We start from the raw sequence: 113,367 nt of genomic DNA, 5'->3' as shown, positions 1-113,367 counted from the left end.
CTGCCTGACCTGAGTGTTTCAAGCTGCCTGACCTGAGTGTTTCAAGCTGCCTGACCTGATTGTTTCAAGCTGCTCTCCTCTGGCTAGTGTCCTCGTAGCTTTCCAACCAATATTTCTGCAGTGTGAAAGATGCTAAGGGGCTGTTGGTCCTTCACCTGCATCTGAAACTACTTTATGCAAAGTGGAACGATGTACCACCTGTATTGTCTTTGCTGTTTGGCTTTGCTCAATGAGTTGAATTGCTTTCATGAACCCTGTGTTTGAATGCCAACTAAATAACTGAGGGCGTAGACACAAGGAACTGCGTGCACTGTTTTAAAAAAAAAAAAAAAAAAAGAGACAGTGCTGGAGTAAGTCAGCAGGTCAGGCAGCATCTATGGAGAACGTGGCTGGGTGGCGTTCTGGGTCAAGATCCTTCAGACTCCACTTAGAAATCTCGGGCTGCTTCTGCAAACCTCCATCACTTGAAGATGTCCATTCCTGTTTTACAGTGGTGGATTTTTAAGTATCAGTGGAACCACAATCTTTGTTCATAAGACACAGGAGCAGAATTAGGCCATTCAGCCCATCAGGTCGGCTCCACCATTCGATCATGGCTTTCTCTCTCACCCCTATTCTTCTGCCTTCTTCCAGTAACTTTGATGCCCTTGCTAATTGAGAATCTTTGCACAGATGAGTTGGTGTTTGCTTGCTTGCTGCCTCCACATGAGTGCAACCTGCAGGATGTCAATGTTATGCTTTCACCACTTGTTGGGATATGTGGTGACTGTGAGAACGATATCCGTTTGGAATTGACACTGGTTTGAACTATTGGTCATCCATCTAGGAAACAAGATGAAAGTCTGGTGTACATTTAAAATGGTTAATGGATGACTCCCTAAATGTTTAAAGTCATGACGCTGGCTGTTTATGACTTTGGAAGAACAAAGTCGTGAAAATGGGCAATATTAGTAAGTTTAATGGGCTAATCTGAAACTTTATCTCCTGATGTCCCCAATTCATTGCTAAGGTTACTTTAAATGTAGTTAGTTAGTTTGACTGTAGAGGAGGGACACGAGCATTAGATGTGTATGGTTTATATTTTATAATGGAAACGTTGCATGGCCATTGTGGTTAAATGCCCAGTGATCCAGTAGCGTGTGCTAGATCTACAGTGTATGAGCTAGCAATCCAGGGAGCTGTTCAAATCTCACTGCGGACCTGTGGATCTTAAGGAAATTAAATCTCTGAAAATAGCCTCAAACATTGATGCAAGGAAGCCCATCCTTACCTGACTGGTTCTCAATTGCCCTGGAAATTGCTTAACAAGACATAGTTATCACATGCAGAAAAATCATTAATATTAACAAAATGTTTAAGATCAGTCTTCAATCCAAAACAAAATCCCCAAATACTGTTTTCTGGAGGTTGCCTGCTGAGCTGTTTACATTTTAATGCACTTTACACTTTGATGCACACTCCTGTCAATGGGATTATGAACAGAGAGATAACATTCACAGAGCACTGAGCTCCAACTACACACACGTGCTCCAGCCTTTGCTTCGGAGTTACTCCAGCACTGTGGATTCTGAAAGGTCCCAACCTGAAACATCACCCATCCATGTTCTCCAGAGATGCTGCCTGATCTGCTGAGTTACTCTAGCACTTTGACTTTTTTTCCACACAACTGCTACCAGGAGTGGGATTGAACAACGTGCTGTGCTGGGGGAAAATCCTGTAGTGGTGTTGGTTACCACGGCATCCCTTCACATGAGTGCTGGCTCATGGAATTGTGCACTCATCTGGTTTGTTCTCAAATGATCTCTGCTCCGGCATTGTAGGAGTGTACAATAATGAACCTACTTCAACTGATACCATCTCGGTAACATTAGAAATGATTAAAAGTGAAGTACTATTAACCAAATTGATGGGTAATATTGACATGTTTATCATGATTTACACAACAGCTCATTTTATGGGTTTAAAGTGTGTATCATTTTCCAGTAGTAATGACCCAGTTTTCCATAGTCTTATGTGCGTGATCAAAACAAAGGCTTTTGTATTCTGTTTACAAAGTCCTAAGGCAGAGAGAAGGCAGGTACAGGATACTGAGTTGGATGATCAGCCATGATCATATTGAATGGCGGTGCAGGCTCGAAGGGCCGAATGGCCTACTCCTGCACCTATTTTCTATGTTTCTAAGTTTGACAAATTACCCATTGATATCTTTATCTTTATTTCGAACGATTAAACAAAAAGAAAAGGAAAGATGAAAATGAATAAATAAAAGGAAAATTATATATATACATACATACATACATAAATACGTACACACATATATACATGTACATATATACATACACACACATATACACACATACACATGTACATACATAAATTAAAAAATCAAAAGCCAATTTCAACATAATACACATTAGACTCGTTTGAAAAGGGATAGGAAGAAGCCTATGCTTGTCAAGTCCTACCCCCAAAGGTGATTGGGTTTCCATTGAAACCCAATCACCTGTCTTTCCCATGAAGGTTTACCACAACACAAATCAAATTTATATTTCGTTTTTTTCTTGTATTCTGTCCATAACATCATATGAAAATACAAAGATAGTTCAAACTGAGCTCCCCAGGATGTAGAATCAGACTTTAAGAAGTCAAGTCTCTTGAAATGACAAGTTGAAGATTCCTTTTGGGAATGCTCTTTTGCTATCTTTCCAATTTATTCCCCATCATTGTTTGTCAACGCTCTGTCAACCTACGACGTCTTGCCAGAGTTGAGTGAACCTGAGAAGGAATGGTTCAATGATAATTTATTATCAAGTGCAGTGAAAGGTACATACTATCCTATATCCTATCTATGCAGAGCTGCAACTCTGCACCAAATTTTCCATACTGGCAGAATAGCTACAGTACCTGATGATCAGACCTGCAGGGGCCTCGGGTTATACAGGGGTGAGATAGTCACCACCTTAAACTCCACCACTGCTGTTCCACACCTTTCCCATCAACGAGTCAAGGTTGAATTAATTAGCTTGTGACTAGCATCCTAGAGCTGGTTTTCTGTTTCCAATCAGTCATAGTCATACAACACAGAAACTGACTCTTCCGCCCATACCGACCAACATGTCCCATCTATGGTACACAAAAATGCTGGAGAAACTCAGCGGGTGCAGCAGCGTCTATGGAGCGAAGGAAATAGGTAACGTTTCGGGCCGAAACCCTTCTTCAGACTGATAGGGGGTGGCGGGGAGAAGGAAGGAAAAAGGAGGAGGAGGAGCCCGAGGGCTGGGGGATGGGAGGAGACAGCTCGAGGGCTAAGGAAGGGGAGGAGACAGCAAGGGCTAACAAAATTGGGAGAATTCAACATTCATGCCATCCGGATGCAGGCTCCCCAAGCGGAATATGAGGTGCTGTTCCTCCAATTTCCGGTGTTGCTCACTCTGGCAATGGAGGAGACCCAGGACAGAGAGGTCGGATTGGGAATAGGAGGGGGAGTTGAAGTGCTGAGCCACCGGGAGGTCAGGTAGGTTCTTGCGGACCGAGCGGAGGTGTTCGGCGAAACGATCGCCCAACCTCCGCTTAGTCTCACCGATGTAAATCAGCTAACATCTAGAGCAGCGGATGCAGTAGATGAGGTTGGAGGAGATACAGGTGAACTTCTGTCGCACCTGGAACGACTCATACCACATGTCCCATCTATGCCCAGTCCCATTTACCTGTGCCTCTCCCATCTCCTAAACCTTTTCTATTCATGTACCTGTCCAAATGTCTTTTCCATTTTATTTTCAGCTACTTCCTCTGGTTGCTAGTTCCATATACCCATCACCCTCTGTGTGAAAATCTTTCCCCTCACCTTAAACCTATGTCCTTGTCATTCCCCAACCCAGGCAAAAGGGCTCTGTGCCTTACACATTCCCTATCTATTCCCCTCTTATACACCTCTATAAGACCACTCCTCAGCCTCCTGCGCTCCAAGGAATAAGGTCCTAGCTTGCCCAACCTCTCCCTATGGTTCAGGCCCTCACATCCTCACAAATTGTCACTGCGCTCTCTCCAGTTTAATGACATCTATCCTGCAGCAGGGTAACCAAACTGAACCCAACACCCAATGCCGTAAACAAGAAGTGTTGGGCTTCACTTCTGTAATATTATCTCTGCTTCACCCACTGCTGCCGACACTCTCACCCACAACTCATTCCAGATCAGGTCGGTCCGCACTCTGTGGACAGGCCACAGTCTCGTAGCTCTGCAATCCAGCTCCTCACCAACCCTGCGGCACATATCCCTTCCTCAAGCTTTGGAGTGGAAGTCAAAGATTGTTGAACTTCGGCAGGTCCAGGGGAAGTTTGGTGAAGGAGCAAGTAGCGTTGGAGGTCAGATTCAACAGTGGTGTTGAAGTGTTTGGATGGGCACATAGATACATTGGGATAGGAGGGATATGGATCATGTGCAGGCAGAGGGCATTAGTTTATAGGCATCATATTTGTGGGCCGAATGGCCTGTTCCTGTGCTGTACTGTTCTATGTTCTATGTAACCAGGAGAGGATCAAGAGTTGAGTATGGAGGGGCCAACCATTCCAGAGGGGACGAGGAGTGACTGATTTGATTTGATTTAATTTATTGTCATTGTCTTCAATTAAGAGACAACAAAATTCTTTTTCCCTTACAGTCATACAAAAAATAAAATAAAAAAAACACAGAACACAGTAGTCCACGACACAAACATCCCCACAGCGGCACCAAAGTCCCCCACTGTGATGGAAGGAACCAAAGTCCAGTCAACTTCCTCGCCGATGTTCCCCAATGTTCACCCGTGGTCGGGGCCTCCCGAGCCCCCCGTAGTCGCCGCTGCGGGCGGCCCGATGTTCAGGCCCTCTCGCCGGGAATGATGGAACCCCGACGTCGAACGGGAGAACATCCTCAGTGGCCTGGAACTCTGAATCGGCCACCTTCCACCTTCTACTGGAGTCCGCGGCACCCAATGTCCACGAGCTGCGCTGGGCGGAGATTCGCGCTGGCGACCCCCGGCAAAGGGTCCCAGGACTCCGCGATGTTAAAGTCAGCGCCGCCCACATTGGGAGCTCCGCACCCACAGCTCCGTGATGTTGGAGCAGCGGCCCAACACTCCGGAGCTCAAAGCGGCGATCCCAGGAAGGCCTCGCCCGCTCCGCGATGTTTCCAGCGCCTCGCCGCCGCTGCTGAAGCTCTGGTCCGGTCCCGGCAGGAAAGGCCGCGCCAATCTAGTTGGTAGGCCGCGGGGGGGGGGGGGGGGCGAGTACGCGACTCGGATAATAGCCGCATCCTCGCCAGGAAGCGACTGAAGGACGGTTTCCCCCTTACCCTACCCACTTCCTCCCACATAAAATACTGAAAGAATCTAAAAATAAAACTCTAAACATAACAAATAAAAAAAAGACAGCAGACCGTGGGCCGAGGCAGCTAGTAACAGCGCCCCCAGACTGAGTACCTCTGCAACGTGACAGGAGCTTTAACGTGGAGCCAGAGAAATATTCTTTAAAAAACCCTTTTTGGTCGCAGCTTGCAGCACACCTGTTAAGAATTCTGTATGTCAGACGAGTTGTCCTGAATAATTGTTTTTTAGAATGAACCTATGTAGAGATGATGGCACCAATGGGCAACTGTGAACTTGCTTGCAAATAATCATGGTCTGATACCCAGTTACGGGTCAAGTCGTGGACACGCCTGTGTTATATGTGCTTTACCGTGTGATATGTGTGCGTGCTCTCTGTGCTACACATGTTGGGTAGTGATACACTGCTGTGCTACATCCTCAGCACCATCACATTACTGACTGAATAAAGATGCTGGAATAAATCAGCGAGTCAGGCAGCATCTCTGGAGAACATGGACACGTGACCATGGTCAACGGTTTACAGTCAGGAGCCTTCTTTTTAGTTTAGTTCAGTTTAGAGATACAGCACAGAAACAGGCCCTTGGGCCCACTGAGTCTGCACCGACCAGCGATCTCCACACATTAACACTATCCTCCACACACTTGGGACAATTAACACATACACCAAGCCAATCAACCTACATACCTGGACGTTTTTGGAGTGTGAGATGAAACCGAAGATCTCGGAGGAAACCCACGCAATCACGGGGAGAACGTACAAACTCCGTACCGACAGCAGCCTTGGTCGGGATCAAACCTGGGTCTCTGGCACTGCAAGAGCTGTAAGGCAACAACCCTAACCCTCTGCCACCGTGGCCACCCCTTGTGACTCTCAAAACGCTAATCTTCAACAATTACTGATCGAGAGTTCTCAGATAAGCTGTTGCATTCTGCTGTCATTTTATTGTCCCACCCTTGGCCTGATATGACTGATGGGGAGGATTTACGAGGATGTTATCAGGACTAGAGGGTCTGAGCTATAGGGTAAGGTTGAGCAGGCTGGGAATCTATTCCCTGGAGTGCAGGAGGATGAGGGATGATCTTATAGAGGTGTATATGATCATAAGAAAAATAGATTGGGTAGATGCACATCGTCTCTTGCCCAGAGTAGGTGAATCGAAGACCAGAGGACATAGGTTTAAGGTGAAGGGGAAAAGATTTAATAGGAATCTGAGGGGTAACTTTTTCACACAAAGGGTGGTGGGTGTATGGAACAAGCTGCCAGAGGAGGTAGTTGAGGCTGGGACTATCCCAACACTTAAGAAGCAGTTAGACAGGTACACGGATAGGGCAGGTTTGGAGGGACATGGACCAAATGCTGGCAGATGGGACTAGTGTAGCTGGGGCATGTTGGCCGGTGTGGGCAAGTTGGGCCGAAGGACCTACACTCTATGACTCTATGTTTAGTTTATTGTCACGTGTACCGAGGTACAGTGAAAAGTTTCTGCTGTGTGCTAACCAGTCAGCAGAAAGACAATGCATGATTACAATCTAGCTATTTACAGCGTACAGATATATGATAATGAAATAAACTTTAGTGCAAGATAAAGCCAGCAAAGTCTGATCGAGGATAGTCTGAGGGTCACCAATGAAGTAGATGGCAGTTCAGCACTGCTCACTGGTTGTGGTAGGATGATTCAGTTGCCTGTTGCCAGCAGGGAATAACCTTGTCCCTGAAACTGCAGATATGTGTTTTCAAGTTCCTGTACCTCTTGTTACGGTATAAAATCGACAATTTTCTGTAATCAAGCTCCCAGCTAAAACAGTGCAGCATCTGCCTACATTGCTCTGTCTCTCCTCTGCATTTATATGCCTTTCCATGCATCAGTCATGATAAGAGTTTTATTTTTCAATAGGTTTTCTAACGTTCATTTGTGCCCAGCTACACTCACGCGACGGGAGAGAGCATTCAGTGCACTCCCACTGATCTAAGGTGACCTTGCTTTCTATTGTCTACGGACAACCCCATTAATCAGTCATTAACAACTTGCAGCCATACAACAAAAGGCTCTGAATTTGCTAAAATAGTCTATTCATATAAGATGAGAATACACTGATGTGCCTACAGCACATACACATATAACAAGGAACCATTGTGGACAAAACGCACTGGCCCGTCACAGAAAATGTTCACCGATTTCTAAGTTCCACATTTATTTCTTTTAGATTGTTTATGTTGATTGGTTATTTAAATTTATTGAAATTCCAAAAATATATCAGGAAGGTAACCTGGTGGAGAGCAGGTTAACAGCTGATCTGAACCAAACTCTTTTAATCATTTCTAATGTTACTAAAGGGCCTATCCCACTTGGGCGTCATTTACACGTCATGATGCATGACGCGCGCATCGTGACGTGCATGTGATGAGCGTATGGTGCGCATTACGAGCGCATGGTGCGTGGTGACGTAGGCAGTGTCGCGCGGCCGCCCCAGCATTTTGGGATGTACAAAATCTTCGCACGCCATCTGCGTGACGCGCAAATGACACCCAAGTGGAACAGGCCCTTATGATGGTATCAGTTGAAGTGGGTTAATTATTGTACCCTAAACATCACTGTGGCAAATACTATTTACTTAAAACTGAATTCACTTACACGTTACCAACCAAAATGAAAACCAAAGCCTCCAATTACAACGGTACTTACATGTCCAGTCATTCTTAAATCCCATTTGTTCATTATTTATGGTTCCAGAAAATGTCAACTTTGCAAAAGTTCACATGTAGACTTTGTTGCCTAATTGGTTTAAGAAACCAGGACAAGAAGAAGGGTCTGAACAAGGGTCTCGACACGAAACGTCACCCATTCCTTTTCTCCAGAGATACTGCCTGACCGGCTGAGTAACCCCAGACGAGACGTATGCGGATTGTATAGAGCAAAGGTTCGCTGCACGTTGGGCGTGTCTCAGGAAAGGGCACCAGGGCAGAGCTCAGTCTTCCACTGCCGGCCTCGGTGAATCTGGGATTTGGGGAGGGGTGGGGGGTGGTGATATGTGGAGTGGTCATTCCAAACGTAAACACACACTTGTTTCTCTCTCCACAGATGCTCCCTGGCCTGAATATTTCCAGCACTAGCAAATTACATGTCTCAATGTCCCCCTGCAATTCCCCTTATTCACTGTTCTCTTATTCTGTCTCCTTAAAACAGGATGATCACTCTCTCTCTCAGGCACCACTGGGGTCATTTTTCTCTCTCTGTCTCCATTCCAACCACAACCATTCCTCTTGCAAATTCCACCTTCTTTTTCGTTGCAATGAATGTTTTATCTTGAAGATTTCTCACATTAAAGGATAGAGAAACTAATACATTATAGGGTAGACAGTCAGAACCTCTTTCCCCAGGATGGAAATGTCAAGGACTAGAGAGCAGATTTTTAAGATGAGAGGGCCAAAGTTTAAAAGGGATGAGCAGGGCAGGTTTTTTACACAGAGGGTGGTGGGTGCCTGGAAAGCATTGCCAGGAGTGTTAGTGGAGGCAGATACAATAGTAGCATTTAGAAGGCTTTTAGATGAGCACATGGATATGGAAAAAAATAGAGGGATATGGATTATGTGCAGGCAGCAGCACAGACATTGGTGGCCAAAGGGCCTGCTCCTGTACTGTAATGTTCTATGCTCTATTATCAGTTTAAATAGACCAGTTATTGTCTTGACTGGAGATTTTATCCAGCATTTTAATTTTCTACTTTGAATCGTACAATAGGCAAATGTTCCCTGCGTACTGGATGTGGCATAACCCATGCCTCCGTATACAAGTCATTAATGCAGATGTTATTTAGTTTAGTTTGGTTTAGTTTAGAGATACAGCATGGGAACAGGTCCTTCGGCCCACTGAAGCCGCGCCGCCCAGCAACCCCCACCCACCTACACTATCCATCACACACTAGGGACAATTTACAATTATGCCAAGCCAATTAACCCACAAAGATGTACTTCTTTGGAATGCCTCAACTCTGGGTCTCGTTATAAACAGTGCTGTTCATGATTGGAGCAACTTTGAGTGGACATTTCAATGACATGCACAGGCAGGAGTTTGGAAGATTTTTTCTTGAGAAAATCAATAGATCACTCTCATACTAAACAGTATTTTGCTCTGTTCTAAAAGGCTTTCACATGGAAAGGCGTCCTGCTGATCTAACAGATTGTAACAAGTGGCGACTGATCTTTAATTCCTGTTCCACTAAAATCAAGCAATCCTTCAGGCAATACTGGTGAAATTACAAATGCCCCCTGCTAGAATTGTCTTGCTTGTTACATCTGTAATAAAGGGGAATAGTGCAAATCAATAATAACATCACATTATTGACATTTTTGTCTCACTGTTGCCATAGTTGGAAATTGCTGAAATTTGAACTTGACTCTGTTTCTATTGATTTGCCCCTGCACAAAATGTCATCTGTTTAGGCTGAATTTATTGTGGCTGTTTTCAGTTTCAATTACACACATTTTCATAGACAAATGGACAGTGGTTTGAGCATGGAAGTATTCTCAGGTCAGACTGAAATCTCAATGACTATAGGCAGGCCAAGGCTTCTGTGTGTTTCAATGACTACAATATTGACCATGGAACAGATATTGACCATGTAGCTCATATGATAATGTTACAGATATTGATAATGTAAGAGATATTGGTGCGATAACAAATTGATAATGTAACAGATATTGATACGGTAACAGAGATTGATAATGTAACCCACCCTGCTTGCTGTGACACCGGGTGGATTAAGTTTATGGTTAGAGTCAAGTGAACACACACCTACTCAAATGCCATTTGACCACTAGCCAGAGCTGCCTTTCCCAGAGTTACGCTGTTTATATTACAGTTATTGTCAGAGATTGGCATGGATTGCTACAATAGTTCCTAGTCCCTGGTCATAGAGTCATAGAGTCATAGCATAGAGTGATACAGCACGGAAATAGGCCCTTCGGCCCAACTTGCCCACACTGGTAAACATGTTCCAGCTACACTGGTACCACCTGCCCGCGTTTGGCCCATATCCCTCCAAACCTGTCCTATCCATTTACCTATCTAACGGTGCCTTAAATGTTGGGATTGTCCCTGCCTCAACTACCTCCACTGGCAGCACCCATGTGAAAATGTTACCCTTCAGATTCCTATTAATTTTTTTCCCCATCACCTTAAACCTGTCCTCTGGACCTCGATTCACCTACTCTGAGCAAGAGACTCTGTACATCTGCGTGTGGTCTTCATAGTCTATTACAGAAATAATCCTCAGCAGCGATTTCAATTGGCTGAAATAGGAATGTACAGGGTACCTACCCTACTCTGGGATTCCCATCCAATGCACCAGCACATCATACAAAATACATTTGCAAATTGGTCCCCTACATGCAACGATTCCAAGGAATACACGGAGTAAAAAATGAATTTCCGATGTGAATTAAGTAGAGAGTAGAGCCCATTAAACTGTGGGCTCTGGGTGGTTCTGGAGGGGGGGGGGGGGGGGGGGCAGATATAGATGAGAAGACTGAAGACTGAAGAACTGCTCTGACAGTTTCATCATGCTCAGCTCTCTATTTAAAGCAATCAGAATAAATGGCATTGTGACAGCAAGAACAATGAACAACTTTCCAAAACGCAGGCTTCCCACATTGTAATGCATATAAATGTGTGATGTATTTCATGCATAGTATAGAGAAATGAAGGCATGTGTTCTAAAACTTCCCTGTGTAACTGCATGATTCTCAATATAGAGTCATACAGCCCAGAAACAGGCCCTTCGGCCCAATTCATCCAAAGCGGCCAAGATGCCCCATCGAAGCTAGTCCCATTTGCTCATGTTTGGCCCATATACCCCAGAACCTTTCATAGCCACGTGCCTGTCCAAATGACTTTTAAATGCTGTTATAGTACCTAGTTCAACCACCTCCACTGGCAGCTCATTACATATACCCACCACCCTCTGCGCAAATAAAAAGAATGATAAAAATGTAGGTTGTAAATAGAAATAAATAATGTAAGATGAAAGCAATGATACTTGATTAATTTAAAAAAGACACAAATGCTGGAGTAATTCAGTGGTTCAAGCATGCAGCTTGGTATCATGTTGGGCATGGACAATATGTTCCTGTACTGCGTTGTTCTATTTTCTAGTTATGGTGAGGTTACTGAGTGAACAGGAAAACATAGAAACATAGAAAATAGGTGCAGGAGGAGGCCCTTCGAGCCAGCATCGTCATTTATTGTGATCATGGCTGATTGCCCCCTATCAATATCCCGTGCCTGCCTTCTCCCCATATCCCTTGACTCCACTAGCCCCTAGAGCTCTATCTAACTCTCTCTTAAATCCATCCAGTGACTTGGCCTCCACTACCCTCTGTGGCAGGGAATTCCATAAATTCACAACTCTCTGGGTGAAAAAAAAAATTTCACCTCAGTCTTAAATGACCTCCCCTATATTCTAACAGTATTTAACACTCCCACCTTTGGGCTGCAATTCTCCAAAATGTAGCAGGATGATGTTCTAATGAGCCTTGCTGTGCGGCACAGTGGCACAACGGTAGAGTTGCTGCCTTACAGCACTTGTAGCAGCGGAGACCCGGGTTCGATCCCGACTACGGGTGTTGGCTGTACGGAGTTTGTACGTTCTCCCTGTGAGTTTCCCCTGAGTCCCTCAGTTTCCTCCCACACTCCAAAGACGTTCCAAAGACGTACAGGTTTGTAGTTAATTGGCTTTGTATATGTGTAAATTGTCCCTAGTGTGTGTAGGATAGTATTCATGTGCAGGGATTGCTGGTCGGTGTGGACTAGGCGGGCCGAAGGGCCTGTTTACATCCTTTATCTCTAAACTAAACTAAACTTATCTGAATGCATGCATGATTTGTGAGGACCAGCATGGTCCTCCGTGATGGACAGTTCATTGAGACTGTCGGCTGCTCCCAAACATGGCCACAATCATCTGCATCTGTGAGGTGAACGAGGGCACAAAATAAGATGGACCTCTCCTGAATGGAATCATTTGCAGATTTGAAGGTGCAGCTTTTAACATGTATGTGGAAGCATTTATGATAGGACTCCAAAATGGTGGTAAATGTGCAAATTTTAAAAAATGCCAAAAGATGGAGTGGTAAATTCTGGAACTCCCTTTGAAAGAGATAAAAGTTATGCCAAAGCAAGAACAACTTGACAAGTCTGAAAAAAGATGGCATGCAGACATAGATCAGATGCAAAGTTTGTGGAAATTCATGACGAGATGGATATAACCATATAACCATATATAACCATATAACAATTACAGCACGGAAACAGGCCATCTCGACCCTTCTAGTCCGTGCCGAACACATAATCTCCCCTAGTCCCATATACCTGCGCTCAGACCATAACCCTCCATTCCTTTCCCATCCATATAACTATCCAATTTATTTTTAAATGATAAAAACGAACCTGCCTCCACCACCTTCACTGGAAGCTCATTCCACACAGCTACCACTCTCTGAGTAAAGAAGTTCTCCCTCATGTTACCCCTAAACTTCAGTCCCTTAATTCTCAAGTCATGTCCCCTTGTTTGAATCTTCCCTACTCTCAGTGGGAAAAGCTGAGAGTAGGGAAGCACCTAGATTAATGGTTTAATTGCTGTTATAGTACCTGCCTCAACTACCTCCTCATTCCATATACCCATCATCCGCTATGCAAATAAAAACAATGATAAGGAAAATTTTCCAATGTTCTATAGACTCAGGATCAGTTCCTGTGGATTGGAGGGTAGCTAATGTTATCCCACTTTTTAAGAAAGGCGGGAGAGAGAAAACAGGGAATTATAGACCAGTTAGCCTGACATCGGTGGTGGGGAAGCTGCTGGAGTCAATTATAAAAGATGAAATAGCCGCACATTTGGATAGCAGTAACAGGATCGGTCCGAGTCAGCATAGATTTACGAAGGGGAAATCGTGCTTGACAAATCTTCTGGAATTTTTTGAGGATGTAACTAGGAAAACGGACAAGGGAGAGTCAGTCGATGTAGTGTACCTGGACTTTCAGAAAGCATTTGATAAGGTCTCACATAGGAGATTAGTGGGCAAAGGTAGGGCATATGGTATTGGGGGTAGAGTGCTGACATGGATAGAAAATTGGTTGGCAGACAGGAAACAAAGAGAAGGGATTAACGGGTCCCTTTCAGAACGGCAGGCAGTGACTAGTGGGGAACCACAAGGCTCGGTGCTGGGACTGCAGTTATTTACAATATACATCAATGATTTGGATGAAGGGATTCAAAGTAACATTAGCAAATTTGCAGATGACACAAAGCTGGGTGGCAGTGTGAACTGTGAGGAGGATGCTATGAGCATGCACGGTGACTTGGACAGGTTGGGGGAGTGGGCAGACGCATGGCAGATGAAGTTTAATGTGGATAAATGTGAGGTTATCCACTTTGGTATCAAAAACAGGAAGGCAGGTTACTATCTAAATGGCATCAAGTTGGGAAAAGGGGAAGTACAACAGGATCTGGGGGTCCTTGTACATCAGTCTATGAAAGTAAGCATGCAGGTACAGCAGGCAGTGAAGAAAGTGAATGGCATGTTGGCCTTTATAACAAGAGGGGTCGAGTATAGGAGCAAAGAGGCCCTTCTGCAGTTGTATAGAGCCCTAGTGAGACCACACCTGGAGTATTGTGTGCAATTTTGGTCCCCTAATTTGAGGAAGGACATCTTTGCTATTGAGGGTGTGCAGCGTAGGTTTTCAAGGTTAATTCGCAGGATGGTGGGACTGTCATATGCTGAGAGAATGGAGCGGCTGGGCTTGTACACTCTGGAGTTTAGAAGGATGAGAGGGAATCTTATTGAAACATATAAGATTGTTAAGGATTTGGACACGCTAGAGGCAGGAAACATGTTCCCGATGTTGGGAGAGCCCAGAACCAGTAATCTATTTAGAACGGAGACGAGGAAACACATTTTCTCACAGAGAGTTGTGAGTCTGTGGAATTCTCTGCCTCAGAGGGCGGTGGAGGCCGGTTCTCTGGATACTTTCAACAGAGAGCTAGATAGGGCTCTTAAAGGTAGCGGAGTCAGGGGATATGGGGAGAAGGCAGGAACGGGGTATTGATTGGGGATGATCAGCCATGATCACATTGAATGGCGGTGCTGGCTCGAAGGGCCGAATGGCCTACTCCTGCACCTATTGTCTATTGTCTATTGTCTATAATAATATAAGTTGTAAATAAAAATAAATAATGTTACATGAGGTGTTTGGAAGGTCAGTCCTGCTGCTATCATCTCTATCTCCTCTGTCAGCAGCTATATTGGGAGCACCAATGTGACCCCAAGTAATAGTTTATCAAGTCATCTTCTCTCTGGAACCAGCACAGTCAGAACTCAACCTCCGGAGAACAGTTGACACAAGCCGTGGCTCACGGCTAATTCCTCAACCCACTCGAGTTCAAGGCACAAAAGAAATGAACATCAAAACTCCTGAAAGAGAATATTAAAATGCTTTGAAATTTATTTTGTAATTACCTATCAAAAAAGTTACAGACGCAAAACTAAGAAATATTTTATTTGTCTTCTCCCGTTCTTCTTTATTACAGTCAGCATGCAGTTTTATAAAGTATTATTACAAATTTGGGGGGATAACACATCCCCCTGTGCTGGAAGCTATGGATGGGAATCAGTTTATTGAAATTGTGGAGATGATAATGCAGCTTTAGTGCTTTGCTAAAACATGCAATAAATCTGAAAGTTTTGTGCATTATTGCTTCATTGTTGTATCTTAATATAATATTGAGATTGTGATAAAACTCAATGTATGGTAATAACACAGCTCTGTGTATATGGCATAGATTACATTAACATCAAGTCCCCCAGGATACAAACAGATTGGTGTGCCATCAGCAATAGAATGATTAGATTCACAATCAAAGCCAACCCTTCTTATTGTCTTTGGTTGAATGTGGAAGGTCCAGGTGCAAGTCTGTTGATTCCATGCACACTGTTGATTCCTATGTGGAATGTACACTCCTACAGCCCCATAAAAGCATTGTAAAGAAGTATGGATAAGTTATTTAGCCTCGTCCTTCCAGGACCCGCATTGTGAAAATGTTGAACACACAACATGGAAGCTGTCTGCACACACATGTTGTCATGGATCTGAGGACAATGCAATTGCCAACTCCATATTTGTCAGATTCACCACCATTTTTTCTGTAAAGTTTCTTGTAAATCATGTTGTCCAATCCAAATCTGCTTGAAGTTGCAACTTCACCTGTTTGTGGGTTGTTTGTTTGGCTGTCGTAGCATTGTGCCAATGATCCTTGACTGTTATTCTGTTGAAACCTATTCTCACATGCTAGTACCATTACTCTGTGCCACAAATGATAATGTCCAAGCTTCTGTTTTCTTCCCTCGTTGCTACTGTTTCAATGATCCAGTCTTCAGCATTGCCATATCTCCTGACACCTTTTTTGTTTAGTTTACTGTAGAGATACGGCCCACCTAGTCCACGCGCCAACCACTATCCCCGCACACTAATACCATCCTACACACACTCACTGACATCACATGTGTAAATGTTTAAGAAAGAACTGCAGGTGCTGGAAAAATCAAAAGTAGACAAAAAAGCTGGAGAAACTCAGCGGGTGAGGCAGCATCTAAGGAGCGAAGGAATATGCGGCATTTCGGGTCGAGATCTTTCTTCAGATGTGTAAATTCTCACAGATGTCACACATGTGAATCTTCACAGACTTCACATGTGTAAATCCTTACGGATGTCACACGTGTGAATCCTCAGACTTCACATGTGTAAATCCTCACGGATGTCACACGTGTGAATCCTCTGGGCATCAGCATCTCACTCTCACTGGCTAGTGCCTCAAAAGAATGTTGAATTTCAAACTATCTCTGAAGAGATTCTGTAAGTTTAATATTCTAAGAACACCTTAGAATTGTGCATTAAATTAAGTTTTATTACTGTGAACTAAATAGATCTCGGTGCAAATACTTGTTTTAGTGCTTTTCTTTCCAATGTGCAACCTGTTTTGTAATGAAAGAGTTTTGATTGTCTACAGATGTCCTTTGTGTTCTCGATGGAATGACATTGTATTATTTGCAGCTTACATTGATATACTTTCTCTCTGTATGTTTGACAATACTTTTTGATTCAATTTCACAGTTGCAGTCTTTGCCCCAGGCAGGAAACCAACACGGTTACTTCCCACCAGGTTGTACAATTAGCTCTTGTATTTATTTGCACCAATGTCGGAACAGTTTTAAATCTTTTCATTGTCAGTTGAGTGAGGTTTTTGGATTGTTCTTTACTGGAGCTTCTGTATGTCTCAGACATTGTGGGCCAAAGGGCCTGTTCTATGTGTCTCTGAATGGCCCAGTTTTCATTTAGTGGCCCCCTCTATTGTCCAGTGCAGTGTTGAGAATCATAGAATCACACGGCATGGAAAGAGGTCCTTTGGCCCAACTTGCCTATGCCGACCAATCTTCTCTTGATATGCAGGATGTGGCATTTGGGCAAGGCAATGGAGAACTGAATCATATCTGCAACTAGAAAGGATCCACAGAAACTGCTTGGCCATTGCTTCTGCCACACCCTATAATATGCAGTGTTTATAGACATTCAATAATCATCCCGATGTAGAACAAGAAAGGATCATCAGACAATAGGAAATGTTCATAAGTGATAGGAGCAGAATTAAGCCATATGGCCCACCAAGTCTACTCTGCCATTCAATCCTGGCTAATATATCTTCTTCCCCTCTTAACCCCATTCTCCTGCCTTCTCCCTGTTACCCGGACACCTGTACTAATCAAACATCTATCTATCTCTGTCTTAAAAAATATCCATTGACTTCGTCTGCACAGCGTTCTGTGGCGATGAATTCCACAGATTCACCACCCTCTGACTAAAGAAATGCCTCCTCATCTCCTTCCTAAAGGAACATCCTATTATTCTGAGGCTATGACCTCTGGTCCTAGACTCCCCCACTAGTGGAAACATCTTCTCCGCATCCACTCTATCCAGGCCATTCACTATTCGGGACTTTCAATGAGGTCCTCCCTCATCCTTCTAAACTCCAGTAAGTACAGGCCTAGTGCCGTCAAACGCTCATCATACCATTCCTGGAATCATTCTCGTAAACCTCCTCTGGACCCTCTCCTGGACCAGCACATCCTATCTCAGAAATGGGGCCCAAAATTGCTCACAGTACTCCCAATGCGGTCTGACCAGCCCCTTATAAAGCCTCAGCATTACATCCCTGTTTTTGTATTCTAGTCCTCTCAAAGTAAATGCTCAAAATAAATAACCTGTTGTTTCCCAGTGTGGAGGGAAATGCAGAGTGGTGTTCCAATGGGCTGCCTCTCTACTGATTTTCTTGAGCTGTATCTTGATGACCTGGGGGTACAAAACATAATTTCCAGATTTACAGGCAACACAAAACTTGGAGGTTCAGTGAACTGTGAGAAGGATAGGAAAAATATTGAAGAGCATGTGTATAGATTGGTGAAATGATCAGATGCATGGCAAATGAGAGATGATGCAAAAAAATGAACAGTGTCGAGTTGTTGAGAAGAGCAAGGAGACGCTATATAAATCACGGCATAAATCTGAGAGGAATATCGAGCACAGATCTAGAGACATATGTGTCCAAGTCATTGAAAGTGGCAGGGCAGAGTGAGAAAACACTTTAAAAGCAAACAGCTTCTGGTCTTTATAAAACGGAGGCAGAGACTGTTCGAATAAAGAAGTCATGATGAATGTTTACAGAACAATAGCTGAACAATTGCACTTTCGGAAAGATGTGAAAGAAAGATACCAAATTCTGGAGTAACTCAGCGGGTCAGGCAGCATCTCTGGAGAACATGGATAGATGATGTTTTGGGTCGTGACCCTTCTTCGGACCAAAACGTTACTATCCATGTTCTCCAGAGATGTTGCCTGACCCGTTGAGTTACTCCAGTCCTTTGTGTCTTTTTTTTATAAACGCGCGGCTGCAGTTCCTTGAATCTGCAGAAAGGATGTGAACGTCTTTCAAAGTTTGCAGAAAGTATATATTTGCGTGATGCTGCCAGGAAAGAGAATCTTTAGCTCTGAGAACAAACAAAGAAGCAAGAGGCTTTCTCAGAACATAGAACTTGGAGGTGAAGGATAGGAAAAGAACAGGCTCTCCGGCCGGCGTACTACATCTGTGCTGAACATGATGCCAAGACCCATTTATCTGCCTGCAAATAATCCATATGCTTCCATTCCCTGCATATCCGTGTGCCTATCCAAAAGCCTCTTAAATGCCACTAACTTATCTGCCTCCACCACCTCCCCTGGCAGTGTGTTCCAGGCACCCACCACCCTCTGTGTAAAAGATTTGCCCTTTAAACTTTGCTCCTCTCACCTTAAACCTGTGTCCCCTGGTATTTGATATTTCCATCTAGAGAAAAAGGCTCTGTCTACCCTATCTAAGCGTCTCATAATTTTATATACACATATGAAAGCTCAGAGGCAATCAAAGTTTACAAATAATGAAGGGTTTAGACAGCAAGAGAGAGAGAGACACTGTCCCGTTCTTGGAAACACAGGATATGCAGTGAAAGAGATTGGTCAAAGAAACAGCAGTAAGATCGTAACTATCCAGCAATAATCAATAGTCAATAATGCTTTTTATTGTCACATATGTTAATTGTTAACGCAGTGAAACTCTTTTCCTTACAAACAGTCCAATAGAGTATCACCTCAGAAGAAGGGTCTCGACCCGAAACATCACCCATTCATTCTCTCCAGAGATGCTGCCTGTCCCGCTGAGTTACTCCAGCTTTTTGAGTCTATCTGATCCTCGATTAGCAAGTGTACAGGAAAAGTCTGCTGAGCCGCATGCAGGAGGCACCATGTTTTGCAGCTTCCACCTTCCAGGCCTGTGGTCTGCTGGCTCCTACAAACAGGGAGCCATCTCGGTGACTTCCTCCTGCAGGCTGCCACCTGTCGGCTCTTCCATTCGGCCACAAGGGACCAGTTTCCCTGAAGCCACGATCTGCTGGGCCTTCAGTGCGATCGTGGGGCCCAGCTCGTTGAGATCACCCTCAAGCCACGGACCTTGAGTTCGGCCACGGGACCAGCTCGTCGGGCTCCCCCCAAGTGGTTGTGGTCTGGTCTGAACTGCTGGGTGGTTTCATGGTGGCACACTCAATTGTGGCATTCAAAAGGGAACTGAAAGGGAAACAAATTGCAGGAGTGTGGGGTGGGGTAAAGAGACTAGCTGGGTTGTTCTTGCATTGAATTCTGACAGGATCAATGAGCCAAGTAGCCTCATTACATGCTTCCAAAGCTCTACGATTCTATTCCCATGTAATGACTTGGCTGAAAACTAAGCAGAGCCACATTATGTAAGTGAGGTGAGGTGGCAGCACCTCATAGTATGGAAGAATTGGGCCGAAGGGCCTGTTTCTGTGCTCTATACGTAACTCTATGGCAACAATAAAACTGTGAAAGTAAGTCCAGCAACAATCAATTAATCTAAAAAAGACACAGAGTGCTGGTGTAACTCAACTGGTCAGGCAGGACCATGGGTAGATGGCGTTTCGGGTCAGGAACCTTCTTCAGATGGTTAGTCTCACCTGATATCAAGTAGGCTGGTCTCAAATTAGCCTGTGTTAATCAGCAAGGTATTTTACAATGTTACACCCAACTTATACCAATAGTATATTCATAAATGTGGCTGTGTAACAAAAGTGCGGAATAAGATTGAGGAGCGGTAGATTGACCAATTATCCTTTTCTTAATACATGGATGCAGACACCTCCAGATGGCACATATAATTCAAAGGACACTTATCACCACTGTTCATGAACACACTGTTCTGAGCCATGATAGTCCTGTAATACAAACACATCCTGCTTTCATGACCAGAAAATTAATTACTATTTCATGCAACTAAATTGCTCATGAAACTCTTCATCTGGGTGAAAGTTTCTAAATTACATTCCAAGAAATATATGCCATGGCTTAAATATTGATGAAAAATGTGCCTTTTTATAAAAGAAGCACAAAATGCTGGAGTAACTCAGTGGGACAGGCAGCATCACTGGAGAGAAGGAATTGGTGACGTTTCGGGCCGAGACCCTTCTTCAGACTCAACCAGAAACGTCACCCATTCCTTTTCTCCAGAGATGCTGCCTGTCCCGCTGAGTTACTCCAGCTTTTATGTCTATCTTCAGTTTAAACCAGCATCTGCAGTTCCTTCCTACACAATATTATTAGGAAGGTTCCATTGTAAAGTCATTAAGATGAATAGTTAACTATTTCTTGCTCTACAGATGCTGCCTGACGGTGAGTATGTCTAGCATTTTGTTGCCCATTTTTCACATTTGCAGTGTTTTATTTCTCTGCTCCGAATTAGTTCCGTCAATACTCCCCTCTGCTCTGTAGGAAGGAACTGCAGATGCTGGTTTACACCAAAGATAGACTCAAAATGCTGGAATAACTCAGTGGGACAGGCAGCATCTCTGGATTGAAGGAATGGGTGACATTTCAGGTCAAGATCCTTCTTCAGACAGTCTTGACCCGAAATGTCACCCATTCCTTCTCTACAGAGATGCTGCCTGTTCCGCTGAGTTACACCAGCATTTTGTGTCTGACTCCTCTCAACTGTCCAGCGCGCCTTCTCTATCTTTGAATTATTTCCTTTAATTAAACAAACATTTCCAGCAATCCTTCCTCTTCTCATTTATAGTGTTCTTAATGTAGAACATAGAACCGTGCAGCACAGGTACGGGTCATCAGCCCACAATGTTAGCGCCGAACATGATACCAAGTTAAACTGATCTCATCTGCCTGTCCGTCATCCATATCTCTCTATTGCATTTCCATGTACCTATCCAAAAGCTTCCTAAACGCCACTATTGTATCTGCCTGAACAACCCCTGGCAGGGCGTTCCAGCACCCACCACTGTGTAAAATATAATAATAATAATAATAATGGATGGGATTTATATAGCGCCTTTCTAGAATACTCAAGGTGCTTTACATCGCATTATTCACACACTCCTCAGTCACACTCGGTGGTGGTAAGCTACTTCTGTAGCCACAGCTGCCCTGGGGCAGACTGACGGAAGAGTGGCTGCTAATCTGCGCCTACGGCCCCTCCGACCACCACCAATCACACACTCACTGCTCCACTTACACCTCCCACCTTATAGCTATGTCCTCTAGTGTTGGACATTTCCACCCTGGGTAAAAGGGTTCTGACTGTCTACTCTATCTATGCCTCTCATAATTTTACATACTTCTACATAAGATACTTCTGGACATCCGGTGGCGGAGTTTCTGGACATCCGGTGGCGCTGTTGCTAGCTGCCTCCGCCCACGGTCTGGCTGCCTTTTTGTATTTTGTTATGTTTAGAGTGTGTTTTTTTAGTTTTTTAGTTTTTTTCAGTATTTTATGTGGGGGGGAAGTGGGTAGGGTAAGGGGGAAACCGTCCTTCAGTCGCTTCCAGGCGAGGATGCGGCTATCATCCGAGTCGCGTCCTCGCCCCCCCCCCCCCCTCCATCCTCACGGCCTACCAGCTGGATTGCCGGGACCGGACCAGAGCTTCAGCAGCGGCGGCGAGGTGCTGGAAACATCGCGGAGCGGGCGAGGCCTTCCTGGGATCCCCGCTTGGAGCTCCGGAGTGTTGGGCCGCTGCTCCAACATCGCGGAGCTGTGGGTGCGGACCTCCCAACGCGGGCGGCGCTGACTTTAACATCGCGGAGTCCTGGGATCCTTTGCCGGGGGTCGCCAGCGCGAATCTCCACCCAGTGCGGCCTGTGGACATCGGGAGCCGCAGACTCCGGTGGAAGGTGGCCGACGAGAGGTTCCCGGCGAGAGGGCCTGAACATCGGGCCGCCTGTAGCGGCGACTACGGGGGGCTCGGGAGCCCCTGAACATTGGGTGAACATTGGGGAACATCGGCGAGGAGGTTGACTGGACTTTGGTTCCTTCCCTCACAGTGGGGAACTTTGGTGCTGCTGTGGGGATGTTTGTGTTGAGGACTACTGTGTTCTGTGTTCTGTGTTCTGTGTTTTTTTTTTGTTTTAATTTTTATATTACTGTAAGGGAAAAATAATTTTGTTGTCTCTTTATTGAAGACAATGACAATAAATTAAATCAAATCAAATAAAAATTAAATCAGGTCTCCACTCCACCTCCGATGTTCCAGCGAAAGCTCTTGAATCTAGAGTTGCCAAGAAACCTCTCCAGCCCTGTGCCCCTTTGTGTAAGTGCTGCACCCCACCTTATCATTCCTTTTGCAGCCCACTGACTTACGTCCCAGTTTAGAGATACAGCACGGAAACTGGCTCTTCGGCCCACCGAGTCTGCACCGACCAGCAATCCCCGAACATTAACACCACCCTACACACACAAGGGACAATTTATACCAAGCCAATTAACCTACAAACCTGTACATCTTGTGGGAGGAAACCGAATGTCTCGGAGAAAACCCACGCAGGATACGAGGAGAAGATACTACAGACAAGCACCCACAGTCAGGTTTGAACCCGGGTCTCGCCGCACGTAGCTGGCCTGGAATGATTTTACCCGGGGTACAATCACAAACAGGTAGCAGCTGTGTGACCTTTGACAACTTCGCTTCTTCTACAGTACATGACTGATCAATCCTTCATTTCATGGAGCCAGAAACTGAATGCTGACATTATCAACAGACTTTGGTTAAAACACATCAAATCAATCATTGAAATGTGATCTGCAAGCTACACAAGACGTGCTGAATTACCATAATCTAATTGTTAAAATGGTACCTATTTCCTCCAGGTGCCATTACGTATGCCGATATATTTCATGCATTATGTTGACATGTACTGAATTAAGAAATGGCGTTTCAATTCACGCTGTGCAGAGGTGCTATTGACTTACAATGGTAAGTCAATATCGGTAGTAATCGGTAGTAAAGAAAGCAAAGTCAATGCTAGCATTTATTTCAAGAGGGCTTGTATACAAAAACAGGAATGTAATGCTGAGGCTGTTTAGGGCGCTGGTGAGGCCGCATTTGGAATATTGTGAGCAATTTTGGGCACCTTATCTGAGGAAGGATGTGCTGGCTCTGGAGAGGGTCCAGAAGAGGTTTACAAGAACAATCCCAGGAATGAGTAGGTTAACCTTTGATGAGCATTTGTCAGCACTGGGCTTGTACTCGCTGGACTTCAAGAAGAATGAGGGGGGGACCTCATTGAAACCTACGGAACAGTGAAAGGCTTTGATAGAGTGGATGTGGCGAGGATGTTTCCACTAGTGGGAGAGTGTAGGACTAGAGGTCATAGCCTCAGAATTAAAGGACGTTCTTTTAGGAAGGAGATGAGAAAACATTTATTTAGTCAGAGGGTGGTGAATCTGTGGAATTATTTGCCACAGAAGGCCGCCTCCTCCAAGTCAGTGGATATTTTTAAGTTAGAGATAGATAGATTTTTGATTAGTACAGGTGTCAGGGGATATGGGGAGAAGGCAGGAGAATGGGGTTAGGAGGGAGAGATAGATCACCCATGATTGAATGGCGGAGTAGATTTGATGGGCAGAATGGCCTAATTCTACACCTATCTCCTGACCTTATGACAATGCTTTGCAAAGCCCCAATGTTTTCCTACTTACTGAACTTAAAACTGAGTCTCATAATTCTGCATTAAAACTCCAAGAGCCACTTTCCCAATGAGGTGGCCACGCTCTGACACCCTCTGAGGAAACGAATGGTGGTGTAAGTGGCACACCCATTTTTAACAACTTTGAACTTGAAGAATGCAAGATGGCGGCGGTAGTGCCATGTTGTGGCTCCTGTGTACTGCCTCAGTGTGATCTACTATTCTGGCACTCTTTGTGCTTGAGTATGTTTGTCCTTGGGTATAGTAGATGTTTACTGAACTTTCTGCAAAGAAGGAATTTCACTGCACATAGGTACATGTGACAATAAAGTCCAATCAAACTTTATTGTTCGATGAGTCTGAGGAAAGGTCTCAACCAGAAACGTCACCTATCCATATTCTCCAGAGATGCTGCTTTATCCACTGAGTTACTCCTGCACCTTGTGTCCTTTTAAGTATCATCAAATCATTGAACACTCCGTGACTGCAGGTGATTCAAGCCCTACTTCAAAACCCCACAATAAACTCCTTCACCAAAAGTCAATATTTTAACTTTAACCAAACGAATCAGGATAAAATCCCGCAGAACATTCCCTTGGGATCATCCCCCTGTGGAGGGCATTATTGTGGTGTATTCCCTATTCCATTCCAACATCAGCAACCATCTCAGCCAAGCTTCCACTGATAATCTGTCAGGAGCCAAACAAAGCAGAAGGGTTCCCCTCCTCCAACATAGATGAGGCTCGCACCAGGGTCTCTTCCACACCCCGCAACACTGCTCTCTCTCCCCATCCCCGCACTCGCAACAAGGGCAGAGTCCCCCTAGTCCTCACCTTTCACCCCACCAGCCGTCACATACAACAAGTAATCCTCCGTCAGTTTCGCCACCTCCAACGTGACCCCACCACTCGCCACATCTTCCCATCTCCCCCCATGTCTGCCTTCCGCAAAGACCGCTCCCTCCACAACTCCCTCGTCAATTCTTCCCTTCCCTCCCGTACCACCCCCTCCCCGGGCACTTTCTGTTGCAATCGCAAGAAATGCAACACCTGTCCCTTCACCTCCTCCCTCGACTCCATTCAAGGACCCAAGCAGTCGTTCCAGGTGCGACAGAGGTTCACCTGTATCTCCTCCAACCTCATCTACTGCATCCGCTACTCTAGATGTCAGCTGATCTACATCGGTGAGACTAAGCGGAGGTTGGGCGATCGTTTCGCCGAACACCTCCGCTCGGTCTGCAAGAACCTACCTGACCTCCCGGTGGCTCAGCACTTCAACTCCCGCTCCCATTCCCCGTCCGACCTCTCTGTCCTGGGTCTCCTCCATGGCCAGAGTGAGCAACACTGGAAATTGGAGGAACAGCACCTCATATTCTGCTTGGGGAGCCTGCATTCTGTGGGCATGAACATTGAATTCTCCCACTTTTGTTAGCCCTTGCTGTCTTCTCCCCTTCCTCAGCCTTCGGGCTCCTCCTCCTCCTTCTCCTTTTTCCTTCCTTCTCCCCGCCACCCCTTATCAGTCTGAAGAAGGGTTTCGGCCCGAAACGTTGCCTATTTCCTTCGCTCCATAGATGCTGCTGCACCCGCTGAGTTTCTCCAGCATTGTTGTGTACCTGGCATTTTCAGAAGGTTGTGGGAGGGGGTAAACAGTAAAGGATAAATTCAGAATATTCCTCATTCAAACATATTATGGGAATAACGTGCAGCCCATTTCATCTCCACATGAAAAGGAATGAGTGGGTTAGCATATGCGAGCGTTTGACAGCACTGGGCCTCTACTCGCTGGAGTTTAGAAGGTTGAGGGGGGACCTCATTGAAACTTACTGAATAATGAAAGGCATAGATAGAGTGGATGTGGAAAGGATGTTTCCACTGGTGGGAGAGTCTTGGACCAGAGGTCATAGCCTCAGGATTAAAAGGCGCTCTTTTAGAAAGGAGGTAAGGAGGAACTTCTTTACTCAGAGGATAGTTAATCTGTGGAACTCATTGCCACAGAGGGCTGTGAAGAACAAGTCAGGGGATATTTTTAAGGCAGAGACAGACAAATTCTTGATTAGAACACGTGTCAAGGGTTATGGGGAGAAGGCAGGAAAATGGGATTAGGTGGTGGAGATCAGCCATGATTAAATGGCAGAGTAGCAGGGCTCTCGCTTAATTTTCTTTCCCTGTTGCCAGCCAGGCAACCTTGGCAGCTTTTTAGGTTGCCAAATGACAGTTTAGGTGGTCATTTAAGATGGCTTGCATGACGATTGCGATAATGTGCTCGGACGAAATGCGTAGTTACCAGTCGGAATTATACTCAATGAAGCATTCACATATTATTTCTGCTTCAAATAAAGTCACAAACTAAACATATTCACCAATCAAATGTTTTCTGTGAAGGTCTGAAAATTACCATAACATGGCCATAGCATGGGTCGTAATTGCTATTGGTACAGAAACACTCTCGCTTCCCACATAATTTATCCACAACAAAATATACAGGTTGCAAGGAAATTTCGATAGGCATTTTATGATAATAGCTGTTAAAACCGACTATGCCCATCTGACTGTTAAATATTACACTAACTAACAAGAGATGGCCAAAGGACATAACTGCAGCAAATGTTCTTTTGGTAATATATTTAAAGGTGTCAAAATGCCACATTACCAGACATTCAGATTAGATGTACGTGTTGTGAACAGCAATGAAGATACCCAGTTTTTAAGCACCAGATTTAAAAAAAATTATTGATAAACGCTGTTTCCATCATTCCCACTTCAGAATTAACGTTAAAATTTCAACTGAAATATCTCCTGACCAAATTTGTGATGTATATGACTGATTGTAGAAGTAAAACCTGGATAAATCCAACGTGTAGTTGTGAATGTTGCTCATTAAATAACTACAGTACTGATACTCCTTATTAAGAGCATTGATTTGCCGTTAAAATGAATTCTGTAATAACGTGTTAACGGCAGCAGTTACAATCGAACACTGCGGTTTTAATGTTTCACGTGTTCACAATATAATTAATCCATCTTTATGGACTAAAACAAATAATAACATTGGGAATTAAAACACATTTGATTGCAATCCGTTATCAAACATAGTCAATGTTCGCTCTGAAGACATTTCCAGCACAGTAGGGTCAGGGAGGGGTGTGTGTGTGATTGAGTGCGGGGTGGATAGATGGCGGGGGTGGGGGGGTTAGAAGGCAGTCGGTGCAGAATGGATGGATTGAGGCAGGTGAATTAGTACGGTTTGGTTGGAGTAGGTAAAATTGTGAGGGGAGAGCACGGGGGATGTCAGTGGTGTTCAATACGGGATGGATGGGGGTAGACAAAAGTGCTGGAGAAACTCAGCGGGTGAGGCAGCATCTATGGAGCGAAGGAAATAGGCAACGTTACGGGTCGAGACCCTTCCTCAGACTGTTCCCCCCATTCTTCTTGAATGGGAGGATCAGTACAGGATGGATGGGGGGGGGGGGGAGATCAGCGCAGGATGAATGGTGGGAGGTGGGTCAGTACAGTGTGGATCGGAGGGTCTGTGCAGGATGAATGGGGGATCATTACAGGATGAATGAGGGGAAGGTGCAGGTTAAATGAAGGATGGGTCAGTACGGGATGAATGCGTGGATTAGTACAGGATGGATGGGGGATCAGTACAGGATGGATGGAGGAGAAGTGCAGGATGGATGGGAAGGGGGGTAAGTACAGGGTGAATTGGGGAACCAGTGTAGGATGGATGGGGGAGGTGGCAGGAGAATCAATGCGAGGTGGATAGGGTGATCAGCGCAGGATGAATAGATGGGGGGGGGGGGGGGTAGATGGGGAGGGGAGCACAGGAGATGTCAGTGAGGACTGAATAGAATGGGGATCAGTGCAGGATGGAGAGGAGGGGTCCCAGGATAAGGGGGGAGGGGTGAGGGGGCATACAAGAGAGAGAGAGAGAGAGAGAGGGGGGGGGGGCGAGGTGGGGAGGAAGGAAGGTCAGCGCTCCTCGGACAACATCACTCGCTGCCTTGGCCGTTGGGATTTCCTCGCCTCCGCCTCCTCCGCTAGCCAACAGCAAGGTGCGGGGCCGAGCGGTGCAGCTCAAAGATCCTATAGCTATAGGATCTATAGTGCAGCTGCTTCAGAAGGGTTGGAGCGAAAGATGGGCCCCGCACAGCGACAGCGGCTCCATCTCCTTATCCTCCCTGATAGCGGTCGCTGCTTGAAAATACGGCCTTGGCGTGCGGGAGGGTTTGTTTTGAAAGCGCCGTTAGCTTATCAGGGCGGACGGAGTGCGAGTGGAGGAGGAGATGGAGCCACTGTCGCGGCTGCTGCTGCCGCTGTTCGGGGCCCGTCATTCGATCCGACCCTTCGTCACCCCGCACTGGTATCTTTGCCCCGCACGACAGACGTCGCCGACACGAAACGTTGCGTTCCTTTTCTCCAGAGATGCTGCCTGACCCGCGGAGTTACTCCAGTTTTTTGTGTCTATCTTCGGTATAAACCAAGTTGCCAAGCCGGGCAAAATGACTCGCCGTTTAGGTTGCCCGGCGGCACTTTGGGTGGTCAGTGGCACCCGGGCAACCGCTAATTTCGAGCCCTGACAGTAGACTCGATGGGCCGAATGGGCCTAATTCTACTCCTATAACTTGTGAACTGTAGCCTATGGAACACAGACTGGCTTAATATCCCCATTCTGGCTTTGTGGGGTTTATGGTGGTAGTATCAACTGGTGTCTGAGGCAAGATCGCTTCAATCAGGGGCTGGGAAAACCCAGGGGGGCCAGAGGGGACGTCCCCCCCCATGTTTTGAGAGGTGGGGACATCCCCCCCAAGTTTTTGTCATCCGGATTTTAAAACCCGGTGAAATCTCCGCTTTCCGCGAGACAGTGGGGGTGGGACTGCTGATCGAGGGCGCTGATTGGACGAGAGAGACGTCGGTCAGCAGGCAATGGGGGTGGGACATGATGATTCAGCGCGATGATTGGAGGAGGGAGGAGTGTGGGGGGGGGGTGGGACTGAGGATAGAGTGCGGTGATTGGAGGAGGGAGACGTGGCACAGACCTGCGCCTCATCCTCATCTGGCCGTCTCTCCGGCGATGTCCCGTCCGCACCCGAGTGCCCCTCCCCCCCACAGGTGGCCAGAGAGGTCGGCAGTCAGACGGGAGTGGTGCCCCCAGGCCCACAGCCAGCGCAGAGAAGCAGCGCTAAACCCAGCTCAACTCTGCCTGTCCCGCCAGGTGAACCTGCCTGGGCTTGCGGGAAATATGGCCAGCGCGGAGAAGCAGCGCTAGTGTCCCGTCAGTCCAGACAGGGCTGTAGTTAACCCGGTGAGACAGGCAGAGTTGAGCTGCATTTAGTGCTGGATTGAGCCTCCGAAGCCTCGCGCGCGCACGTGTGTGTGTGTGCTCATGCGCGCGTGGCCACCAAAACATTGTGCCCCTCGGTCCCCTCCATGTTTTGATAGCAAGTTCCGCTCTTGGCTTCAACACATGCTTACACGTTTACATTAATTCACAGTTAAAACTCAAAGCAGCAGGACACATGCAACTTGTGAATCTCATAAAGAATCCAGAATTCCATTTGCAATTTGAGGCCTTTAATCCAACTCAGATTGGCAGATATGATAGGTACTAAAATAGGCTGACAACTAATCAGCCCTTTTCAAGGAGAATAATTTGGAAACTTTAGGGTATATTTGTAGCGGAGAGATATGTCAGACATCAAAATGATCTACAGTTTAGGCGTACAGGAATCAAGAACAGTACAGTAGCTTTAAAGTGAGAAGAGAAAGGTTTAATAAGAACCTGAAGGGCAACTTTTTCCACACAGGTGGGTATATGGAAATGAGCTGCCAGAGGAGGTAGTTGAGGCAGGTAGAAAAACAACATTTAAAAGACATTTGGATATGAACATGGATAGGAAAGGGTTAGACATGCTGTGGCGCTGTTGCTAGCTGTCTCCACCCACGGTCTGGCTGTCTTTTTTTATTTTGTTATGTTTAGAGTGTTTTTTTTGTTTTTTTCCCGATATTTTGTGGAGGGAAGCGGGTAGGGTAAGTCAGTCGCTTCCTGACGAGGATGCGGCTATTATCCGAGTCGCGTCCTCGGCCCCCCCTTTCGCGGCCTACCAGCTGGATTGGAGTGGCCTTTCCTGCCGGGACTGGACCAGAGCTTCAGGAGCCGCGGCGAGGCGCTGGAAACATCGCGGAGCGGGCGAGGACTTCCTGGGATCGCCGCTTGGAGCTCCGGAGTGCTGGGCCGCTGCTCCAACATCGCGGAGCTGTGGGTGTGGACCCTTTGCCGGGGGTCGCCAGCGGGAATCTCCGCCCAGCGCGGCCTGTGGACATCGGGAGCCGCGGACTCCGGTGGAAGGTGGCTGACGCGAGGTTCCCGGCGAGAGGGCCTGAACATCGGGCCGCCCGTAGCGGCGACTACGGGGGGCTCGGGAGACCCCGACCACGGGTGAACATTGGGGAACATCAGCGAGGAGGTTGACTGGACTTTGGTTCCTTCCCTCACAGTGGGGAACTTTGGTGCCGCTGTGGGGATGTTTGTGTTGTGGACTACTGTGTTCTGTGTTCTGTGTTTTTTTTATTTTATTTTTTTTGTATGACTATAAAGGAAAAATAATGTTGTTGACTCTTCATTGAAGACAATGACAATAAATTAAATCAAATCACATCAAATAGAGGGATATGGATCAAACGTGGGCAGGTGGGATTATCTTAGATGGGGCATCTTTGTCATCGTGGATGAGTGGGCATGAAGGGTCAGTTTCTGTGCTGTATGACTCTATGTTCAGTGTTTGGATTTATCTATCTTCCAGAACCAATGACATTAATACATTCTTTGGCTACATACGTGAGGTTACTCATGGTCACAAACATGTGTCCTATGGGTGAAGAGGGCCGAGAGGTGGCATTTCCCCTTATTACCATCATACCTTTGTCCACCGTATAATATTTTCTTGTCTTCACTCGGTTGTTCTTTGGCTGATACTCTGGGAACTGAGGAGGGTGCTGTGAGTAATACTGCTGCTCCGATGTGTGGGAGATTCTCCAGCTACACAATGGGAGTTCAGAATCACACTGCATCTCTTGAGGAGGAAGTTCTGAAGTCAGGGGGTGTGAATCTGTGAAATTAATTGCCACAGATGGCAGTGGAGGCCAAGTCATTTGGTATTTTTGAAGTGGAGATTGACAGATTCTCGATTAGTAAGGGTGTCAAAAGTTACGTGGGGAAGGCAGGAGAATGGGGTTGAGAGAGAAAAATAGATCAGGCATACGTCTGAACAAGGATCTCGACCCAAAACGTCACCCATTCCTTCTCTCCAGAGATGCTGCCTGTCCCGCTGAGTTACTCCAGCTTTTTGTGTCTATCTTCAGTCATACGTTCATGTCATCAGGGTAGAATCAGCCCATTCAGCCCATCGAGTCTACTCCGCCATTGAAAGATGGCTGATCTATCTTTCCTTCTCAACCCCATTATCCTGTCTTCTCCATAACTTTTAACACCCTTACTAAACAAGAATCTGTCATTCTCCACTTTAAAAAAAATCCAATGCAATGGCCTCCACAGCCGTCTGTGGCAATGGAGTTCATAGGTACATTACCATTTGACTAAAGAAATTTATCCTCCTTTCTAAAGGTACTTCCTTTTGATGGTGGAGTAGGGTCGATGGGCCGAATGGACTAATTCTGCTCCAATGTCTTATGATCTTGTCAAATACAGAGAATTTGGTAACCTTATTCATTACGTTTTTATCAGGATAATATTGAAAAACACTTTCCCCCATCAAACACACATCAAGGCCACACAATGTATTCACTGGGTGTGGGGCTGACTTGACCTGACAAAATTAAATTATTATGATATGATGAATAAACACCACTTTGGGGGAAATTTGAGAATAGTGAATGGGAAAAAACTGCCTCTCGATTTCACGAAGAAATGTACAAAACCCCCAACAATTCTGCTGCAGAGATGCGGATCACACTCACAGCACATTTGAAACATTTCTGGGGTTATGAGAAACTCATAAAGGTGTATCTGACAACTCCTGGCAACCACAAAGATTCAATTAAACGCTGTGCAAACATGAATGAAAAAGGGCAATTTTTTAAAAGTCACCTTTTCAGGATTCGCAAAGAACAATATTTCTGTAATTAGTTCATTAATATTCAATTAAGGTCAGTGGGCTAAATAAAACCTTTTCAGAAACTTGCAGAGACGGTGAAACACGCAGTAATGCAGATTTGCCATTCATTATCATCTGTATACAGACATTGCTTATCTCCTGCCCAGATGTCTGAGAACAATGTTCTCCAATTATCACCCTGGCACAGTCTGCATCTCTGAGGCGTGCGTTGCTGTGACTGTGCAGAGTAGATACCAGATCATTTCATGCCACTGATACGTGGCTCATGTTTGATTTTAAAGAGTGTGTTTTTTCCATCCTCTTCGGTAAGTGAAGGTATTTAAGATGGCGGAATGAGGTTGTGATTGATTCTGTGCTCGGTCTTTCTTTCCGAGTTGGCGAGTCACTCTCCAGGCATGCTGTCACACATCGAGGTGAGTGCTAGGACTTTCTCGACATCACAGTACATTGTATTACCCGTTACCAAGGAGAGATGCTGAACAGTGTTGATTCCTAAGATGAGGTGTGGCTCATCAGAAAGCAGTATGCTCATGTATGTCTAAGATGATCCTGACAGACAAGATTTGCCCTCTGAAATCGGATGTATCATCAGAAACATGCGAGGAAGTTTCTATTCATTGCCCGTTCCTTTTGCTGAACAGAATGCCTTTATAAACAGAATAAATATTATTGCATAATCCATTTGGTATTAAATGAAACAAATGAAATTGAGAATGTGATGAAGTGATGAATGTGAATTGAGGGAGTTAGATGTGGCCCTTGTGGCTAAAGGGATCAGGGGGTATGGAGAGAAGGATACTGAGTTGGATGATCAGCCATGATCATATTGAATGGCGGTGCAGGCTCGAAGGGCCGAATGGCCTACTCCTGCACCTACTTTCTATGTTTCTATGAAGGAAAATGTCAAGCTATGTGATTTTTGTCCATTGTGGACCATTAAGCATTAATATATTTCTCTCTGATGATCAATGACTAATTGAACTTTCTGGTCATCCATGAAGATGTACAGAAAAGCTTGACCTCTTTATCATCTCCTACCTTCACTTGCGTTCACATTTTCCTTCTCCTATGTGTAAAAACTCTCTCTTCTCATACTTCAGCTGTAACCTTGCACCATGCTTTTCTGCAAGCCTGCAGTCGTTTACAGTGTTTAGCAATGAGTACTAGAGAAATATTGATTCTGGGACATCACCGTCCAAGAAGCATAACATCTGCACCAAAACACTAGTGGTACTAGTTTAGAACCGTTCTGTATCATTTCTCCATGTGGGGATCAGTGTAGAAACAAGGAACTGCAGGCGCTGGTTTACACAAAAGGACACAAAGTGCTGGAGTAATTCAACGAGTCAAGCAACGTCACTGGAGGATCCCGGTCTGAAGCAGGATCCCGATAGGAAATGTCACCATGTTCTCCAGAGATGCTGTCTGATCCGTTGAGTTACTCCAGCACATTGTATCCTTTTGTGAAACACTGTCAGGGTGATTTGTACATACATGACACCACATGATCACAAGCAGACAAGTTGCTTTTCATTAAGAGATCAATGTTGATTAGGTTACTCGGCCATGTCATAGAAAACTCCTGTGATCTTCATCAAAAAAACAGTCAACATCGTATTGTTCAGCAGCAGTGTAACTATTTTATATCCAACGGTGCCACCTGGGCAGTCCCCTTGTCCCTGGACGATGTTCAGGCAGCTGGTGTCTAGGTGACATCTCTACGCCGGAGGACCACTGTGTACTGTCCAAGACCCTCCAGCAGGAATTTGGAGTTTAGACAATCAGGCTTCCCACTAGAATGCTTAACCTTTGAGTTCCAACCATGACAATCAAACTGCAGCTCACGTTACACTATTGCATCTGCAATCAGCACAGTTGCTTTACCACCGGCTTATCACATAAACATTTTCCTGCACAGGTTTAGCCAACACACCACCTGAATTGATAAAGGTGAAGAATAGACATTGACATTGACATTTCCTTGACCACAAGGTCAACAATTTAACCATGAAACAAATATTCTTCAATTGCACTACGATGTACTGAGTACTTTGCACTGAGTGCGGTATATCCACAAGGCCACACAGTTGGACATCACTTGATCCTTATTGTATCATGCCTTCATGTTATTCAGACTATCGCACGTGGAGACTGGTCCTGGCGAATATGAATGGGATTGAAGAGTAAAAATTCACCATTCTACTCTTGTTTTGGGATGGCATTCATTGATAAGCTAGTTAGAGCTGGTTGGATATTAGGACACTGCCCCAAATAGGTCAAATGCTGCTTTGACCACCTCACCTGTATTTAGCTTTTTTCTCCATTGGATTGGGAGACTGTTAAAGTTGCCTTTAACACGGGCAGTGTGAATATATTGCCGTAAGCTTATGACTTGGTCTTTCAACCCTCAAGTGCTTGTTGACTTCATCCAATGAATGAATGTGAGGAGAAAACAAGACTGACAGAAGATTTCAGGAGCAAGTGTATTTCCACAAGAGTGTTGCCCTTTGAAGAGGCTTGTGTTATTATGTGCTGCATTACCCTGAATAGTTCAATTAAAACAGCATTCTCCTAAGGGTAGGACAGAGCCACTTTCTATCTCATTTCCCAATGTAGCATATGCTCCTGACATTTCAAAAAATACCTTTTTGGTCCAAGATGTTTATATCCCAGCGGATATCCTTGTGATATTTCTTTTCTGACACATTGTTTGAGATGAAGTGAAGGCATCTCCAAATACGATGCAGTTTGCCGTTCCACAGCCTGTTGTTTTGTTATGCATGGTCAGAATTTAACGAGCAGACTAAAAGAGCCCACTCCCTGCGTGGATGTGATAAGCCCTAAATACAGCTCTCTCATTGATTGCTGGAATGAAGCATTTTGTATGCAAATGAAGTATGGATTGGCAGACCTAAAGCTACCAGGATGGAAAATAACAAACATTTACGCCTTTGAATACATTGCTTGCATAAGCTTCAAATAACTTTGAGTTGGCAAGTGCTGCAGCTAATTAAAATTTACAAATTAAGGCTGCTATTTGTAAATGTTACAATATAGATGAAATAAAATGTATTATTACCACTGGTTTTATTCTAATATAAGTAACAATAATAATTTGAACAAGCATTGAGTACCAAAGGTAAATGGGATAAAATGGATACATCAATACAGAAATTTAGGTTAAGGAATGAGCAGTTGTGTACAGTATATGTGTTGTGTTAATGGACCTCCAGTTCTATTTGCTGGTCACTTAATTGGCAATTTTTTGCTCCTTCTACGACCAATATCATTCTGGGTTGCAATATCATTCACAGTCTGAACCAAAACGTCACCTATCAATGTTCTCCAGAAATGCTGCCTAACCCGCTGAGTTACTCCAGCACTCTGTCTCTTTTTGTAAACCAGCATTTACAGTTCCTTGTGTTTCCAATATCATTGCTCCAACGCAGTGATATGAATATTGATTTCTCTAACTTGCATTCCCTCTCTCTCCATCCTTCCTCCACCCAAGTCGTACCAGCTTCAAAGTCGTCTTGTTGAGCCTCTTTGTCTGTACGACTCCTTCTCACCTAGCCCGCAGCAAACAATGGCCTGTTTCCTTTATCATTGTTACTCTTCTGCATATCTTTCATTCATTTGTTCAGTATCTCTCAGCATCACCGTCTATATCTCTGGTTTCCCTTTCCCCTGACTGTCAGACTGAAGAAGGGTCTCAACCAAAGATCCTATAACAAGCCAGATAGATCACTCGATGAAAAAGACGTAGTATGGTCATGGGCAGATTCATGGGTAATTTGCGGCACCATTTCCGTAACCGGCTTCCGTCTCCGCACCAAAGATCCCATAGCGGAGCAAAGATAACTAGCGCGGAGACGGAAGCCGGTTACGGAAACATCCTCGTAAAAATAAAAGTTATTTGGTAAAAATCTTCTCCTCATTTTCAGAATTATAATTTATTAACACAAACTGGTCCCCCACAACGTTGATTACACTGCGAGTCGGGTCGGGTCGGGTTACTGAAATGGATGCAAAAAAGGCCCACGTTCCGCACCGTTGCGTACTACACGTCAGCCCATTGCATTTAGAAGGAGTGGTCCATCCTGCTCCGCTATAGGACCTTTGGTCTCAACCAGAAACGTCACCTGTTCCTTTTTCCAGAGATGCTGTCTGACCCGCTGAGTTACTCCAGTTTTTTATGTCTATCTTCTGTTTAAAGCAGCATCTGAAGTTCCTTCCTACTCATTGTTGCAATAGTGCTCAGCTTACATAAACACTGGTATAAAGTTAAAAAGGACACAAAGGAACCCAGCTGGTCAGGCAGCATCTCTGGAGAACATGGATAGGTGATGTTTCAGGTTGGGCCCTTCTTAAACTGATTATATGGGGAGGGAGGGGGATGTTGGAAGAGAGGAGGGGCAGGACAAATAAGTAATAGGTGAAGTTTTGGTGAACTAATAGGCTTTTTGGTAGCCAGTTGGTTGGATTGAAGAGTTGCGAATTGTGAAGCCAGAGGAAGGAATGTAGGTGGAAAATCGGTGCAAGTGGGGGACAGGGGAGGGAGAGGAGGGGGTTTAGTTACCTAATATTGGAGAAGTCATGTTCATACTGTTAGGTTGCAGGGTAGCCAAGTGGAAAATGCGAGGAATACGAATGTGGCTTCATGGTGAAGTATTTGCAATGTCATCCACGAGAATGATGGTGCAAGTTTGTGCAGGTGAACCTAATCAATGAATGTGATCCAATGATGTCCTGTCTTCCAGATCAGCTCTGAAACTTGCTGCCCCTTTCAGCCAATCAGTTTCAACTGCAGTTTGCTGACAATGTGAAGCCTTGTGATGTACGTCTGTCCTTGGAACATCCCATCCAGCCCTTGTGTCCAGCACTCTACACAGTATCAGTATTTTGCTGGAAGGTTAGTGAACTTCATAAAATGATACTTAAGTTCTGACAGGACAGTATGACAAAATGGACAATCTGCACAGTGCACAAATGAAGCTCCCGACCTGGCACTTTCTATCATTGAGCTATTCTGTATTTGTATAGTTCACTATCCAGTATACACACCAGGTTTCAATAGGTCAAGCCACCACTATTGTCTAAGGAATGGTCCCAACAGATGCGCAATAGAAAGCATTAGTTGCATCGCAGTTTGGTTTGGGAACTAGCTTCCCAAGACCACAAGAAATTGCAGTGAATTGTGGATGTTGTTGACCATCAAACAGAACAGACTCCCCACCATGGACTCCATCTACACTTTACATTGCCTCAGATAAGAACAGTGGCACAGTGTAGTTGCTGCCTTACAGCGCCAGGTACCTAGGTTCAATGAACCAGGTAACTAGGTTCAATGTACGGAGTTTGCACATTCTCCCTGTGACCGTGTGGGTTTTCTGTTTTCCTCCCACATGCAGATTTGGATGTTAATTGGGTTATGTAAATGATCCTGGTGTCAAGGATAGAATGCGTATGGGTGATTGTTAGTTAGCGTAAACATAGAAACATAGAAAATAGGTGCAGGAGTAGGCCATTCGGCCCTTCGAGCCTGCACCGCCATTCGATATGATCATGGCTGATCATCCAACTCAGTATCCCATCCCTGCTTCTCTCCATACCCCCTGATCCCTTTAGCCACAAGGGCCACATCCAACTCCCTCTTAAATATAGCCAATGAACTGACCTCAACTACCTTCTGTGGCAGAGAATTCCAAACTTGGTGGGCTGACGGGTCTGTTTCCACGCTGTATCTCTAAACTAAACTAAGTAACCAATATGATCATCTAGGTTATAAAGTAGTTTTAAATTGGTAATATTAAAAGTTATTTTTGGCTGAAGAAGGTTTCCGACTCTAAACATCATCTTTCCATATTCTCCAGAGACTGCCTGAGTTATTCCAAAGATAGACACAAAAAGCAGGAGTATCTCAGCGGGACAGGCAGCATCTCAGGAGAAGGAATGGGCGACGGTTCAGCAGATAGGGTGGATGGTGAGGACTAGGGGGAGGGGGAGCAAGGGCAGAGCTGCGGGGTACCGAGGAAACACGAGTGAGGGCCTCATCTGTGATGAGAGAGGGGAACCTCTGTTCCCTAAAGAATGAGGACATCTCGGATGTTATAGTATGGAACACCTCATCTTGGGCGCAGATGAGGAGTAGACGGAGGAATTAGAAGTAGAGGATAGTCTTTGCAGGAAGCAGGGTGGGAAGAAGTGTAGTCGAGATAGTTGTGAGAGTCAGTGGGTTTGTAATAGATGTCAGTCAATAATCTATTTCTATGATGGGAGAGGGGGACCATCTGTTCATTGATGACTGCATCGGTGCTACCTACTGCCCCCATGCAGAACTCATGGACTTCATTAACTTCACCTCAAATTGGCCACAATCACCAACGCTGGACACTTTAATTCTCCATTCCTACACAGACCTTTCTGTCCATGGTCTCCTCCATTATCAGAGTGAGGCTAAACGAAAATTGGAGGAACAATATCTCATATTTCGCCTGGGCAGCTTACAGCCCAATGTTATGAATATTGATTTCTCTCACTTCAGGTAGCCCCGGCATTCCTTCTCTCGATATACCTCCCCCACCTAATTCGCACTAGCTTCTCGTTTTCACCCAACCAACAGCATTTATCATCGTCACTTTTTTGCATTTCTTTCATTCATTGTTCTTTATCCCTCCACAGGGGTCACGTCGCGGCCCTGTTTCCACCAATCTTTCCACCACTACGCACAAGAAGCCATTGTATGCAGATGCCAAGAAGTGTGTTCAGCTCTGGCTGAACAATTTCTAATCTTGTGGTGTGCTTGATAAGATCTCTCCACATCACTGTCTATATCTCTCGTTTCCCTTATCCTTAACAATTTGAAGGGCCGCGAGCCAAAACGTCACCCATTCCTTCTCTCCAGATGCTGCCTGTCCCAATGTTACTCCAGTTTGTTGTGCCTATCTTCAGTTTTAACCAGCATCTGCAGTTCCTTCTTATTCATTTCTGTGGGACAGGAGCCGGCAGAAACAATGGGTCTGCCAGGGCAGATGTGTTTGTAGATTTTGGGGAGAAGGTAAAATTGGACTGTGCAGGGGTGGGATACAATAAAGTTGGAGGCAGTGGAAGACAGACAGCCAGAAGTGATGAAATCAGAAATGGTGTGTGAGATTAAGGCCTGGTGCTCGTCTGTGGGATCATGGTCCAAGGATAAGTAGATTTCTGAGTTGTTGCCTGGCCTCAGACCAGCCCAGTAGAGGTCAGCGCGCCAGACTACCACGGCACCTCCCTTATGGGTGGGTTTGATTATAATGTCGGGGTTGCTGCAGGGTGAGCGGAGGGCTGTACATTCAGAGGGGGTGAGGTTAGAGAAGGTAAGGAGAGTGGAAAAGATGAGATGGTGATGTCACACCGGCAGTCCAGAGGGTAGAAGGCCGTTCTGGGGAGTCCAAAAGGAGGGGGATCAGTGGAGATGGGAGAAGGGGTCATCACTGGGTGGTGAGGACTCCTTCCCATTAGAAAAGACACGGAAACGACAGAAAAAAAGCTGGGGTGCAGCGCCAGAGACCAGATTTCAATCCTACGGATGCTGTCTGTATGGAGTTTATATTCTCTGTGTGTGGCTGATCATTGGTGGGCAGATTCACTGAGCCATTTCCATGCTGTAACTGTAACCTAACCTTATATACCCGTTTTTATTAATGTAATCAATGACTTGTCCGACTGCCTGTCTGGCAGATGGCACAAAAGCTTCAAAGCATGCACCACCACAATGGGAAGAAAAGCTTCTTCCCATTATCAGGCTCATGAACTGTCCTTTGCTAAGCTAGGATACTGTCCAATTCACCTCTATTCCCACTACAATGCTGAGAATTATATCATCCCCTTTATATATTGTAATTATAACAATTATATTTATGTATCGTATGTGATGTGCTTGGATAGCATACAACATGATAATAAATCTAAACTCCTATGCTGCCTGACCCATCAAGTTCCTCCAGCATTTTGTGCTTTACTCAAAATTCCAGCACCTGTAGGTAGGTGTGTGTCTGCGTGAAGCCTTCACTATTAATAAAGCTGATCAAATTTTAAATATTATTAAGGGAACGAACCTAGTCTGATGTGCCAACCAGATGTTTTATGAAGACATTCATCCAATTGATTTGAGAATTAAGGGACAGAAGTTTAGGGGTAACATGAGGGGGAACTTCTTTACTCAAGAGTGGTAGCTGTGTGAAATGAGCTTCCAGTGGAGGAGGCGGAGGCAGATTCGATTTTATCATTTAAAAATAAATTGGATAGGTACATGGACGGGAAAGGAATGGAGGGTTATGGTCTGAGTGCAAGTAGATGGGACTAGAAGGCCTGTTTCCATGCTGTAATTGGTATATGGTTAATTCTGAGAATATACCTCAGAATCAGAGTACCAATCATGGTCTTCAATCTGCCATGTTATTACAAACCACCCTATTGTGCTTTGAAATATTTCTGCAACAGTGGCAAATGTACAAGATCTGGATTTAGATTTGTAACCTGTACAACACTTGGAGCCAGTGGTACCCTTCTTCAAGGGCACAGCTGGCACTTTGGAACCATTCCAACAACCCCTCATTCCTTTAACAGCCAAGAACTATCAATTGGCATGAAGAAGTCAAATGTTCACGACTCTCTGAATGTACATAGCTTATGTACATTCCAATAACTCATTTTTCTAAAGGTAGGAAATAAAATTGAACTGACCAGTGCAAGGTGATGTGCTCTGGGCAGTAAAATGGAGATATAATATGTACAGGAAATAGCAGGGCACAAAGGAGTGTGGATGAGGGAACTTGGGGTTCAAGTTCATAAGTAACAGCAGCACAGATAGACAGTGAATGGGGCACTTAGCATGCTTCCCTTCACAGGTTAAGTGTAAAAGTTGGGATGTTACGTTGCAACTTCACAAAGCACTAGATTACTTTGTGGATCTGCTTACGGCACCATACGATATGGCGCATGGCAGATTCACCAGGCATTTGCCTGGATTGAAGAACTTTTAATTAAGGGGAGAAATTGCAGCAAGGGAGGACTATAGGCAAGCGTATAAAATTATGAGATTGATAGAATAGATAGCCAGAAACTTTCCCCTGGTTAAGAGAATTAAAAAAAAAAAACAGGACAACAGATATAAGATGAGAGGGATGAGTTTTAAAAGGATGCAAGGGTTGATATCTGGAACATGCTGCCAGAGATGAGAGCCAGGTATAATAACCAAGGAGACATGGGGAGGATATAGAGCTAGTCAGAAAAATGGGATTAGTGTAGCTAGGCAATAAGGTTAGCATGGATATGTTAAGCCAACAGCATCAGCTGCACTGCAATCATTTGTCAAGGTGTCCTCACAATAGCCACCATACCAGAAACATAACGCCACTGCAAGAGAGGCATGTATTTGGGCTGCTGCCACTAGCAAGTCCCTGTGCACACTCCACATAGATCAGACAATAGATTCTGGCTGGCCCTGCCGTTTGAAGATTTTATTGGCAGTCATTCTGACTCAATCATGAAGGAGATTGCAATACAGGCAAATAACCCCATGCAAGGTGCACATGTGGCCACTATGAATGTACCCTGTGTGTCTGAATCGTACATTCAGCAACTGCCCTGATGCCGAGATGGCTCTACAAATGATCAACGGATGAACTCGACACAAGGAACGGTAAAGCAAAACATCTATTACAGCAATATGCAAACCCCCCAACACGGAGACTCAGGAATACATTCAGCAGGATTTCTCACTGCTTTATAATTTAAAACACACAACTAAAGACAAAGTATAATTGAATTATAATTTACCAGCTCAAACCTCAATCACCCAAAATATACATTTGCAGCAAACACAGTAACCAGTACATAATTTCCATACATTCCATATTACAGTGAACAAAGGGATGCAAACGCCACAAATACATCCAACATTTGTAGATGCGACAGTCACAACTGTCCAGCAGTTCCAGCTTGGGGCCTTCAGTGATTCCTCTGCCAACATTAAACATTCCTCAGTGACGATTCATTCAACAGGCCAGCTCTGGAAAGATTAAAATGACGAGGAAGTTCATTAATTTTCATTAGACTTTGGCGCAAAAAATGTTATAAACACTCTCCATAAGATGAATACATTTATTTTTGTGTTCACACAATTGTAGTGTATTTGTCACTTGCATGGACTATATGAGCCTTGGGCAGTATTGTTTCCACTGTATGTTACTAAGTAGGCAGCACAGCTGCTGGAAGAATTGTACTGCAGTTACTACAAACGACTAGCATGAATAAATGTATTTTACTAGTTCATGGTAGGACATGGGGCTAATGTTACTCAATGCATACAAAGGACCCAAGCAGTTATCCAGAGTAATCAGCCATTGCTATTAAGCAGTTTCATCAAGGATGTTATGAAGACCATCGTGAGAATAAACATCATTTTAACTCTGGACAAAAGCACAAAATATTAAAGATCCCACTGGGTAATGATAACGCGCACATAAATGTCATGGTGTCAGCACCTACCCATGAAATAATTCCTTATATCTTCCGTGTTGAAAATACTTGCAGTGCAGTCCATCCACTAACAGGGCTCCAGCTGAAGCAAACATGGAGAACATTTAAACACAATCCAACAATGAAGTCTATTTCTCAATGTTCCCACCACCACCCAGATAAGCAGTTAATTGGAGGCAAATTAAACCAGCAATCAACAGCCTCAGAAAATTCTAGACAGCACTAAACCATGAGCAGTATTCCAAAACCACGATTTTCACCCTAACATTAGTAACTCCAGAATAGCAGTGCAAGATTTGACTGAACACATCCAACTGAAATGAAGACAAATATCTAAAACCACAACTCTGCACAATACAATGAAGGCCACACAAATCTTTCACCCCACCCCCCTCCAAATTACAACATCTTTCTACAGTAACTGATGCTTCAGTTGTAGCTTCCACTGAATCATATGCTACTATTTCTAAACAAATAGAAATGTTTTAGAGAAACAGAATGTAATACAGTACTAAATTAACAGCCTCCGAGAGCCAGGTGCACGATCACTACATTTCATTCAAGAATAGCCCTCGTGACTGATGCTATTAAATGGAAATACTCATATCCCTCGCCGAAGTTATTCTGGTTATTTCAGTAATTGCACATCAGCTGATAAATATAATGATAGTTAAACCTATTCAGCCCTAGAACTTGTTTCAATAGTTATTTACAGCTGGTGTGGATTGTAGTAACATACAGTGATACTGCAACACCGAAAGGAGAGGACAAATGCCAACACCAAGGCCAGGTTACTCATCATCGTGGTAAAATGATAATCCATTTAAGCTGCGCCTTGAGATCCCAGGAAGTTGCCGTCAGGCCATCAAACTCACTCTATAAATATCAGGAATCAGGCGAACATTGGATCAAGGGAACAGGGTGCAGCCTGTCATTGGTCCGCCAGATCCAGGCTCCAGAAATAGTTGCACCTTCAGCCAATATACCTCACAATTTATTAAACAGGCATCTTCCCAGCAACGTGGAACACTGCTAATAAGAAGCAAGACAAATCCAATACAGCCAATTACCATTGAATCTATAACCAACAGCAGTAAAACTAGGCACTGCCAATATGATGTCCTGCCTGGTTTCACACAGCTACCTACTGCATACTAACCAGCAGATCCAACCTAAATCAACCCTGGTCCAAATACAAACCAAAGACCTAAGTGACTACCCTTAAAGGTGGCATTTGATGAGTAAGACATCAGTGCAAAGAACAGTGAAAAAATATTGGATACCTCAATCACGTTGGAGGCATCTCTGCAGCAGTTCCTCATGCGAGTTCTTTCAGCTGGAGCAACACCAGCCGACCTTCCTTCCATCGCAAAGGTCAGAAGGGAGTCAGTGTGCAGTCACCTGCAAACAATGACCAATTCCAAGATGAGATGAGTTTATTGTCATAAGTGTAAGTACAGTGAGGTGCAGGTACAATGCAGAAGTCAGTGGCACAGTCAACAAATTTCACAATACCATTTACAGGGCTCGAAATTAGTGGTTGCCCGGGTGCCAATGACCACCCAAAGTGCCACCGGGCAAGCTAAATGCCGAGTCATTTTGCCCGGCTTGGCACTGCAGATACTGGTTTATACCGAAAATAGACACAAAAAACTGGAGTAACTCCGCAGGTCAGGCAGCATCTCTAAAGAAAAGGAACGTGATGTTTCGTGTCAGCGACGGCTGTATTGCGGGGCAAAGGTACTAGGTGCAGGGTGACGAAGGGTCTGAGTGAATGATGGGCCCCGCACAGCGGCCCCATATCCTCCTCCTCCCGCACCCCACCCGCCCTGATAGCGGCCGCTGCTTGCAGATCTTTGAGCCGCACCGCTCGGCCCCACACCTTGCTGTTGGCTGGCAGAGGGGAGGCGGTGGCGAGAAATTCCCAACCGGCTCCCCCTTATCCCTAGTCTCCTTCTCTCCATCCCGCACTGATCCCCATTCCCGCCTCTATTCAGTGCTCACTGACATCCCCTGTGCTCCCCTCCCCATCTATTCATCATGCGCTGATCACCCAATCCACCTAGCATTGATTCTCCAGCCATCCCACATCCATCCTACACTGGTCCCCCTATTCATCCTGTACCGACCCCCTTCCCATCCATCCTGCACTACCCCCCCTCCATTCATCCTGTACTGACTGACCCTCCATTTACCCTGCACTGATCCCCCCCGTCCATCCTGTAGTGATCTTCCCATTCATCCTGTACTGATCCTCCCCATTCATCCTGTAGTGATTCTCCATTCATCCTGTAGTGATTCTCCATTCATCCTGTAGTGATCTCCCATTCATCCTGCACAGACCCTCCGATCCACACTGTACTGAGCCCCCTATTGATCCTGTACTCTTCCTTGAACAGTCTGAAGGGTCTCGACCCGAAACGTTCCCCATTTCCTTCGCTGCATAGATGCTGCCTCACCCGCTGAGTTTCTCCAGCATTTTTGTCTACCCCCATTCACCATTTAAATAATCGTAAGCTTGCATCTGAGTAAAATTGATTTCCAAACGCATTGATAGTTTACGATTATTTAAATGGTAAATGGAGCTTCAGAAGCGTTTTCATTTTGCATGTTAAAACCCACCCGAGAACCATGGGCGATTTTGCAATTTTACTGACGGTTTCTAACTTTTAATACTTTTCATCTAACAAATGAATAAAGATAACAAAGTCAATAATGCCACTTTTGATGAAATGCAGCGAGCAAACACGATAATTCCCGATATTTTGGATCTTTAAATCTCCACAAAAAATGGCCGCAATCAACTTCCGCCTTTTTGGCCCCTTCAGCTCCCTCTTGTATTTACCTTAGTTTCTATCTTTTTTTTGGACTGTAAATTTAGGTAGCTGTTCCTCACGGTCACTCCGACTGGCTCACTTAATTGCAGCTCAAAGCCTGGCCGTTTTCGATGTTTTTAACGGGAGTGAAAGTGCGTGTTTTCCCATCCACTAACATGTACCGGAAGTGACGCTTGACCCCCAGTTAAAATTTTCGGTCACGTGAGTGGGGATTTACGCTCCAGTTACCTTTCGTGAAATCACCCTATACTGAAATCCTCTTATGAAGGCCAACATTCCATTAGCTTTCTTCACTGTACCTGCACGCCAACTTTCAGTGACTAATGTACAAGGACACCCAGGTCTCACTGCACCTTCTCCTTACATAACCTAAAACCCATTGTGATAATAATCTGCCCCCTTGTTTTTGCCGCCAAAGTGGATAACCTCACATTTATCTATATTATACAGCATCTACCCACTCACTCAACCTGTCCAGGTCACCCTGCAACCTCCTCTTCACAGTTCACACTGCCACCCAGCTTTGTGACATCAGCAAACTTGCTAGTGTTGCTCCTAATTCCCTCTTCCAAATCATTAATATGTATGATTTACAGTTGCGGCCCCAACACCGAGCCTTGCGGCACTCCACTCGCCACTGCCTGCCATTCTGAAAAGGACCCGTTCACTCCTACTCTTTGCTTCCTGTCTGCCAACCAATTTTCTATCCATGTCAACACCCTACCCCCAATACCATGTGCTCTAATTTTAGTCACCAGTCTCCCGCGCGGGACCTTATCAACGGCTTTCTGAAAGTCTAGATACACTACATCCTTGTCACATCCTCATTATTCCAGAAAATTAGTCAAGCATGATTTCCCTTTCATAAATCCATGCTGACTTGGAATAATCCTTTTACTAGCATCACCTTTTAAAACTCTGCCTTGATGTCCACAATGGCTAGAATGCTATCCAAATTCCCCATTATTTCCTCTTTAATAATTGACTCCAGCGCCTTTCCCACCACCGAAGTCAGGCTAACTGGTCTGTAATTCCCCGTTATCTTTCTCGCTCCTTTCTTGAAAAGTGGGATAACATTAGCTATCCTCCAATCCACAGGAACTGATCCTGAATCTATTGAACATTGGAAAACGATCACCAATGCGTCCACTATTTCTAGAGCCACCTCCCCGAGGACCCTGGGATGCAGACCATCCGGCCCAGGGGATTTATCATCCTTCAGTCCCATTAGCCCACCCAATACTATTTCTCGCTTAATTTTCTTTCAGTTCCTCTACCCCCTTAGATCCTCTGTCCTCCAGTACATCTGGGAGATTGTTTGTGTCTTCCTTAGTGAAGACAGATCCAAAGTATGTAAAAGAGGCTGCATTTTTGGACTAAAAGACATGAACATATTCCTCATTCCATTTACAAAAAGTTTGTTTTATTAGATATATACCACACACTATTCTTATGTTTAAAAAAATAAATTAGCCCATTTAAATTACTCAAAAAACACTAATGTGTAAAATTAACAAGGCTGGGATACACTTGTAATGTGGCATTCTAGTCATTGTGGACATCAAGGCAGTTTTAGAAGGTGACGCTAGTTGACCAAGCTTTACAAAGGTTCCAATCCTCCATCTAAGCCACCAATGTGTTCCATGATATGTTCTACCTCAGGTAGAAATATTCCCTCATTTCCAGCACTGTGCAAAATACTTCAATTTCTTCCAAGAGACTTTCAGCAACTCTGTAACCCCTCAGGCCATGCACCCTACCATAAGTGGAAGCGTCACTACCTCTACTCTTCCACCACTTTGGATTCTGATCCAAGGGCTTCCAATGTTTTTCTGGCAAGAATATCCCTGCCCTAGGTAATCTTTGCTGATGAATCTCAACTTCCCAGTTACTGCAGCAAATCTGAAAGAGACACAACATACCTGACTAGTTTCCATGATGCACCGAGGCTTGACAGAGGAATTGGCAAACTGGGAAACAATTAAAATAGGTCATTAGACAGCATATTCAGTTTTAAAAAATATAATAGCTTCCAATATCCTTTTAGAAATCAAGTAGAAATTATGACAAAAATGCAGCCGACACTATATTCCAAGAGAAACCCATAGAAACACTCGAGCAATTTTCTGCATATAAAGTAACAGCATGTAAGATTAAATTAAACACTGAGCAGCTGTCAGCAACGCCTTAAGGCAATCTCATCACAAAAGTTATGAAGACCATCGTGAGAAAAAACATCATCACTGCTCAGCAATTATAAACTTTATAACCTCCTTTGTCTGGCTTCGACAAAGAAACCTTTTGAGAAAGAAAAGGTGGATATTCAGATTTTGCATTTAAACTGTACATCTGAACAAGTTTAGTAATTATCAAACATCACAGAGACGGAGGCAGACTGGACTTTCGAACTCGGCTGTGGGATGAACGAGTAACTATTACGGCAGACAAAGGCCGTTCGGTCCACTTGCCTATGCTGACCAGAGTTAAGCAGTCAACGCACACTCCGTTTGTTCCTGACCGCATTGGTTTCCCCCCCACGCCATTTTGTGTCTATCTTCGGTTTTGTGGGTCAATTGACCCTAGAGTGTAGGGAGTGAATGAGAAAGTGGGATTACATCGCAGTGTGTACGGGGTGACCCATGGCCAGCACGGACTCAATGGGCCGAAGGACCTGTTTGCATGATATATCTCTGCACAGCCGGACCATGTGCGACCCCGCGGGTCGGCCGCAGTGAGGGGCCGGGCGCCTCTACAGTCACCATGGACGCCACCCCCCCGACGTGTACTTATACCGGCCCCGGCAAACACCCCACCCGCCAGCAAAACAGCCGGGGTGTCCGCAGAGCTTCCCCTGGGTATCAGCGCGAAAGCGGCGACCAACCTCCAGCGGCTGGAGTCCGGTGGCGGGGCCGTGGGTCGGCAGCAGCCCCGGGCCGTGTGGGCGGGCGGGCGGACGGACACCATGATGCCGCAGATGCCGCAGCTACAGCAGCTACAGCAGCTTCACCAGCTCCTCCGGCGGCTCCCGGGAGAAAGGCCGGCTTATGCTTCCGGTTCAGTATTTATAGGCGGCGCCGCCGGAAGTGGCCGCGGGTCACGTGGCGGCGGAAGCAAAACCCCGCCCCCTGGTCGGTGGGACGCGCACGCGCACGCATCCGGCGCGCTCCCGGGAGGCTGGCGAGCGAGCGCGCGCCCGCAGGGTAAGGACCGGCTCCGGGGCCGGGGGGTGGGTGTGGGATAAACCCTTCATCACCCATCCCCGACCCCCATCACACTGTCCCACCGACCGCTCCCCGCCATCACCCCCGGATCCCGCTCATCCCCCCCCCCCTCAGGTGAACCCCTCATCCCCTCCCCACCCCACCATCCCCCTCAGCTCTGTGAGTCCCCCCGCACTACCATCTCCACCCCTCCCCTATCATCCTCCCTCTCCACACCAACCCCACCCAACCATCCTCTCACAATAGAGTCAATAGGTGCAGGAATAGGCCATTCGGCCCTTCGAGCCAGCACTGCCATTCATGTGATCATGGCTGATCATCCCCTCACCCTCACCTATCCCCTCCCTCAGGACCACACCACCCCTCCTCTTTCCACTGCCCCTCATCCCCATGCTCTCACCCGACAACCCCTCACCATCCACTCCCCTCATCATCCTACCATTCCTCCTCCGCCTCTCACCCTTCCAGTCCCTCTGATCACCATCACTCCCAGCCGCACACTCCCTCACTTCACCGCTCCCGTCCCCCATCACCCGACCCCTTCCCTCCACATCAACCCCCTCAACACTCTCCTTCATCACTTCATCTCACCCCCTCCACACCAGCCCCACTGCCCTCAACTCCCTGCTTCATCACTCCCACCATCCCCAATCCCCCTTCACCCCAGATCACCTCCTTCATGCCCTGACTTCCTCATCCCCTCTTCACCCCCAGTTACCCCTCTCACCGCTCCCCTCCATCCCTTCATCACATGGAGACATAGAAAATAGGTGCAGGAGTAGGCCACGTGGCCCTTAGAGCCAACACCGCCATTCAATATGATCATGGCTGATCATCCACAACAGTACCTTGTTCCTGCTTTCTCCCCATATCCCTAGATTCCGTTAGCCTTAAGAATAAGGGGTAAGCCATTTAGAACGGAGATGAGGAAACACTTGTTCACACAGAGAGTTGTGAGTGTGGAATTCTCTGCCTCAGAGGATAGTGAAGGCCAGTTCTCTGGATATTTTCAAGAGAGAGCTAGATAGGGCTCTTAAAGATAGCGGAGTCAGGGGATATGGGAAGAAGGCAGGAACGGGGTACTGATTGAATGGCGGTGCTGGCTCGAAGGGCCGAATGGCCTACTCCTGCACCTATTGTCTATTGTCTATTCTCACGAATACATCACATCCCTAACCCCCCCCCCCCCCCCCCCCCCCCCACCCTTCATCCCCCCCTTCCGCTCCTGACCCCTCCTTCCCCTGGTCACCCCCCATCACCCTGCCTGATACACACCCTCCCATCCATCCCCTCCCTTTGTTCTGCCCAGTCTCCGCCCTCCCTCCCACTCCCACCACACAGTGCTCCTGCCTTGCCCTGATCTCACCTCGACTCTGCACCTTCAATAAAAGTTTATTTTTACCATCTTCATGTTTTGCTTAGTTTTCAATGGTTTTTCTCTACCTCTAGAGCCTGCAAACTGCCCTTCACTCAAATGTAGACCTGTGTTTGGCATTTGATCTAACAGCTTGTAAGTTAATCTATGGACATAGGGGTCTTCCACGAGTTAATATAATGTTGAGCCTTGTAGGAAATTTGCAAGGTAAACTATTAAAACTGTCGTCAAATGATGTTGACATTATTTGACATTTATTAAACTAAATGGACAGCTATTTTCAAATATGCCTAATGCTAAACCTTAAATTTTAAGAGAAGCCATTTTATAAATTAGAATGATGTGTACAAATCGAAAACTTCCATGGATCTCTTTATACTGTTAATGTTGGCCACTGTGTTTGGGAAAATGACCAAGTATCTATTTCTGAATTCTAAACTCATTAAGTGAGGATCACAATGGAAACAATGGCAGTAAGACTTTCGAGCCTGCCCTGCCCTTTAATGTGATCATGGTCATACTTCTCCCTGGGGCAGAGAATCCAACCTCTAATGGAGAGGTTTCCATTAATTGCCCCTTGAGGGATTGGGTGGCAGGGTGGCACAGCGGTAGAGCTGCTGCCTTACAGTGGAAGAGACCCGGGTTCCATCCTGACTACAGGTGCTGTCTGTACGGAGTTTGTACGTTCTCCCTGTGACCTGCGTGGATTTTCTTCGAGATCCCCAGTTTCCACACTCCAAAGACGTACAAGTTTGTAGGTTAATTGGCTTGGTATAATTGTAAATTGTTCCTAATGTGTGCAGGATAGCATTAGTGTGCGAGGATCGCTGGTCGGTGTGGACTCGGTGGGCCGGCGGGTCTGTTTCCATGCTATATCTCTGAACTAAACTAAACTAATGAGGTGCTCCTGATTGACACGCCCCTGCTCTTTCAATGGTGTGGTTGTAATAGCCCAATCTAGGCTGCAGTAAGCATTCATCATCTCCCCATGTCTCACCCTATCGGAATGCAGAGGCCCAATCTCACTGATATGAAACGTTCAGCAGGCAGACTGGACGAGGTATACGTTTTGCCTCAAATGCCTTAGATGGGTTTGAATACCAGGAGACTAGCAGTCCCCCTTTTTCAACCGCTGATACCCCAGAGCTTCTAAGAATACAAACAGATCTTAAGTAGCTTTTAAATATCACTAAACATTTTAAAATGTTCCTTCATGTTAACCACAAAGGAATTAAGATAAATTCTTAAAAAATACAAAATCAACTTTAACACATCTACAAGCACACACTAATTAAAATACAAAAGAAATAATTTAAAATGATAATTTGCCTTCCCTTTTGCTGAAGCCCAGTAAATATTGTTAAATCAGGGTTGTCTTGGATCGTGTGACAGATATTGTCCAGTGTTGGACACAAAGAGATTTTTCTTCAATGCGAGGTGCAGGGAACTATGTGGAAGTTCAACCTGTGAAGTCCAGGGCCTAATATCCCACAAATGGCCAAATGCTAGCAGTTATGTTCAAATTTGTTACTACTCATAGAGAAAAAGGACACAAAGTGCTGCAGTAATTCAGCAGGCCAGACAGCATCTCTAAAGAACATGGATTGGTGACATTTCGGGTCGGGATCCATCTTCAGATTGATTGTGGTTGGGGCTGGGAAGGGGGAAGTTGGAAGAGAGGAAGGGTGGGACATGGTCTGGCAAGTGATAGGTGGATACAGGTGAGGGTTTTTTTTGATAGCTGGATGGTTGGACAAAGGCCAGAGATGAAAAGATAAAAGGAGCGAGATAAGGTTGGAAGAGGTGCAAATTATGAAGCCAGAGGAAGGAATAGAAGAAGCGGAGGGGACAAACGGGTGTATCCAGGTTAGTTAATTGGAGAATTCAAGAATGTTGGGTTATAAATTACCCAAACAGAATATCACAAGGCTGTTCCTCCAGTTTGCATCTGGCTTTCATGAAATAACAGACAGGTTCAAGTTGTAAGTTCTTGAAAACATTGATATTCACAGTATTGTGAAATAGGTAACATTATTGTACAATTGCATAGTGCCCATTCTGCTGCTGTTAAGGTGATCTTGAACAAAACACAATGCTGGAGCAACTCTGTTGAGCCAAAACCAAAAAGGCCTAAGGCAGGCAACGCCATTGTAGTGGGAGACTCCATTGTGAGAGGTACGGACAGGGTTTTCTGCGGCAACAGACGGGATGTGAGGATGGTGTGCTGCCTTCCTGGTGCCAGGATCCAGGATGTCACGGACAGAGTGCAGAAAATCCTCAAGGGCGAAGGTGAACATCCGGAAGAGGTAGTGCATGTCGGCACAAACGATGTCGGAAAGAAGGGGATGAATATTCTGCAGCATGACTTTAGAGAGCTCGGAAAAATGCTGAAAAGCAGGACCTCCAGGGTTGTTATCTCCGGTTTGCTTCCAGTTCCTCGTGCTGGCGAGAGCAGGAACAGGGAGATACGGGACCTGAACGTGTGGCTGAGGAACTGGTGCACGGGGCAGGGATTTAGATTCTTAGATCACTGGGATCTGTTTTGGGGTAAAGGGGAACTGTACAAAAGGGACGGATTGCATCTTAACAGGTGTGGGACCAGCATTCTGGCAGGCAGGTTTGCCACTGCTACACGGGTGGTTTTAAACTGAATAAGGGGGGTGGGGTGTCGAATGGGATAGTGGAGGATGGAGTTAAAGGGAAAGGGTTTCTTAAATGTGTGAGTGTAGAGACAGAGGGGTGTAAAATGAGGGTAGAAGCAATAGGTAGCAAGGTGAAAGGTAAAAGTGGCAGGCAGACAAAACCAGGGCAAAAATCAAAAAGGGCCACTTTTTAACATAATTGTATAAGGGGTAAGAGTGTTGTAAAAACAAGCCTGAAGGCTTTGTGTCAATGCAAGGAGCATTCGTAATAAGGTGGATGAGTTGAATGTGCAGATAGCTATTAATGACTATGATATAGTTGGGATCACGGAGACATGGCTCCAGGGTGACCAAGGCTGGGAGCTGAACATCCAGGGATATTCAACATTCAGGAGGGATAGAGAGAAAGGAAAAGGAGGTGGGGTAGCGTTGCTGATTAGAGAGGAGATTAACGCAATGGAAAGGAAGGACATTAGTTTGGAGGATGTGGAATCGGTATGGGTCGAGCTGCGAAACACTAAGGGGCAGAAAACGCTGGTGGGTGTTGTGTACAGGCCACCTAACAGTAGTAGTGGAGTTGGAGATGGTATCAAACAGGAAATTAGAAATGCGTGCGACAAAGGCAAAACCGTTATAATGGGTGACTTCAATCTACATATAGATTGGGTGAATCAAATTGGCAGGGGTGCTGAGGAAGAGGATTTCTTGGAATGCATGCGGGATAGTTATCTAAATCAACATGTAGAGGAACCAACGAGAGAGCAGGCTATTTTAGACTGGGTATTGAGTAATGAGGAAGGGTTAGTTAGCAGTCTTGTTGTACGTGCCCCCTTGGGCAAGAGTGACCATAATATGGTTGAGTTCTTCATTAGGATGGAGAGTGACATTGTTAATTCAGAAACAATGGTTCCGAACTTAAAGAAAGGTAACTTTGAGGGTATGAGACGTGAATTGGCCAAGATTGACTGGCAATTAATTCTAAAAGGGTTGACGGTGGATATGCAATGGAAGACATTTAAAGACTGCATGGATGAACTACAAAAATTGTTCATCCCAGTTTGGCAAAAGAATAAATCAGGGAAGGTAGTACATCCGTGGATAACAAGGGAAATCAGGGATAGTATCAAAGCAAAGGATGATGCGTACAAATTAGCCAGAAAAACAGCATACCGGAGGACTGGGAGAAATTCAGAGACCAGCAGAGGAGGACAAAGGGCTTAATTAGGAAAGGAAAAATAGATTATGAAAGAAAACTGGCAGGGAACATAAAAACTGACTGCAAAAGTTTTTATAGATATGTGAAAAGAAAGAGATTAGTTAAAACAAATGTAGGTCCCTTGCAGTCAGAAACAGGTGAGTTGATCATGGGGAACAAGGATATGGCGGACCAATTGAATAACTACTTTGGTTCCGTCTTCACTAAGGAAGACATAAATAATCTGCCGGAAATAGCAGGGGACTGCGGGTCAAAGGAGTTGGAGGAATTGAGTGAAATCCAGGTTAGCCGGGGTGTTGGGTAAATTGAATGGATTAAAGGCCGATAAATCCCCAGGGCCGGATAGGCTGCATCCCAGAGTACTTAAGGAAGTAGCTCCAGAAATAGTGGATGCATTAGTAATAATCTTTCAAAACTCTTTAGATTCTGGAGTAGTTCCTGAGGATTGGCGGGTAGCAAACGTAACCCCACTTTTTAAGAAGGGAGGGAGAGAGAAAACGGGGAATTACAGACCAGTTAGTCTAACATCGGTAGTGGGGAAACTGCTAGAGTCAGTTATTAAAGATGGGATAGCAGCACATTTGGAAAGTGGTGAAATCATTGGACAAAGTCAGCATGGATTTACAAAAGGTAAATCATGTCTGACGAATCTTATAGAATTTTTCGAGGATGTAACTAGTAGCGTGGATAGGGGAGAACCAGTGGATGTGGTGTATCTGGACTTCCAGAAGGCTTTCGACAAGGTCCCACATAAGAGATTAGTATACAAACTTAAAGCACCCGGCATTGGGGGTTCAGTATTGATGTGGATAGAGAACTGGCTGGCAAACAGGAAGCAAAGAGTAGGAGTAAACGGGTCCTTTTCACAATGGCAGGCTGTGACTAGTGGGGTACCGCAAGGCTCACTGCTGGGACCCCAGCTATTTACAATATATATTAATTATCTGGATGAGGGAATTGAAGGCAATATCTCCACGTTTGCGGATGACACTAAGCTGGGGGGCAGTGTTAGCTGTGAGGAGGATGCTAGGAGACTGCAAGGTGACTTGGATAGGCTGGGTGAGTGGGCAAATGTTTGGCAGATGCAGTATAATGTGGATAAATGTGAGGTTATCTATTTTGGTGGCAAAAACAGGAAAGCAGACTATTATCTAAATGGTGGCCGACTAGGAAAAGGGGAGATGCAGCGAGACCTGGGTGTCATGGTACACCAGTCATTGAAAGTAGGCATGCAGGTGCAGCAGGCAGTGAAGAAAGCGAATGGTATGTTAGCTTTCATAGCAAAAGGATTTGAGTATAGGAGCAGGGAGGTTCTACTGCAGTTGTACAGGGTCTTGGTGAGACCACACCTGGAGTATTGCGTACAGTTTTGGTCTCCAAATCTGAGGAAGGACATTATTGCCATAGAGGGAGTGCAGAGAAGGCTCACCAGACTGATTCCTGGGATGTCAGGCATGTCTTATGAAGAAAGACTGGATAGACTTGGTTTATACTCTCTAGAATTTAGGAGATTGAGAGGGGATCTTATAGAAACTTATAAAATTCTTAAGGGTTTGCAGGCTAGATGCAGGAAGATTGCTCCCGATGTTGGGGAAGTCCAGGACAAGGGGTCACAGCTTAAGGATAAGGGGGAAATCCTTTAAAACCGAGATGAGAAGAACTTTTTTCACACAGAGAGTGGTGAATCTCTGTAACTCTCTGCCACAGAGGGTAGTCGAGGCCAGTTCATTGGCTATATTTAAGAGGGAGTTAGATGTGGCCCTTGTGGCTAAGGGGATCAGAGGGTATGGAGAGAAGGCAGGTACGGGATACTGAGTTGGATGATCAGCCATGATCATATTGAATGGCGGTGCAGGCTCGAAGGGCCGAATGGCCTACTCCTGCACCTAATTTCTATGTTTCGATGTAACTCAGCGAGTCAAGAGACATTGGTGAAGGGAATGGTCATCTGATGTTTCAGGCTGGGACCCTCCTTTATATTCAGCAATAAAAACAAAGTGCTAGAGGAACAGTTTATTTGGCTCCTTTTAAATGTGATCTTGTTAGTTTGCACATCTAAAATGACCACTTTGCTTAGAAGTGGCAGAGAAAGTGATACGTAACAGAAAGCACCCAAGCAGGAGTGAAGAAGGAACAAAAATAGTATCTTGTGCATGAAAAGTTGCATCGAGGCAATGGAGCAAAATGAATCAAAGCATTTCATAGCCGACACCTTAGGCTGACACAGTAAAGCTCCTTTCTCCATCCATTATTCAAGTGCAACCTCGGGGTGTTTCTTGGGGCTTGTACTGAGACAGGGCAGGATCGGGGAAGGAAATGGGATAAGGGGGAAACAGGTGCATAGGGGTGGCACTTGGAGGTCAGTGCCTCCATTTATGGTCTTGAGAGAGATAACAGGTTCGACAACCCAGTGTAGATCAATGGTATATGGGGTGGAGTGCTCAAGTGGTCACAGTAGTCTAAGACACCCACTGTGCTCCAAGTGCACACAGATTCATGGATATCAACGTCTAACCGTGAGTGGAGATTGAGGCAGGGCTACTACAGGTTACTTCTCAAACTGTCTGGTCCCATTTCTGGTGCAAAGTGAAATTGTTGTTCTCAGATATCAATCTGGGGAAAAACATCAATTTCAATTGGAAAGAAGCAATTGAATTTCTAAGCTTCTGTCTTTTTTTTAAAGTCACAAATTTATTTTACCAAAACCATGCTCAGTATCATCTTGCTCTTGTTAAATATACAAGGTATCTAAATTAAATCACAGTGATGATCTGCTTGCAGTCCGGTTTTGATAAATGGGTAATATCTCCAGTGGAGAATTTCATTTGCTGGCCTGAATAAAGTAATTTAGAAACCATCAAAAATGTCAGATGTCTTCTGATTGCAGCTTACTCTCCCTTTAACCTCTGTAGTCTGCTGCAGCAATTGCAAAGCACAAACAGAAAATGCCATAATTTCAATTTCTCAGATTATTCAGAATCTCCTGCACCAGAGAGTGGTGCGGTGGTTATACACATCTTCCGTAGTTTGATGTGAACTTTACATTGTAATAAGTAGCAGAGTTCCTCAGAGTGCCAAGTGAAAGGAAAGTCTACATACTGAAATTTATTCCAATAGATATCAATAAAACCCATTATTTGAAAATGAATCACAATTTAAGATAGTACAAAATGCTTACTTGGTTTAACAAAATCTCAAAATAAATTGTCTGTATAATGCATCGATTGAAACATTATGCTTCAGATGGAAGTAGAACTTTACAATGAAGGAGTCAGTAATAGAAGGTCTTCTAAATAATCCATAAGTAATCCGTATTCATAAGGCCGGCAGTGGTAGAGTTGCTGCCTTATAGCATCAGCAGGCCCGTACGAAGCTTTCCAAAAAGGGGGGTGGCATGACAGGATTACAGAAAATTTAATGTGAAATAGTGTGCATCACGAGCGCGAAGCGTGAAGTCCCTCGATACCGGGGTCCAAGGCCCTTAAGCGGGCCCTGGAAGCTCAGGGGTTTTAGATGCTCTCTGATGCATTCTGAGCCTTATTTTGGAGCATTTTTGCACCAAATTTATGACCAATATTTCAGAAATTAACAGGAATCTGAGAGGTAGCTTTTTCACACAAAGGGTGCTGGGTGTATGGAACGAGCTGCCAGAGGAAGCAGTTAAGGCTGGGACTATCCTAATGTTTAAGAGACATTTGGACACGTACATGGATAGGACAGATTTAGATGGATATGGGCCAAACACATGTGAGTGGGACTAGTTTAGATGGGACATGTCGGTCGGCGTGGGCAAGTTGGGCTGAAGGGCCTGTTTCCACACTGCATCATTCTATGACTAAAAAGTTAAGAAGAAAAATGAATGTAGATACGTAGAGCAGATTTGAAAGAGGAGTGAAATGTAAAGGCAGAGAGAGGTTTATGGGTGGAAAGGAACATAGTAAAGGAGGGGGGAGAGTGGGCTTGGACAGATGGGTGAAGGGAAAATAGACACAAGTGTTGGAGTAACTCAGTGGGTCAGGCAGCATCTGCGGAGAATATGAATAGGCGACGTTTCATAGAGTGCTTGAGTAACTCAGGGTTCAGGCAGCATCTCTGGAGAACATGGATAGATGACATGTCACAGAGTACTGGAGTAACTCAGTGAGTCAGGCAGCATCTCTGGAGATTATATTTCGTGTCAAGACCTTTCTTCAGTAATATTCATGATGTGGCATGCATAGACATTCCTGAATGGTACATAAACCAACGTGAGCTACTTTGTTACGGTGCTTGCCCTCTCCTATAATGTCTCTGCTGCCTGATGCAGGACAGGACACAAACTTTGGGACATGGTGTGAAGCTGTTGCAGTCTGTCCCAGCATGGTAAAAACCTGGATGGAGTGGATGTGGAGAGGATGTTTCCACTAGTGGGGGAGTCTAGGACCAGTGGCCACAGCCTCGGAATTAAAAGACATTCCTTTAGGAAGGAGATTAGCAGGAATTTCTTAAGTCAGAGGGTGGTGAACTGTGGAATTCATTGCCACAGACAGCTGTGGAGGTCAAGTCAATGGACATTTTTCAGGAGGAGATTGATAGATTCTTGATTGATACGGGTGTCAGAGGTAATGGGGAGAAGGCAGGCGAATGAGAGGGAAAGATAGATAGAGTCATAGAGTGATACAGTGTGGAAACAGGCCCTTCGGCCCTGCATGTCCCATCTGCACTCATCCCACCTGCCCACGTTTGATCCATATCCCTCCGAACCTGTCCTATCCATGTACCTGTCTAACTGTTTTTAAATGTTGCGATAGTCCCTGCCACAACTACCTCCTCTGGCAGCTTGTTCCATACACCTACCACCCTTTGTGTGAAAAACATACCCCACAGATTCCTATTAAATCTTTTGCCCTTCACCTTAAACTTATGTCCTCTGCTCCTCGATTCACTTACTCTGGGCAAAAGACTCAACCATATCTATTCAAATCATGATGTTATACACCTCTATTAGATCATCCCTCATCATCCTGTGCTCCATGAAATAGAGTCCCAGCCTACTCAACCTCTCCCTATAGCTCTGGCCCTCTAGTGCTGGCAACATCCTCGTAAATCTTCACTGTACCCTTTCCAGTTTGATGACATCTTTCCTATAACATGGTGCCCAGAACTGAATACAATAATAATAATAATAATAATAAATTTTATTTATGGGCGCCTTTCAAGAGTCTCAAGGACACCTTACAAAAATTGAGCATGTAGAGGAAAAACATGTAAGGGGAATGAAATAAATAGTAGAGACATGACTAGTACACAAAGTAAAGACAGAATTCAATACAAAACACAGTATGAGGCAATTAATGCACAGATGAAAAGGGACGGGGACGTGGGGCTAAGGATAGGCAGAGGTGAAGAGATGGGTCTTGAGGCGGGACTGGAAGATGGTGAGGGACACGGAATTGCGGATCAGTTGGGGGAGGGAGTTCCAGAGCCTGGGAGCTGCCCTGGAGAAGGCTCTGTCCCCAAAACTGCGGAGGTTGGACTTGTGGATGGAGAGGAGACCGGCTGATGTGGATCTGAGGGACCGTGAGGGTTGGTAGGGGGAGAGGAGGTCAGTGAGATATGGGGGGCCCAGATGGTGGAGGGCTTTGTAGGTGAGGACCAGGATTTTGTAGGTGATCCGGTGGGAGATGGGAAGCCAGTGAAGTTTTTTGAGGACTGGAGTGATGTGATGCCAGGATTTGGTGTGGGTGATGAGTCGGGCGGCTGCGTTCTGGACCAGTTGGAGTCGGTTGATGTAGGTGGAGCTGATGCCAAGGAGAAGTGAGTTGCAATAGTCCAGTCGGGAGGAGATGAAGGCATGGATGAGTCTTTCAGCAGCAGGCGGTGTGAGAGAGGGTCTGAGTTTGGCGATGTTGCGGAGATGAAAGAAGGAGGTTTTAATGACATGGCGGATGTGAGGCTCAAGCGAGAGGGTGGAATCAAAGATCACGCCAAGGTTGCGGGCCTGGGGAGATGGGGAGACAGTGGTGCCGTCGATGGTGAGAGTGGGGTTATTGATTTTGCTGAGTGTGGCTTTGGAGCCTATGAGGAGGAATTCTGTCTTATCGCTGTTGAGTTTGAGGAAATTATGTTGCATCCAGGTTTTTATAGCTGACAAACAGGAGTTGATATGGGAGAGGGGGGGGTTGTGGGGGGATTTGGTGCCAAGGTAAACCTTCTTATGCAACTGCAACATGACCTCCCAACCTCCATACTCAGCCTGACCCGCTGAGTTACTCCAGCACTCTGTGAAACGTCACAGAACAAGGCAAGATTAGCAAGTTTACTGATGATACAAATGTGAGTGGTTTTGCATATAGTGAAGATGGTTGTGAAAGATTGCAGCAGGATCGGGATCAATTAGCCAGGTGGGCAGAGGAATGGTTGATGGTTGCATGGTTCCTTGAAGGTCGTGTCGCAGGTATATCAGGTGGTCAAAACTTATTTTGGCACTTTGGCCTTCATCAGTCAGAGTATTGAGTATAGAAGTTGTGAGGTCATGTTGCAGTTGTATAAGACGTTGGTGAGACGGCATTTAGAATATTGTGTTCAGTTCTGGGCACCATGTTATAGGAAAGATGTCAAACTGAAAAGAGTACAGAGATCCCCATCCTGGATCAGTCCAATCAGGGTTGTGTCGTCCGCAAACTTGAAAAGCTTGACAGAGGTGGCTGTGGAGGTGCAGTCATTGGTGTGGCGAGAGTAGAGGAGAGGGGAGAGTACGCATCTTGCGGTGCTCCTATGCTGAGCGTTTGCGGGTCCGAGATATGCTTTCCCGTCTCACATGCTGCTTCCTGTCTGTCAGGAAGCTGGTGATCCACCGACAGGGGTTCAGGCACAGTCAACTCAGAAAGTTTGGAGCGTAGTAGCTCTGGCACAATGGTGTTGAATGCAGAGCTAAAATCAACAAACAAAATCCTCGCATAGGTCCCCTGACGGTCTAGGTGCTGGAGGATGAAGTGTAGGCCCAGATTGACTGCATCATCCACAGATCTATTGGCCCAATATGCAAAATGCAGAGGGTCCAGCAGAGGGATTGTGATATTTTTCAGCTTGGCCAGCACAAGCCTTTCAACGGTCTCCATGACTACAGAGGTCAGTGCGACAAGCCTGTAGTCATTAAGACCAGTAATCCTTTTTGGTTACAGGGACAATAGTGGAGACTTTGAAGCAGGCAGGGACAGTGCATCTTTGCAGGGACTGGTTAAAAATGAGTAATTGGGTGTGAAGTGTTGGTGGGGGTGGGAAAGAGTCCACTCTTCATTACTGGAGTCTTGCCTTAAGTAGGTGTGAAGTGGTGAATGGGAAGGAGAGGGTGCAGGGTCCATTCTTTGCAGACTGGGGTCCGGCTGTGTTTGTTGGGGAGGGGGTACCAGGGTTACGTTTTTGATTTTCAAACCTGCAGTAAAACTCATTCAGGTAGTTCGTCAGCTGACGATTGTCCAAAGAGCGGGGGGCTTTCCTCTTATAGCTGGTGATTTCTTGCATGCCCTTCCAAACTGAAGAAGAGTCACTAGCTGAGAACTTGCTCCTCAACTTCTCAGAGTAGCTCCAATTCCTCTTCTCAGCTCTTTATCGATTAGGCTATCTTTTAACTCTTTAACGATTAGGCTATCGGCTTGACGCATATTTGGGTTTGATCCTGACCTTGGAAGCTGTTAGTACAGAGTTTGTATGTTCTCCCCCCCTGTGACATTGTGGGTTTTCTCTTGGTGCTTCGGTTTCATCCCAAACTCCAAAGACATACAGGTTTGTAGGTTAATTAACTTCTGTAAATAGTCCCTACAGTGCAGGATAGTGCTAGTGTATGGAGTGAACATTGGTCGGCACAGACTCGGTGGGCCGAAGAGCCTGATTCCACACTGTATCTAAAATCTAAAGTAAAGTGTAAATAAATGATGCAGTGTTTAATGTAAAAAAAACAGAGTGCTGGAGTAACTCAGCGGGTCAGGCAGCATCTCTGGAGAACATGGGTATATGATGTTTCAGATTGGGAGTCTTCTTCAGTCTGAAGGAGGGTCCTGACCCGAAACATCACCTATTCCTGTCCTCCTCAGATGCTGCCTGACCTGTTGGGTTCTTCCAACGCTTTGTATTTTTCTTAGGATTACGGCATCTTCAGTTCCTTGTGTCTCCGGGCTTACTTCTTAGTTTGATTGGTATGTGGGAGAGGCTGGTTTGGGGGAAGAAATGATTAGAGCTCGAGTCTTTGTCAAGAGATGCAGGGGTAGGCTGAGTGTGGGAAGAAGAACTGGAGCATGAGTCTTTGGTCACCTGAGATGAGGAGCAGGGTTAGGATGAGTGGGAAAAGCTGCATTAGGGATGGTACTGAGACAGGAGATAGCGGAGGATCAGGGCAGCAAATGGAATAAGGAGGATGAATGTGCACAGGAGTGGCAGCTAAGAGCAGTGCCTCCTTTTGGGGTCTTGACGGAGATCAAAGGTTCAGGAGCCCAGAATAGATCAATGGTATATGGGGTGGAGTGCTCAAGTGGTCACGGTAGTCTAAAGGGCCTGTCCCACTTACATGTCCATGGCACGCAAATAACGCGACCTCATGGTCGCGTTGAGGCGCATGGGCATCGTATGGCCGCGCGGGGCCGGTCCCACTGAGAAGCACGGAGGGGTATGCAGTTATGCGCGACATCGCGCGGGGCTCCGGAAATTTTTGTAGCGAACAAAATCTTCGCTCGCCAACGACCTGTCGCGGAACTGACGGCCAAAGTGGGACAGGCCCAAGACCCTGGCGCGACGCAACGTCTCACCTTCAACAGCAGCAGAAGCAGGCAAACGATCGCCGAACTCGGCCTGGGGCTCACGGCCGTTGCGGTCTGGATCCGCCCCCACTACTACTCCCAGAGCGGGGCCAAGAAGATTAAAGATAGACACAAAATGCTGGAGTAACTCAGCGGGACCGGCAGCATCTCTGGAGAGAAGGAATGGATGACGTTTCAGGTCAAGACCCTTCTTTCAGACTGAAGAAGGGTCTCGACAAGAAACATCACCCATTGCTTCTCTCCAGAGATGCTGCCAGTCCCGCTGAGTTACTCCGGCATTTTGCGTCCATCTTCAAATGACGTCACGCGCTCCAGACGGCTGTGTGTACGCATGAAATCGCGAGCGACCTTCGCGGGACCGTTGCGGCTCAACGCGACCACGAGGTCGCGTAATTTGCGTGCCAAGGACACGTAAGTGGGACAGGCCCTTAAGACATCAACAATGCTCCCAGTGCACACAGATTCAGGGATAGCAACATCACTAACCATGAGTGGAGATTGAGGCAGGGCTACGGGTTACTCATTCCACAAACTGTCTGGTCCTATTTTTGGAGCAAAGCAAAATTGTTGTTCTCAGATATCAATCTGGGGGAAAAATCATTTTCAAATGCATAACATTTAAAAAAAACCCTGTCTTTTTTTTTAAAGTTACAAATTTCATTTAACAAAACCATGTTCAGTATCATCTTTCTCTTGTTAAATATACCGTACAAGGTATCTAAATTAAATCAAAGTGATGATCTGCTTGCAGTCCGGTTTTGATAAATGGGTAATATCTCCAGTGGAGAATTTCATTTGCTGGCCTGAATAAAGTAATTTAGAAACCATCAAAAATGTCAGATGTCTTCTGATTGCAGCTTACTCTCCCTTTAACCTCTGTAGTCTGCTGCAGCAATTGCAAAGCACAAACAGAAAATGCCACAATTTCAATTTCTCAGATTATTCAGAATCTCCTGCACCAGAGAGTGGTGCGGTGATTACACACATTTTCAGTTCTGATGTGAACTTTACATTACAATAAGTGGCAGAGTTCCTCAGAGCACCGAGTGCAAGGAAAGTCTACATTAGTTCCTGCAGTCGTCATTTGATGAAGCCATATTTGGAAAATTAATCACAATTTAAGACTCTGCAAAATATTTACTTGGTTAAACATAATTACAAAATAAATTGTCTGTTGTAATGCATCAATTAAAACATTGTTTCAAATGGAAGTAGAACTTTACAATTAAGGAGTCAGTAAGAATTAGGCTTCCAAAGAATCCATGTTTATAAGTAAACCTGATGCAAAAGCATACACACGTACACAGACACGCATGTGTTCCATCAACAGGATTTAATTGCATGGAATTAGGAGATGGTGAGGTTTCAATATCACATTAACAACATTTATACAGCAATATGGAATTGCACTATGATTCTTGCCTGGAATATTGTACAGTGTTGCTTAGTTAGAATTTCTTTGCAAATACAAAAGCATTAAATATTAGATGTAAAGAGAACAATTAACACTCTCAGGTAAACTTGCATCTCACTCCATGGCCTTTACCGAATACTCCAACGTAATCAAAGTCCTAGAAATCTGAAATGTGACTTCCTGACTCTTCTACTCAATGCCCCAACCAGAGAAGGCAAACATACCATACGCCTTCTTTCCCACTTCATCTTTTTGTGCTGCCACTTTCAGGAAGCTATGCACTTGGTCCTTAAGATCCTTCTGTACATCAATGCTATTGGCAAGATGCTCTTAATTAGATAGAGTTAGCGCACTTACATTCATCTGTGAGCTGTTCCTGAGTTTATTACTGGTGAGAATGTTCGTTTCCAATAATAATCTTAATTTCATTTGCAAACACAGAGTTGAACGACCCACTCCATTTTCTCTAGTTGGCCAGTCAGCAGCAAGAGATGGTCTATCACAGCTGCTGCTGAAAGAGATGGCTTGAAGGAGTAGTTTGTCTCCGCAGGTTGCGAGAACACGTGTGCCTATTCATTGAATTATTGTGCACACATTATGAGCAATTTTGTAAATTGCTCATAAAATAATCTCACTTACTTTGTAGCACAGTTGCAATCACTGCCAGTGAAAGTCCTGCTTAGTGAGTCTGACCAAATGCAGATACAATTCACCCTGCCAGGGTCTCGTATCCTCATGCAATTACTTTGTTCCGAATTTAGTTTAGTTAAGTTTATTGTCATGTGTACCGAGGTATGGTGAAAAGCTTTTTTGTTGTGTGCTATCTAGTCACCGAGAAGACTACACATGATTACAATCAAGCGTCCACAGTTTACAGATACAGGATAAAAGGAATAATACTTAGTGCAAGATAATGTCCACAATTAATAGAGAATATTATTACAAGGACAGAGGGAAAATGTAACACATGTTTACATTCTTTGGCTGAGCTCAACTTACTTTTAGCCAGTAGATTCACAGGGAACAATAGCTTAGTTGGTAGAGCTGCTGCCTCACGGCGCCAGAGACCTGGGTTTGATCCTGACCTTGGGTGCTGTCTGTGTGGAGTTTGCACATTCCATCTGTGTCCGCGTAGGTTTCCTCCGGGTGTTCTGGTTTCCTCTCACATCCCAAAGATGTGCGGGTTTCTTGGCCTCTGTAAATTGCCCCTAATGTGTAGGGAGCGGATGAGAAGGTGGGATAACTGAGAACTAGTATGAACGGGTGATTGCCATGCGTGCTCAGTTGAGAGAAGCGGGACTCACGTTCCACTATATCTGGTCTCCGGCTCCTCAAATGTCATCCTCACAAGAGGGCAGACGTTGTTCACATTTGGCCCCTCAGTCTGATGCCGCATGTACCTAGCCCATGAACGGCAATCATGCAGTTCCAACCTTATAAACGCACCTCACTTCATTCAAATAATTTTCTAGTTTAATGTTTGTTACGTTTTTTGAAAAATGCGTACTTTTTAATTTGATTTAATTATTTAAACAATTATTAAATGTCTTTGACAGTGGCACGCTGACAAAGGGAAACTTGCCCGGAGTATCCAACAACTTAGTCACAGTACTCAACCCTGTACCCCTGCAGAGGAGTGGTAGGTCAGCTCTCAGTAGCAGGAACAGGTCCGGGTGGGCAGCAAGTTCAGAAGGCACTCCAGATACAGGACCATCTGACCCATTATTTTTTTAATCTGTGCTGGAAATGTATCCCCATAAAGCCTTAAGGAGTTAAATAAGTTTCAAGACCTGGTAATTTGTTGAGAGATACGTCTGTTGAAACAATTAACCCAAGTGTTAAAGGTTTCTGGTTCAGTTTAAATTCATGAAATTGACTGGAAATTGTAAATGCAAACATTCAGACAGGGAAATTGCCCTTTCGAAATGCATTGATTTTTTAAAAGTAGTTATTTTTTGTTGACTTTCAATTTTAAAAACACAGTCAAGTTCTCATTTGCCTTGCAGCTAACCAATAACTTCCAATTACCTGTTTCCACATAATGGAATAAATTTCAGTGCAAAATTATTGCCTATTTTAAACAGCCGTAAGATGGGTAATGCCCCTGTGATGGAAGAATTGGCAGAAATGTAGCCAATTGTAAAGAATGATTAGCCTATTTGTCGCTGATGAACAAAAAGGCAGAAAACTTATCAAATGCAATTTACATTATTTAAAATATCCCTCTCTTGGGTACTTATGCAGATTAATGCCATGAATTCTGAGTGACATTTTATAATACCTTCACATCTGGTAATAAAAGAGTAGACACACTAGATTAACATTAGCAATAGTTATTTATACAAATGGTAACCCAGCAACCGCAGACAGAATAGCCAAGGTTGAGTTAAATTGCGCTCTGATTCACCAGGTTCACAAATTAGGAATAAGACAAGTTGAAAAGCTTCAATTCTCCACATGACAGAGCAGATTCTCTTCTCAGAGTTTTCTCCAACTGTTGAATCTCAAAAATGACCAAAAAGATGATGAAGATCAAATAAGGGAATTAAACATAGAAACATAGAAACATAGAAAGTAGGTGCGAGAGTAGACCACCAGGTCCGTCGAGCCCGCACCGCCATTCGCTCATGGCTGAACACTAAACAGACACACTTACCCACAAACAGTAGACACAAGACACAGAACACAAGACACTACCCTCCCCTTTATACCGCTATCACCCCTCTCCACCCCAAGAACCTCGTGATCTCCTGGGGGAGGCAAAAAAACGGATAAAAACCCAGGTCCAATTCGGGAAAAAAATTGTCTTTCATACCTCAGGCTACATGTTTAAGGATACATCTTACAGATAGGTTTTTGCTCTGCAACAATGTGGTACAAGGATCAATAAGAATCTGTGTCAGATATTTCTTCCTGGTCATCATGAAAACTTGCCCTGGCTTGGGCAAGTATGAGTAAGTGAAGCCACCCATCATAATTTCTTGTCATGCATGGCAAACCAAAGCAAGGACATCCACAGACGATTCCTCCTTCCGTTTTCTCCTATTTCAAGAACACTTTGTATTCGACCAGAAATGTTTCTAATTGTGCTTTCTCCTGAACCCTTTGTGATTTTTTTTGTTCACATCTTTGGGCATTTCTGCTGCCTCTGGAAGGACACATGTTAGTTTGCAGCTGCTGGGGAATTCTTAATCATGCAGACAATTATTTCAACTTCCGTGGTTAGTCTATACTCTGCGATTTACTGACCTGCACTCCAGTTAATGCTTAGATGCCGTGATCCTAGACTTTCCCATTACCAACCACCCATCCATCTCACAGCTTCTGTGATTCCACAGCCTAGAGTGTAGAGTCTTGCCAAATGAGGCACCATTGATGAAAAGATAGAGATTGGTTAGCAAATGTGAAAACGTATGTATTAAACAAACTGAAACTTGCCAATGCAAATCAAACTCAAAATGATTTCATTAATATTTTTGTGTTTTTTTCAGTAAGACCCAGTCGACCTCCCAATACACAGAAGCCAATGGTTTCAAGGGCCAAGCCGCCATGGCCGGCACATCCTCACCCGCCCAAGTCCCATCTGGCCGATTCCATTGCCAAAGCAAAGGGTGGAAATGGTGGCGGGGGCAACAAAAGTTTCATGGCTCAGATCATACCAGTGTATGGATTTGGATTGCTTATGTACATTCTGTACATCCTCTTTAAGGTACTGTAACTATCTACTGAAATACTTCAGGGAAAGTCTATTGGAAATAGCTGTAATTGTGATTCTGATATTCTTATTTCTTGCATTGTGGGATCTCCTGGTAACATCAACGATTCAAATGGGAGAAAAGTTCAAAAGTGGGAGGAACCATGTAACTAATGATGATCCCGAAATATGAGTCTAGGAAGACAAATGTAGGTCCCATACAATCCGAGACAAGTGAATTTATAATGGGAAACAAAGAAATGGCAGAACAGTTAAACGAGTACTTTGGTTCTGTCTTCACTAAGGAAGACACAAACAATCTCCCAGAAATACTAGGGGACCGAGGATCTAGTGGGAGGGAGGAACTGAAGGGAATCCACATTAGTCAGGAAATGGTGTTAGGTAAACTGTTGGGACTGACGGCAGATAAATCCCCAGTGTCCAATGGTCTGCATCCCACAGTACTCAAGGCGGCAGCCCTAGACATCTTGGTTGCATTGGTGATCATTTTCCAATGTTCTCTCGACTCTGGATCAGTTCCTGTGGACTGGAGGGTAGCCAATGTAATCCCAAATGGGGAATTATAGACCAGTTAGCTTTACATCGATAGTGGGGAAGATGCTTGAATCGATTGTTAAAGAAGTTATAGCAGCGCATTTGGAAAGTAGTGACAGGATCGGTCAAAGTCAGCATGGATTTATGAAGGGGAAATCATGCTTGTCTAATCTTCTGGAATTTTTTGAGGATGTAACAAGTAGAATGGATAAGGGAGAGCCAGTGGATTGGTGTATCTGGACTTCCAAAAAGCCTTTAATAGTCCCACACAAGATATGAGTGTGCAAAATTATAACACATGGTATTGGGGTAGGGATATTGACATGGGTAGAGCTGGTTGGCAGACAGGAAACAAAGAGTAGGAATTAACGGGTCATTTTCAGAATGGCAGGCAGTGACTAGTGGGGTGTCGCAAGCCTCGGTGCTGGGACCCCAGTATTTACAATATATATTAACGATTTAGTCAAGGGAATTAAATGTGACATCTCCAAGTTTGCGGATGACACAAAGCTGGGTGGCAGTGTGAGTTGCAATGAGGATGCTATGAAGCTGCAGGGTGACTTATAAGGTTGGCTGAGTGGGCAGGTGCATGGCAGATGCAGTATAATGTGGATAAATGGGTAGGACATTTAGGACTGAGCTGAGGAAAACATTCTTCACCCAGAGAGTTGTGAATCTGTGGAATTCTCTGCCACAGATGGCAGTGGAGGCCAATTCACTGGATGTTTTCAAGAGAGAGTTAGATTTAGCTCTTAAGGCCAAAGGAATCAAGGGATTATGGGGAAAAGGCAAAAATGGGGTACTGATTTTAGATGATCAGCCATGGTCAAATTGCGGTGCTGGCTCGAAGGGCCAAATGGCCTACTCCTGCACCTATTTTTCTATCTTTCTCTGTTTCTAAATCAATAATAGAAAACAAGAGAACACAAAGTGCTGGAGTAACTCAGCAGGTCAGGCAGCATCTTAGAACGACATGGATGACATTTCAGGTCGAGACCCTTCTTCAGATAAACAAGATGACAGATAAAGATAATTAGCATCACCACAGATATTGCAAGTAACATCCCAGACATAAGGTCAAATGTGGGATTTGGAAGGGATAGAGGAACCAAGGAGGATTATAGTCACCATGGAGTAGGGGGAGAGAGCAGTATTGAGATAGAGGTTTAGCCACGAATCATGTTGAATGGCAGTGCAGTCTCAGGACAAGGTCACCTATTCTTGCTCCAACTTTTTCTAATATTTCTATTGTAGAGGCACCAAACGTGGTGAATAAACAGTTGCTTTATTCAGGTGTTACATGTAAGTTTGGTCCACTAACATAATTGTCATTGCTGCTGGTGTTGTCTCGAGCTCAGTTACCTGTCGACTGGGGTGATCTCAAGGTGAGATATGCTTATGTAGCAGGGTACTCCCCTTAACCCATGATGTCACGTGACAGCCCTCGTAACCACTGACGAGTGTTCGACCATAAGTGGTCCGTCTATCAGCTGATGCCACAGGACCTCCCCCAGAACTGGAGGAAGGAATAGAACGTGCTAACCTTCTACAAGACATCCGGTGGTGCTATTACTAGCTGCCTCCGCCCACAGTCTGGCTGTCTTTTTAAATTTTGTTATGTTTAGAGTGTTTTTTTTGATTTTTAGGTTTTTTTTCTGGTATTTTATGTGGGGGGAAGCGAGTAGGGTAAGGGTAAAACCGTCCTTCAGTAGCTTCCTGGCGAGGATGCGGCTATTATAAGAGTCGCGTCCTCGCCCCCCCCCCCCCCCCCCCCCCGCAGCCTACCAACTGGATTGGCGTGGCCTTTCCTGCCGGGATCGGACCAGAGCTTCAGCAGCGGCGGCGAGGCGCTGGAAACATGGCGGAGCAGCGGGGCCTTCCTGGGATCCCCGCTTGGAGCTCCGGAGTGCTGGGCCGCTGCTCCAACATCGTGGAGCTGTGGGTGCAGAGCACCTAACGCAGGCGGCGCTGACTTTAACAGCGCGGAGTCCTGGGACTCTTTGACGGGGGTAGCCAGCGCGAATCTCCGCCCAGCACGGCCTGTGGACATCGGGAGCCGCGGACTCCGGTGGAAGGTGGCCGACGAGAGGTTCCCGGCGAGAGGGCCTGAACATCGGGCCGCCCGTAGCGGCGACTACGGGGGGCTCGGGAGGCCCCGACCAAGGGTGAACATTGGGGAACATCGGCGAGGAGGTTGACTGGACTATGGTTCCTTCCCTCACAGTGGGGAACTTTGGTGCCGTGTGGGGATGTTTGTGTTGTGGACTACTGTGTTCTGTGTTTTGTGTTTTTTTAATTTAATTTTATTTGTATGACTAAGGGAAAAATAATTTTGTTGACTCTTTCGATGATCAGCCATGATCAGCCATGCTCGAAGGGCCAAATGGCCTGCTCCTGCACCTATTGTCTATTGTCTTCATTGAAGACAATGACAATAAATTAAATCAAATCAAATCAAGAAGGTGCGCAAGCATGGTCGAGGGCGGCTCCTGTTGTGGGTCGGAGGCACCCCTGCCGTGGGTTGGGACGGTGGGGCCCGCGGGCGCAGTTGACGCTCCGGCTGTGGGCCATCCCGGCCGTATGCCGAGGGGTGCGAGGAGACCCATACAAAAGCCGCCGGATGGATGAGACACAGTCGCATCTCCTCGACCAGCAGGGTATCGTGTCCTGAGAAATACGGCACCCAGCAACGCTGGGAGGCGTCGGCAACAATGCAAACAAAGGTGAAGAAAATAAATAAATAAATAAATAAATGGGCTGATTGCTAAACCCAGCGTGGTGATACAGTGTAAATAAGTGAAAACAAACTACAGTGAGCAATCAAGTGGTAGAAAAGTTCAAATTGTCCAGTGTGGGAAAGTTGTGCTGGAAAACTGGTGTTGTCTCGAGCTCAGCTACCTGTCGACTGGGGTGATCTCAAGATGAGATGCTTATGTAGCAGGACACTCCCCTTAACCCATGACGTTATGTGACAGCCCTCGTAACCACTGACGAGGGTTCGACCAGAAGTGGTATGTATATCAGCTGACGCCACAGGTAGTTCAGGCATAAAAGGTTCGTTAAAACATGCACGTCACTGGCGGAAGGCGAGCAGCCGACCGCGGTGGTGGGCCCAAAGCGGCGTCCGGGTGCAGCTCTACTGTAATGACCGCTATGGATGTAGCCGTCAACTATGCGCTGCACCTGGATGCCGCCGGAGGGGACTGTTCTGCTACATAAGCATATCTTACCTTAAGATCACCCCAGTCGACAGGTAGCTGAGCCGGAGACAACACCCTCGCTCAGCTGCAGCATCTATTACAATTATGTTAGTGGACCAAACTTACATGTAACACCTGAATAAAGCAACCGTTTATTCACCACATTTGGTGCCTCTACACTAGCAACATTTTGTTGTTTATTGCAGAGAGATTATACTAGAGCTGTTATGAGAGAAGGTAATTGATAATTCTCAAAACCTCAGGTAGATTGAAGCTATCTTTTCTGTCGTGTACATTACGTCGGGAGAAAGGAACTTCACTCCGATTCAATCAATACGTCAGAGAAGTTCCACTTTGAGTCACTGTAAAAATAGGAGAGAGCAGACATCAGCAAATATGGGCAGATGAAGCATGTTAGGAATGATAACACTCAATCGATATGATGATTCTTTGATTTAATACTTTGACCAGTGAAGGAGACAACACATGTTTCATGGCCAATATTTACCGCAGGTTTAAACAAAACTAGACTAAGTGGGACCCGTTGGGTCCCTGTCACATGGGAGGTCTGGTCCCCCAAAGCAACCCATTCCCCCAATGCAACATTCCACCACTCACGCTTAGCCCCCAACTGCGCTGGCGCGGCTCATTTGAATTAACCATATAACAATTACAGCACGGAAACAGGCCATCTCGGCCCTACAAGTCCGCGCCGAACAACTTTTTTCCCTTAGTCCCTCCTGCCTGCAATATAACCATATAACAATTACAGCACGGAAACAGGCCATCTTGGACAGTCTAGTTTTGTTTAAACCTGCGTAATTGAATTGAATTGAATTGAATCCTTTATTTGTCATTCAGACCTTTCGGTCTGAACGAAATGCTGTTGCCTGCAGCCATACATGTAATAATAACAACACACAATAAACACAAATTAACATCCACCACAGTGAGTTCACCAAGCACCTCCTCACTGTGATGGAGGCAAAAGCCTTAGAGTTACTGTCTCTTCCCTCCTCTTCTCCCTCTGCGCTGAGGCGATACCCCACCGGGCGATGGTAAGTCAGTCCCGCGGTTCAAGCTCCGCGGCCCGGTGGTGGTCGAAGCTGCCGCCCTCCAGTCCAGTGGACGCAGCTGTTGCCACGGGAGCTCCGGAAAACAGGCACCAGCATGAGACCCGCGAGCTCCCGACTATGTCGTCCACTGGCCCGCGGCCAAGCCCCGGATTCAGGTCGCTGCCGCCAGAACGCCGCCTCAGCCACCGGAGCACCGTCTCCGCCCCGCACCGGGCCGCCCACACGGCAACGTCTCAGCCCCGCACCGGGCTGCCCACACGGGAGCACCTTCCAGCCGGGAGCCGGTCCGCCCACACGGGAGCACCTTCCAGCCGGGAGCCGGTCCGCCCACACCGGAGCACCCTCCAGCCGGGACCCAGGCCGCCCTCACGGGAGCGCCTTCCAGCCGGTAGCCGCGCCGCCCGCACGGGAGTGTCTCAGCCCCGCGCCGTCCGCCCTCGCCGGAGCGCCGAGTCGTGCCGCTGCCCGAACGTCGCCGCAGCTCGAAGACGGCCAGCCTCGCTGGCTCTACCTCCGGATCCTCGAGGTTGGTCGCAGGTTGGAGGCCGCCAGCTCCGCCATTAGGCCTCAGCTCAGGCGGGGGAAGAGAAGGGGGATACGACAAAAAAGTCGCATTCCCCCGAAGGGAGAGACAGAAAGCCCTGTTTCACCCCCACACACCACCTAATAACCAAAAATTTAACTGAACTAGACAAAAAAAACAACACAAAAAAGTAAAAACAGACAGACTGCAGGCGAGCCGCAGCCGTTTCACAGCGCCGCCACTTCCGGATTTACCCTCATCCCCAGCACTCTCTCCCCCTCCTCTTCACCCTCCCTCTTCTTTCTCCTTTCTTTCACCCCTCCCCCAATCCCTCCCTCACCTCTCCTTTCCCCTACCGTCAGTCACTCCCTCCCTACCCCCTCTTATCCCTATATGCCCCACCTCCCCCACTTCTCACCTCCCCTATCCCCCCGCTAAACCTCCTCACCTCCCCCACTGCCATCCTCTCCCTCTATTTCCCACTCCCTACCTCCCCACTCCCCCTCCTCTCCCTATATTCCCCCTCCTCCCTCACTCTCCCTCTTCACCTCCCTCTCTTCTTCCCCTCCCCCAATCCATCCCTCACCTCTCCTATCCCCTACACTCAGTCACTCCCTCCCTCCATAACTCCTCTCCCTACCCCCCTCCTATCCCAATATCTACCCTCCTGCCCCACTCTCCCTCCTCACCTCCCTACAGGTTGCTGCTCCTTGCGTGCCCCGGAGGAGCATCAGCCGACGGCGCTCTCAGAGCCAGGCTCAGCGCCTAGCCCTCGGGATCCTCGGCGCGGCCCCGGAGCACCAGCAGCTACGGCCGCGCTGGCAGAGGTCGCACCGTTCTCCGGCTGCTGCTGACCGACTGACAGCGGACGCGGCCAATCAGTGTGGCAATGGTGCAGGAAGGGGCGTCGCCATTCCGGTGGTGACTGACAGGAGAGGAGACCAATCTGCGCATGCGTGGTTTTTAAGATTTTTAAACCTTAATAACTTTTAAAATATACCACCGTTTGGAGCAAAACGTGTTGCACTTGCAGCACAGTAGAATGTTGAGTAAAGTGGCAAAAAGTCGTAGCGCTATCGTGTACCGTTTTTGCGCAAATGTTAAAAAAAAGCAAGGAACAAGATGAGAGTATTAGTTATATACTAGACCAAGGGGGACCTGTTGGATCCCGTCCCCTCAACGTGCGGTTGCGGGGTGGGGGGGGGGCGTTTTGCGGCGTCACACACACACTAACCCCCCCCTCACATACACTAATCCCGCCCACACACACACACACTAACAACCCCCCTTGATATAATATTATAAATTTTTCATTGGCTCCTTTTACCCCATCCCCGCCCTATCTCGAGGGGCAGAGAGTGGGCAGAGGAAAGGAGGAGGGGGAAGGGGATGAGAAGAAGGGGGGGTTGAGGAGAGGGGTGAGAGGGGAATAGGAGGGGGGAGGGGGAGAGGAGAGTGGGAGAGGAGAGGGGGGGGGATAGAGAGGGGGAGAGGGGGGAAAGGAGAGGGAGAAGGGAAGGTGGATGGGGGTGATTTGGTCGGTGGGGGGGAGGAATGGACTGGGGGGATGGGTGGAGGGGGGTGGGGGATGAGAGAGGTGGAGAGGATGGGGGGGAGGGGGATGGGAGAGGGGGTTTTGAACTCGGTTTTTACGGGTGGCACGGACGGGGCCGACTGCAAGCATGCGGCGGGCCTCGGCAGCTCTAGGGACCTCGCAGGACCTCTGAAACCCTCGGAAGCCCAAACAAATTACTGCGTGTTCAGCGGCTTCAATCCAGAGCCCTGGGGGGGAGGGCTGGGCTGCGGGCGGGCGGGCTGGGCGCTGCGGATGGCTGGCCGAGTGTGAGTCGACTGCGAGCGGGAGGCGACAAAATGACTGCAAATCGGGGGGGGGAGTTACGTAACTCGTGGAAACCTCTGCCCAGCAGGCCGCGAGGAGCAGAGCCATTGAGACGTCATCAGCTCATTAGCTTTAAAAAATATTTCTGATTTGTGAACAATTTTAAGAAATAACTGAAGAAATAATGAATCAAATTTTCAGATGAGGCGACTTTTGAAATCATGAGGTAAATCTCTATCGGAATAAGTAAAAATGTCACCGTCAGCGCGTCGTGTTTTCGAGGAGACGTGAAGCAAAGACAAAAAAAGAAACACACACACAAATCCACGGCATGCGGCGTCACGCGCACACACTAACCACCCCCACACACACATTAACTACCCCCCGCACACGCTAACTACCCCCCTTGATATTATATTAATATTATTCATTTGTGGGGGTGGAGGGGAAGAGGGTAGGGGAGGGGGTGAGGGCAGGGGTGTGGAGGGGAGGGAGTGGGGATGGAACGGAGGGTGTGGTTGGGAGAGGGGAAGGGAGTTTAGGGGAAGGAGGGTGGGGGACGGGGTGGAGGGGAGGGAGGGTAGGGGAGGGGGGAGAGGAAGGGGGGAGAGAGAGAGATGAGGGGGAGAGAGAGGAGGAAAGAGAGGAGGGGGAGAGAGGAGGGGGGGAGAGAGAGGAGGGGGGGAGAGAGAGGAGGGGGGGAGAGAGAGAGAGGAGTGGGGCGAGGCCCGGAGCGATCTTAGGACCAAAGATCCTATAGCGAGCTATAGGCTTTGCTGAGGACTGCCAAAAGCAGCGGATGACCGGCCAATCATGGCTTCCGCATGGGGAAGCCCACCCACCAGCGTTACAGACGATCGGGCCGGGGAGACAGAGAGGAGGTCGTCTCCTGTGATGGTTAGAGAGGAGAGGGGAGAGAGGGTGGGAGGAGAGGGGGGGAGTGGAGCAGGGCCGGTGCTAGGAATTGCGGGGTCCAATTAGAAAATTGATGGCGGGGCCCCTACTCTAGAAAAGTAAAAATTTATGTATGTTTATATTTCGTGTAGTATGCTCGTCTTTAACCAAAAAAAACATTAAATGCTTGATATACTAAAATTTTGAAAAACTATATGAAAGTGTCACACATCTAATAAAATGAGCGGCATTTTGAAAGATTGAATGTGTGTGTGTGTGTGTGTGTGTGTGTGTTTATGAGTGTATGCGATTGTGTCTCTGTGTCTGTGTGCCTGAGTGTGTGTGTTTGTGTGTATGCGTCTGTGTGTGTGCGTGCATGGCCGGCCTTAGGGGGTTTAAACGGTTTAGAGATGTTTAGAGGGCTTCAGATGGGTTCAGGTGTGTTTACAATTGTTTAGAGGGGAATAGAGGGAAATAGGGGGGCTAGAGGGGGTTTAGAGGTGTTCAGAGGGTCCCAGAGGGGTTTAGAGACGTTATAAGCCACCCGTGAGAAATTGTATTTCTCTGAAATTGAAGATAGACATAAAGCTGGAGTAACTCAGCAGACAGGCAGCGCAGCGACTCTGGAGAGAAGACCCTTCTTCAGACCGAACTGAACTCGCGTCGGTGAGAGTACTTGTGATTGTCTGAAGAAGGGTCTCGACCAGAAACACAACCCTCTCCCCAGAGCCGCTGCCCGTCCCGCTGAGCCACCTTCAACTTCAGAGCCAAACAAAAAACACAGAGTGCTGGAGGAACTCAGCGGGCCAGGCGAATGCCTCACCAGCTGAGTTTCTCCAGCATTTTTGTCTACCGCTAAACATCAATGATTCCGGGAATGCTGAGGGGACAGGGTGATAGAGAGGGAGTAGGAGAGCTAGAGAGAGACGAGACGGGGAGCGGGAGAGAGAGCGCGAGAGAAAGTGGGAGGGAGGGAGTGAGCAAAAGACAGAGAGACACAACGTGGGTCGGTAGGTGAATGACTAACCTGCACACCAGGAAGAAGCCCCTTCTCGCGGTCCGGGGCCCTCACTCATGATGGTGAGTTAAATGAAATTCTCAACGTGTCATCGATCTACATTCCTCAGTAATGTAATTGTGTTTTAAACAAGTATTAATGACGCCGCGTGAATTTTATTCAAAGGAACACAGCGTCATTAAATGAGTCTGAAGAAGGGTTTCGGCCCGAAACGTCGCCTATTTCCTTCGCTCCATAGATGCTGCTGCACCCGCTGAGTTTCCCCAGCAATTTTGTGTACCTTCGATATTCCAGCATCTGCAGTTCCCTTTTGAACACGGCGTCATTAATACTTGTTCAAAACACTATAACATTTACTGAGGAATGTGGATAGATGCAGATTCATGACATCGCATAACAAGGTGTTAACTACTTACCGTTAAGAAGTGCTAACAGCACTAGTTAACAAATCGTTTGTGTATGATGGCCGTGCAGCGGTTGTTATGCCTGTTCGTTTAAAAAAAATCCGGATGGCGAATTTAAAAAAATCTTTATTTAACAAAGAGAATTCGTATTTCCGTACGAAATACTGAACATTAGTGCGGGGCCCCCATTAGGCGCGGGGCCCAATTGGGAGCAATCGGTCAAATCGGCTTAACGCCGGCCCTGGAGTGGAGGGGAGCCGGGCGAGTGAGTGGGCTGCGAAAAGCGGAGAGAGAGAAAACCGGCCAGATTCTCTGGAAACCCGCAGCTGGAGGTAGGGGCGTGGCTTCACAAGCCGCGCCGGCCGCGAGGAGAAACTTCTTCAGCGCTTGAGCGCCGGTGGAATCTGCAGAACTTTCTCGTTCTTTCTGTGCCTTTTGAGGAACGGGGGGGGGGTAATGTAACTCGTGGAAAACTGCACATGCACATTGACAGCAGCTGCATTAATCCAGAGCGGCGGGGGGGGGGGGGGGCGGGGTCACGAGCCAAGGCATTGTGAGGTCAGCAGCTTGGCAGCCGTTTTTTAAATATGTCAGTTTGGTGATAAAGTTTGGTAAATAACTCAATAAATAATTAACCAAATTTACAGAGGAGTCGATTTTTGAAATCATAAGGTAAATCATAAGTGAAATTATGTAATTAAAACCCCAGAAAGCGAATCACCTATTAAAATTTCCATTTAAAATTGCAACGGAAAAATTTAAGTATTTGGGTATTCAAGTTACTAGAAGATATAAATCATTATTTAACGCTAATTTTATACCATTATTAAACGCTCCCACTATCATTATTCGGCAGAATAAACGCTATAAAAATGATAGCGCTACCACAAATAATATATTTATTCCAATCTATACAAATATATATACCAAAATTAGACTCGAATATTATTAATTTTATTTGGGATCATAAAGCACATAGAATTAAAAGAAATCACTTGTGCAAACTCAAAGAGGTGGGGGGATTTGCACTACCTAATTTTCTATACTATTATTGGGCAGTACATATTAAGAATATCATTTATTGGTTGGATAGTTTTGCTCAACAGTTGGAATGGATAAGAATGGAGAAAGAGGATTGCGTCCCCTACGATTTAGGAGCGATAATCTTTTCCCCAATAAAGCTGAATAATATGTTATATAAGAAGAACCCAATTATACAAAATACAATACGAATCTGGAAACAAATAAAATTAACTTTAAAATGAAGAAACTTATCAGTGCTAACACCGATAGTGAATAACCCAGTATTTAAACCATCTGGTATGGATAAAACATATAAACAATGGGAAAGAGTGGGAATTAAAAAGGTAGGTGACTTGTATGAATTGGGAAATTTATTATCATTCCAACAACTAAAATCAAAATTTAAATTGAATAACAATCAATATTTTAAATACCTACTGGTATGTGATTTTATGAAGAAATATATACCAAGATTCCAAAGTATAATTTTAGACCCACTGGAAGAAGTAATGAATATCAATGCGGAGTCAAAAAAATTAATATCATACTTGTATAACAGTATTTTAAACATAGAATTATCATCAAAAGAGGCAATTAGAGAAGACTGGGAAAAAGAATTAATGACAAAAATCTCAATAGAAACATGGGAAAAATATTTGATACATATACATAAATGTTCGATCAACGCTAGACATAATTTAAATCAATTTAAAATATTACATAGATTATATTATTCCAAAACTAGGTTGAATAAATTTTATCCAAATGTTTCTCCCATTTGTGATAAATGTCTTTCTCAAAATGTCAATATTACGCACTCATTTGTCTCTTGTACAAAACTTTATAAATTTTGGTGTGACATATTTGATATATTCTCACAGCTATTTAAGACAAAAATAGAACCTAACACTGAAATGATTATATTTGGAGTAAGTGGAGATGGGAACAAATTAAATACACACCAAAACTCATTTTTCAATTATGGGTTAATAACAGCAAAAAAACTTATACTTAAATTTTGGAAAAATGCTAATATACCAACATTTAAAATGTGGATTAGTAATATGCTGGACACAGCACATTTTGAAGAAATGAGACCTCCTAATAGACAAACAAGACCAATTCTTAATGTGTTGGTCCCCATTTATCGATTTATTGGATTCATGTGGTGTCATAGTATCATGAAAACTAAACGTTTCAGGTATGGTGAAAGATGATTTAGAATATAAAAAATTCATCTCCTTGTGGCGAATGAATAATCTCCCTCCTGCTTTCCTTCTTCACTTATTCCTTTTTTTCACTTTTTTCTAATCTGTTTTTCACTCATGCTCACTAGTCTATTCTTCACTTTTCACAACCTCTTTTTCCTCTCTCTTTTCACACTTCTCTCGTTAAAAAAATTTTTTTTTAAATTGTACAGAGAATGTAATATGTTAACATAATTTTTGTACCAATGCATTATACTTCTAATTTTTTTTAAAAAATTAAAAATAAGGTAAATTTCTACCAGAATATGTAAAGATTTCACCGTTATTGTAACGTCAGCAGCTGGGCGGCAGTCAGATTTTAAAAAAAGGTCATAGAAACAGAAACATAGAAAATAGGTGCAGGAGTAGGCCATTCGGGCCTTCTCTCCATACCTTTAGCCACAAGGGCCACAACTAACTCCCTCTTAAATATAGTCAGATTGGTCAACAATTTTAATTAAAAAGTCGGGGAAATAATTGACCAAATTTACAGAGGAGTGGATTTCTAATATCATAAGGAAAATCTCTACTAAAATATGTAAACATTTCCCCGTTTCGGCGTCTGGAGATGCGTTTCAAAAGCGAAATCACACACACACACACACACACACACACACACACACACACAGTTTTAAAAGTATACTAGAAAGTATATTTGTTCCCCCTACGCGCGGTTGCGGGGGGGGGGGGGGTTTGGGGGGGGCGGCATGCGGCGTCACACACACACACACTAACCACACCCACACCCACACACATGCTAACTACTTGATATTATATTAATATTATTCATTTGCTCCTTTTACCCATAACCGCCCTATCCACTGATGCAAAGCCCCCAACTCGCAGGCGCGTCTAGAGAGGGGGGGGGGGTAGAGAGTGAGGGCAGAGACAGAAGGGGCAGGGACAGAGAGAGAGGGGCAGAGACAAGAGAGAGGGGCAGAGACAGAGGCAGAGGGGAGTGGAGGAGAGTGGGGGAGGAGGTGGAGGAGAGGGAGGGTAGGTGAGGGGAAGAGGGTGGGGGAGGAGGGGAGAGGGGAGGAGAGAGAGAGAGGGGGAAAGAAGGGAAGGGAGGGGGAGGGGAGGGGAGGGGGGGAAGTGAGGAGGAGAGGTGGGAGGTGGGGGGAGAGGGGGTAGTGGAGGGGGTGGGGGAGGGGATGGGGAGGGGAAGGGGGTAGGGGAGGGGAAGGTGTGGATGGGAGGGGGGAAGGGGGTTTAGGGGAGGGAGGGTGGGGACGGGGTGGAGAGAGGGGGGAGAGAGAGGGAGAGGGGCGAGTGAGTGGGCTGCGAAATGCGGAGAGAGACAGAACTGGCTTGACTCTCTGGAAACCGGCAGCTGAGTGAGCGGGCGGGGGATGGGATGGGAGGGGCGTGGCTTCACGAGCTTCAGTGAGGAGAAGCTTCTTCAGCGCGTGGGCGCATCTGACCTTGAGATCTGCAGAACAAAGATCCTAGAGCGGAGCTGAGCTGTAGGATCTTTGCTACAGAACGTTCTCGATCTTTCTGCGCCTTTTGAAGAACGAGGTCGGGGGGGCTAACGTACCTTGTGGAAAACTGCACATGCACGTTGACAACAGCTGCATTAATCCAGAGCGGAGGGAGGGGGGGGGCACGAGGAAATGCATTGTGAGGTCAGCAGCTGGGCAACCTTAATATTTTTTTTAAATGTCAGTTTGGTGATAAATTTTAGTAAAAATAAAAATTTGGTGATAAATTATAGTAAATATTTTAGTAAATAAACGGACCAAATTTATAGGGGATTGGATTTTTAGATTAGATTAGATTAGATTAGATAGCCTTTATTGTCATTCAGACCGAAGTCTGAGCGAAATTGAAGCAGTCATACATACAATACAATACAATAAAAAACAACAATAAACACATATTAACATCCACCACAGTGAGTCCACCCAACATCTCCTCACTGTGATGGAGGCAAAAGTCTTAGGTCTCCAGTCTTTTCCCTCCTCTTCTCCTTCTGCGCTGAGGCGATACCCCCCGGGCGATGTTACAACTGTCCCGCGGCTCAAACACCGCGGCCCGGGGTGGTCGAAGCTGCCGCTCACCAGTCCTGCTGACACAGCCGCTGGCCCGCGGCCGAACCCCGGACTCAGGCCACCGCCGCCAGAACACCGTGCAAGCCACCGGAGCACCGTTCCAGCCCCGAGCCGGATCGCCCTCACGTGAGTGCCGTTACTGTCTCAGCCTCGGGCTGGGCCGCCCCGACTGGGCGCCGCTCCTCCCTCGGGCTGGGCCGCCCCGACCGGGCGCCATTCCTCCCTCGGGCTGGGCCGCCCCGACCGGGCGCCGCTCCTCCCTCGGGCTGGGCCGCCCCGACCGGGCGCCGCTCCACCCTCGGGCTGGGAACGCCGTACCTCCCCGAGCTCGGCCACTCCGACGGGAGCACCGTTCCTTCCTCGGGCCGGCCGTCCTCACGGTAGCGTCACAGCCCCTCACGGAAGCCCTGTTCCAGCCCCGAGCCGGGCCGTCCTCACGGGAGCGAGCTCAGTGCGAGTCCTGGCGGGCTCTGCCTCCTGAGCCTCGAGGTCGCCAGCTCCGCCATTAGGCCTCAGTGCAGACGGAGGCAGAGAAGGGGAATACGACATAAAAGTCGCATTCCCCCGCAGGGAGAATGCGACTTGAAATCATAAGGAAAATTTCTACCAGAAGATGTAAAAATGTCACTGTCATTGTAACGTCAGCAGCTGGGCAGCGGTCAGATTGGTCAACAATTTTAATTAAAACGTCGGTAAAATAATGTACCAAATGTACAGAGGAGTGGATTTCTAAAATCACAAGGAAAATCTCTACTGAAATATGTAAACATTTTCACGTCTCGGCGTCTGATTTTCTAGGAGATATGTTTCACAGGCAAAATGACACACACACCCACACACACACACACACACACACACACGGAGTTTTAAAAATAGATGGATGGACAGACAGACAGACAGACAGACAGACAGACAGACAGACAGACAGACAGACAGACAGACAGACAGACAGACAGACAGACAGACAGAATTATACAGCTTGGGCAAAGCGAAGTATAATCAGGACAAGGTTCACTTCAATCCCGAGTTGACGTTTTGCTACTTACGTAATGTTTTGGTCTTCAAGGTCTTCCAGCAACAAAGAAGAAAGCTTGATGGTTAATGTGTATTATTCCATAGTGTAGACACACCTCCCGTCCATCAGATCTACACCAGTGTTTAATTTCTAAATGATGGCTCTATTCTCACAAACCTATTTCAAAACATATTTAAATTCCTTTCCATTAATTTTTAATTATGATCCATCAATGGACAACAGCAGATGATTGTAAGTACTTTTCTCCATGTAATTTTTTTCTCTAAAGACCCTTTTATTTTGCTTTATAGATTTGTACCTTTCTGCCATTGTCATCAGGGTGGTAGAATCAAATAGTCGGTCACTATCTTGTGAAGCTCAGAACCTTGGTATACTGTATGGATGGCATCATTATTGTATGTATACTGTTTACTCTGTGAGTTTCATGTGAACTGAAAAATTAAGTGCACCCCGACAATAAACTCTTCTCGTAGAAACAAGGAACTGCAGATGCTGGTTTACAACAAGAGACACAAAGTGCTGGAGTAACTTAGCGGGTCAGGCAGCATCTCTGGAGAACATGGATAGGTGACGTTTTGGGTCGATACCCTTCTTCAGGCTAAGTTCATCAGAAATAGATTTGGAGCTTTGACAAAGATCCTCTTCGATACTCTGCCCTGCAACCTCCTCATTCACATAATAATAATAATAATAATAATAATAATAATAATAACTATTTATAGAGCACTTTAAAAACAACCACTGTTGCAACAAAGTGCTGTACATGACTAATCATGAACAAAAAAAATGTATTACAAGACAATAAAAACAATAAAAACACTAAAACAGGAGCAAAGTCTCATGCAGGGTCAAAAGCCAAGGAATAGAAAAGGGTTTTAAGACTGGTTTTGAAGATGGACAGTCTGATGTGCAACGGCAGAGTGTTCCATAATGTCGGAGCAGCAACAGAGAAGGCTCTATCCCCTCTGAGCTTCCGCTTAGACCTCGGTACCTCCAGGAGCAGCTGATCAGCTGACCTGAGGCACCGGGCAGGAGCGTAGGGATGAAGCAGCTCAGAGAGGTAAGGTGGGGCGAGACCATTTAAAGATTTAAAAATGAATAAAAGAATCTTAAACTGAACTCGAAAGTACACCGCAGCCAGGAAGATCGCCTGGAGGGAGGCCAGAATTGGCGTTATGTGCTCCCTCTTTCGAGTTCCAGTTAAAAGGCGAGCAGCAGCATTCTGAACCAACTGGAGACGAGCCAGGGAAGATCGAGTAACTCCAAAATAGAGTGCGTTACAGTAATCCAGCCTAGACGTGATGAAGGCATGGATTACTGTTTCAAAATGCTGCCGCTCAAGAATGGGCTTCACCTTTGCCAGCTGCCTTAAATGAAAGAAGCTGAACTTAACTACCGCGCCTATTTGACGATCTAATTTAAAATCACTGTCCATGTCTGTCCACATGGCCAATAGTAAAACATAGAACATAGAACAGTACGGCATACGAATAAGCCCTTTGGCCCACATGCCAAACATAATGCCAAGACCATAATTTATCTGCCTGCACATAATCCATATCCCTCCATTCCCTGCAAACCTATGTGCCTATGCAAAAATAATAATTCTCAATAATAATTGTAGCTGTCAATTCACATACCCATTAGTCCCAGCAGTGCCTTATTCCAGCTGTGGTTATTCTTCTAGCAGTTCTCTTCTTCATCATCCAAAGCCAATTCAAGTTGTCCAGTTTCCTCACAACAGTAACAGTACATTAACTGAGAGAGGAGACCTGAATAAATGCTACAAAAAAAATCAACCTTTCCTCACAACACATTGCTGGGTCAATTTGTGGATAATAAAGATCTCCAATTATAATTTAATTTGGTTATTATACCTCTGCAAATTTCACTCTTAATTTTACCTTCATAGCCTTAATACCACACAATCTATGCAATAACTTCAGATCAATCTCAACGTAATCTGATGATGGTCCCCTTGAGAGTGAGGTTATCAGTTAAGATTACAACTGATGCCTGTGCTCCCTTATTTCTACACTGACTCAAAGTGGAACATCCCTGGAAGATTATAGATTGTAGAAGCACACAATTAAAAAATAACGATCAAACCTGAATCTGTCATTTGATTAGATTTGTGAAGAAAAGTTTACTTCCTCAAACAAAACATCAAGCTAATTAAAGCAGTCAATCCGGTGGAAGGTGATGCACTGAATTATTCCTGGTTACAGATCTTTAATATGAAAAGGTCAAGTAGCACCAGGGAATTGGTAGGCTTGGGAAATTGTTATGAAAGAGAGCAGTTTGCAATTTGAAGGGGTGAATGTGAAATGATGGTATTTATATAATGGATGATTTCAATTAACCAAATATAATTGGGATTTGGAACCATGGCAGTAATTCACTGCTGCACAGAACGGTATGCAAATTGATCTGGTAATGGCCAACAAAACATGCTGACTGAACAATAGAACTGGTGCATGTTCAACGTGACTGAGCTTCACTGGCACCAGTAACGTGAGGAAGGAGTTGAAACAAATTAATTGGAGGGTATATGACCCTACACCCTCCATATGTTTGAAGCAGCCTGCAAGCCCTTCACTTGTACCAATGCCATTATGTTCAAAGAGGAATGTAGCATCGACTTCAGACATAGACATTTCACTCTCGTCCCAGACAAACTCGCATATTCACCACAAGCGTCTGCGGACTCTCGTCTGCATTGCGAGACCAATCCTACAGGCAGGTCAAGCAGCAGCTTGACCACGGTGTGCTCGGAGAGTTATTCCTGTGATGACTCCTCCATCATTATCCCCGTCCCATCTTCAGGACTATCCCACCAGACACGTCATGTGAGAACAATGGTACACGCGTGGCAGGGACATTGACTTCAGACCCCGTCAGCTCGCATGGCTACAGCTGAAGCACAGCCAAGGAAACCTCTGATTACCACCTACTGTCTCCCTCAGCTACTGAACGACCCACAGAGGTACTGTGAGCAGCAAGGGTAGAGAGTGTAGTGTAGGTGGGAGGCTTCAATATCCGTCAGCAATCGTGGCTTAGTAGCATCAATAAACCTTGAAGAACTGTCTGAGATGCGTAGTGAGAGGAACTACAAGTTATTGAACATTACCTTCACCAATCTCCCCTGCGGCAGATGCATCTGCTGCAGAAAGCGGTGAAGGATAATGACCACAGCACAGTCTTTGTGGTTATAATGTCCTGGCTTCACGTTGAGATATCCTCCATCATGTTTTGTGACACTTTAGATCGTGTTAAATGGGATGGACTCAGAACAATTCTGGCAGCTCAGAACATGGCATCCATCGGGCATTGTGAATCCTCATCAGCCGCAGAATCATGATCTATCATCTGGCCAAAATGTTTCTTTCGCTACCATTGTTCTCAAGGCCAAGCTGTCAAGTTGTCAAGAGAGTTTATTGTCATATGTCCCAGATAGGACAATGAAATTCTTGCTTTGCATCAGCACAACGGACAAATACAGAACATATCATATCAGTGAGTCCATATACCATTATATAAATATATACACACAACAATAAATAAGCAGATAAAGTGCAAATAAATAGATAATGGTCTATTAGTGTTCAGAGATTTGTTTCAGTTGAGTTTAATAGCCTGATGGCTGTGGGGAGGAAACTATTTCTGAACCTGGACGTTGCAGTCTTCAGGCTCCTGTACCTTCTATCTGAAGGTAATGGGGAGATGAGTGTGTGGCCAGGATGTGCTTGATGAGTGTGTGGCTAGGATGGTGTGGGTCCTTGATGATGCTGCCAGCCTTTTTGAGGCAGCGACTGCGATAGATCCCCTCGATGGTAGGGAGGTCAGAGCCAATGATGGACCTGGCAGTGTTTACTACTTTTTGTAGTCTTTTCCGCTCCTGGGCGCTCAGGTTGCCGAACCAAGCCACGATGCAACCGGTCAGTATGTTCTCTACTGTACACATGTAGAAGTTCGAGAGAGTCCTCCTTGACAAACCGACTCTCCATAATCTTCTCAGGAAGTAGAGTCGCTGATGTGCTTTCTTAATAATTGCATCAGTGTTCTCGGACCAGGAGAGATCTTCAGAAATATGCACGCCCAGAAATTTGAAGCTCTTGACCCTTTCCACCATCGACCCGTTGATATAAACAGGACTGTGGGTCCCCATCCTACCCCTTCCAAATCAGTCCCACAATCATTTATGATCAGTTCCTTGGTTTTGCTGGTGTTGAAGGCCAGATTATTGTGCTGGCACCATTTGGTCAGTCGGTCGATCTATCTTCTATACTCTGACTCATCCCCATCAGTGATACGTCCCACAACAGTGGTGTCGTTAGCGAACTTGATGATGGAGTTCGCACTATGTCCGGCTACGCTGTCATGAGTGTAGAGTGAGTACAGCAGGGGGCTGAGCATGCAGCCTTGAGGTGCTCCCGTGCATCTAGGGTTTAATCCTAGATTTAATGGGCAGTCTAGAAGACATGCTGGGAGCTAGGCATTGGGGAAGGGACTATCAAGAAGAACAACTGGTTGAGATCCAGACTAACCCCATTTAGATGATCACTTGAACTGTCATGGCATCAAAGGCTATGGGCTGAATGCTCAGAAGTGGAGTTCATACAGGTAGGGATTGGTGGGCAGTATGGGCACAATGCATTGATGAACCCGTTTCCATGCCATTTACCTCAGTCTCATCTCCAATGCCCAACCATATACAGCTCCACTTTCCCATCAGGCAAAAGGTACACAAGTGTGAAAATGCATACCTCCAGATTCAGGGACAGTTTCTTCCCGTCTGTTATCAGGCTACAGAACCATCCTACCACCAACTAAAGAGCAGTCCTGACCTACCATCTACCTCATTGGAGATCATCAGACTATCATTAATCGGACTTTACTGGCCTTTATCTGTTTATTGTGGACGGCTTGATTATAATCATGTGCAGTCTTTTTATTGCCTGGATAACACGCAACAAAAAAGCTTTTCTCTCTACCTCGGTACACGTGACAATAATAAACTAAACTAAACTAGTTCTTCCTCAAAGATCTTCCTTACATCGCAAGGTTAGAAGCGGGGACATTCACGAATGATTACTCTACATTCAACTATATTCACAACTCTTCAGCAAAGAAGAAATCCAGTCTGAGATCAAGAGAATATTCACTTGGGCTAATTAGGCTTAGAGATATAGCATGGAAACAGGCCCTTTGGCCCACCGAGTTCACACAGACCATCGATTATTCACTTTCAAAAACTGATTATTAATATAACCAGCAGCCCAGGAGATCATGTCAGAATATCTGCGTGAAATGCTACACCTGGTCTCCTTACTCCCTTCGACATTGTCACGTGGAGAGTGTAATGGCCCTGTCCCACTTAGGAAACCTGAACAGAAACCTCTGGAGACTTTGTGCCCCACCCAAGGTTTTTGTGCCGTTCCCAGAGGTTTTTGCCAGTCTCCCTACCTGCTTCCACTACCTGCAACCTCTGGCAACCACCTGCAACCTCCAGGAACCGCACGGAAACCTTGGGCGTGGCGCAAAGTCTCCAGAGGTATCCGTTCAGGTTTCCTAAGTGGGACAGGGGCATAAGTAGCAAGCTGCTGGAACCAAATGTCCCATTCTTGGAAATATCATGAGCATGAACACATATGTTTGCATTATAATGAACACGTATGTTTCCAAATTGCCTCATTTCCCTGAAATATTGTGCATTTATACATATCTTGTATCTTTCAGATCTCATCCACGGGTAGCGGCCAGAGTCATAAAACAAGGACGAGGTGTGGAGGCAACCGGACTGGAAGCGGGAAGTGTAAAATTAGTATGTTCTTTATTGGTTAACCTGCCCAGAATCAATCAAATGCTTCACCATAGACAAATTCAATTACAGCTTTCTACCATGACTTAGACCAAATCAATTTCTAATCACATTTCCTGTTGGATGTGTTATATTCATTAGGATCGATTTTCCTTTTTAATTCATCTATGAATTCAGTGTAATCGGCCATCATTAGATTACTAAAAATGGATGTTCACTGGCCTGTCTTGTAATATTCATTTAAATCTAACGTTAGACATCAATTAGTCCAAAAAACCAAAGCAAACGTTACTAAAACGGCTGCACCATTATCTACAGTCCTCCAAAATGTTTAGGACAAATATCCATCATTTTATTTATATGCCTCTGTACTCCACAATTTGAGATTTGTAATAGAAAAAATCACATATGGTTAAAGTGCACATTGTCAGATTTTAATAAAGGCCATTTTTATACATTTTGGTTTCACCATGTAGAAATTACAGCAGTGTTTATACATAGCCCCCCCATTTGAGGGCACCATAATGTTTGGGACACAGCAATGCCATGTAAATGAAAGTAGTCATGTTTAGTATTTTGTTGCATATCCTTTGCATGAAATGACTGCTTGAAGTCTGCGATTTATGGACATCACCAGTTGCTGGGGGTCTTCTCTGGTGATGCTCTGCCAGGCCTATATTGCAGCCATCTTTAGCTTATGCTTGTTTTGGGGGCTAGTCCCTTTCAGTTTTCTCTTCAGCATATAAAAGGCATGCTCAATTGGGGTCAGATTGGGTGATTAACTTGGCCGCTCAAGAATTTACCATTTTTTAGCTTTGAAAAACTCCTTTGTTGCTTTAGCAGTATGTTTGGGATCATTGTCTTGCTGTAGAATGAACCGCCGGCCAATGAGTTTTGAGGCATTTGTTTGAACTTGAACAGATAGGATGTGTCTATCCACTTCATAATTCATTATGCTACTACCATCAGCAGTTGTATCATCAATGAGGATAAGTGAGCCAGTACCTTCAGCAGCCATACATGCCTAGGCCATAACACCCCCACCACTGTGTTTCACAGATGAGATGGTATGATTTGGATCTTGGGCAGTTCCTTCTCTCCTCCATATTTTGCTCTTGCCTTCACTCTGATATAAGTTAATCTTATTTTTAATTTTCAATTTTTCAGGGACAGTGCATATTGATAAACATTTACATGTAAATATGGAAGATTATAGCCAATAGCTAATCTTTGTCTCATCTGTCCACAATACCTTTTCCCAGAACTGTGATTGCTGTTTTAAGTACTTCTTGGCAAACTGTAACCTGGCCATCCTATTTTTGCAGCTAACCAGTGGTTTGCATTTTGCAGTGTAGCCTCTGTATTTCTGTTCATGATGTCTTCTGCGGACAGTGGTCATTGACAAGTCCACACAAGACTCCTGAAGAGTGTTTCCGATCTGTCAGGCAGGTGTTGGGGATTTTTCTTTATTATAGAGAGAATTCTTCTGCCATCAGCTGTGGAAGCCTTCCTTGGCCTGCTGGTGCCTTTGCTATTAGTAAGCTCACTAGCGCTCTCTTTCTTCTTAATGATGTTCCAATCAGTTCATTTTGGTAAGCCTAAGGTTTGGCTGATGTCACTTCTTTGGCTTCTTTGACTTTCATTGGCACAACTTTGGTCCTCATGTTGATAAACAGCAATAAAAGTTTCCAAAGGTGATGGAAAGACTGGAGGAAAGACTAGGTGCTGCGAGCTCTCTTATACCTGCATTAAGGAGGCTTTTAAACACCCCTGAGCAATTACAGACACCTGTGAAGCCATGTGTCCCAAACATTATGGTGCCTGAAATGGGGGGACATTGTATAAACACAGCTGTAATTTCTACATGGTGAAACCAAAATGTATAAAAATGGCCTTTAATAATATCTGACAATGCGCACTTTAACCACGTGTGATTTTTTCTATTACAAATCTCAAATTGTGGACTACAGAGGCAAATAAATAAATGGTGGGTCTTTGTCCCAAACATTATGGAGGGCACTGTGTGTATCCGGCATGTATTCAGGAAATGTCTTTAAAGGAGTGTAGTCCTCATGGTACTACAGAAGGCAATGGGGAAAGTGGGAAGTATTTCATTTAACCAGATCTCCCAGGAATGATGTACCAACATGGAATATGTTTTGCAGCTGATTATGAACTGGCTCAGCTTCAAGCAAAACTGAGAGAGACTGAAGTGGCCATGAAGCAAATAGCATCGAAAATGGGACATGGATCAGACAAGTAAGAAATAATAACTTAATACCCTTAAAGTGGTGTGTTGGTGAAATTTCAGAAACAAAATAACTTGTAATTTTAAAACAATGAATGTTTCCATTGGCACAAACATTTTTTGTGTTTGTTTAATACCATGTTCGCTAATGAGATTCCAAAATGTTTCGAAAGATTCATTCGGGTCTGCCATCCTTAACCAAGAATCTCTCCCAACCTATGTCCAAGATACCTCACATGCCCTTTGTCTCTTTAATGACTTAATCAAGAGCAGGCAAGGCAATTCAAATTAATCACACTTGGGTTTGCTGGTATGATAGATCTGGTATTGGCATGCCATGTAGAATTGAAACATCAACAAATATACATTCTCTTAAATGTAGAACTGCAGATCCTAGTTTATACTAGAGATAGACACAAAGTGCTGGAGTAACTCAGTGGGTCAGGCACCATGCTGCATGACCCGCTGAGTTAAGGGCCTGTCCCACGAGCATGCGACTCCATGCAGCAAACGCAACCTAATGGGCCTGTCCCACGAGCATGCGACTCCATGCAGCAAACGCAACCTAATGTGGTCGCTTGAGCCGTACGGCCTCGCGGGGCCGGTCCCACTTCGATCGCCGGAGCCGTATGGAGTTGTGCGGAGCTGGTCCCGACATCGCCTGGGGCTCCGAAAAACTGACCGTGTTCAGAAATTCCGTGCAGCAACGGCCTGCCGGCCCGCAGCTGCATTGAGGCCGTACGCACCGCCTCGGCACCGTACGTCACGCGCGAACTTCCTGCGGACTTTGCTCAAACACTCGACCTCCGCGCGGCCCCCGCTTCTGGTTTGGTCGCGCTTGCCGCATGCAGTCGCATGCTCGTGGGACAGGCCCTTTACTCCAGCACTTTGTGTCTACATTCTCTTAATGCCTGCTGCCTGTGCACGCTTGTACTGTATATCCCTCCACTCTAATGTAATGCTTATCCAGGCCTGGAACACTGGAGGAGACTGCATAAGGCCATGGTGAATATCCATGAGTAACTCTGGGTGAGGAGGGACCAGAGTAGGACATGCTTGTGCCAGGAGTGTGGGCTGGTACTGTTCGCCGAGACAGGGCTGCAGCAGCATTTGTCAGGGAAAGTGTGACAGGAGGGTTTTTGGGCAGGGAAGAGCTGGACGGTAAACAACGACAGGATCCCTAGTCAGTTGCTGACCATCACAATGTCTTGTGGATGCCATGGTCACTTGAGCTGCCATCAGTTAGCCCAGTAGGAAGCCTGTTAGCCCAATGTGACGGTCAGTTAGCCCAATGGGAAAGCAGTTAACCCAATGGGAATGTGTAGGAAGGAACTGCAGATGCTGGTTTAAACCGAAGATAGACACAAAAAGCTGGAGTAACTCAGTGGGCCAGACAGCTTCTCTGGAGAAAAGGAATGGGTGACGATTTGGGTTGAGGCCCTTCTTCCAGCGTGACATCTACCATCTCAACTTTTCCACTCCCCTTACCTCCTCCAACAGCACCCACTCTGAACATACAGCGCTTCGCGCACTCTGCAGCAACTCCGACATTATCATCAAACCCGCTGACAACAGAGGTGCCGTGGTAGTCTGGCGTGCTGACCTCTACCACGCTGAGGCCAGGCGCCAGCTCTCAGACAACTGTTCCTACCTATGTTTGGACCATGATCCCACAGAGGAGCACCAGGCCTTAATCTCACACACCATTTCTGATATAATTACTTCCGTCAGTCTTCCCTCCACAGCCTCCAACTTTATCGTTTCCCAGCCGCGCATGGCCTGGTTTTACCTTATCCCCAAAATCCGTAACCACACTGTCGTTGCAGACCCATTGTTTCTGTCTGCTCCTGCCCCATTGAAATCATCTCCACGTACCTCAACTCCATTCTATCCCCTCTGGTCCAATCTCTCCCGACCTGTCCAGGATACCTTTGTCTCTTTAATGACTTCCCCTTTCCGAGCCCACATCTTTACTATTGGTAGAAGGCTCGACCCGAAATGTCACCTATTCCTTCTCTCCAGAGATGCTGCCTGACCCGCTGAGTTACTCCAGCATGTTGTGTCTATCTTAGCCCAATGGGAAGCCAGTTAGCCCAAGGGGAAAGTCAGTTAGGCCAGGGGCAGGTCAGGTAGCCCAGTGGTAGATCAGTTAGCCCAGGGGAAGGTCAGTTTACCCAGTGGGGAGGTCAGTTAGCCCAGTGGCGGAAATCCCAGGGGGGGGGCAGGGGGGACACGGCCCCCCTCTGTTTTGAGAAGTGGGGGATAATCCCCCCCCCCCCCATTTTTTGTATTTGTAATCCAGATTTTAAAACTCGGTGAAATCTCCGCTTTCCGCGAGACTGGGGGTGGGACCACTGATCGAGGGCGCCGATTGGACAAGAGAGACGTCGGTCAGCAGGCAATGGGGGCGGGACATGATGATTCAGCACGATGATTGGAAGAGGGAGGTGTCGGTCAGTGGCGGAAGTAGGGGTGTGGGACTGAGGATAGAGTGCGGTGATTGGAGGAGGGAGACGTGCCTAGGTCATAGGGTCACGACGGCAGCCCTGGACACAGACCTGCGCCTGATCCGCAGCCAGGATCGATCCCGGCTCTCCCCCGCTGCAAACGCTGCCGAACCACCCCGTCCCCACCCTAGTCCCCCCACGCCCGGGGGTGGCCAGAGACGTCATGAGTCAGACGGGCGCGGTGCCCCCAGGCCCACAGCCAGCGCAGAGAAGCAGCACTAAACCCAGCTCAACTCTGCCTGTCCCGCCAGGTTAACCTACAGCCCTGCCTGGACTTAAGGGAAACATGGCCCAGGCTTACAGCAAGTGCGGAGAAGCAGCACAAGCTCCACGACTCCGGACTGGTATTCCGTCAGTCCAAGCAGGGCTGTAGGTTAACCCGGCGAGACAGGCAGAGTTGAGCTGCATTTAGCGCTGGATTGAGCTGAAATTACCGTTCACGGCTGAAGCCTTCGAAGCCTCGCGCGTGTGTGTGAGTGTGTGCATGCGCGCGCGGCCGCCAAGAAATTCTGTCCCCTACATATTTTGATAGCGATTTCCGTCATTGAGTTAGACCAGTGGGAAGGTTAGTTAGCCCAATGGAAAGCCTGTTACAGGTATAGCCGAGATACAGTGTGTGCAGCAGTCCACCAGGGGGCAGTGTGTGCAACATTCACCACATTCAAAGATGCAATATCAATAAATCAAAGGCTCTCCAAATAGACACTGCATTTCAGTTCTGTTTTTGCAAATCTAAAAAAGTAACAAATTTCAACATAATTTCACCTGTTGCTTTTGAATTGCAATATTTTAACCAATCTTTTCTACGGTCTTGAAGTAATTTTAAGGAATCTTAAGTAGAGCATTTGTATCTCCAAGAATCATTGGTGCGAGGTGTAGTGTGGTCAACCATCATCTCCTGGCAGAGCCTGTGCTGTCTCTGAATGTCGGCGTCCTTATCTCACTTTGAATTGGGCTCTGACAGAGTGCTATGTTTTGTGTCTATTGCTGAAGGTTTCCAACCAGTGATCAAGAAGAAAATCTACTGAGAGTTCAAAGAATTCACCAAAGTCTTGAAAGAGCAGAACTTTATCAAAAGTATTGGTCCCAAGAAATAGCCAGAGGAATCTCATTGCAAGGAGCACTCTGATGGTGCAGCTCAGTGATAGGCCTGTTGCAGGTATACCCAAGTAGGACGGGCTCACCAGAGGTATAACCTGGGCCAGTTGGATCTTGCCCTGCTGCACGTTCATGTCATTCTGAGCCTGAGCTCAGTGCCCACACTCAGGGCCGGCCTTAGGGGGTGCGTGGCCCAATTGGGAACAATTTTCATCGAAATATAAATATATAATTATAAATGAGCCATATTCAGGCACGTGTCGTGAGTAATAAGACAGTCAGTCGGCATTTTAAAAATCTTAAACCACGCATACGCAGATTGTTCTCCTCTCCGTAAAAATAAAAAATAAAAATAAATAAAGTAACAATTCAATTTGCCCAAGGCTTCCAAATCTCCTTCTTTCTGAATTACTGAATGGGTGGGAGGGTGGAGGGTGACGGCAGGTGGAGAGATGGTGGGAAAAACGGGAGCACACCGGGACAAGTTGAATCAGTTGTCATCTTATTGAATGACTATACTAGTTCAAGGGACCAATTGGGAGGAGTCTAGCCAGGGGTAAAGTTGCGGGGAGGGCAGGAGCATTGCGAAAGAGGGGGTCGGGGTTCATGCCAGTAACCCACACACTCACTGCTGCCGCGGCCCTCCGGGCGCGGAGCCACCGCATTGTGGCCGGGGAGGGAAGCAGCTCGCGTGGCTACGAGCGGCAGCCATCACCGGACAGCGGAACCGACTGCCATCTCTGTGCCTTCTGCCTGCCCGCTCACCTCTGGCAGTGCTCTCTGTCTGAACAGTGGGGGGACCAGCTCAAGAGCAAAGATCACATAGCGGAGTAGGTCAGCGGGTGATGGATAACATCACAGCGGGCGGTGGAGCTTACTCCTGTGTCAGCGCGAACAAGGGATCAATTGCGGTTACTCGCCCTGACATATGGAGTAAGCTCCACCGCCCGCTGTCCTGTTATCCATCGCCTGCTGACCCGCTCTTGAACTGGTTGCTGGCATGATCCCCGACCCCCTCCTTCTCAACCCTCCTGCCCTCCCCGCAACTTTACCCCTGGCCAGACTACCCACACGCTCCGAAAGGAACTCTCCCCCCCCCCCAGCAGCGCTGTCCTTTTACAGCCGCTTCCCACTTTACAGCCGTTTCCCATCAGCTGCTAGCAATGAGGGATAGACTTGGCTATACCTCAGTACAGTAACATCGTTCTTGAGGGATAACGAAGTCTATCTTTCTTGGCTAACAACCTAACCTTCTGCCTCCAAGATGCAGGTACATTTTCTAGCAATGTTACAAAATTTTGAGATTTTAAAAATCTAGTCTGCAATTTATCCCATCAGATAAAGCATAAAAATAAGTTTAATTTGACACCTAATTCACTTTCATATCTTATTAAAATATCAGTATTAAAAACGTTATGGCCATTTTCATACTCGGAAATTAGCATCTTGTTCCCTATTGCTTTTCCATTGACAACACAAAAGCTGTGATCAGTCAAAAGCCCATAACTTTCTTAATAATTAAGAGAACTGAATGAAATTTTCAGTTATTATAGATTGAAGCATTCTGAAACAAATATAAAACATCTTATTTGGATGACCCTAGGAGGGGGGTAGACGCTATAAGCCCCCCATGAGATATTTTATTTAACTCTGAAATTGAGGATAGACAAAAGCTGGAGTAACTCAGCAGGACAGGCAGCACTGCGACTCTGGAGAGAAGACCCTTCTTCAGACTGAACTGAACTGAACTGAACTCTCGTCGGTGAGAGTACTTGTGATTGTCTGAAGAAGGGTCTCAACCAGAAACGCAACCCTTTCCCCAGAGCCCCTGCCCGTCCCGCTGAGCCACCTTCAACTTCAGAGCCAAACAAAAAACACTGGAGGAACTCAGCGGGGAAGGGAGCACCCGCGTAGGGAACATAGCGCTTATCAGGAGCCGCCACGAGCCAGGACTCTCTCCCCCCCCCCCCCCCCTCCAACAGAAAGGAACCGCAGATGCAGCCGTCACTGCAAAACGACTAAGAAGGAACTGCAGATGCTGGAAAATCGAAGGTAGACAAAAATGCTGGAGAAACTCAGCGGGTGAGGCAGCATCTATGGAGCGAAGGGAATAGCCAACGTTTCGGGCCGGGTCTGAAGAAGGGATTCGACCCGAAACGTTGCCTATTTCCTTCGCTCCATAGATGCTGCCTCACCTGCTGAGTTTCTCCAGCATTTTTGTCTACCGCAAAACGTCAATGATTCCGGGAATGCCAAGGCAACAGGGTGAGAGAGAGGGAGTGAGAGAGCTAGAGAGAGATGCGATGGAGAGCGGGAGAGAGAGAGCGCGAGAGAGAGAGAGAGAGAGGGAGGGAGAGAGCGAAAGACAGAGAGACACAACGTGGGTCGGTAGGTAAATTGAATGCCTACCCTGCCCACCAAGAAGCTCGCCAAGAAGAAGCCCTCAATCATGATGGTGAGTTTTAAGAAATTCTCAATGTGTCATCAATGCATTGATCTACATTCCTCAGTAAATGTAATTGTGTTTTGATCAAGTATTAATGACACAGCGTGAATTGTATTCAAAGGAATGCAGCGTCATTAATACTTGTTCAAAACATAATTACATTTACTGAGGAATGTGGATCAATGCATTGATGACACATTGTATAACTACTTGTTAACTACTGGCTGTTAACAAGTGCTAACAGAAGTAGTTAACAAATCGTTTGTGTCTGATGGCCATGCAGCGGTTGTTAACATGTTCGTTTGTAAAAAAAATCCGTATGGCGAATGTTTTTTTAAATCTTTATTTAACAAAGCGAATCTGTATTTCCGTATGAAATACGGAAAATTAACGCGGGGCCCCCCTTAGGCGCGGGGTCCAATTGGGAGAAATCGGTCCAATCAGCTTAAGGCCGGCCCTGCCCACACTGCAAACGGCAGCGTTGGTGCTGCACTACACACCTCGCCTGAGTTTTCAATCCACTCGTGCAGAGAGCTGGATTGAGCAGCCCTGTCATTGCAGCCATGGGCCGGGCGAGGAACGTGAAGGCACGGCGGAGAGAGGGTGCGTGTGCTCTGCCAGGAGATGATGGTTGACCACTCTACACTTCGCATCAGTGATCCTTGCTCTACATTTCTTTTAAATTACTTAAAATTGTAGAAAAGATTGGGTAAAACATTTGCAATTGATAAGCAACAGGTTGTGTTATATGTTAAAATTAGATTTCTTTTCAACAATGAAAAGACGGAAAGATTTGCAAAAATGAAACCGAAATGCAGCGTCTATTTGGAGTGCCTTTTATTGATATTGTTAGCAAAATGTTGCTCCTTGAATGTGGTGAATGTTGCACACACTGCCCTCTGGTGGACTCTTCGTACGAAGAATGATCCCTTGCATTGGAAGGAACTGCAGATGCTGGTTTACACCGAAGATAGACACAAAATGCTGGAGTAACTCAGCGGGACAGGCAGCATCTCTGGATAGTAGGAATGGGTGACGTTCTGGGTTGAGACCTTTCATCAGGGTCTCGACCCGACACATCGCCCATTCCTTCTATGCTGCCTGTCCCGCTGAGTTATTCCAGCATTTTGTGTCTACCTTCAATGATCCTTTGCAGCTGATTGTGAGGAGAGATGCATAGTCATGCAGCCAGGGATTTTGTGCTGCTCGCAACTATCCTGCTCCTGCTCCTGCTCTCGATGATGCTTTACCCAAACCCCCAGCAGTTCTGTTGTGAGTGAGACCCTGTGTTCTCAGTCTCCTTGCACTGTCAGTAAAACCTCTTCTTTCCTTATCTCACACCTTCTCTCTTTTCATCTCTGACCTTTGACATTTCATCTCATGCAGGCTACGAGGAGGTATGTTAGAAGACTACGTTTTTGAAGGGTTTTATTAAAGAAAGAAAATATAACAATATTTTTACCACACCTGTTTGGTTGAACAGCGGAACATTAGGGAAAACAATATTCACGTAACTCCTGAATCTCACCCACAGTCGGGGTCTCACAGAATGCTACGTTTTGTATCTGTTGCTGCAGGTTTCCAAATGACACCAGTGAACAGGAAGCAAATCTACTGAGACAGTTGAAAGAAATCACCAGAGTCATTAAAGAGCAGAACATTATCGAAGGCATTGGTCCCGAGAAAGAGCCAGACGAATCTCATTACAAGGAGCACTCTGACGGTAAAGCTACATCAGTACCTACAGCACATGGCATGTTCAACAAAGGGCAATTTTGTGTGGCTTGTCCTCTGTTATAGAGTTAGCACTACAACTAAAGCATGGTGAATCATTTTCTTACCTAAATTATGATGAGCCTTCTGGTGTTCAGTTAATTTGGGATTTGTATCCCCTGCCACACTACTGAAGGTCAGGGATCCTCAAGATACATATTATTAGTCCTTAAAGAGTTGCGAGTGGAATGAGAGTGCAATGTGAGCACTTACTGCCATGAGTTACCCTATACCCAGAGGTGGAGGGCAATGGAAGGTCACTGACAGTAATTGGAGGAGGGAGATGGGACCAGGTGATGTTGTCACATTCAAGTGCAGAGTCCCAGAACTGTACAGCACGGAAACAGGCCCTTCAGCCCACCTTGTCCATGCCGACCAAAATGTCATACTAGGCTCATCACATTTGCCTACATTTGGCCAATATCTCTCTGAACCCTTTCTATCAAAATGTTTGTCTAAATGTCTTTTGAACGTGATATTTTTATCTGCTTCTATGGTAGCTTATTCTGCATACAGACCACCCTCTGAGTGAAAATGTCTGGGAATAGGGTCCCTCTAAAATCTCCCATATCTTATAGAGATGTATATAATCATGAGGGTAACAGATAGGATGAATGCACTGAGTCTTTTACCCATGGAAGGGGAATCAAGAAGCAGTAGACATAGGTTTGGTGAGAGGAGAATGGTTAGAGGAAGGAGATGGAATTCTCAGAGATACCCACGGTTTAGTTTAGTTTAATTTAGAGATACACAGCAGATACAGGCCCTTCGGTCCACTTAGTCTGCACCAGCCAGCGATCTTCGCACACTAACACTATTAGTGCAAATTAACCTACAAACCTGTACACGTCTTTGGAGTGTGGGAGGAAACCAAAGATCTTGGAGAAAACCCACACAAGTCACGGGGAGAACGTACACACTCCGTATAGACGAGCACCCATAGTTGGGATCAAACCCAGGCCTCTGGCGCTGCAAGCGCTGTAAGGCAGCAACTCTACCGCTGCGCCACCGTGCTGCCCTGGTGTGGGGTGCTTGCTGCTTTGTTGAGGAATGTTTGGCCAGAGCTCCAAGACTGGAGTTTGTTCTGAACTCAGTGCAGTGACTGGCCACTCGCTTGGTCACCAGTTTCATTGGCGTTTTTCAGAAGTGGGCAGTGAAGACTTGTCCTGTAGTTCCTCCCCGTCATCTTAGGGTGTGAGGAGTTAACACAGCACAAAGCAGTGCTCCCTGCTCCAGCTAACCACAATAGTGTCAGAGAGACAGACCACATGCATTTACCTTTACTGACACTACAGATTCACACCCTAAACCCAGTGGACCACATTACACTGAATCAAATCCTTTCGTTTTATAATATAATATTGCAAGTTAATTTGGACAATATCTGACTGTCAATAATTTATTGTGCCAAGGTTACGGCGGGGAGACAGAACATTCTAGATGCCGTTGCCGGCATGACAGGAACTATTCCAAGTCCAGTCAACGTTCTGCTGAGGAGCCGGAAACCAAACTAGATCAGTGCTTGTTCAATGAAACCGCAGAGAACAAAATCGGACAAGATGAGGACTCTGAGAGGGGTGCCCAGATTGGGCGGTGTGCCCGAGGGGTCGGTGGTGACGGGGAAGATCTCCACCAGGGTCTTGCCCGTGACCTAGCCGTGACACCACAGGAAGATGGGACTGCCAGCGGAGAGGACCACTGTCGTGTGGGTGACTCTCGCACGGAGCTTCACATCAGTGAACCACAGCATGTGACCACATACAGTACAGGAGCACTACGAAAACGCAACAAGATGGCAATAGAATAACGGGTATGAAGCAGCAGTAGACAGGTAGCACATCTCGGAATATATTACTCAGTCTGTGTCACATATTTCAGCTTCGGTACCTTCTCCATAGCTGTCAGAATGATCTAGTTTGCTCTGATTTAAAAATCTATTTTACTCAATAGTTACTGATAATGGTTGTTCTATGTACTTTGGTGTTTGCACTATCATAGTCTGCTCTAGTTAGAAGAATTATAATTTATTGTATATTTATTTTTGTTGTGTCTCATGTGCCTGTAACGCTGCAGCAAGTAAGAATTTCATTGTCCCATTCATATCTGGTACTAAAGACAGATAAACATATGATTCCATGCAGACATCAGCCATGGTCTGTTCTGAACCCAGGCCCTGGAGCTGTGAGGCAGCAGCATTGACCACTGATATCCCGGGTTAAACCACATCCCATTCTGCAAATACCTGCAGGTTCCTCCAACCTTTGACCTTCACAGATCCAGCATGTCCATTATACCAGCAGCCCACGTCCGCACTTCATCCGGCCTGCCGACTAGCCTAGTAATGCCGTCCTCTAGACCTTGATCACACCATTCAACATCAGCCCATTGTCTCTCTGTCACAGACATCATCTTTTCAGGAGATCTCCCTCCAGAGATCCAGCCTTGTGGTGCCCTAACCTTGCACAGTATATTACACCTTCTGGCCAAGTAGGACTGCCCCAGCATCTTCATGCTGGCCAGACAACTCCTCTCCACCTTCATCGTGCTTCAGCAGGGGCCAAAGACACTCTGCTTCCTTCTTGAACAGCGGCCCGCCCACTTCCTCTCCTCCACCTCCACTCATTCGTTCACCTGGCTCTGCAGGTGAATAACCTCTCCTTCAACAGCACTCTCTCCCTAAAGGGGCTGTCCCACTGCGGCGACCTAATCTGCGAGTTAAGAAGAGTGTCTTCGACCTTTAAGCTCGAGGGCACTCACCTGGAAAACCTCGAGCTGTATCGACCGTCCGCGTTGAAACCGCGAGCTGGATTGACCGACAGCACACGCACACACACACACACACACACACACATCGCAAAGTCGGGGGCCAGGGAAAGCGGGGGAGCGCTGTCTGAAATTCACACCCGCGATGAAGAGTAAGGAAAGACGGCTGCACAGTGTACGGTAAGTCCTTTAGAGAGCAGGGGGGGGAGAGAAGGGGAGGAGAAGGGGAGAGAAGGGGAGAGAAGGGGGGGGAGAAGGAGTGGAGGCACTAAGAAGTCTAATAAGTCTAATTTAGCGGGCATTTTACATTACCAGTCGGTTTTCCTGGGTCCTGAAAACTTCAATGAGCCATTCAAAATGCCCGGTCAGCGAAGGAGATTGCCTACGGCTGCCCTCAACTGCCTGTAACTAAATAGCGACCCCACTCCACTGCACTACGAGTTCAAAATATCCATGCCGACCAAATTTTACTCGCGGAAAATGTTTCAACATGCTGAAAATGTTTCCGCAACCTAGTATTCGGGAACTTCCCTCGAGAATGAAGGAGAGTTCCAGTGACCTCATAGGACCTCCTAGGACCACGTGTCGACCATGCTGCGAGTTTGAGTCGAGGGCAAACTCGTCTAAACTCGCAGATTAGGTCGCCGCAGTGGGACAGCCCCTTGACTAAACTAAATAAAACAATAAACTCAACTCGACTCCCTCCAAAGGTGCAGCTTCTTCTGCTGGTTGCTACTGCACAAGCACCAACGGCTGGGCTATCTCGTGCAGGTACTGACAGGGAGGGAGGGGGGGGGGAGCTAGGAGCTAGGCCAGCGTCTTGTGGGAAACTCAGACAGATCTTAGTTCCACTTCTCCTTGACCCTACCCCCTCAACTTTCTCTGGAACAAGGACAACCACACTGGTAACACTGGCCACACAAACGCAGCTGTAAAGCCTCACACCTGTGCAGTCATTCTCCACCCTGTTCCCACATGTGCAGTACAAACAGCTCAAAAACCTCTCACTTGCCGAGCCGCTCCTCGCCCTGTTCCCACCTTCCTGACGCCAGAACACGGAGTCTCTCAGCCTGCTGGTCCAGAGGAGGAACCGTTTATTAACACAGAGAGTGGTGAATCTGTGGAATTCTCTGCCACAGAAGGTAGTTGAGGCCAGTTCATTGGCTATATTTAAGAGGGAGTTAGATGTGGCCCTTGTGGCTAAAGGAATCAGGGGGTATGGAGAGAATGCAGGGATAGGATACTGAGTTGGATGATCAGCCATGATCATATCGAATGGCGGTGCAGGCTCGAAGGGCCGAATGGCCTACTCCTGCACCTATTTTCTATGTTTCTATGTACTGTGTACGGTTTGATTTGATGCATACTATGCAGAACAAGCTTTTCACTGTATCTCTGTACACGTTGCAATAAATAATCTAAACCAAGCCAAAATATGATAATAAGAAGCATGATTCAGTAGACGTGGTTATGAAGCTGATGCATGATCATTTAATGAACAAACCAGTCAGTGGTATCCAAACTGACCTCATCTCCTCATCACACCACAACTGGAGACCCACCTCACAGGCCTTCACAGAACTATCCCCGCTGCTGAGATGAGAAATACCCTTCTATTGCCTTTGCTTCATTTTTTGCACATTATCATTATTTTGCTTTCATCATAATGGAACTCTTCAATATTAAGTCTAATTAAAATGAGAAGTTAATTAAAGTGCTCACTTAACATGCTCGATAGTTTAATTGGAAATGTCTTAAAGGAGAGCTTTGCCTTCTAAGGAGAGTTGATCTGGATCAAGATGGACGTTCTCATCATTAATCAATTGCCAAGTTTAAGCAGCAGTCAGAGATGTTCATCGATGGAAATGCACTGTCTGAAAGATTCAGGAGTAACCTTCACAAAGGAATTGGATAAATAATTGAAAGGGATAAAAATATGAATGTTATGGGGAAGGAGCTGAGTTCTGTGACTAATTGGATAGTTGTGTTATAATTAACCCAACATTGCAGAGTTACCTTGGCAACCAAACACCGGAAGTAATGAGAGCTGAGCAGTCTGTGAGTTTCCAGAATGCACAGAGATCACCTCTCCCTCCACCCACGGTACTGTGCTGACAGTATCTCTGAAGTCTCCTGGTCCTTAGTGATGCTGGGACGAGGCTGTGGATGTGAAGAGGAAGGTCATCTCCAGCGAGGATTGGGGATGATTGGTATCAGCAGAGCTCACCAGCAGCTCCTCTCTGTCAGAAAGAAGACACAAAGTGCTGGAGTAACTCACCCACTTTGTGTCTTTTGAGTTACTCCAGTACTTGTTGTCCTTTTTCATATAAACCACCATCTGCATTTCGTTGTGTCCTCTTCTCTTATAGGAGTTGATCTTGAGATGAAATCCCTCCACCCACTCTCTGTTTCAGTGTTTTAAAATTATTGCTACGCTTCCTCGGAATCAGTGTTTGTAGTTTAATGAATCTACGACTAATTTAAGAGATCTCACATCCCTACAGTCCTTCATTGCCTGGTCAAGTGTGGTCTACAAAAACCTGCTCACCCAATCATAAAAGATTCACTGCCAATTGATCAACATGGAAAATACAGTACAGTAATTGCCACACTTCCAGGTGACCTTCAGGGAACTATGAACCACCCTGGTGGTGGGCCGTTGTAGATGACGACTGCATTGCCATGTGGGATTGGTGTGGCTCACAGGTCCGATGCTCTAGCCACATACGCGGGAGCAGTGGAGGAACATGAAGACCACCCTGGGGGGGGGGGGGTTTAGGGCTGAAGCCATCCTGTCTCTGGCACTAACCATCCTATTAGTTATTACACCGCACAACCTAAGTGGATTAGTTTAGTTAATTCTAAACATGCAGGTAAAATGTACCAGATTATTAAAATGCAAACTGCTGTCTTATTTGAAGCCTTTGTCTCCCCTAACGTTCAAAGAATGAGCAGAATGTCCTGTATAACAAGGACATACAAATGATAGGCTTCAGGGAGGCGATTTACCCTGATGTTCACTGGAGTAACGATCACGTTCTGGGCAGTCACTGGGTGATTAGGATATCCAGGAGATTGCCTTTTGACATTTGATACAAACAAAAATTACATTTTATTACTAAATGTAATTTATTACAAAAATCAAAACCAGAACGATTGTGCTTAATGGGAATGTAACAGCATATCAGAAGATTTCCGTATCTCTCCAAATAAACAGTGACTTTTTCTCGACCACAATATACTAAATGACTCAAATACGATCTCCCGATTGCCAAACACTTTAACTCCTCTTCCATTTCCCACACTAACCTTTCTGTCCTGGGCCTCCTCCACTGTCAAAGTGAGGCCAAACACAAATTGGAGGGACAGCACCTCATATTTCACTTGGGCAGCTTACAACCCAGCAGTATGAAGGTAGACAAAAAATGATGGAGAAACTCAGCGGATGAGGCAGCATCTGTGGAGAGAAGGAATTGGCGACGTTTCCGGTCGAGACCCTTCTTCAGCAGCATGAATATTGATTTCACTATCTTCAAATAACCCTTGCATTCCCTCTATCTCTGTCATTCCCCACCCCAGTTGTCATACTAGTTTCACTGTCTTCCTGCTGAATTTCATTGGTTGTAGAACTCTTTACCACCTTCTCCACAGGCAATGGACCATTGTGGGCTCCACCTTTCCTTGATTGCCGTTGCTGGCTTTGATTTGTGCTTTTGCATACATTTCATTCATTTGTTCTTTGTACCATTTCATATCTCTTGTTTCCCTTTCCCCTGACTCTCAGTCTGAAGAAGGGTCTCAACCCGAAACATCACCTATCCCTTTTCTCCAAAGATGCTGCCTGACCCACTGAGTTACTCCAGCATCTTGTGACTCTTCGGTGTAAACTCCTTCCTACACACCTAGTTATCTTGACCACAATACAATGAATAAAACTATCTTCAGTGGAACTAGTCTGAGGATATTTAACTGATGCATTGAGGTCTTTGGGTTATTAGTGCCACTAGCAGAGACACCATTCACAAAGTCTGAAGATCGCTAATATTAAAGATGTTTATCAAAAAGGTTTTGGGTTTGTTGTTCACCATGCACAGTCGTGCCAACTGAAACAGAAATAACATGGGAGTGCGAAGCAGGTCATACTAAACTAACTAATCTAAACTAACTAACTAAAAAGTTGTAGTATCTCAGCGGGTCACACAGCATCTCTGGAGAAAAGGAATAGGTGACGTTTCAGGTCAAGACCCTTCCTCAGACTGAAAGTCAGAGGAGAGAGAAACGAGAGATATGAAAAGGATCTTGACCCAAAATTGTCACCTATTCCTTTTCTCCAGAGATATTGTCTGACCCGCTGAATTACTCCTGCTTTTTGTGTCTATACCATTCTGGGATATCTAATCTGGATAAAAAGTCACCTTACAAAATTTGCAAGCAATAATTCTAAGCATTTAAAAGATGTTTTAATTTGAACAGGGACAACGTGGGTGGGAGGGCTCGGTGTTTTCTCACACACGTTATTGAATCCATTTGCTCGGCTCATTGTACTGACTGGGTTTAGCCACAGGGTGGAGACTGCAACCCAATTACTTGCTGTGATTACTGTACTGTTCTGACTAGTGTATACAGTTATTTACAGCCTGTAACAATTCCATGGCAACAGCTCTGAGTTGTGTGCTTCGTAAAGAGAGCAACAACTTAAGTGTATTATTTTGCTGGGTTGATGCCTCAAGTTGCATTGAGTTCTGTCAGAACGAGGGTTGTTATTGTTCGGTATTAACTTTGACTTATTCTGCATCTTCTGGCCCATCTCAGTGAGTGTGCAACTCGTGGGAACGGAAACTGGAATTAGATTGACCCAGGACTAGTTTCATTTCACAGGGCCCCTAACAAAATGTGGATTAGCCATTTGTCACAAGTGCATCTCACCAAAAGGAGTGGATAAAGTTACAAATGAAAGGAAATGCCAATATTGAAACAGTCTCGCATTATAAACATTGGCTTTACCCTGGAAGAATGTGCATCCACCAACTCCCTTTTCAAAGTAAACGGCAAACCTTCCTTCTCCGTGGGAATTTTATTTAATTATTGGACTGACCAGATTATCACCGTGAGCTGCATCTTGGATGACATTACAGATTATTCTGGGATAGTATTACAAAACTATTGAAGATCTTTAAAAGATTTCCAATTGATTTCTTCACTTGTAAATATCGTTACTGTCACTCATTCTTCTGAGCGAAGCTCACTGGGCAACAACAGCCCAATAAAAATAGGATGTAGAAACCAAGAAACTGGTTTACACAAAAGGACACAGTGCTGGAGTAACTCAACAGGTCAGGCAGCATCCCTGGAGAACATGGATAGGTGATGTTTTGGGTTCAGACCCTTATATAGTCTGGGAGTAAAGAGGTTCTTCTGCAGTTGTATAGGGCTCTGGTGAGACCACATCTGGAGTATTGTGTACAGTTTTGGTCTCCTAATTTGAGGAAGGACATCCTTGTGATTGAGGCAGTGCAGCGTAGGTTCACGAGATTGATCCCTGGGATGGCGGGACTGTCATATGAGGAAAGATTGAAAAGACTAGGCTTGTATTCACTGGAGTTTAGAAGGATGAGGGGGTATCTTATAGAAACATATAAAATTATAAAAGGACTGGACAAGATAGATGCAGGAAAAATGTTCCCAATGTTGGGCGAGTCCAGAACCAGGGGCCAGTCTTAGAATAAAGGGGAGGCCATTTAAGACTGAGGTGAGAAAAAACTTTTTCACCCAGAGAGTTGTGAATTCGTGGAATTCCCTGCCGCAGAGGGCAGTGGAGGCCAAGTCACTGGATGGATTTAAGAGAGAGTTAGATAGAGCTCTAGGGGCTAGTGGAATCAAGGGATATGGGGAGAAGGCAGGCACGGGTTATTGATTGGGGACGATCAGCCATGATTCCGGAGTAGTTCCTGAGGATTGGCGGGTAGCAAACGTAACCCCACTTTTTAAGAAGGGAGGGAGAGAGAAAACGGGGAATTACAGATCAGTTAGTCTAACATCGGTAGTGGGGAGACTGCTAGAGTCAGTTATTAAAGATGGGATAGCAGCACATTTGGAAAGTGGTGAAATCATTGGACAAAGTCAGCATGGGTTTACAAAAGGTAAATCATGTCTGACGAATCTTATAGAATTTTTCGAGGATGTAACTAGTAGCGTGGATAGGGGAGAACCAGTGGATGTGGTGTATCTGGACTTCCAGAAGGCTTTTCGACAAGGTCCCACATAAGAGATTAGTATACAAACTTAAAGCACACTGGCATTGGGGGTTCAGTATTGATGTGGATAGAGAACTGGCTGGCAAACAGGAAGCAAAGAGTAGGAGTAAACGGGTCCTTTTCACAATGGCAGGCAGTGACTAGTGGGGTACCGCAAGGCTCAGTGCTGGGACCCCAGCTATTTACAATATATATTAATGATCTGGATGAGGGAATTGAAGGCAATATCTCCAAGTTTGCGGATGACACTAAGCTGGGGGGCAGTGTTAGCTGCGAGGAGGATGCTAGGAGACTGCAAGGTGACTTGGATAGGCTGGGTGAGTGGGCAAATGTTTGGCAGATGCAGTATAATGTGGATAAATGTGAGGTTATCCATTTTGGTGGCAAAAACAGGAAAGCAGACTATTATCTAAATGGTGGCCGACTAGGAAAAGGGGAGATGCAGCGAGACCTGGGTGTCATGGTACACCAGTCATTGAAAGTAGGCATGCAGGTGCAGCAGGCAGTGAAGAAAGCGAATGGTATGTTAGCTTTCATAGCAAAAGGATTTGAGTATAGGAGCAGGGAGGTTCTACTGCAGTTGTACAGGGTCTTGGTGAGACCACACCTGGAGTATTGCGTACAGTTTTGGTCTCCAAATCTGAGGAAGGACATTATTGCCATAGAGGGAGTGCAGAGAAGGTTCACCAGGCTGATTCCTGGGATGTCAGGACTGGCTTATGAAGAAAGACTGGATAGACTTGGTTTATACTCTCTAGAATTTAGGAGATTGAGAGGGGATCTTATAGAAACTTACAAAATTCTTAAGGGGTTGGACAGGCCAGATGCAGGAAGATTGCTCCCGATGTTGGGGAAGTCCAGGACAAGGGGTCACAGCTTAAGGATAAGGGGGAAATCCTTTAAAACCGAGATGAGAAGAACTTTTTTCACACAGAGAGTGGTGAATCTCTGGAACTCTCTGCCACAGAGGGTAGTCGAGGCCAGTTCATTGGCTATATTTAAGAGGGAGTTAGATGTGGCCTTTGTGGCTAAGGGGATCAGAGGGTATGGAGAGAAGGTAGGTACAGGATACTGAGTTGGATGATCAGCCATGATCATATTGAATGGCGGTGCAGGCTCGAAGGGCCGAATGGCCTACTCCTGCACCTAATTTCTATGTTTCTATGTTTCTATGATCACAATGAATGGCGGTGCTGGCTCAAAGGGCCGAATGGTCTCCTCTTGCACCTATTTTCTCTGTTTCTATTCAAACTATAAGGGTGGGAGAATAAAGCTGGGACTAGCTGGAGAAACAGGAAAAAGTGTGGCAGGTAACAGGTTGACATAAAAACAAGAAGTTTGAAAGGGTTCAGAAGGGATTTACCAAGATGTTGCCAGGACTTGAGGGCTATAGGGAGAGGTTTGACAGGCTAGGGCTTTATTCCTTGGAGCGCAGGAGGATGAGGGGTGATCAAATAGAGGTGTACATAATCATGAAAGGAATAGTTCGGGTAAACGCACAGAGTCTTTTGTCCAGAGTGGGGGAATTGAGAACCAGAGGACATCGGTTTAAGGTAAGGGGGGAAAGATTTAAGGGAACCCGAGCGGTAACTTTTTCTTTACACAAAGAGTGGTTGGTGTGTGGAACAAGCTGCGGGGGGGGAGGTAGTTGAGGCAGGTACTATTGCAATGTTTAAAAATAATTGAGACAGGTACATGGATAGGACAGGTTTAAAGAGATATGGGCCAATAGCAGGCAGGTGAGACTAGTTGTTGGTCGGTATGGGCAAGTTGGGCCGAAGGGACCGTTTCCATGCTGTGTCACTCTAAAAAGTGCTGGAGATATCAGCCCGACTGGTATTTTTTGCAAAAGAAAGTGGAGGTCCATCAGCCTGAAACCATGAACTGTTTGTCTTCCACTGCCATTCGGCTTCACTGGCATTTCCACTTATGACGTTAGATTTTTATTCTCGTCAGCCTGTTACCTCTCAAGCATCCTAAGGCATTGTGTGGAATGCTAACGTTAATACACACCAGCAACTTCCAGGGTAGATATTGGGACACGGTGTCAAAGCAACACAAGTTTCCTGCAATTCGTGAAAAGAAAGCAATGGGACATTGACTGGTGTATTTTGTATATAAACTTTAATGCAATCCATTAAAACAGCAATATGTTTCAAAGTTATTTATTCAAAAACTCCATTCAACAAGTAGGATCTTTACATGACAAGGGACACTTGTTTATCTTTCATTTACAAACAAAATGGTCCCAATAAAATGGTTCTTAAATTCTTAAAACATGTTACTTCGGCAAATAAATGGGACACTCAGCAGCCGACTAACTGCACAGTTGTGTCCCACGAGTGCAGACAGACTGGGAGAAATAAATCACCGTGAGAAAATTACGACTGACTCAATGACAGATGACGCCAACTTTAGACACGCGTTGGAACACATGTTGCTTTTATAATGGGTTTTACATTAAATGTTTCATGAGATAACAAGTAGGCTGTGTCGTGCAGAGCACAACTAAATTAACCACAAGCCACGCACTCTGACAAGACAAAGCAGGGAATTCCTCACTTGAGTCAGGTGTGCAACTACAGGTATTGTTTCACCTGAAAGCATTAGCACACTGTACAAAGTTATGGCATGAAGCTTACTGGAGTGCATCATTCATTTGATTTTTGATTTTTATTATAATGGGAAATAAACACCTGAATACATGATCTCCATACATGAGGACAGCGGTAAATATTACATGTGCAGTGCTGAGGATAACAGCACAAGCCACACTGTGCATGAACTGTGATGTTAAACACAGATAGACACAAAATGCTGGAGTAACTCAGCGGGACAGGCAGCATCTCTGGAGAGAAGGAATGGATAGAAGATAAAACACAGATACAGGCCACTCTGTTATTGAACACCAATATAATCCAACACAGGCAGTGACTCTTGTGATCAGTCTGTGAGAGAAGGATCACAATCACAGCATTCGACACTAAAATATTCAACATCCTATTTCTAAACTTTGCATATTAAAAAGGCCATTTACAAAGGTCCCAACTCCCAAATATATGTTTGCTTTAGCTCCACAGACGGATTAGCTACATTCAAAACCAATGTTTCTCCTTGGGTTAGTTTCTGTGAACCCTGAACTGATGAGACACCAACAGCAAATAAAAATGGGTTGACACAGAATGACACAAAGTGCTGGAGTAATTCAGCGGGTCAAGCAGCATCTGTGGGGAACATGGATAGGTGACGTCCTGAGTCAGGACCCTTCTTCAGTCTGTAATAAAAGGCCCAAAGTGCTGGAGCTCCTCTCCCTCGTAGACACAGAATGGGTCAGGAGCCCTGGAGAACATTCTCTAACTTTGAACTTTTCTGATCTAATGTAATGCCAAGAACCACAGGGGTGCATTTGTAAACAGTCAGACAGGACAAGATGACAATTAACAATGGGTGTTAGACATGGCTCCACAATCACTCACCACTGTGACTCAGATGGCCAACAAGACCCCAGTCCAGGGAGCTCAGCACAGAGGCCAGCCGGCACTGGGAATGTTGCACAGTGAGAGATGTGACACATGCGGATGAAGCAGGTTTGTGCTGTTCACCATCCGAGCACTAACCTGCTATGCTCATGTTTCTCTCAGTGCTAACGACAGACAACCCGCTCAAACTGCAGTCAACTCATCATCATGTAACAGGCAGGAGTACCTCAGGTTGAAGAAATGGATGGATTAGCTGTTTATGCAGAAGCCTATCACTACTACACAATGAAGGCATTGAGAAAATGTTGCACAGTTTGTACACCTGTAACTTTCATCTATATTTGCCTGAACAATGTGTCAGGTTTTTTGCAAAAGTCAAAATGCTGGAGGGATTCAGCGAGTCAGCAGTATCTGTGGGACAGTCAACGCTTCAGCACCTGACTCCACATCAGGACCACAAACAAGGTCTCGACCCTAAACACCACAGACCAAAATTACCAAGTTCTCCAACGTCAACGATTCTTAAAGCTCTGATCCTGAGATTGAAAGGTTACCATCTTCCATGATGCAAAACACATTCTGATAATTCGATACTATTCAGGGGTCATCAATTGATAACAGAAATGAACTATTATGCGTTCTCCCAGCCACAGGTGTCTGCAGACTTAGATTTCACACTCTGTTCCCCAGCATATCCTCTTCATCAATCCTCAGCTCAGCTGCAATACACTGATTACAGAGGTCTCACATTTCACAATACGATACGATAAAACTTTATTTATCCCCGCAGGGAAATTGGTGAAATTAAAGGTGAAAAGAAAAAGGCAAGCGACTGTTGGCTGGCTGGCACAGTACCTTCCCTGGAACAAATGACCAGATGACAGACTTATCCACTGGGCGGAGGATACTAAACTAGAGTGCCCTCCCGCCTCCGCCACACCGGGTTCACTTTGTTCTCTCACCGTCCCTCACGGCAGGTCCCCATTGTCGTCCCCTCCCCCCTCACGGCCCACCGCTACCGAGGCCCACGTTGCCAACGAGGCCCCACTGTCACCGCTGAGTCTGCCGCTGCCGAGGCTCCCGCTGCCGAGGCTCCTATCGCCGCCACCGCTGAGGCTCCTTAAGCCCAGACAGGCCTCGTCGCCCGGCTTCTCCGCAGGCTCCTGGGAGGCCCGTGGGGTGAGTCGGGCCTACCAGGGCCAGTCTCTGCCTTAAAAACATTCACTGACTTGACCTCCACATCCTTCTGTGGCAAAGAATTCCACACAAACAGGCCCTTCAGCTCAACTGTGTAAGAAGGAACTGCAGATGCTGGATTAAACTGAAGATAGACACAAAAAGCTGGAGTAACTCAGCGAGACAGGCAGCATCTCTGGAGAGAAGGAATGGGTGACGTTTCGGGTCCAGACCCTTCTAAGAAGTCACCCAGAGAGTTGTGAATCTGAGGAATTCTCTGCCTCAGAAGGCAGTGGAGGCCGATTCTCTGGATGCTTTCAAGAGAGAGTTAGATAGAGCTCTGAAAGATAGCAGAGCCGAGGGATATGGGGAGAAGGCAGGAACGGGGTACTGATTGGGGATTATCAGCGATCCTGCCCAAGTGTCTTTCAAATGTTGTTATTGTACCTGCCTTAACCACTTCCCATGGCAGCCCATTTCATATACACCCCACCCTCTGTGGAAAAAAACATTCAGGACTGGTGGACATTGCTAGCAGTTCAGATTGAAGAATCTTCCTTAGAGTTGAGAAAGAAAAACAAATGAGTTTTAAGTAGTATGGAGGGTGGGGAAAGAATGTTAATAATGACATCCTTGATGGCCTGACATCCTGCCACCCCTTGGCCCTCTCCTCATCAGAGATATTCCTTCTGCCGATCCCTCACCCTCTCAAAACTTTAACAGTAACTTGATTTCTCTTTTTCCAAGTTCATATGAAGCGGTTTCTAGCTGAAACTATAACCATTTCCCTTTTCACGGGTGCTGCCCGACCAGCTGAGTATTTCCGGCATATTCTGTATTTATTTCAGATTTCCAGTGGCTGATTTATGTGACTTTCATACACGAGTCTGTAGATTGTTTAGCACAGATACAGGCTCATGCTTCTCATGAGCTTTTATCTGCCCAACTTCATGTAACCTCAACACTCATTCCTTTCTCCTGCTTGAGTTTGCCTTGTCTCTGTTAAATCAGCCACATTGGTGATCTTATCATCATCGTGTGATTTATTTCCACAATCTAGCACTAACATTAACGTGCATTAATAATCAGTGTGATGGAGCACTA

At 45.7% G+C, this 113,367-nt stretch overlaps 1 protein-coding gene, 1 long non-coding RNA gene and 2 other non-coding genes across 4 annotated transcripts; 1 reads left to right on the top strand and 3 right to left on the bottom strand.

The window, feature by feature from the left end:
* Positions 1-41,601: 41,601 nt before the first annotated feature.
* On the bottom strand, positions 41,602-48,497 carry LOC116984360. The gene is made up of 5 exons (XR_004414999.1): positions 48,356-48,497; positions 47,397-47,444; positions 43,921-44,038; positions 42,647-42,719; positions 41,602-42,167 (listed from the first exon to the last, which is right to left on the bottom strand). It is a non-coding gene; the product is annotated as an uncharacterized LOC116984360 (long non-coding RNA).
* LOC116984875 lies at positions 42,486-42,565 on the bottom strand. The gene has a single exon (XR_004415150.1). It is a non-coding gene; the product is annotated as a small nucleolar RNA SNORD35 (small nucleolar RNA).
* On the bottom strand, positions 47,638-47,722 carry LOC116984874. The gene has a single exon (XR_004415149.1). It is a non-coding gene; the product is annotated as a small nucleolar RNA SNORD35 (small nucleolar RNA).
* Positions 48,498-48,592: 95 nt separating the features above from the next.
* On the top strand, positions 48,593-101,316 carry ric3 (RIC3 acetylcholine receptor chaperone). Its single transcript, XM_033038513.1, has 6 exons — positions 48,593-48,674; positions 67,626-67,843; positions 88,438-88,522; positions 90,685-90,778; positions 98,396-98,541; positions 100,004-101,316. Exons 2-6 carry the CDS (start codon positions 67,661-67,663, stop codon positions 100,396-100,398), a joined length of 903 nt encoding a protein of 300 aa, XP_032894404.1. The 5' UTR covers positions 48,593-48,674; positions 67,626-67,660; the 3' UTR covers positions 100,399-101,316.
* Positions 101,317-113,367: the final 12,051 nt, after the last annotated feature.

The sequence above is a fragment of the Amblyraja radiata genome, chromosome 20, assembly GCF_010909765.2.
Source record: "Amblyraja radiata isolate CabotCenter1 chromosome 20, sAmbRad1.1.pri, whole genome shotgun sequence".
In the NCBI taxonomy this organism is placed as follows: Eukaryota; Metazoa; Chordata; class Chondrichthyes; order Rajiformes; family Rajidae; genus Amblyraja; species Amblyraja radiata.
The sequence above is the reverse complement of the archived record's forward strand: the minus strand, read 5'-3'. Positions and strand labels throughout refer to the sequence as shown.

What these genes read in the sequence shown, in the direction of transcription:
- ric3 (XM_033038513.1), top strand. Translation starts at nt 67,661, where the DNA reads ATGGTTTCAAGGGCCAAGCCGCCATGGCCGGCACATCCTCACCCGCCC. An exon ending in TTCTGTACATCCTCTTTAAG is followed by an intron (nt 67,844 to 88,437) that starts GTACTGTAACTA and finishes TGTATCTTTCAG; the next exon opens with ATCTCATCCACGGGTAGCGG. An exon ending in TTACAAGGAGCACTCTGACG is followed by an intron (nt 98,542 to 100,003) that starts GTAAAGCTACAT and finishes TATTGTGCCAAG; the next exon opens with GTTACGGCGGGGAGACAGAA.